General features: G+C 36.1%; 2 protein-coding genes across 9 annotated transcripts; one reads left to right on the top strand and one right to left on the bottom strand.

Moving 5' to 3' along the window:
- The first annotated feature begins 3,843 nt into the window (after window positions 1–3,843).
- LOC120423662 (collagen alpha-1(V) chain-like) lies at window positions 3,844–23,360 on the top strand. Its single transcript, XM_039587545.2, has 14 exons — window positions 3,844–3,981; window positions 4,565–4,832; window positions 7,617–9,235; window positions 11,021–11,165; window positions 11,419–11,607; window positions 12,479–12,972; window positions 13,033–13,284; window positions 13,348–13,599; window positions 13,671–14,247; window positions 14,570–14,722; window positions 14,913–15,146; window positions 21,454–22,320; window positions 22,381–22,565; window positions 22,636–23,360. Exons 2-14 carry the CDS (start codon window positions 4,646–4,648, stop codon window positions 22,999–23,001), a joined length of 5,520 nt encoding a protein of 1,839 aa, XP_039443479.1. The 5' UTR covers window positions 3,844–3,981; window positions 4,565–4,645; the 3' UTR covers window positions 23,002–23,360.
- A 5,722-nt stretch (window positions 23,361–29,082) lies between these two features.
- On the bottom strand, window positions 29,083–117,687 carry LOC120423673 (uncharacterized). 8 transcript variants are annotated; one of them, XM_039587558.1, is made up of 11 exons: window positions 117,185–117,687; window positions 71,362–71,509; window positions 71,137–71,300; window positions 69,716–69,996; window positions 69,378–69,649; window positions 69,217–69,299; window positions 57,110–58,543; window positions 49,614–49,715; window positions 41,925–42,257; window positions 41,089–41,357; window positions 29,083–30,654 (listed from the first exon to the last, which is right to left on the bottom strand). In XM_039587558.1, exons 1-11 carry the CDS (start codon window positions 117,358–117,360, stop codon window positions 30,533–30,535), a joined length of 3,384 nt encoding a protein of 1,127 aa, XP_039443492.1. In that variant the 5' UTR covers window positions 117,361–117,687; the 3' UTR covers window positions 29,083–30,532. The 8 variants fall into 8 exon arrangements, with proteins under 8 accessions (XP_039443492.1, XP_039443493.1, XP_039443496.1 ...); XM_039587559.1 differs by having other exon boundaries at window positions 41,089–41,348; XM_039587562.1 differs by having other exon boundaries at window positions 57,110–58,417.
- Window positions 117,688–117,935: the final 248 nt, after the last annotated feature.

Raw genomic sequence — 117,935 nt, 5'->3', positions numbered from 1 at the left:
TTATGAAAACTATGTCCGGATCTATCATCCGACCCATCGTTGGTTAGGTTATCAAAAGACCTTTCCAATGAGTCCAAATCATTGAAGATCTGGCAACCCGGGATCATGTTGACAGCTCCCATACAAACTGAGCGTACCCCTTTTTGTGGACCCAGTGGGCCTAAGATGGCGGCCTTCGATATTATCTAGCCAATCTTTTGAAAATGGCGAATAGTTTAAATCAATAAAGTGTTTGCCTTGTTTCAGTTTAAAACGACAAAATATGCAGTCTAGAATCATTTTCTTAAAAAACTTGTTTAGAGATACGCCACGTTCAAATATAAGTCTAGAACAGTTGAAGTGAGCGGGCCGCGAAAGCCGTCACGAAAAAAAAGTTTCCCATGCAAATTTTGAGTTGCGCAATTTCTTGGGCGGACTCCGATGAGGCCCACTCGCCATCTGTCGGTGTATACGCGCAACTCACGAAAACTGTCATGTTAGGGGACGGCTGATGTAAACTATGTCCGGATCCATCATCCGACCCATCGTTGGTTAGGTTTGAAGATCTGGCAACGCTCAGTCTCAAGTTATGACCGCTTAAGTGACATTTGTGTATTTTTTTTTATTGAGAAATAGATGGAATTGGTGTCCAAACCCATCATATCACCAAATGTTGGTAAAAAGTGAGGAAGGCGCCAACCACATAGGTGGATTAAGTTAGTTTTTTCTATAATCTTCTGTACCTTTTCTAAGTGAAAATGAAATGATTGAAAAATACAGTTTCAAGCTACATTTTCAAAACAAACTAAACCTCTTTTTTCTTTTTTTTCTGGATTTTGAATGAACAAAGCTTAGGATCAAATTCATTCCAAATTTTCATAGAAAAGCATAACTTTTTTTTTACACTTAATTACAGATTTTAAGTACTTCTATCAAGAAATTTAAAAATATCAAACAAACTTAAAAAAAGGTTCAATAAACCAAATTTAAGCAAATATTTGTTTTGCCCCTTGAAGAAGGATGAAAATTTTAAATAAAACTTGCATTGGCCTAATAGAAAAATAAATTTGATTTATATCTAGATAAGACACCGTCTTACGTGATTTAGATATTTATTTATTAAGAATGAATCACACCTGACTAATTAAAGTTTATAATTATAACTTAAGTTATATGCTGTTCAGGTTTTTCATTTTCTTTTCTCATTGGAAAGGACAATCAGAATGACTTTCTTAACATATATAAATTTAGAAGATCAATTTGTTAACAATACTTTTGATGTTCTTTACAACATACACTTTATAATAATTATTGGGAATGAAAAGGACTCCAACATGTTTCGAATGACCCCCTTCTCAGTTTAGTGAAAGCCAAATGATCGAATGCAAAATTCAGAACTTAAATTTGTTTAGTTTTGAAGATTAGTAGATCTTGTGAAAAAGGCCACTGAATTTATTACTTTTCCAAAGAACGATTTTGAAAGATTGAAACGATCGAAGTTTTAATTCAATTGGTTACACCAGTTGAAAGGTACAATAAATAATGTAAACAAAAATCTGAAAAGCACGTGTCACAAGTATATTTTGGAAGAAAAGAAGTACTAAAACTCTTTACAGATTTTTCATACAGAGTCGAATAAGCTTAAATCACTAGTTTAGCCAACTAAACCAATTTATTTTTATACACACAATAAGTCATTCCATTAAAAAATGTAAATTAAATTAATTTTAGGAACGAACAAATTAAGTCACAGCACCCAACAGGACCTAATAAAAATAAGTTAAGCCATTGCACATTTTGTTTCACCCCTCCTTTGACAATCCTAATAAAAAAGGAGGGGTTAAAAATAAAATTATAGTTGAAAATTAAAATTTTTATTCAAAAAGCTTGTACAATTGATTGTCAAAAAATTAAAATACATTGTATAACGTTTATTTTACTATTTTTAATCAAATAGAGCACTTTTCGGACCACAGATCGGATACAGACATAAATAGTTTCAATTATTTATTGACATTTTGCATTTTTTTGGAAGTAACAAAACTATAATTATGCATTTTGAAATACTTTTGATTAAAAATAAAAAAAAAATTAAAATTTTAAATTTAGTTTTTTTTAAATAAAAAAATGTACTACGTTTCGAAAGTGTTAACAGATTTCCATTTTCTACAAACTAAAATAAGCTTAAATAAGCTTAACTTATTTTTAAAAACTACATATGTCACTTTATTCGATCTATTTTAGGTATTTTTTTTCTCATTTTCTTAATACTTTAGTGATGTGTCATAAAATAGCACGATCAATTTAAACCAAAATTGATACTTATTATGGAACTTATTATGAAAACTGTTTTCTACAATGTGATTTATTCTAAAATGTTTTAAAATGTAATAGTGTGATGTGGCAGAGGATTGAAAAAATAATGTTCGGATCCTATTGGGTAATAAACAGCTTAAATAAATAATCTATGTTTTGTTTAATGCTCAAATTTGTATCCGGGCAATGTGTTGCTGTAATTTAATTACAAAGGTACAAAGAAAAGATTTATTTTGGGTCGTATCGAGGTTTCCAGCTTGGAAAATGTCGCAAAATGTGCAAATGCAAAATGTCGGGAAAGAGCCCTTTCTTTCACGGTACCAAATATCAGACATACCGAATTTTTTTATCATTCGTTTGTTCTTAAAAACACACCGTGATCAGACTTGCTGATTATTTTTATCTTAATTTTGTACCAAGAAACACACCGTGCAATATTTAAATACGAATTTCGGATAACTATTATACAATTTAATTTGAATTTTTGTTCACGCAGTGTACACAATATGCCTTATAAGTATTTCAATCACCAAAATAAAAAAAATACCGTAAACTGGGGTGACTTTGATAGCCCGGGGTGACATTGATAGAAATTTGATTTGGCCACTAATTTTGTTACATCCAATGTAACAGTCACATTTTTGCATATATGTTCGATAATAATGCTTACATACTCAAAATTCTCAAAAATGTTTAGATATTAATTTGACGGACATTTGAAAAACCTATCAAAGTCACCCCGGGCTATCAAAGTCACCCCAGTTTACGGTACGGATTAAAAAAAATAGCAAAAGGTGTGTATTTTTCCCCGAAGCTTTGGCAAAATTATGTTTTTGACACTTGTGACCCTATTGTTGAACAAAATATTAAAAAAGGTTGCAAGTAAACATTTTTTTTCAAGCGTAAAAAAAAATTCCAAAGATAACTAATATTCGAGAAATGTTGATTCCCCTTCTACCTAAATCGTTTGTAGCTTGTTCAAACAAGAAATATCTTGATGAAACATTCAGAAGTGAATTTTGGGTCAATTTTACACCCCTTAAAGAAATACCGAGCCACGTAGCCTAGTGGTAACGCTTCCGCCTCGTAAGCGGTAGATCGGGGTTCAAATCTTGGCTCGGACGAACACAACTGGTGATCTTTTCCCTTCTGGATTCGATTGCTTAGTAAAGGGAAGGTAGTGTATCGTCATAAACTGGACCTTATCAAAGAAACCTTAGGAGGACAACCTTTGGAATGTTAACATTAACCTTAACATGTTAACATTAAGTTGATTAATAAACTGTCAATGAATCCGTTTTGTGCCGGCCCTGATACTCTTCACGGGTGTTCCACTCAGGAACAGGGAAAGATGTACTTTTCTTTTTAAAGAAATAATAATTATTATACTTTGCAGTTTTGCTTTTATCACTCATTGAGCTTCGCGATCTGTTTTATGAATCAAAACTTCAATTTGGCACAATTTGTTAGTTTTGAACTAATTTCCCACCCACGCACACACTCCGCCGCGGCCAGAAGCTGGTGTCACAATCTGCGCCCGCCTTTGCTGGACTCGCACATTAGAACAAAACAAGTGAGTGAGGTTTGGAGAATCGTTTAAAAAGTCAAGAAAACTGACCGCAATCGCTTGGTGTGAGCCAGTCTGTGATTGGCTTTCCGAGAGCAAACAACGGCGATGTTCAAAAAGTAAGTGCGGAAAGTGTGACCTGTGGCAGTTTTAGAATGAAATTTAGAATGTTTCTGAGTGATGGAAATGCTGCAAGGATTATGAGAAAGTTGTTTGAAATGATCAGGAAAAATATTGATTTGTGAGATTTAAAGTGTGGATAAATGATGAAAAACGTATTTAAATTTGATGTTTAAATATGTTTAAAAATGATTAAAAAAAATGTTTAGATTATTCTTAAGTATGAAATACGACAAATTAATCAATCTTTTTTAATAAGAGTTTGTTACTTAACAATTGAATAACAGGAAAATTAAGTAACCTACTTGATGTGCTTTCGAAAGTTCTGCTGCAGCGATGATGAAATCCAAAGTGATAACAGCCGAATTAGAAGTGGTCCAGTTCAAATTTAGAAAGCAAAAAAAAAGTCGAGATAAGAAAGTTCTGTGACCGGCTGTGATTTGGGAGCGACGTCATCGTTTGCCGGTTTGAAAAAAAAAAAGAAAAACACAAAAACTGCTTAGTGCACGTGGTTAATGGCAAGAGTTTTTGTTTTTGGTTTTAACAAATTGTGTTCTTGTTTCGTTTCGTTATCAATTGCAGTGAAATCACCGGACCACAGGCCGAAAAAAGAGAAGAAGAAAATTTACACTAGTGCGATTTAGAGTGCAGTAACAGTTTAGAATGAGAGAGGCAGACGCAAGGAGAGGAAAACCGGGATGGTCCGGCGGATTCCGGCAGCGGAAATGTTACACACTTGGGGGTGTGGAAAATTATCGAGTGCCGGCCGCCAGCATCTTCGGGGGAGTTGTAACGGTCGCCATCATTGCTGCTGGATTATTCGTCGGTTGTGAGGCTGTTCCTAGCAAAGGTTAGTAATTCTGACTATGTTAGTTTTGAACGATATTTTTGGATGCTGTAGTGAATTTTTAGCTGAGTAATTTTTAAATTACAAGTCATGGTTTCATCATATCGATGAAAACTGTGTTATAAAATGCATTTTATACCTACCAGTTTAGGAAATATGTATCAAAATCATATCAAATTATTCGCTCTACAGCATTGCCTTGGCGTTCTCGATTGCAAGATTCCTACTCGAAACTAGGTTTCTTTAGAATTTTTGAAAATCGACGATGTTTAGTATCGCAAAGTATTTTTTCGCTAAAATTTTTGTTTTCGTCAAATCTTACATTTTTTGAAAACTAATGATTGCAAAACAACTGAACTAGTGTAAAATGCATTTTAAAACACTTTTTCCAAACAAAAGATGAGCTATGGCTTGTCATTTCAATATTTATATTTTTTTATTTGGATTTTAAGAATGTGAAAAATCACGAATTGCTGTAAGTTATTTGGAAATAATGTATGTACACTAGGGTGCCCAGAAAAAATGAACCCCCGCTCCACAAGCGGAAAACGGTTTTTTGGGTTATTTTATGCATCTGTGCAAATTTTGAGCGAAATTGGTTGAGATTAACCCATGATACCGAGCCTGAAGTAGGTGAAAAAATTGTTTTTCATACAAAAATGACATTTTTAAATCGCTGATAACTTTTCAGGAATGAATTTTACAGCTTTGGTATGTTCTACAAAGTTGTAGAGCGTTAAATTACCAATGAGAATCTCACTTTTGAGAATATTTGAATGGAAATAGCGCATCGTGCAGACCAAACAATAAAAAAAATGTTTTTATCATACATTTTTTCGATTTTTCCCATACAAACTTCACCCCCGAGTATCAATGGGTAAATGTTGACCAATTTTGCTCATATTTGGCTCAGAGTCCTACAATAGCTCAAAGAACAATATTCAGCTTGTGGAGCGAGGTTTTGAGAAAAAATCCCAAATTTTGGGCACCCTAATGTACACGGAGAAAAAAGAGTTATAAAAATGACAAAAAAAATATTAAAAAGATCCATACAAAATATAGTGATATTATTCATATACCTTTCATATTCCTAATATTTCTTTTTCGAAAAAACGATCAAATTATCAGTAAAATATAATTATTTCATCTAAAAATTAAAGAACAGTTTCAAATACATTCTAGTCTAATGTGTCTAAGAGATATAAGTCGATTTGTTAGCAAATTTACATGGTGTTTCATGCATTGTTCCACTAGTTAAGTAGAACGTACTGAAAATCAATAATTTTAAAATCAAATTTTGATGGTGCAAAACAAGATTTTTTAGAAACTTGTTTTATCAAAGTCTTAGCCAAAACCAGGAATAAGATAATTATCAAAAATCCAATCGATTTTTTAACGTTTTTAATGGGTTTCAACGAACATTGGTAGCAAAATGCCAAAAATTACCATGAAAATCATTTGTTTAATTTACAGAAAGTACATCTATGAAGAAAGAGCACTTATGGAAAATCTTTTCTATTTTTTTTTGTTCTTATTAGTCACGTAAGATTGTTCTCAACAGGATGTGCCAAAAACAAAAGCAAAGGTTTAGAATGAAAATTTTTAAACTGACAAGTTTGATCTTATGATAATGAAAGTAGCCTAATTTATATCTTATTATAAAATGATGAGCAAGCACTCGCTCATTTTTAAAATGCTATTTTTTTTTTATTTTTGCCGCATAACGCTAGAAAGATTTCTCTGGACAGGTTCTGTTTATCTTTTTTACATTTTATTAAATTTCTTCGCCAGTCCTATATCTTTTAAAGCCAAATAAAAATATTTTCATAAGTTTTTATCTCCCTCCTCAAAAGATGCGTTAGGGAGTCAAGTATCAAATTAAAAATTGTATCAAATTCTACAGAATATCAATTTCCGAATTTCACGGGACCCAGAAAAAATAAAAAAGAATCTAAAAGGGACAGATTTTTATATCAAAATTAAATTAATCTCAAGTCAACCAAGTTTGAACTTTAATTTTGTTTATTCTTCTTTCGAATTAAAAAGGTATAGACAAAATTAGAATGAAACAAAATTCTGAAGAAAAGCTGTTAAAATACTAAGGATACGTCAACCGAATAGCTATCTCTGTTTTCTCAATATTTTTTTCTTCCCCAATTGAATATTCAGTCATATAATAGCTTACTTTAATTATTTTATTTTTTTCCTGATAGCCTCCTCCAATCAAGGTTCCTGTAATACAACTGAGATAAAGTTTGCTGTACCTTTTGAATGTTACTTTTACAAGAATTTTAACTTTTATTCGAAAAGTAAAAATAAATTCGTTTATTTTTCAAAAATGCTGAGCAACCTTTTCAACTCCTAAAGTCAATTTGAAAAATGTTTTGGTTGAAAACATTAAAATTTAAAATAAACATGAATCCTCTATGTGCAAAAAACAGCAAAAAAACAAAATTCAAGAAATTTGAAATTCTGTTTGGTAGAAGAATAACTGACCCTTAACATTTTGTGATAACTTGATGATTCAAATTTCGTTTTAATTTGACTTAATCTATTTTGATTAATTGCATTGTAATAAATAAATGTAATTTGATAATAAATGTAATTTGCATAAAAAGGCGTTGGGGGTAATTTTTTTGTTGAAAGTTATTTCTAATGATTGATTTAAGAAAATTGTAAAACTTCACGGGAATTCAAGAAAATTTCAAAATTTTAAGAAATTCTCGCGTTTTGCGAATTGTTAAATTTTACTTACTCTTCTAATCATCCTTTAAATTTTACTTTCAGATGGACTCGTTGACTTCATCGAGCTGTTTGGGATCCCTAGGCTACCCTCGGGCATCACACCCACTACAGGCATGTGCAACGAGACCCGCAACGAGTACCAAACGTATCCGGCGGCGGCCTACAACCTCAACCAGGACACGGTGCTGAGCATCGGCACGACCCAAGCCTTCCCGGGCGGCTTTCCTACGGACTTTTCCCTGCTGGTTGTGCTGAAGGCCACCCCCAACCTTGTTCGGGTACCGCTGTTTTCGGTGTACTCGTCCGACTCGGAGGAGGTCCTGATGCTGATGGTCGGCATGGAAGTGGCGCTGTACTACCAAGATACCGACGGTGAACCTGAGGAGGAGAGTTTGATCAGCTTCGGCGTTGGTATCGACGATCAGCGGTGGCATCGGTTGGGAATCAGTGTTAAGGGAGATTCTGTCACGTTGGTATTGGACTGTAACACCCAGATCACTAGACAACTGAAGAGGAAACCATCTTCGACGATTGCCGCCGATGGATTGATTCTGACGGGAATGCAGTTGAATGAAGATGATGGGTTCTTTACGGGAGATTTACAGATGTTCATGGTTGCGAATACACCCGATGAAGCGTACCACATCTGTACTAAGTATGCGCCCAGTTGTGCTGGATCAGCGGACTACGGATCGGTGCACATTTCTACCGGAGTTCATAGTCAGTCGTTTCAAGCTGGTTCAGCAGCCAATTCATCGTCGTCTTCCCAGCGTCAAAGTGGCTACGAAAGTACCCGTGATCAGGTGAACAGACAAGTGGTTTCAAGTGCAAGTTCTGCAGCGGGTAGCCAAAGCTATGGTCATCGTGAGTTTGTTGATTTGACGGGGGAGGCCGATGGACTCGAAAGCATTGGAGAAGATGACGAATATTATAACAATCTAGAACTTGAGGGTGAATCGAAACAACCCGAGCACCAAACCTACAGTACAAGTACCCAGCGATCGTACGAAGATCAGTACAGAGCCGAGTTCAACCGAACAACCTCTGATGGCTATGATCAGTACGGAAGAAGACCAATTCTGCCATTGCCAGATCCAGAGTATGATTCGTCAGCCACGAACAGGAGACAACCTGACGGTGAACAACCGTACGAAGACATTGAACCCTTCCACGACCCAGGTTCTCCAGGCAGTGATGATTCTTCCGTCTCCTTTCCGATATTACCATCGAATAACCGAAGTATCGGTGGTGTCCGAACCATTGTCGGTCCTAGGGGTTTGCCTGGGGAACCAGGTCCGAAAGGAGAACCAGGTAGAGATGGCTTATCGGGACAATCGGGTCCCCCAGGACCTCCGGGACACGTTTTCATGATCCCACTGAGTCAATCAACTAACGAAAAGGGTCCCGACACGCAGGCGGAAGCGTTCCGACAGATGCTGTCCCAGCACATGATGGCGATGCGTGGAACCGACGGACCTATGGGATTGACGGGTGTTCCGGGACCTGTCGGGCCTCCTGGGCCAGAGGGAACTAAAGGTGAGCCGGGAGATATCGGCGAACCGGGACCTAGAGGATTACGTGGGCCTGCAGGGTTGCCAGGAAGAGAGGGAAGACGCGGACGCGCTGGAAGAGACGGTGAACGTGGGCTTGCCGGATTACAGGTAGCGTATTTGAGATAGAGCGTCCAATTTCCCGTCCCGGGAAAAAAATTCCCGGGAATTCCCGGGATTTCCCGAAAAAAAATATTTCCCGTTTCCCGGGAAATTTGTAAATTTCCCGGGAATTCCCGAAATTCAAGCGGAGGTATACATTTCTTAACTTTTTGGAACTTTTTTTTGAAATTGCTTTGAAAAAATAATAAATGAACAAACTTAACATGATTTTGTTCAATTTAATGTATTGTTTGGTTTTATATATAATTGATCAGATTATCAGAAATTATGATATCAAAATTATTTCTGATAATATTAATTTTTGAAGCAACTGGGAATAGATCCTGCGTAATGAGTATTAAATTATTACAAATAGGTAAGCTTTTAACAGATTGATGTTATTTCATCAAAACAATAAAAACTCCTTACCTCCAAATTAACATTGAGATTTTATTAGGTTTTTGTTTACCATGATCAAATGAGATGAAAATGAAAAGAATTAATTCAATTGGTTGAATACCTAGTACTAAAGAAATTACAATTTGAAGTAAAAGAATTATGGAGCACTGGTGCAACTACAGGTGTTAGAGGGTTAAATGTAAAAAAATAGAAGACTTTTTGTGGAATGATGTTAATTTATCGTATAATTTAAATCATGTTGCATAATAATACAAAAAAAATCATTGAAAAATTACTTTCTATTGTTTTTTTTTCTCAAAAAATGCAAAAATATATTCAAAGCTTGCTTCAAATATTTGAAAACATTGGGTTGTTTGGAGTAAAACCAACACTAAAAAGCTTTACCATTTGTTCAAGAGCTGAAACCAGTATTTGTGATGAAAAACATAATTTCTTTTTTTTTTCTCATTTCAATAAACTGGTCACAGAGGCAAGTTTAAAATTTCTCATCAAAAAATACCAAAATACATTTTCTTGTAGTTGAATGATTTTTTACATGCAGTCAAGCTGTTAATTGATCTTCACACTTATTTAAACCATTAATGTTGATGTCCTATACAATTTTGTTGCATAATATTAATTAAAACCAAGATCATAACAATTTTCAATAAATTTAAAATTTCCCGTTTCCCGGGAAATTTTTAACCCCGGGAAATTGGACGCTCTAATTTGAGATCTTTCATTTATCAAAATGATCCGCAAATGTTTGTATTTACACAGTAAACAAATCATGGTAATATTACATTTGGTAAGGGGTACATCTTTTATGTCAAAAAGTGTTATTTTCCACTTTTTCAGTTTAAATTGAGGTAAAATTACAACATTAAAGAGGTAATATTCAACCTACCAAAATTACACTTTCCAAATTTACAATATTTTTTACTGTGTAGCCTTAAGCATTTATTCGTTGGTATTATAATACAAGCGTTACAATATTGTGACAGGATTTTCAAAAAAAAATAAAGTAATAAGTTTAGAACATAATTGCAAATAATTTTTCGAAAAAATACTGTAAATGCATTGTAAAAATTGTAATTAGATGTTTGTGAAAATTTAAAATCACCATGATTTTTCAGACTACACAGCATAAAATTGTGTAAACTCTTTTATGATGTAATATTACCTCAATTCAGACTAAAAAGGAGCATTACAACGAAAAAGTGGAAAATTTACTCATTTTTAGAGGTAAAACTACGCATTTTTTCTGGCTTAAAAGATGTACCCCTTTACTGATGTAATATTACCATGACTTTTTACTGTGTATATTTTTGTATCCTTTTCTACATGAATGACCTTATAATTCTTATTGTTGTCTTACTCAATGCCGAATTACAGGGTTTGAAGGGAGAACCGGGACCGATTGGATTACCGGGCATTCCTGGCGAAAAGGGTGAACGCGGCCGAATTGGACATGCCGGAGAAAAAGGAGCCCAAGGTCACGAAGGAATCCAGGGTGAAGATGGCCCTCCGGGGTTGCCAGGTAAGTGTGATTCTTGTAGAAATTTAAACAAGATTTATACAAAAATTCAGCCCGTAATACAGTGCTAGCCAGTTTTTACCATTTTTAAGTTTCTTAACTATTTTTGGGTAAAAAACTCATTAGCTTATAGTTCGTGTTCCAAGAAATAGTATTTGCGGATATTTGCGGATCATGCCCTAAAATATCCGAAAAATCGATCAACGGCGGAATGATCATAAAAAACTTTTTATCATTTAACGTGCCCTATCAACAGGTCTTCCGGGAGAGCTTGGACCACGAGGTTTCACTGGCGGGAGAGGATTTCCAGGACCTCCTGGGAACCCTGGCTTACCGGGCACTGAAGGCTTACCAGGAGTGAAGGGAAATCCTGGCCCTCAGGGTCAGCCGGGAGCACCTGGACAAACGGGCCCTACAGGACCGATTGGCCCTCCAGGACCTCAAGGTAATGTAACCATTAGGATGTAACAAAAATGACTTTTTGGCGGGCATTCAGGGGTTTGTTCCGGTGGGCATACTGAGCCCAAATCCCAAATATGAGCTTGATTGGACGTAACAGGAGCTGGCGCTCCGCCCTTCAATTTTAAATGGGATTTAACCCGTAAAAAAATATTTTTTCAAAAATGTCAATTTTTGAGGCACTTTGGCCACTGAAGCGTTTACCAAAAACATCACTGGCGTGTAGGCCAGATCCTTGCGCATCTTTTGGTATATATAACATTGAAGTTTGGAGCACCCTGGAGCTCGGTACAGACCTTCAAAGTTTGGCATTTTTTCGAAAAACTGGCCCCGGCAAAAAAGATATGCGTCGCGTCTCGCGACGCCCGAGACGCCATTTGATTTTGCTGGGACCGATTTTTCGAAAAAATGCCAAACTTTGAAGGTCTGTACCGAGCTCCAGGGTGCTACAAACTTCAATGTTATATATACCAAAAGATGCGCAAGGATCTGGCCTACACGCCAGTGATGTTTTTGGTAAACGCTTCAGTGGCCAAAATGCCTCAAAAATTGACATTTTTGAAAAAATCTTTTTTTACGGGTTAAATCCCATTTAAAATTGAAGGGTGGAGCGCCAGCTCCTGTTACGTCCAATCAAGCTCATATTTGGGATTTGGGCTCAGTATGCCCACCGGAACAAACCCCTGAATGCCCGCCAAAAAGTCATTTTTGTTACACTCTAGTAACCATACGTTCTATTTTATCAATCACTGCTCGGGAAAAGGCGAAACAAGTTTTCAGTCGACTCAAAAATCAAAACAATAACAGAATAAAATAATGATGTTTTTTTTACGTTCTTTCCAATAACCCTTCCTCAGGAAACATGGGTCCACCCGGAATTCCCGGACCTCACGGAAAGCCTGGTTTACCCGGTTTGCCGGGTGCTGACGGAGCACCAGGTCGAGAGGGAAATCCCGGAATAGTGGGACCGAAAGGAGATCAAGGACCACAAGGCGTTCAAGGATCGATCGGTTTTCCCGGAAATAGAGGTCCCAAAGGGGACGACGGAGAACGAGGAGCTCCGGGAGATCGCGGAGAGAAAGGTGAACGTGGTCATGACGGCGAAAAGGGTGACATGGGACCGTCTGGCGAACGTGGAGCGATAGGACCCCAAGGTATCACGGGCATCGAGGGTCCAGAGGGACCCAAGGGCTTTGAAGGACCTCGTGGGGAGCCTGGCGCGATGGGTTTGTCCGGGGAGAAGGGCAAGCAAGGCGTTCAAGGATTCACCGGATATCCTGGCCCGACCGGGGATAAGGGAGACAAGGGTTCCGTTGGCATTTCTGGACTGACGGGTGATAAAGGAGAAAGGGTAAGCTTAAAACAACCGAACTTTGATAGACAACATGACACAATTACAACCTTTCAACAGGGCAATACCGGACTACAAGGCGAACGCGGTGAAGTTGGACCGAGAGGTTTTCGAGGACCGCGTGGGCGTAGAGGCGCGGACGGAACTCCCGGTTTCAAGGGTGATACAGGTCAGCCAGGGGCACCAGGACCACAGGGAGAGATCGGGCTCCAAGGACCAGAAGGACCACGTGGCTTCATTGGGTTACCCGGAACTCAAGGCAACAACGGGAAAGATGGCCCACAGGGAACGCCTGGCGAGCGGGGACCTCCGGTAACTTGAAAATAAATGAAGTTACGAATGACATCTGAATAACTGCTGAACTTTTCTTTTTAGGGTGAAAATGGTAATCCAGGACCAACGGGTGCCCCCGGTGTCATTGGACCCCAGGGTCAAACCGGAGAACCAGGACCCGTTGGTGAACCAGGGATACCGGGGTTACCCGGAATGCCAGGTGAGCCGGGAGTTCCTGGTGATACCGGCAAGGAAGGTCAAGTTGGACCTCCAGGTCCACCTGGTAAAAATGGACCACCTGGAGCGCAAGGGTTGTCTGGTTTCCCGGGAGAACGCGGAATGATGGGAATGCCGGTAGGTATTTCAGATTCAGAGTCGTATGTGTCATAAGTAACCACCTTTAATATTTTATAATTTAATTCAAGGGTCTACCTGGCCTGAAAGGAGAAATCGGCGTTCCGGGCAATTCCGGGCCCGTCGGTGACAAAGGTCAACCTGGAGAACCCGGCAAAGAGGGACCTCCGGGACCAGAGGGTCGTCGTGGTCAAACGGGACCTCCAGGTTCTGTAGGCTTGAAAGGGGAGCGTGGTGATATGGGCTTGATGGGACCTATCGGAAGAGATGGATTGCCAGGTCAACGAGGGTTAACGGGACCTCCCGGGCCCCAAGGACCACCAGGAGAAGACGGCGATAAAGGAGACATGGGTCCTCCCGGTGAAAAAGGCTTCAAAGGTGCGCAGGGCGAGGCAGGTCCAACTGGGTCGCCAGGATCACAGGGAAGTCGCGGGGAACCTGGAGCTGCTGGTCCACCCGGTGAAAAGGGGCCTCCAGGAGAAATGGGTCGTGCCGGCGGGAAGGGTGAGGACGGTCCAACGGGATTACCGGGACCTCCTGGCGCTTCGGGGCCCCAAGGAATGCCTGGTCCGCCCGGGATGAAAGGTGGTCGCGGAGATGACGGACCGATTGGGCCGGCAGGTCCCATTGGTTTACCAGGGGAACCAGGTAAGGTCATGATCGGGTACATAAACACTTTTCTTGGATAGTCAACCAATGTCATGCTAGTTAGTTATTCGAATGTTGCTGTCTCAAAGTCAAGACATTCAAGATGGCGGCCAATAATTATGGCGGCTGCACGGAACATTCTCATTATCTCAATATGAAATGCTAACGACCAGTTGATTTCAACTAGTTTTGGGTTTCTGAACCCAAATATGACTCCCAGAATCGTCCACAGTGATCTTTAAGCGGAAAGGAAAATTGATTGGTTACTCATTTAACTAATTTTTTTTTATTTATTTATTCCTGCTACTGTTACTCGCTACAGGTAGAAGAGGACCTCGTGGCGCAGAAGGAGGACCAGGAGCGACAGGTCCTGCGGGGCCGCAAGGTTTAGCTGGTGAACCTGGGGCACAGGGGCCCCCGGGGCCACAAGGTCCCGAAGGGAAGGAAGGTGAAAAGGGATCTATTGGACCAAAAGGTGAGTTTGTTCAATCTATCAAAAGGGAGATAATGTAGATTTTAAAGCAGTTTCTTAATAGATTCATACCATAATTTATACTAGCTATATCAAGTACAAAGGAACAACTATTACTTTTTATCCATTATCCTTAACTCATATATCCGCACTAACATTATATTTCACTGTTTCCATCTTTTGAACCAAAAAGGTGAGGAAGGTAAGAGTGGACCACCTGGACCTCCCGGAAAGCGTGGCCCAGCTGGCGCAGAAGGACCAAAAGGAGTGGCCGGTGCGCAAGGTTTCCCTGGTAATCCGGGTGAACCGGGCGTGGTTGGCCCTAAAGGAGATACTGGGAAGGACGGCGAAGACGGAAAACAGGGTGAACCTGGGCTGTCCGGAGAACCTGGACCTGTGGGGTTGCCTGGAGAGATGGGATCACCGGGTAAGATGGATGATATTTGTGATATTTAGGAGGGGGGATACATATAGGTTTTGACGTCTCTTATTCAGGAAGGTGTACTGAATATGTAAATTACAGTAAAAATAATTTATTGATATGGCAAGAAGGTACATTTTTTTTAACAAATATCTGCACCAATCAGATTGTGTCGGTTTCACTCTTTTTGAAGACACAGAAGAAATTTTTGCTCAAGATTAATTGTGTTTAAAAATTTATTATATAATTTTGTGATGCACCCATTAACCTTCCGGTTGACAATAATTTATAAATGATGATTTTCACAACTTTACAAGGAATAGGAAATTTTAAGTATCAGGTAATCAAAGAAATTTGTAACAATATTGACAGTTTGGCTGAAATTTGGAGCTGGATTTTGTAAATGTCTCGTGACGGAGGGGCGGTACGACCCCTTTCGTTTTTGAGCATTCGAAAAAAGATGTTTTTTCAATAATATGCAGCCATGGCGATGTTTTAGAAATTTTGCTACAAAGGGACCTTTAAGTAAAATTGGACGCCTGATTTGATAGCGGACTCTAAATTCTGAAAAAAAAAATATTTTAAAACCTCTACCAGTTTCGTTACTTAGCTGTAAAAATGTTTGACGTGTAATTTTTGAAATTCAATGAATTTTTCATTTTGAACAAAAAATTACATTTTAAGATATCGTGTTTTCTTATAACATTGTAGGGGTTTTTTGTGTATAACAAAATATAGAGCAGACAGTTTGTAAAAAAATAATGTATCATATACGAGGTTAACTTTCAACTATTGCGATTCTTTTGTGTTTCTTCTTGTTTCGTCGTTAGTGTCTGATCACAATAAAGTTACAAAAACATTAAATTTAAAAATAAAATAAAATAGTTCTAAATGAGAAACTTACCCTTCTGTGTTATTTCAGATTCAGATTTCAGATTTTCAGTACATCAAATTTTCCATAAATTTTACCGTAAAATGGGGTGACTTTGGTAGGGTTGAGATTTGTCCGCAAAATGAAGAGTATAAATTGAATACGGTTTGGGATCATACTGTCCTTGATAGAGAAGTGTTCAAAGTACCTCAACAAGAACTTTTCATAAAATTTTGAAAGGTTTAAAAAGTTAGTTAACTATAATTAAGAAAATGTTGATGAAAGGCAATATCTGGGTGATGAATAGAGATAATGCGTAACGTGATTTTCGAATGATCCCACTTTGTTTACATCTACAAAGTAGGAGACTGTTCAAGCACAAGCATGACATTTTTGCTAGAAAATTGTCGCGTTTCGACTGGTTAGAAGATATTTTTTTCTTTTTTACGGGTGACGAAAATTTCGGCGGGAGTGTTATTCTGCGATGTCGCAGATAAATTCCCTGACTGATTTTGGAAAAAAAAACATCGCTAATTCTAGCGAAGCTGATCCAACAAGCAGAGGAGATTTTCACTAACCAGGTTTTCAAATGGAAGCAAACCAAGAATCAAACAATAAAGACAGCTTCTGGATGTAGACAACCGCATCAACTCCATAAACAACTTCCATTTATAATTATAAAAAATGACGATCGCGCCCTCAACTTTCTTAAGATTTCTAGACTTCAACTATAGGTCCTCAAAGCCACACATTTTCTATTCTTGCAAAAAAAAAAAAAAAAAACTATTTTTAACGAACGATAACAATACTCTCTACTTTTGGTGAACAGTAAATTGGTTCCACTTTGACAGTTCAAAATTGAGGCCGTTTTGTTTGATCACCTTAAATCTGATTTTGACAAGAATAAAAACTATGACTATCAAAGTCACCCCGGAATTTAAACTAAGAAATTTTAACGTAACTATTTTTTCTAAACATTATTGAAAAAAAAAACTTTTCTTCTAAAATAGTGCATGGACTTTGTGGCCTACCCCAGTACATGTTTTAAAAATAACAATCTTTAGAAAAACCTTAGCAGTTGGAAAATATTCCAAAAATAAATTGAAATCCTATCAAAGTCACCCCGGTTTACGGTACATAAAATGACAGAGGTTTGAAAACTATTTAAGTTTTTTTTAAGAAAACATATTTTTTTCGGGATTTTTTGTATTTCATCTAATTGGGCGTCCAATTTTACATGAAAGTCCCTTTGACACCAAATTTCCAAACCATCACCAAGTTTCGTTAATCCGAAGTTCAATTATCCGAAGGTTTGTATGTGACTTCGGATAATCGGATCATAACCAAAACATTTTTTTCGTATTATTTTATTTTCTTACTTTTAAAATCAAATAAGAGTTCTGCGAGCCAATTTTAGTCAGATTTGAATAGGTAATTGCCTATTAAATTGGAAAATATTGTCTTTTCAATATTTGATCACCACCATTTTGGACGCCATGTTAGATAAAAAAATTCTAAATCATTTTATCGTAGTTTAGGGGTCAAAGTAAGTTAGACAAACAAAAAAAAAGACAACGAAAAAAAAAATATTTTTTCCTGATTCGATTATCCAAAGAAAATTTTTTTCGAGGCCTTCGGATAATCGCGTTTGGACTGTATTCAAAAATACAGCAATTCCCCACGAAAACAGCATGATTCGAAAAAAAAGTTCTCCGATCGGGCTCAAAATTTTTCTGAGGGATCCTTGGCCGAAATAATTAGACCCGTATTTTTTTGTTTGGCCATTAGGGTGACCTACGCCGTGTTAGGGTGGTTCGAAAAATGGCAATTTTCGTCGATTTTCGCAAAAACCACTTTTTTCAAAAAATCATATCTCCGCGCCATTTCATCCGATTTTAGCTGTCCTAGACGCAAAAGAAAGGTGATTAGTTTGGCTATTACCAAAATTTTCGTAATTAAAAGACGCAACTTTTGGTACCATAACATCTATAGGTCATCGCTGAAATTTTAAAATTATCGCAGTTTTAGTGAAAAAAATCGATTTTTTCTTGTTTTCGTCATTTTCCCATTTTTGCGCGTGGCGCGTCGAAAACCCCAGTTTTTATTTTCAAAAAATCGTATCTCAGAGTATCAAAAACATAACTTCACCATTTTTTGATATATTATGTGAAATTTTCCGAGGAATCCGATAAAAATATTTTCAGACATAGGCTCTTTGGTCCCGAGACCTTCAAAACAGCATTTTAAGTTTTCATACGACCTTTTCAAATGTTAAGCTAGATTTTTGAAACTTCTTACTATTTTTCCCAAATAGCCAAACTAATCACCTTTCTTTTGCGTCTAGGACAGCTAAAATCGGATGAAATGGCGCGGAGATATGATTTTTTGAAAAAAGTGGTTTTTGCGAAAATCGACGAAAATTGCCATTTTTCGAACCACCCTAACACGGCGTAGGTCACCCTAATGGTTAAACAAAAAAATACGGGTCTAATTATTTCGGCCAAGGATCCCCCAGAAAAAAATTGAGCTCGATTGGAGAACTTTTTTTTCGAATCATGCTGTTTTCGTGGGGAATTGCTGAATATTTATATCGATGCTGTCGTGCTATCATGTCGCACCCGCCATTTCGACGTTCCGAGAAAAACGCGTTTTAATGTTTGACCTTGAATAAACATAAACCAGAGCACGCAATGTAAACAATAAAAAACACGTTTTGTTTGGTTGGCCATTCTGTGCATTGTCCCGAAATTTGGTTGTATTTGGTTGCCGGAGTCCCGAGTTATAATTACAAATGTTTACGGTAGTCTCACTTGTACGTGCATCAAACGCATCCTGACCTGAAATCCTTTTGGCCAATTGTCGCACTTACATCAATTTTCAGGGAGTGACAAGATAGCACCACAAGATTGAAACTTCTTTCTAATCTAATCTAATCTAATCTAATCTAACCCTAGCGCAGCCAGTCTTTCGAGGGCATCCTGGAAAATGCCTTAGGTTGATTAACGCCTAGCATCCTCTTGTCATTATTAACAATTGCAGTGCCCCAATGCAATAAATTGCTTTGAAACATCACAAACGTTAAAGCGGCCAGGCCTACTGCGTAAAGTTAACCGCAAAGATGATTCGTTGAATTGGATTGAGTTCAAACAGCAATACACTGCCCATGTTCGCATAAATGTCCCATATGCAAAAACAGCAAGCTGAGAAAAACGCATTTGAAGTTTGTCCCACACATAAGGCTACGTGTTAAGTTTTGACGAAAAACTGGATTTCCTCCTGATTTCTAGAACAAAGTATTGGATGTTATAGGCTCTTTTGAAAGAGCACACGATTTTGAACCAAACTGCATCAATAACTCAAAAGTGATGAAAATGCATATGGGACATTTATGCGATCATGGGCAGTACAGTTCTGAATCTACAGGGGAGGAAGAAACGTGGGGATCCCCCGCTCACGTTCCTGTTTGTTTGAGTTACGAATCGTTGGGAGCCACCATGCTAAGAAGTTTTGGTGCTCCGGGACCCTCGGGGATGGGACATTGTATTTCCACAGATGCCCAGGACACTATTTGCCGTGGTTAAAGCGCCACAACTCGCTCTCTGTTGATGAGATGGAAAGACATTATTTTATGAAAGAAACATTGTTTTATTCACATAAATTATGCAAGTTTTTGCCAAATTCAACAGATAGGATATGATATTGAATTTAATATTACGATGCTTTATCACAATTAGAAAAAGAAAAGGACTTACCATAACAACAATTCAAGGCCCGCTCTGAAACCAAGGAAAAACTTACCACCAGAACGCACCCTCTTTAGCCCCTACCGTTCTACATTATCCTCTCCCTTGCCTTTGGCCAATCAGAAGACGCTTTCTTGCCATGCATCGCAGGAAAACGACTGCCACTGTGCAAAATGAACGCAGCATTGCGCCGGCTCAACCTCCTCTGATATTGTTGAAGTTTTCCACTGCATACCAGCCTAGGCTAAATACTCCAACCAACACAAACTCGATCATACATGGCGCACACCTCTTCGCATGATTTTGATCCATCAATCCCCCACTCGGAAAATAATCTGGTAAATTTGAGCGTCTGGCGCAGGCGGACGTTTGTCGTGCAGTTCAGACACACTTGGCACACTTATTCTAGACAACTTTTGCGTAACGCCAGACGAATCTGGCGAAAATCGGGCAAAATTTCAGCCAGCTGTCTGGCAGCAAAATCAACCGGTTTAATCGGTTGAACCGTGCACGACCGGTTTGTGTCATATTCGCCAGAAATCATGGCAGAAATCTGGGGCAAATCTGGGGAAAATTCTGCCAGATGGCTGGCGCAAGCCCCCAGACGAACGCCAGAAATGCGTCCGCCATTTCCGACCGGGCCCTTCCTTTACACACACAAACCCAAAAACGTCAACAAAAGTTGCGCTGCCCTGCAGGAAAGTGAGTTCACCGAATGACACTTGCACAACACGTTTTTTTTGCAACGCGCCGACTGCACCGCCATGAAAAAAGGAAGAAGAAGACACTGACACCGCTACTCAAGCAATATTTTCAAAGAAATCATCCAGAAATCCTCGATTTTCACAAAACATTCACTTTCCCGAGCATCAATGCTCAACTATTCAACATTAAAATGTACAACCGATACCGGAAACTACCGAAAACACGAAGAAATCACGAAAACTCGAAGCCACACAAAACAGACAACTGCACGCGGGCAATGTTGCCAACCTTCATCCCCACAAGATTGAAACTTCTTTCATATGAAAAGTGACAAAAATCGGCGGAGCATTTTTGGTTTTTATTGAATATCTCAGGATTGAAAACGAATTTTGGGGATCTGTGAAGGTCAAAAGGTGAGGCATTGTGAGCTGCACAAAATGGCGTTCTCAACTCAATTTGGCCCAAAATGCATGTACGACAAGTTAGTACGACGGCGACGATATGTAGAAAGTTTTGTTTCACCTTCCTGATTAAGAGTATGTTCGATTCAAAATATTCTATCGGTGAAATATGCATTATTCAGAAAAAATGTGTTTTACCATATAAAGTATCATGGGAGGAGGCGCATGTTAAATTCTAATAATTTGTTAATAAGCCTTATGATATGACGTGTTTCAAAATGTTTTGCATTTCTTTTACCTTTGATTAGCACAAACTTTCGAAATAAGTACTTTTCAATCATTTTTTTTAAATTTTATTTAGTACCATGCGTCTCCATTAGTATGAAAAAACACATTTTTTTCTGCAAAACGCAATTTCACCGATAGAATATTTTGAACCGAACATATTCTTAATCAGGGAGGTGAAACACATACCGGGTCATAATACGCTTTGTAATCTTCCAGACTAACATGTATGTATCCCCTTAAGTAGTGTTTTGAAGAATGTCCCTTTACGAAGAATGCTTGTAAATTTCAATATCATTCTTTTGTAGGAAAAATGGGTCCAGAAGGTCCTGCCGGCAGCCAAGGGACTCCTGGGCTACCTGGAGAAAAGGGAGACCGTGGGTTGCCAGGGCCAGCTGGCAACATTGGCATAACTGGACCCCAGGGCATGCCCGGACCGCAAGGTTTAACCGGTTTGAGGGGATCGCCAGGAGCTTCGGGCGAGATTGGACCAACGGGTAAATCTGGCGAAACAGGACCTGCGGGTAAGATTGGCGAGACTGGGGCCAAGGGACAGAAAGGTGACCGTGGTAAGCGTGGACCCAAGGGTCACCGAGGTGAGCTTGGAATGGTTGGCTTGAAGGGCGACATGGGCGAGAAAGGTGACAAGGGAAGTCGTGGTAATCAAGGTATAGATGGTCCAAAGGGTCCTCCGGGTCCTGTTGGGCCTTTGGGTTTGAAGGGCAATGACGGTCCTCAAGGCACGCCCGGTGGTGATGGTCCATTGGGGCCGAAAGGTTCTGAGGGCGTTGCTGGAATGCGAGGTGATCCAGGACCTCCAGGATTACCTGGCCCGCCTGGTCCTCCTGCTGAGGCTCCACTTATTCCTCCGGAATTGCTGTTCCGCATGAGTGAGTTCTCCATCACAAAGGGAGAAGATCGAATGAAGCGAGAGGCTGAGGACATTCCGGAAGAGGAGGATGACTTTGACGAAGAACTGCTCAAGATTGAGCCCAAGAAAAAGAAGAAGAAAAAGAAGATCAAGGATGACTTGGGACCCAAGTTCCTGGACATGTACAGCTCGATCTACTCGATGCGCCAAGAGCTGGACCGGATCCGGAAGCCAGTGGGCACGAGAGAAAACCCGGGACGTACCTGCCGTGATCTGCACTATGGCCATCCCCAGTTCAAGGACGGTAAGTAGATAACTCAGAAAGGCGGCAACGTTTCTTCCTGACTTATACGCTTACCCCTAGGTTGGTACTGGATCGACCCGAACCTCGGTATGGCGGACGACGCCGTGTACGTGTTCTGCAACATGACGGCCGAGGGTGAAACGTGCGTCTTCCCGGATTTGCACAGCTCCCAGATGCCGAACATCCCGTGGCGAAAGGAGAACGACAAGACCGACTGGTACTCGAACCTCCGGGGTGGATTCAGGGTAAGAGATTGGTCATTGATCATTCTTCACATTAAATAATTCTAACAACATATCTTCACCACCCCCCCAGATATCGTACGAAACCGTTGGAGTGGTTCAGATGACCTTCCTGCGGATCCTCTCGCAAGGTGCGTACCAGAACTTCACCTACACGTGCATGAACAGTGTGGCCTGGTTCAGCACGGAGGAAAACAACTACGACAATGCGATACGATTCCTGGGCGACAACGAAATCGACTTGGGCTACGAAAACTCCAAACTACGCCCGGGCGTGCTGATGGATGGCTGCAAAACGGGAAAAAGCAAGAGTGAAACGATCTTCGAAATTCGAACTGCCAAGCTGCAGTACCTGCCGATAATTGACTTTTATCCGGTGGACTACGGGCAGCCCCAGCAAGCGTTCGGTTTCCAGGTGGGACCGGTTTGCTTCAAATGACGAAAACGAGCTACGAAATAATGGACTTTGAAAGCCAGGAAAACGATTTGAAATAACGCGATATTCTAATGTTAGACATGAGAGTATTCCTAATGAGAAGTAGCTTAAGTTAATATTAAAATATAATTTAAGAAACACACACACACACATTTTAGAACTGTAAGGGGGACCAAACTATACTTAAGTTGCATAAGTTAAACATAAACTACAATGGACTGAATAACATCCTAAGTCAGGTGGGGAACCTACCTCTAACTTAGTTGTAAGAGATTTCAAAGTACACACACACACAAAAACACTTTGAATATCACTGCCAAAACCGTTGATTTGTAAATTGTTGAAATAAAAAAATAAATAAACAGCAGACAACCTCGTTTTATATAAATAAATAAGATTTATTCTCCGCCAACTCACACAGCAGTTGCTCCGACCCCTCTTCGATTTACGTGAAACTTGTTCCTAAGGGGTAACTTTTGTTCCTGATCACGAATCCTAGTTCCTTTTTTTTAAATCTCGTTTCATTTTTGAACATGCGAAAAAGAGGTGTTTTTCAATAAAACGGTGATGAGATAAAAATTTGGTGTCAAAGGGACTTTTATATAAAATTAGATGCCCGATTTTATGGCGTACTCAAAATTCCAAAAAAACGTATTTTTCATCGAAAAAAAAACACTAAAAAAGTTTAAAAAACTATGCCATTTTCCGTAACTCGACCGTAAAATTTTTTTGAACACTTAATTTTAAGGGAAATTTAATGTACTTTTCAAATCTACATTGACTCAGAAGGGTCATTTTTTCATTTACAACAAAACATTTTATTTTAAAATTACGTGTTTTTCTAACTTTGCAGGGTTACACTTTAGAGTGTAACAATGTTCTACAAAGTTGTAGAGCAGACAATTACAAAAAAAATTGATATACAGTAGTTGTTCGGTAACTGGGCGTTGTTTAACTGGGCTGCTTTTTAACTGGGCGCTCGATAACTGGGCCGTAGCCCAGTCAAAAAGCAGATAAACGTCAAAAAACCAAAACAAACCGAAATGATGCAAAAGCATGTTCAATAATAAAAAAAAAAACTTTTTTCAAACTATTATGTAATTTAAAGTCACAATTAGAGAAAAATGAAAAGTAAGCATTGTAAATACATTTGAGTAACATTTATTTTATATTTTATCAGGAAAAGATTATGCATCGATGATCCCCTCGTTATTTTTTGTTCAGCCCAGTTAGCGAGCAGCATTCGATGACTGGGCTACGTTCTCAGCCCAGTTACCAAACATGTACTGTATAAACATAAGAGGTTTGCTTATAAACATCACGAGTTATCGCGATTTTACAAAAAAAGTGTTCCAAATTTTTTTACTGTTGAGTAACGGAAAATTGAAGAGTTTTTCAAACTTTTTTAGTGTTATTTTCGTTAAAAAATACGTTTTTTTTTTGGAATTTTGAGTACGCCATAAAATCGGGCCTCTAATTTTACATAAAAGTCCCTTTGACACCAAATTTCTATCTCATCACCGTTTCAGGCTACAAATTATTCAAAAACACCTCTTTTTTCGCATGTTCAAAAATGGAAGGGGTCGTACCGTCCCTCCGTCACGAGATATCAAAAAACGGACTTCGGATTCGTGATCAGGTACAAAAGTTACCCCTTAGGACAAAGTTTCACGCAAATTGAAGAAGGGTCGGGGCAACGATTTCGTGTGAGTTGGTAGAAAATTACCCTCATAAAAAAACACTAAAAAAGTTTTAAAAACTCTGCAGTTTTCCGTTACTAAACTGTAATAAAAGGGTCATTTTTGTCATTTAGAGCAAAATTTTCATTTTGAAATTTCGTATTTTTTCTAAAAAAAAATCTAAAAATTTTGGTATATAAACATAAGGTGTTTGCTTGTAAACATCACGAGTTATCGCGATTTTACGAAAAAAAAAGTCGCATACCCCTTTGTTGGGGGCGTCGTTAAGGTGAAGCCGTTGATAATTTTCGAAGAAAATTGATCATCACTCTGAAATGCTCTGTAGTAAGTTCAATTGAAAGAATTTATGCACCAAAATGAATCAGCAAGTGCCGGATGTTGCCTTTTTGAAGCCACTGAATGAATTTTTGATCTAAATTAATTGTGTTTCAAAATTTATATAATTTTGTATCACAATCATTGACGTCCTAGTTGGCAATCATTGATTAATGACGATATCCATAACTATACAAAGAATGGGATAATCGTAACCAAGAAGTATCAGCATATGCACTATGGGCCATCCCCATACAAACAGGCGGCCAAATTATTTTTTTGATTTTAAATGTTTTTTTCATACAAATTTGGGTAAATGTATGGTATTGAAATGGTATACGTCGATTTTTATGACTTTTCATGTTTTTCAATAGTTGATTGTTTATAATAAACAAGCCTAACCCGACAAACTTCGTCTTGTCTGTTTTTGTTTTACAGCCTCCTTTGATCAAAATTTCAGTTTACGTAAATTTTCCCATACAATCTGCAGATATTCCGGAATCAGTCCCAGAGTGGCCAAAGTGGCCATTTTTTTAGCATATAAACCTTCCTTGGGTTCACACGAACCTAAAGCAACAAAAAGCGCCTCGATCCGACGTTCCGTGTTCAACTGATTCGCGTTCGAACAAAACCATCGAAATTTTTTATATATATAGATTAGGGTGGGTACGGATTTTGAAAAGTTCTCAGATCAAGTTCTGGTGTGGTTCCCCTTGTAGGGCATACCCATAGGGACTCTCACGCCAAATTTCAGCTCATTTGGTTGAAAACTGGTTTGTCTCAAGCGGGTTCAAGTTTACATGGGATTTACTATAGGAAATTTTGAATTTTCGTTCATTCGCTCCTACAGGCCTGGGGAATACATGTAGAAACTTCTAGGATGGCCAGAAATGAGCGGAATTGTCTGGAGAACAACTTTCCCTAAGAGACCAGGTCGATTCGTTCAACCCCCATCGAGCTCAACGGCAATACATCCGGGGTTTTCGGAACCAACCGTTTTCCCCAGAAAAGCATAAAATTTTCCTTAGCATGCTATGAATGCTTGATGAACACCGCGACACCATATGTCAATTAGCTGCCACGTGATTGTAAAATTTGCACCATAACATTTTTTTTTCTTGTTTGGAGGTTTAGAATACAGCTAAGTAGTATCAGGATCACCATAAATGATAATTCTATAGTTCAAAAAGTAATAAAAATTAATTTTTTATAGGCGATGCTAGTCCACGTGGTAGCTGTTTGACATGTGGCGTCGCGGTGTTCATCAAGCATTCATAGCATGCTAAGGAAAATTTTATGCTTTTCTGGGGAAAACGGTTGGTTCCGAAAACCCCGGATGTATTGCCGTTGAGCTCGATGGGGGTTGAACGAATCGACCTGGTCTCTTAGGGAAAGTTGTTCTCCAGACGATTCCGCTCATTTCTGGACATCCTAGAAGTTTCTACATGTTTTCCCCAAGCCTGTAGGAGCAAATGAACGAAAATTCAAAATTTCCCATAGTAATTACCATATAAACTTGAACCCGCTTGAGACAAGCCAGTTTTCAACCAAATAAGCTGAAATTTGGCGTGAGAGTCCCTATGGGTATGCCCTACAAGGGGAACCACACCAGAACTTAATCTGAGAACTTTTCAAAATCCGTACCCACCCTAATATAGATAGTATTTTCATACATTCGCAAGTACAACAGAATTGCGTATATATTGTATTGCAAGTTTATATTATTAAATTATGGATAAGCTAATACATCCCCACTTCAAGGACACAACCCCTCCCCCCTCTTTCTTTCACCCTCTCCCTCCCCACCTCACCTCCAACAAAATTTTGTTAAGCGTAATAAATTCATTTTAAGTCAAATATTTATTATTTACTGCTGTGTGTTTCTTTTTGTGAGTCCAACAGAGAAATTAATTTTATTCAAAATAATAATTATGAAGTAAAACGATACAATACAAAACATGTTCTTACTAATCCTAATGTTCTTGTTCATGAAAATTCATTTGATTATAGAGTTTCTGACGGCTTCAGGATTTGTTAAAGGTACTTTTTATGACGTTTTGTACTAACCAACATAGAACTTAAATGTGGATCAGTTTCATGGATTGATCGCAGAAATTCATCATGCTAAGTCAATATTTTGCTGAATACTTTTTTCGGAGTCAAACTGAGATTCTCCATTCTCCAGTTTCGCTTTAGAAACTTCTTTACTTTTTTACTACTTTACTTCTTGAAACCAGGTACTGATTTTTGAAGCGACGATGCCCACGAAGTAGGTAGCAAAGCAAGTAAAATAAACGGGCGCGTATGTAGATTGCAGCAAATTTTGATAAAACGTAAATGTTTAAAATGGCATATCTCCGAAAACGCAAAAAATCGCAGGCTGGAAATTTCAGCAATGTTAGATTATGATCCAATCTTTCAAGTGTCAAAAAAATGCTCCAGTTATTCGATGAAAACTTCAGTTTTTGGTTTGGAAACAACATTTATCTACTAATAGAGTCAAAGCTTATCTCATTACCTTTCCAAAGATGTATAATTGTCCTGATAAAATATTTAAAATGGCTGAGCTATGTTAAAATTAAACAATCAGCCTTTTTTACGAAAAACGCTAGTTTTTTACTCCAATTTTTGACTTTCAGTTTTCGTATCTCTGTAATGAACAAACTTAGAGCTTTGAAAATTTGGATTTTTCTTAGTTAGAATGTTTACTTTCGAGAAAAAAATACCAAAAAACATTTGGAGAAGGTCACTTTTTTGAAACTTGGCCACCCAATGTACCATAGTGATATGTAGGGCACTATTCTAAACAACTGGAGCCTAACATTTCATTAGGGCACAAAACTTTTGTAAACAATAGTGTATCCCTTTCATTCAAATGACAGTTTGCATAAGGTGTGAGAGGGATACACTCTTGTTTACAAAAGTTTTGTGCCCTAATGAAATGGTAAGCACGAACTTGTAGAAGGAATTTTGTTAAAATATTGATAACGACGCAAAATTTATATCTTTGAACGAAAAATAATTGCAATGATGCAAGTCCTCACGTTAAGATCTCAGTGATATTTGATATGTTTTAGGCTAAAACATATCAAAACATAAAAATAGTGTTTTTTTGCAAATCATGTTTTTGTGACAAAAAGTGAAATTAAAAATAACCTATTTTTATTACCGTGCATCATTTTTTTCAGTGTAGTCATTATCCATACCTACAACTTTGCCGAAAACACCAAATCGATAAAAAAAAATCTTTCAAAAGATATAGATTTTTGAATTTTAACATATCATTTTTGTGTGGACAGCTGCCAAATTTGTATGGAAATTTATATGGACAAACTAATGATGCAAAATGGTTTATTTGGGCATACCGAAGGCACCAAAAAAGTTTCAACGGGATTACTGCCGTTCTACGCATAATTGTCCCATGTCAGTTTTGGACGATTTTGACTTTATGACATTTTTAAGTTTAGTCTGATGTGTACTTTTAGAAAAACACATAAAATCTGGTACTTTGTTCGGAAACTCATTAAAAACAATACCAAGTCTGTTTGTCCCATCGTTAAACTTCTACGCATAATTGTCCCACCAAGTATTTTCTTACACGGAATCATTAGTTTTACTAAGCATTATGTCTTGTTTACCTGTTGTATAGCAAGAGAATCACAAATAAGGGTGATAAACTGCTAACTGGGGTGATTCGGGACACATAGGGCGAATAGGAACCCACGGAACAATTATGCTTAGAAACACAGAAATCGGTTGAAAAATTTCAATCGCGTTTTTCTCAGTTGCACTTTTTTGAACATGGGACAATTATGCGTAGAACGGCAGATTAAAAATACAAAAAAAATCGAACGACCGAAATCTCAGAGAATTGCTCTTGTCCAGAGTATTGCATTCACCACGAACAGCAGCATGAAATAAACGCCGTGCTCCAACCGTATAGCGAGCTATAAATTTATTCATCACCCTTCTCTGCCTGCCAGATTATGGTTGAAACGTTCGCTACAGCAAAACAGCTGTGACTAAAGGAGTTCTTTACATTTGAGAAACGAACAAAAAACGGCCAGAATGTTGTTCCACATCCGTTCAATTGAGCCTCATATTTCCAGATTTATTGTATGCTTTCTTTTATTGTTTAGTTCTGTGTGTAGGTGTAGTACAGTTGGGGTATTTTGTTGCTATAATGTTTTGCGTTTTTGATCTTTTCTCCTCAGGCGCGCAGTGCCTTACGAGAAACTATTTGATTTTATGTTTCTTTTTATTTTCTCTATAGAAGTTTAATGTTTCCTCAATTGGAGCCTAGTTATTTTTTTCTCTGCGGTAATGTAATGCTGATGAATGCGTGCTTGCACGCGTAAGATACGTATTGGTTTTGATTTCTACCCGAAACACTCGACGAAACTAGTGTCGTTTGCACAATTTTTGTTTTGTTTAAAATTACTATCCGCTTCGATAAAAGAATGTCATGATACTTTTGTCCCTCTTCCCATTCTTGTGTGTGTGTTTTATTGTTTAGCGATACTTTGTAATATGCTTTCTTATCAGAGTTTTTTCTTCTTCCTCTAAAAAATCACAACAATTACTCAGCTTACTTAGTTTGCTTGTTTTTGTTTGTTTTTAAAAAAATATCGTTACCTTTAAATACTTTACACTGTACAGAACGAACCAAACGTGACTTGTACGATTTGCCTGCTCCTACAACGATTTCGTTCGATCGTGCCTTGTTCAACTGTACATCCGGAGCGGAGCGGACTGATGGTTACTGCTCCAAAAAGAGGGAAGTGGAGGACCCAAGGGAAACGCACATAAAATTTCTTACCCAAGGAAAACAAACATTCAGTAATAATAATAATAATAATAATGATAATAAAAAAAAGAATGTAGTGAAATTGTTTCACAACTTTATTAACAACTATTCACAGATGCACGTTTTAATATTGTGTATTTTTGGATGACTCGCATAACTTGTGTAGCATTTTGCTTTCTTCTTCCTCTAATCGTCACAGCATTGTTGGTTTGCGGTTTAGTTTAGACTGAAACTATCCTTTTGCGCACTACTTTTACACACTTCACATGGCGTAATAAAACGAAACGTATTGAAACAGAAAAAAAAGAGCAAATAAATAATAATAATAAAGATAATACAAAATTTACAAAGGATAGCTGGACTATCGCGCTTCTGTTTGATGTTGCTTAGCGAAGAAAAAACAGAAATAATAACTGAAACAGTACCTCCTACTAATATCTCCTACTAATGACCACACAAAAATACAGCAGTGATAGCAACTTTAGTACTTCTTCAAACTCCCTTTCTCTCTCACTCGCACACACACACAACCACCTTGACTCGACCTCATCTCACTAGCATTGGGGGAAGCATGTTTTTCTTTTCCTTCTTCACCTTAAACGGCTAATATTGCATTTTTTTTTCGTGGATGTGTTCGTGTTGTCCGGTGACGATGCATTGCTGAATGGATGAGGATGATGCGCGGGAGGAATTATGCACGCCATCTGCACTACTATCTGGGGTTTTCCATCACGACCTGCTTGAACACTCCGGCCGGCATGCGCGACTTGACCTCGTGGCTGCCGAGCGTCGTCGTGCCGTCGCTGCTGATGTACAGGGCCAGCCCGGCGGATGCTAAAAGCGGAAAGAACGGATTAGAATTACAGTTGAAAATTGTGTTCTATGCAGACTACTGAATTTTAACCCTTCAACTCCGGTATTCGAACTCGTGACCTTTGGATTGCGAGTCCAAATGCTAACTAGCGACTCTTACTAAAACAGGCTAGGTCGGGTATCATTTCTGTATCTATAGCAGAGAGACGAATCCCACTCCTGGACTGGCCTAACGATCTACCCTCTAGGATCAGACAAATTTCGTCTCGAAAAATACCAACCGGGATCGACTACAATTGAACCCATGCCAACTGGGGTGAGAAGCAATCATGCTAACCAATGCACCATCGGACTCGGCTGAAGAAAAGATTAATACAAACTTGCCAGTTGAGCAATTTTCAGAATTTCCTTTAAACTTTTTTTGTACCGTCAGTGGGGGTGACTATGGGTCAAAAAACGATACACCTCTCGTAATTTCTTAATAACAAAAACAATTTAAATAACATCGAAAATCTTTCAACGTAGATTTGTTCTTAGATAGTTTACTAACATTTCCCAAAATACGGTGGATTTTGATGAACACTACCTTAAATGCCAATAGTTTGAAAATTGACCCAATCTCACCACTTAGAGGGGGTGACATTGGGTCAAATGAAACTAAAATGATGCTCAAATACAAATATATGGTAAAAACAATTCATCCAACAGTGTTTCTTGTTCCAGGGAATCGTATTGACATGCTACAATGTTTGAAGTAGAGATTTTCAAACATTTGGGTAGTTTTCGAGCAATTCCAACAAAAATATTAGAAAAATGATTTTTCGAGAGGTCATTTTTGGCCAAAAACGTACCTCAACTTTAGACAGCTGCCAAAATAACAGGATTTGTTCTAGGAGAGAAATTTTTCAGCGAAGTGATCTTAAGATGTCCCCTACACAACCCTTTTAACAGAATTCAGTTTCATTGAGAAGAATCTGAAAAATGGTAAAATCCGTAAAAAATCACTTTGACCCAATCTCACCCCCCAGACCCAATGTCACCCCCACTGACGGTATTTTCGATTTGGATGATACATTTTTTTTATTCATAACTTATTTTTATTAGGTCGGATCTTTTTTTCCCTAAAACATCTTTTAATTTTCTATTGCATTGTATCTTTACAAAAACAGGCTTTTTAACAAATATTTAAATAATCCTCAAAATACTTCTTCCTTTCGAATTCAATTTAAACTCTCTTATGCTCCTCTGGAAAATAAACAAATTGAAACGGGGAAATTTATCCACACAGTAAGCGACAAAGTGTACAGCACAGCAAGCCACATCGCAGCCCTTTGGGCCAAGTGTCAATCTCACCACAAACTTCACAAATTTCATTTTCCACTTTTCCGTGGTTAGGACCGAGGATCATTAGAGCGTCAAAACAAGTCTCCATACATTTTTTGCAGATTTCCATACAAAACCAATGGTCCAACCAGAAAAAAACATTCGCGCAGACCACCTCCGTTTGACATTTTTACCGAAATTCTGATCGCCTTCCCAATGGCTGCATTCAAATGATTGCTGTCACCACACATTCGTCGTGCTGCCGTACCAACTTCCTGTGTTTTTTCAAAAATGTTTCAATTACTTTCTAAATCAAATTCCGACAACTCAAACTAACGTGGAATTTCCCGAGGATTCCGAATTTGTCAAAATTGTGACCAAAAAGTGCAGTCTTGTTGACCTACAGGGCAAAAGTTAAAGTTGTAAAATGTTTATTATAGAAAAATCGTAAAACTATGAGAAAAACTGCAATTGGCCAAACAGTTAATTCCATAGGATTAAACTGCCGTTCTACGCATACTTGTCCCAAGTCATTTTTGGGCGATTCTGACTATTTATCATTTTTAAGCAGGGTCGCTAAAAAATCGTTTCACGCGATCAATGAGTGAAGATATACACACACAGTAAGCGCCACTGTTCTCAAGAAAAACAACGCGTTGCTAGTCCCGCTGTGTAACCAAGAAGGAACTCACACCAAAGCGATCATTCACAATCATCCACTGGGTGGATCTCACCCGATTCGCGTCGTCAAGGGGTTTGTTTATTTGGGGCCGCAACGAATCTTGAATCGCGAGCGGAGAGCGATTTCCAAAAATCGCGACTTGTAACAATCCATGATTGTTACAAGAGACGATTTTGGTGTTTAAGGGCAGGACCACGATTAAACGGTTTTATTGAGAATAATTGTATTTAATATTTAATGTTTTCTAGAACGATTAGTTTTAATATGAACGATTATAATAAATGAATTTAATCGATTACTTATTTCTGGAGTGTGTTAAACTCATTAAAACTGCATGGGCACGTTGAATGCGTTTCCGTTTGTTTCAGCTCAAAGAACGTGTTCGTGTTTGTGTGTTAATGCAGTTAAATTTGAAGTAAAGGTTGAACAAAGTTGCACAAGCTGTTAACTGCATAAAAATGCGTGATGTGGTGAAGCGCTTTCGACAAGAATTACCTCCCAACAAAAGAGCAACGGTTTTTTTTTTGTACCGTAAAACGGGGTGACTTTGATAGCCGGGGTGACTTTGATATGTATGCGATTTTTCTGCAAAATGAAGAGTACAATTAAAATACGTACAGAATTGTTTAGAATCATTCTGACCGTGGTAGAAAAGTGTTCAAAGAACCTCAAAAAGAACTTTTCATGAAATTTTGAAAAGTTTAAAAAGTTAGTAAACTAAAGTTAAGAAAATGGTGATGAAACTCATTATTTTAAACTTCTCAAAGTGTCATGATTTTATCAATGAAAATGATATTGAATCGGAAAACGGAATGCATTTTCGGATTTTTTGGATAATTTTCCACTAGGAGAAGGTAAAATTAGTTTATAAATAATAAATAATATGTGTTTTTGAAACACAATTAAAAAAAAACTTCAAATTTATAGGCAATTTCAGTTGAACAAATTTCATGTAAAATGTGAAAACTTGCGATTAGTGCTTCGAATTCAGTATAAAATGCAATATAAATCGATAATTTTATTAAAAAAAAAACTAGTTTTTGCAAATTTCTGGCAAAATTCCGACTTTTTAACAATTTTACCTAAAATTTATATTTATTTTGTTAAAAAGCTTATAAACTTTGTTAACTAAATATAAACATTGATTTTTTTTCTTAAAAACAATATCAGCAACTTCAGTAATGGTACATTCAACGTACAAATAAAGTTTAAACATCCTAAATATGATTTTAACAAGAAAAACTCTCCCCGGAATTTAAACTAAGAATTTTTAACGTAACTATTTTTCTAATCACTATTGAAAAAACTTTTTTTCCAAAATAGTGCATGGACTTTGTGTGGCCTACCCCAGTACATGTTTTAAAAATAATAATGTTGAGTAAAACCTTACCTGTTGGAAAATATTCCAAAAACAAATTGAAATCCATAATGCTATAACATTTCAGTTTTATTTAACCCTAACCCTGTATTTCTAGTTTTCAAACGATTGGCATTAATGCCAAGTTTCGACATATTTTAGGGAAATATGAGTATTCCTTCTCAATTACTTCTCTTCGTAAAAAGTAGTTTGATTTATTGTTTGAAAAACTTTTTTCATTTAAAAATTACGAGACAAATGTAAGGAATCAGGAAGTAAATGATTCGTTTCATTCTTATAAGATACTGTATACTGTAGGGACCATCCACAAACCACGTGGACACCCCCCCTCCCCCCCCCCCTGTCGTAGACAATTTCCATACAAATAAAATCTTTTTTGTATGGAGCATGGGCAATCGCCAACCCTAAAAAGTCAACGTGGTTTGTGGATTTGTGGATGGTCCCGTATACAGTATACTGTATTATTACCTCATTCTTGACCAATATACCACAATAGACCATTCACCTGAAAGTCAATCCCCTTAACCCTCTACTGCAATTTTTTTTGAAAAAGGTTATTTTGAGCAACTTTTGTTCTACGAAAAACATTACTTCACTTGTTTTATGTTTTTCTTGTTTCCTTTTTTTAGTTTTTTAACACTGGAACGCCCAACGCATGCCCAACTTACGCGGACGCACAAGCCTCCCAGAAAAGGTGGAACGGTAACTTCAACTCGCTGGTGCTCGGGCATTACTCAACCAATCGGGACAATTCTTGTTTCCAGTGATTTTGTAAGAATTTCTAGACAGGGGTACTCAAAGTTTTTGGATGCCGGGCCAAATTTCAAACTCAAATGAGCTTGCGGGCCAAATTGAAAAATAAAAATAAAAATTAAATTACGATCTTTTCATTTAAAAGACTAAAAAATATTTCTATTTTTTTCATTTTTCTATTATTTTTTAAACATTTTCGTTATTTAAAAATACAAAAAAAAATGATCATCATTTGCTCATTTTTTTTTAAGGTATTTCAAAAAAGGATTTTTTACAAATTTGAAAATGGCCACATGAAATCTGTGGAACTGTTCATCGAAAATCCACTAAAATCCAAATTATTTTTGAATAAACCCGAACAAACTTAACATGATTCTAAACGCAGAGAAATGCATTTCAAATTGATTTCAGCTGATTGCACTTAATTTTCAATTGAAATTTGTAAATTTTGTCTGTCTGAATGAGATGGTAGTCAATCAGATTCGTTATCCAACTGTAATGAGTTCAAATCCCAAGTTGGAAGATTTCTAAGTGCAAAGTAAGTTTGAACACATTCCATAAAAAGAGTCATTATGACTTTTAAATTAATATGTAATGTTTAAATTTTTGCTTTGATTACAGTTTTCTAACTAAGTCAAATTTGAAAGTTTCAATAACATTTCCAAAAATGTTTGATACAAATTTTGATATAAACTTATTTAACTGAAATTGTTAAAATTAGAAAGATTTTTAAACAATATATTTATGTCGTAAAATGGGAATCAAAATTTGAAAAAATCATCGCTTTTATAATAACAAAGAAAAAAAAAGAACATAAACAGTTTGAAATAAACTTTTATTTTAAGAAGTATTAAATAACTTTACATATGATCAACGGGCCATTTTACACGATTATTCAAAATGGGTCCGCGGGCCACAAAATATCACCTCGCGGGCCACGTTTGGCCCGCGGGCCATACTTTGGTCACCCCTGGTCTAGATGATCCTAAAATTTTGCAGAACTTGATTTGAACAAATCTGTAATTTCTGCGACCGAAAACATCGTTCCACCTTTTTTAAAACGACTGCCTCCGCGGAATTTTTGGCGAATTTTTTTTACATGCGAAAAAAAAAGTTGGAACGATGTTTTTGATCGCAAAATATACAGATTTGATCAAATTAAGTTCTGCAAAGTTCTAGAATCATCTAGACATCCTAACAAATCACTGGAAAGAAGAATCATCTTGATTGGTTGAGTTATGCCCGAGAACCATTGAGTTGAAGTTACCGTTCCAACTTTTTTGAAGCCTTGGGCGTTGGAATGTTAATTAGCATTTATCTTGTTTAGTTAATGTTTGTTTTTGATAGTATTTGGCCTATTAAAAAAGAACTCTTAAATAATTTGTAAATAAAACCTAAAATACAACTTGAATGTGAGGAAGGCACCAACCACCTTAAGGTGGATTAAGTAACGTTTTTAAATACAATTTTTGAAAAAAAATAGTTACAATAATCTGGAAACAATCATAAATATTTTTTTTAAAGTTTAGCGTATTTAGATAATTTGGGTTTATTCTGAAAATCAGTTTTTTTTAATATTTTTATATCTGTTTTAGTACAAAGAGTGATTTTAACTTTGAGTGTAGATTTGCATCAAATGGTCACAACTTTGAACTTCGTCTTTTTGATAAATTGATATGTACGATACTGAGAATAGTTTAAATGCCTCTAATTTAACAACAATGCTAGGGTTCAAATATTTGGGAAGGGGATTTTTAAAGATCGTTTTGGAAATCTTTAAAGCAATAAGTTGTTTTTGGTGAAATACATACTGTACCATGCCATGAAATTTGTGAAGAAACTATTAAATAGGGCCAATATGCAGCTTCAAAGGAGAGGGCTGCACGGACACTTTTTTGATACTCTGTATTTCAAATCACACCACAAATTGTCGTAAAAGAGCCGACTTATATCCGAATATACTGGACTAACTATCCCAAAAGTCGCTGGTTCGAATTAAAGCGCAGGAATTCGGCTTCATCTCCCCGAACCATACTTTCACACTTAGGTGACCCGGGTGTGAAAGTCTGTATCAAAATACAAGATGCTAGCCATTGGTACTATAAGTGGTCATGACCACGAGCCACGAGGTTTGTAGGCTTCCGAAAGGTTAACATGTGCTATAAAATACACCCTGTACACTGAATCCGTTCCTTGGTGCTGTTTAAAAAGTTATCGTTTCTCGCCTTTTTCAAGAATATTGCAAAAAAATCGTGAGGTTTTTTTATATGTCCTGTAAACAAGCAAACCAATTTCTTATAGAAGCTTTTAAAAGAAACATCAAAACTCTTGCTAGAATTGCATTGCTTAAGCAAGCAAAAAGAAAACACGTGGCGCGCAAATCACAGTAACCAATAAGGAAATTCGCGCCGACAAGACCACCCCGGCGCTCACTGGGTTCCACCTTCAGTGATTGCTAGGAAAAGCAATCGGTAGCGCTCTCTGTGCGACAGCAAAAGTTGAGTCGCGGGTTGTTACAAGAGACGACTCGAGAGAGTCATGAGGGTTTTCTCTCTCGAGATAAAAAATAAACTTTCAGTCAGAGGTTGTTACGATCGCAGATTGTTACAACCCATGATTGTCGCTGAATCAGCTCTTGTTCGCGCTCCATGCACCCCTGTTTTTAAGTTTAGTTTTACGTATACTTTCAGAAAAACACATTAAATGTAGTACTTTGTTCAGAAAATCATAAAAAACAACACCAAGTCTGTTTGTCCCATCGTTGAACTTTTACGCATAATTGTCCCACCAAGTATTTTGTACCGTAAAACGGGGTGACTTTGATAGCCGGGGTGACTTTGATAGGTTTGAGATTTTTCCGCAAAATGAAGAGTACAAATTAAATACGTACGGAATGGTTTGGAGCCATACTGACCATGGTAGAGAAGTACTCAAAGTACCTCAAGAAGAACTTTTCATAACACTTTGAAAGGTTTAAAAAGTTAGTTATTATTAAGAAAATGTTGATGAAAGGCATTATTTCAAACTTCTCTTAGTGTCATGATTTTCTCAATGAACATGATTTTGAATCGGAAAATGGAATACATTTTCGGATTTTTCGGACAATTTTCCACTAGGAGAAGGTAAACAAATTTTGTAAATATTAAATAATATGTGTTTTTGAAACATAATTCAAAAAAATCTGCAAATTTCAGTTGAACAAATTTCATATGAAATGTGAAAACTTGTGATTCGTGCTTCGAATTCAGTTTAAAATGTAATATAAATCGATAATTTTATGAACAATACTAGATTTATCGAATTTCAGGCAAAATTCCGACTTTTTAACAACTTTACCTAAAATTTATAAGTATTTTGTTAAAAAGCCTTAAAACTTAGTTAACTTAATATAAACATTGATTTTTTTTGAAAACTATATCATCAACCTTAGTGATGGTTCATTTAACGTAAAAATGAAGTTTGAACACCTATAATCTGATTTTAACAAGAAAAACTATGACTATCAAAGTCACCCCGGAATTTAAAATGAGAATTTTTAACGTAACTATTTTTCTGAACATTATAGAAAAATAACTTTTTCCAGAAATAGTGCATGAACTTTGTGTGGCCTACCCCAGTACATGTTTAAAAAATAATAATCTTGAGAAAACCCTTTCCAGTTGGAAAATATTCCAAAAATAAATTGAAATTCTAAAAAAAGTCACCCCGGTTTACGGTATCACGAAATCATGAGATTTACGAAGCATTTTATCTTGTTTACCTGTTTACATGCAAGAAGATTAAAATAAGGGTGATAAAATGTTAACCGGGGTGATATGTTCATATTAAACTAATCAGCTAGTCTGAAAATTAACTATCTAGGGTTATTTCAGATAATAATATTTTTTTAAGCAGAGAATAATTCTTACTTATTTGTTGAGCAACAGAAATTACGATATTACGAATAAAAATAAACTTTTACACTTAAGGTATGCTTTAAAAAATATAATTGGTGTTATGAAAAAGAAAGAAAAAAGACATAAAAATAACTTCCCACCAAGAATAAATTAAAATTTTATTCAGTTTTTGTTTTCCATAAAACCTGACTAAAATGGATAAAAATAATGGACGAATTATCACCTTAAATCGAAATCATTTGTAAAGCTGGAAACCAGATCAAAATGGTTTGACTTGAAAGACAGTTAAGAAAAATTGATAAAAAATGTTTGCTTTATTGAAGAAGTTTTGACGGTTTTTAAAGCAGTTAAGGGGTTACATACATGTAAATCGGCAAAAATGTCAAAGGTTGGTATGAGCACACACTTAAACTTTTCTTAAATTTATTTTCATGGCATTAAAATATACATTTTCAACTATTAACAAAATAAATTTGAAGACATTTGGTTGTATCATTGCCGAGATAGAGCTTTTTTAAGTTCACAGAAAAAAATCAATTCTCGTAATCGTGAATTAAGTTCACGAATGTAAGTACCACGAAGGAATTTATTCATGAGTATGGTGCATTTGCACTATAAACATGAATATATTCCTACGTGGTTCTCGCATTCGTGAATTTAATTCACGATTCCGAGAATTGATTTTTTTCCGTGTTAGCAGTTTAAAAAACGGGTGCCACGATATCTCAACACCAGGGATGGTGTTTTCTCGTTTCTTCGCCGATGGCGAGGGCTTTTAGATATCGTCCCCCGCTCAAATCATCAAATTTTCGGCGTTCTCCCAAAACTGCATCAAGAGAGCGAAACAAAAACGACGCCGATGAAATAGCGAGCAACGAACAAACCGATGCGTAAGACGGAAAAAAAATCTCTCACACAGCCAGTCCCCTCGCTCAAAAAGCAAGAGAAAGAGCAATCGTGAAATTCTCTCGCCCGTAAGCCCTGTAGAAATGAGTTCATTTGTGTGCGTGAGCTCCAGTGTATGTATTTCGTGTAATTTCGTGTGCGTGTCTCTCCGGTTGGAACGAAAGTTCCATCGGAGCCAGCGATAGGGTATTTCTCGTCGATGTGATGGGCTTTCGATATTCGCGATAGCAAGCCGACCATCACTCGGCTGCGAAAGAGAAGAGAAATTTTAAGAGACGAGGAACGCACCGAAATATGCACCAATGATAGTGCGATGGTGATGGTTTACCTACCCTGCTCAACACTGTTTTGACCAAATCGGCTCAAAACTTTGGTGAAGACTTGTTAAACTAGTCCCGTGTGCATGACGAAGGCCGATTTTCAAAAAGTTTATTCTAAAAAATGATAAAAATATTTTTATTTTTTTCCATATAAAAAAATTATAGTTTTTGATTTTTGTATTTTTACAAAAATAAAATTTTGAAGTCGAGCTTCGTCATGCACACAAGATGTCTTGAGAGTCTTCATCTCAAATTTCAGCCAATTTGGTCCACCCAATCTCGAGATATCGTGGCACCCGTAAATCAACTCGGTGTTTCGCGAAAAACGCTCAGAAAGTTTGACAGTTCCCTTTGTGCATGGCAAAACTTCAAACTTAAATCGTCTGTTACTTACTTTAATCATGAAATATCTTCATGAAACTTTCAGGAATTATTGAAAATCATCTTTTGAGTGGATTTAATAAACCTTCTGTGATCTGAAATTTTGAGATTTTCTACATGTATGTAACCCCTTAAGCAAATAGTTGATCCTCAAACATATTTTGACCATAAAAGTGGCATTCCTGTGCAAATTGGTTGATCAGTACCAGGATCAGAACAATTTTCAATCAATTTAAAATTTCCCGGGAATTTCTGTAATTTTCCGGGAAATTTACTGAAAATATCCCGTTTACCGGAATTTTTGTAACCCCGGGAAATTGGACGCACTTGTATCAGAACTCGAAACTAACTTTTTCAGATCGAGCTAAAATTTAGAGTGGATGTTGATATTATATAGAAACAGGCCAGAATCGTCTCCTTTTTGTCACCACCCAAAAGTTACGCCGCAAGACAAAAAATTGAGAAACCTCAATTTCCAAAATGCGATATATCTGGAACCACAAATCGTTGAAGGTTGGTCCAAGGCTTATTAAAAAAAATGGACGTAAAGTAGATTTATTAAACTCTAACCATCGATTTTTAATTCCTAAATTGAGGGTTTTCAACAACAACAAAAATCGAAAAAACAACTTTGAGTGATTTGTATGGAAATCGAGATTTTTGCATATTTCAATAATAGAACAATCCAAATAAGTTTGAGCCAGCTTTGAGTGTACGATTGAGGTGACATGAAGTTTATTTAACACTTCAAAAAGCTGGAATAATTGATATATCAGACTCCTAAGTAACCACTTCATTTGTATCCCCCCTCCTTACCTTCCGACTCCTCCAGGTGGTCCAGCTTGGTGTTCTTGAGCAGCTCGTCGATGATCAGCCCGGTGTTGACGCGCGTGCCCTCGACCCGGCCCGACACCGTCGGCAGGGTGGCACTGGCACTGCTCAGGCTGTCCGGGACTCCGCCGCCAACACCAGCCGACTCCAGTCCGCCACCGCCGCTGCCCGGTCCGCCCTTCTTCCGCCGCTCGACCCGCGCCCGGTCCAGCGAACCCGTCTCACTCATCGGAATGGAACTGGAACTGGGATTTCTTCCCGCGCGATCGATTCAGGTTGAGGATGTGAAGGGTGATTTTTGTTGTTGTTGTGATATATTACGATGTAGCGTTGAGTTGAGAAGAGGGGGTTTATTTGAAAGGAAAGCAAAAACGAATTCAGTTAGTTTGGTACTGACAGCGGCTGAACGTTGATTGGTTTAGGACAATTTTCAAACAAGGTTTACAAATCTACGATTGTAGAGTAAAACTTAAAGTAAAAAAAAGTACAACTCCAGACGAGAACGAAATTATGGAAGAAATGGTGACTGATTTGCGGGAGGTGCTACGATACAAGGGACTTTTACATTATACAACTATGTTACACAGGCTTTGTACACAATATTGCATGCAAGGTTATCTACAGGTACAAGCCATGCCAGGGTTGGTGGTCATCAAAACTGAAGATTAACCGCGGTTCGTCAAAACACTTGGATTAAGGTATGGGACAGATTGCGCGCAAACAAGAGGGACACAGCAAAAGAGAGAGAGATATAGTTTGACAGAAATAGATAGAGACAGACAGACAGAGGTAGAAAGGGTAGTTCTTTGAAAGTGACCAACATGTTAGCACTGGGTCGTCTTAAAGCTAGGGCGGCGGGCGTGGTCAGCCCACCGGAAGCGACCCCAACGTTGTTAGTATTGGTGGAGCAAGCGCTGCAAGGGCCATTGTTGTTGTTAGTTCCGGCCAGATCGCACTGGTCCAACTCGGAGCCGGTCCCGGAACAGACCGCCGACGGCTGTTGGGGACTGATTGTGGCGGCGTTGTTGGTGGTGGTGGCGTTCGACGACGGCGCCGAGTTCGACGAGTTCGAACCCGGCGTCACGGCGAGGGTTAGTGCGGTTAATTGACGCGTGCTACCGTCCAGCAGGCGCCGATGCAACCCGCAGACGTTCCTGGAATCGAGATCAAAGAGAGACACGGGTGGATTGGGGAATGGGTTTTTTGATCATGGGTGAAAATGAGTGTGGCTGGCGGCTCTAATGTTTAGGTGTTTGTGCTTTTTTGATACTTTAATGTGTAAAATTATCTAGTGTTAGTGTGGTACTGAGAGTAGTAAAAAAAAAAATATTATCTACACTTAACTTAATCAAATAATTTTACAATAATCAGGAATTAAATTTAAAAATAAAAAGAGGAATGTTATTCGTATAAATTTCTGATTTTGCAGCATTTTCACCCAACATGGCTAAATTGGGTTGAGGATGCACTTTGTACAACCTAAAATTACACCGACCAACAAAAATTCAGAGCAAGCTCAACTCGAGGGGAAGCATGCATCATGATTTTTGAGGTCATCAGAAACACGTGCACTTTGATTTTTTTTCCGAAATATTTAGATAGGGCCGAAAAGTGTCTCTCCAAAGTTTGTAGGGAGAATCAGTGCGGTTCGCTCCTGCGGTGAACCACCCTAATTATCTATAAAAAAAACTGTGGAGAAGAACCATTCGTCCCTGTCTAAATATTTTCGAAAAATTCAAAGTGCACGTGTTTTTGGGGACCCCAAAGTTCATGGTTCCCCTCGAGTTGATCATGCGCAGTCATTTTTGTAAATTTATGTAGGCCAGTGTAATATATGCGACTTTGATTGGTAATTGAGAAACTCTCAGTTTTTATGAAATCTTGTTATCTTTCCAGACATTTTCCCCAAAAGCAGCGATGGAATAATCATCATCAAAAGAAAATCTTTGGATGTTCATCAAGAGAAAAAATCCGAAGGGAGCATGGCTCTCCTCTCTCGCGCACGAAAGATCGGTAAAAAGAATCTAAAAAAATCTTCATCTTGATTATTCGGCGGAACATCTTTTTCACTACTACACTTGCAAGTGTAACGGCACAGGTCGAAAAATGACCACATTTTGTAGATGGACAATGTGTGTAAACAAAGTGAAATAAATATTTTTGAGTGGTGCTGACAAGGAAATTCACAAAAAATCATCAGCAGATTGATTTTCTTGGAGAATTTCGGGAGCGATTTTCTTTTGCGTGATTTGCCTCCTCTCTCTTTCGCGGGTGAAGAAAGTTCGCAAGCGAAATTGATTTTTTCGCGATTATTCCATCCCTGCCAAGAAGAGATTCTTCAAACACTGACTTAGAGATAAATTCGATAGAGAACTTGTCTTTCCTCTCTCATACACGAAATATCGCTAACAAGAAAATAAATGTTGTGATTCGTGCTTGCACTTCTACGTTTGCAAGTTAAACGTCACACATCAAAAAATGACCTGTCATTTTTCGTAGCATTGTTTGTAAACAAAACGAAAACAACAGCGAGATTCAAAACAAATTCTTGATATTCTTTTGCATGAAAGATTAAATTTTGAGAAAAATCCTTTCGAGTTTGGATGTCCTTTTTTGCTTGGAGAGTCAAACAACAGCAAAATTTAAAAAAAAATGGAGCAATAAACTGACCAGATATTCGCCCAAAGGTTTATTTTTACAAAGATGAATGGAACAATCTTGACAATTATACGGAAATGTTATAAAACTCAAGTGAGTCTTTTGTACAGAAGACGTTTAAGGCTTTTTGATTCAAATTTATTGAAATCTATTCAAATTTGAAAGAAAGTAACTCTCTAGAAATTCGCAAATTTCTTCAATATTTTTAATTTTATATTTTTGATTTGATTGAAGCTTTGCCTATTCCGGAGCGTTTGGTACGGTATGTCCACGCATCCTTCCTCCCCTGTAGATTCTATGAAATATGATCCGTTCTCAGAATCCTCTTTGCGGTAAACACAACACAGTAGGGCTGACCGCTTTAATTTTTGTATTACATTTTCGGGTGTTATATTGACAAGAAAAGTGCTTGGGGCGTCATCTAATCACAAGACTTTCCAGCATGCTTTCATCGGACTGGCTGCGTCTGTGTTAGATTAGATTAGATTGATTGAAGCTTTGCCCATGTATTCCCTATGTTGAAAGAAGCCATTTGGCTCCATTGGTTTTTCCATGCCACACAAATTTGGGACGTTTCAATAGAAAAGTGCCATGAAAAAAAATCGAAAATCTGAACCTTGAGAAGAAATTTCCTGATCGATTTGGTGTCTTTGGCAAAATTGTAGGTTATGGTAAAAAAAAGGAAAAAAATGATTTTTCTATTGTACTTTTTATCACTACAAGTTGAATTCCTTTAATAAGTGTTTTTTAAATTTCTTTTTGTTGTATGATTTAGAGAACTAAAAATAGAATTTAGGATGGTGTCAAATCTGGTTCCGGAATTGTAATTTAAAAATATATATAATTTTTGGAAAAAAATATTGTCCAGCAAAATGTTCAAAATAATTTTCAGATGCAAAATCGAAACTGGAAAATTTTTAAGATTTTTTTCTAAGTGATTTTTTGTTATGAAAATGCTTAGTTTTTTTTTTGAATTTTTAAAATACTTAATGAAGGAAAAACAAAAATCTAGCCCAACATTTGAAAATTTCAAAAACTAAAGTTTTTAGCTGTACTTTTTATTACTTAAAGTTGAATTCCTTTAATAAGTGTTTTAAATTTTCTTTTTGTTGTATGATTTAGAGAACGTAAAAAAAGAATTTAAGATGGTGTCAAATCTGGTACAGGTATAACTGTTAAAAATACTTTGTAATTGAACTCGGAAGGGCCTCTCATTTTTCCTTAAACTGAGCTGAACCAGCCTCCGGCTGTTAGCTCATTAATAAAGATAAATAATAATAAAAATAATCTGGTACAGGAATTGTAATTAAAAAAATATGATTTTTGAAAAAAATAAAACATTTACCAGCAAAATTTTCAAAATCGTTTTAAGATGTAAAATCGAATTTGCAATTGGAAATAATTTTAAACATTTTTTCTAAGTGATTTTTTTTATGAAGATGTTCAGTTTTTTGCATTTTTAGGAAGTAGTCTGCAATCGGAGAAAGACGTCAAATTTTTTCGCTGCTGCTTTTTTCCATGAATTTTCGTTCCAAAAAATTAAAAGTGGTTCCGGAACTAATCAGTGCAGTGGTCAATGGTGTGATTCGTGATGGAATTGCTCAAGTAGTGGTTCCAGTCAACCGGACGGAGCAGTTCGCGCCGCAAACGGCCAAGTTGTATCGATCGACGTTCATGCTGCGACAAAAGATGCTGATTGCCATCCAGAATTTTGAGAACGCATGATCAAGTTGATCGGACCCAACTGGCAAATCCAGCAGTGCTAAACTATCATCAGGACTTCCTGGACCAGTTTATCAAAAATTGCATGCTGACTGATCCGGACCTGCTCAAGAACATCATCAACCTGTGCAACATTTGGTGCTCCTTCCGATTATCACCACGGTCAGCTTTCCCAAGCAGCAACAGGAGAAGCAAATCGTCGTTGGAAGCGATTCAAATCCTAAATCTGAGAATCTTTACATTGGAAGCCGGAAGTGAAGTTCGTGTTTCAAAATTTCTTGAAAAATGAAATGGACCAGGATCTGATTCCAAATTTGGTGAGCCCGTTCTGTTTTTCAACACAAACACTTTATCACTTATTCTATCATACTCTCATAACAATCAAGACAAATACGCCAACCTTATTATATACGTGGTAGGGTGTTCCCTCAGTCGTTCGCTGTGAGTTGTGGATTGCCTGCTTCTCTAATGAAGGTTCGACTGGGGGGGCATGCTTATTAATTTCTCGTCGCTCCATACCCTCAGTGACGTGATGGGAGCAAGGGCGTCTATGCGAAGTGTCCCTACACCCGCTACAAATTTCCGGCGCTTGGGGAGGGAAACTGGAAACCATTTTGATCTATGCGCTGGTATTTGTAGCATTAAAATTCGTGCAAAAAAACTTATGCACGTGGGTGTACAGACTACGGAGTAAAAGATGATCGAATTGTTCACCTAGCGCTCACATGTGTTCCAGGACCAAGTTGCCTGCGGGTATGGGGATCATACATACATACATACATGTTCAGTTTTTTGCATTTTTAAAATACTTAATGAAGTAAAATTAATTTAACTGAAAAAGCAGATAATTTCACAAATGTTTCAGTTTTTAACACTGAAAATCGAACCAATCTTGTCCGAGATATCGTAAGTTGAAAAAAGAGGGCATATTAGATGACACTGAGAAAAACTAATTTCTCCCAAACTTAATGTTTAAAAGGCCGTAAGATCAACAAAGTAATTGGAGAAAATTATCTCAGCGTTTCATTTCTTTCAGGATTTTTTTTAAAATTGCAATTAACCGGAAATTAAAAAAAATCACGTAAAAACACCTTTAACTTGTAAAGGGTTTCAAAAATTTGTTTGACAATATGTTATATTTCTTCAAAAAATCACATCAAAAAATCAATACTCCGGTACCAAATTTTGCACCATCCCAAACGCTAGTACAAGTGATAAGTAAAAAGTTAAATAAAAAATCGGAATTTTGTTTTACATTTTTTACGTCCTAATCATAACCTACTCATAACATAATACTTTCTCAGGGTACAGATTTTCGCATATTCACGGGCGTATATTGTATGATCGGCCCGAAAAATTGCTTAGAAAAACTAACGATACAAAATGGCTTCTTTTAACAAAAGGGAAGCATTGACAAAGTTTTTTTTTCAAGCCTAAATATCATATTTCAAAAGACATAGGTAAATTTTGTATCTCTTTGAAATTTTAGAGAAAAATTATCATATTTAAATGATCCCGAGCATGGGTAAATAACAAGGGAAATGCGTAATAATACCTTTCTCTGGTATCAATACCAAATTTTGGTATTCCTGGACCCTTTAAAATTTGTCTTGAGGATTATGCAAGAGCAAAATGTGGTATCATACCAATTTAAGGTATTGTTTTGATATTGAAAAATTGCAGAATTTGTCAATGGTCGAACACCACATATTGGTATTCTTTTGTTATTACAGTGTTTTATCAAATTCCTCTGAAACTATGGGAAAATTTTGACCAATTTTGACAAAATAATTAATTTTGCACTAAAATGATGTCTCAAAGCGAATGCTTTCATTGAAAACCGGAAATTTCAAACTTGATTTTAAACATTTTTGATATACCCCCTAAAGAAATGACTTGAAATTGTGGAAAATTTTCTAAGTCAGGATGGCACATTTTGGTATTATTTTGGTATTAAATTGTTTTATCAAATTCCTCTGAAACTATGGGAAAATTTTGACCAATTTTGACAAAATAATTAATTTTGCACTAAAATGATGTCTCAAAGCGAATGCTTTCATTGAAAACCGGAAATTTCAAACTTGATTTTAAACATTTTTGATATACCCCCTAAAGAAATGACTTGAAATTGTGGAAAATTTTCTAAGTCAGGATGGCACATTTTGGTATTATTTTGGTATTAAAGTGTTTTATCAAATTCTTCTGAAACTATGGGAAAATTTTGACCAATTTTGACAAAATAATTAATTTTGCACTAAAATGATGTCTCAAAGCGAATGCTTTCATTGAAAACCGGAAATTTCGAACTTGATTTTAAAAATTTTTGATATACCCCCTACAGAAATGACTTGAAATTGTGGAAAATTTTCTAAGTCAGGATGGCACATTTTGGTATTATTTTGGTATTGAAAGGTTTGATCAATTTTCTCTGAAACTTTGGGATTTTTATTTACCAATTTGGACAAGATAATAAATTTTGCGCTAAAATGACTTGAAAAAAAACCAAATACTTTGAAAAACGAGTCAATCGAAAGATTATTGAATTTTGGTGAATTTCAATCCAGTTTTATTTTAATAACACTTATTTTTCAATCTTGTTATTTTTCAGAATCTTCAAGAACTTCATGCACAGGCCGTTCATCAATGACAAATGCATTCGGTGTGGTGAAGAATATCACTAAGAACAACATGGAATCATCAGGTGAGTAGATTTGGCTGTTGCATATGGATCATTTCCGTTTTTTCACTAACTGCAACTGCTGCACTAAAAATGGTATGAAAATACCAAATTTTGGTATTACTTGTGCAAATATCAGCGACCAAAATGTGATCTTGGTTGCCCAGTAATAGATGGTAAAATACCATCAAATCATACCAAAATCATGTATGTGCAAGACCACAGGAATACCAAAATCTGATTTTCAAGGGCGCGGGAATACCTAAAAATAAAACCGTGGTAATACCATGTTCAGGTATTCGAGCAATGTTCAAAAATCCAGAAGACCTCAACTTGGTATTGAAATGGTTTTATGTTGTGGTATTATTTTACCTTTGGAATATCATGGTTTGGTATTGTTGTGCCCTTCCACATACTAGACTTTGGTATGATTTCATGGTATTTTACCATCTATTACTGGGCAACCAATGGCACATTTTGGTCGCTGTTATTTGCCCAAGTAATACCAAAATTTGGTATTCCCGTGTTATTTACCCCTGCTCGGGATTAAGAGTTAATAAAAGTGATTTTTTTAATTTGAATAAATTCATGTTGAAAGTGGATTTTTGAGTTGTCATTTTTAGCAAATGATTTTTGCTTAAAAAATCAAAATACTTGCTTTTTTAACTAACAAAAATCTATATCTATATTAAGACATAATTCCAAAAGGTTGACTGAAAGTACTAATGTTTATATAAAAAGCTAATTGCCCATTACATGTTTTATTTGAATCACTTCCAAATTCTATCGTTAGTTTTGGAAATAAAATGGAATAATACAAATTTCGTCATGTTTAAAAATACCAATTACAATTTTGCAATTGCAATCTCAAATCATAAAAATGGTTTCAATCCGAGGAACATTTCAAGCAGTTAGTTATTACTTTAAGTGGTTATTCTAGCTATTCTACTGTGTTTCAATGCGTTTATTTACAATTTCTAGTTATTATCTGAAAAAAGTGTAGCACAACGTTCAAGTTTTGTGAGAAAAATAGTGCCTAAATATTAAAATGTCTATTTTTTGCTGAAAATTGGATTTTAAAATCAAAATCATCTAAATTTGCTCAATTTTGATCGGAATGTTTGAATGATCCCATTAAAATTTCCGAACTCGATCTAAAATCCAAATACATATTTACACTAGTAAACATTAAGTTAAATACTCCAAAAGTAGTAAATTTGTGTGTGTGGCTCGACTTTTCGCAAAGAAAATGTAGCGCAACTACTTGCAAGTACTCTACATAGTAAGTAGCACTTAATTTGCTGGCGGGTGGTGGGGGCGCTTGTGAAAAAGGTGAAAATGATCCGATTGCGAGAGAAAGATTTTTTGTTTTGCGTTATTTTACACACACAGCACACACTCTCTAAGGGTGTTACTCTTTCTTGCAACCTTTGGCCAGGTCGGCGATCCTTACTTTAACTTGGATGTAGTACTATTGCTATGGTTAATGCTTGTCGACTGATTCGATTGTCGCTTAATGACAAACTTAAGAATCACTCGCACTAGTGATCGGAATCTAAATGAAGAAAGTAATAAAAAAAAAGAAAGAGAATCATAAATTTGGCTCCACAATCTTTAGGGGTTTTTTGTTTTTCTTTTGCTTTTTATAGTTGACTAAGTTTTGATCTAATTTAGAGCGGCGGTGATGATTGCTGAAGCAGGTGGCGGGGGGACACGTGTGGGGGTGAATAGGGACAAGCCAATACACACGGCAGCAGCACAAAGCTTACAACATAAACTTGAGGCTGGGCGGTGAGAAAGCATATAACGAAACACATAATTGGTTTAGCACATCGTCGTCGTCGTTTTCAAAATCGAGTTAAATTCTGCAGCAGGAATTTTCTTCCGGACGTTCGGACGGATGTGTCGTCGTCGTCGACTTCTAAAGTCTTCACATTCTTTGGGTGAAAATGCGACGGAGCTTTTCACACATCATCCTTTTACTAGCATAAAACGCCAGCCAGCATTCCTATGTACACATCATCATCATCATCAGCAGCGACATCGTCAACTTCTTCTTGCTCTTCTTCACATAGTCCTCACAGGAACTCACTTTTTATGTGAATTTGCCTGACGAAGAAGAGTCCTGAAAAACCGGCCCGAAATATGCACACAAAGGCCACCCTATAGATTACGAACGAAGCTACACTTTTTTTGGTTCAGCACTACACATACTTATAAGTACATTTACATATTATTTCGCTACTACACTTTAAGGCAATCCGATTTTAATGTTATGTTTGTTATTACAATTTTGTTACACTGCTGGCTACCCTATTTATACCACCACTCTGGCTGGTTTGATTTACGTATGAAGTATTGCGCTGCGATCAAGAAAGTGAAGAATTGTTGTAACCTGTTTTTTAATTCTTGGGCGTCATCCATAAAGTACGTACGCTCTTAGGGGGGGAGGGGGGGGGTCCCATCGAAAACAAGGGGGGGGGGGTCTGGAAAAATGTGACGTGCTTTTTTGAGGGGGGGTTCAACCTTGCGTGACAAAGTGTGAAACAGGGCGGAGGGGGGGGGGGTTCATTTTGGCCGATTTTTGCGTGATCCATTCTTTATGGATGACGCAATTTGCACCCGGAGAGATGTAGATGAACATCTTCAGAATTATTAAAATATAGCAAGAAATTATTCACATTTGAGACAGTTTTTGATTTTATTTTTTTTGTACCAAAATACTGCTTGGTGGAATCGACTCTTTTGGAGAGTTAAAATTGGAGTCGCTGCAAAAGCTATCCTAGTCGGCAGCTCTTGTTACAATTTAATAAAAATATTAAATATACTAATATATTTTTAAATATATTAACAATATTCTATCCAACGGTGCACATTAACCAGAGCTTTTGTACTAAGATTTTATTGTTACAGATATTTTAGTATCTTCAAAACTACGGGAACTATCGATATGATTTTTTATTCATCCCCTAGAATACTAGAATACTTAACAAGCATATTGGTGTAGGATTGGGTCCGTAAGTTTGACAATTTTGGATTAAGAAGACAACAACTTACAAGGTTGCTGTTAACCCTGTTAATGTTGAATTCACAAACACCAAATTTAATTTTTATTTATTTTTTTCTATGTTTTAGGATATCATTTAAGCTGCAACTTGATAGCAAAGTTAAAGTATGGACAACAATTTTTTCATTGAGTTATAACTTTTTGAAAAAAAAAATCACGATTTTTCAAAAATATTTAGATTAAGATTAAGGGTAACCAGTAACCAAGGAAGTTGTTGTCTTCTTATTCAAAAATTGTTGAGCTTACGGACTTAATCCTGAAATAATTTGACTATAAAATCTGACATATTTTGTTGTAAATCTTTATGGAAATAGTAGCTTAGGGGATGGATAACAAATGTAATCGATAGTTCACGTAGTTTTGAAGATACTAAAATGTCTGTATCTATAATCTGGGTGCAAAAGCTCTGGTTGATGTGCACCGTTAAAGATTAAATTTCAGGTAAAAATACGTATTTATTTGATTATAAAAAAGAGTTTCCAAAATATATTTTCCTTATAGGGAATAGGGAATTCTGTAAAATCGCTAATCGGACAATTACTTACTGAGGTACAAATGAATTTGTCATTTTTTTATCACCGCCATTTTGGCCGCCATCTTGGATTGAATGTATCCAATTCCCTTTAGAGAATTTTGGGGGTCATATTTAGGCTCATCAACTCAAAAAAGGTATAACAAAAATCGTGTGTCGATGATCCGCAGTGAAATTTTTTCGAGGACTTCGGATAATCGAGTTTGACTGTTTAGACTCACAAGCATTAAGGGTGCACAGCAAACAAGGAAGTTATTGTATTCTTATTCCAAAAATGTTGAACTTACGGATACGATCCTGCACCAATCTCATTGTAAAAATAGACAAACTTTTTTGAAATAATTTTGTTGACAGTGAATACAAAATTATATCAAAAGTTTCCGTAGTTTTGAAGTAACTAAAGTGTGTAAAGAAATCTTGGTGCAAAAAACTCCAGTTGATGTGCACCGTTAAATTTGAGAAAAATGAATGTGTTTTTCAATTATCCTTCATTATTCAGCTGACGATATCTCGGCCACGGATGGTCCAATTTTTCATGTTAAAAACCCTTTGTTAAATTTCTAAGCTACTGAATAAAATACTTAAAATTTAAAATCAATCTTCACATTTAAATAGGTCATAAAAAGCAGACTTTCAAAACTTTGAAAAACCATAAAAGTTATAAAAAAGTTATCTCGGATAGTTTTTTCTTTTTCAAAGTGTACCTTTTTTTTCAATTATTCGCTATTTTTGTGAAGACACCAAACCGATCAGAAAATAACAATGCAAAATTGCTGAGTTGATTAAAGGGAAAATCATCATCAAGTTTTAACCAAATCAAAAAAAATGCAAGTAAATAACAAATCCCATCTTTCGGAGAGAATTTCTCAAGTAACGAATAGAGGGTTTCCACTCAACTTGCGTAAAATGTTAAACTTTGAGGTGGGGCCAAACAGAAGGAGGTGATCCGAAAATTGGATTGGAATGATCAATTTTTTCATGTTATGATTTAGGGTAAATTTAAGTTTCATATGGAAGTTTTGCCCCAGAATTTACAAATCAATGTCAGGATTAACATGGTGTACTAAATCATATAATTTAAACAAATACAAACCCTGAAATCTCCTGAAAAGTGTTTGTTGTTTAAATAATGTTATTTCTTTTTATATCAGAACTCGAACATGAAGGAAGCATCGAAAACACCTATTTGAAAGATGAAATGCGTAGAAAAAAACACGTAAAAATGCACAACAAGAATCCGCAAAAACAGCGAAAAACACTGCAGAACAAAACACTCACGATATGAGAGGATGGAGGGTGGAAAAAGGTGTTGAAATAATCGTTTCATTTATTCATAAAGTGCATCAAAGTGCGAGAGGCACAAAAGCAAAAAAAAGGATACAATTTCTTTGAAAAATCACACAAAAACGCCCACGCCAAGCACACACCCTCGCACGAACACATCCAGAATGTTGAAAGATTTAATATCTCTCAAAACATGAATAATTCAACCCCAATCGTGGGCACACGTGCGAAGATGTGTGCGTGGGCGCGAAAAGCTCCCCTTGAGGAGGGCGGCGAAAGCACACAGAATGAAGCTCTTCGAATTTAATTTCGGCGCCTCTTCTCTAGAATTTAAAGCACGTTTTTCTCGTGGTTTGTATAAGGGTGCATCAGCAGCAGCAATTCTTCACTCTGTTATACCAGCGCAGCGCAGACACTTCAAACGAAAACGAACCCAAAATGCAATTACGGAGAGATAGAGTTGGAGGAGAAGACTAGCTTCAAGCTTCTGGTTTGAGAGATGAGTTGAGGAATATTTTGTTCATGGGGGAGGAATTCGGGGAAAATGGGGGACAAAGGAAAAACGGAGAGAGTAAATGAAGGAAAACAGAATGAATTTGGGTCATTCCATGCAGAATCGCCAACTTGTTGTACTGATTTCTTAACAATGATTGAGAAATGCTGTCCGAAGAGTTAATTTGGTCCTTGATAACGATTCTTCGCCAAGTAGCAATACATGGAAAACTGCCACTTAAAAATTATCTTAAATCCTGAAGAAAAGTTTCAAATGACATTGCCAAAAATCCCTGTTTTCCCCCTGATACCGCGAAATTTTTAATTCTATATTTTTCAATTTTTTTAAACTTATTGTGGGGTTCTGTATGTAAATACCAGAATAACTGTACCTCAGGAAAGGTAAAGAATAATGGTTACACTCTGAAAAAATATCAATTTATGACGAAAACCGGAAAAGATTTATTTTTTTTTCACTTGGCTGGCATGTTCCAGAGGAGCACAATTCAGAAAAAAATAATTATACTTTCTAAAAACATCTTTTAACTTTTTCTCGAAAAATTGTGACCATTTTGGACTCCTAATACAAATCAATAAATAAACTTTTTTATATTGAAACTATTTCCTCTAAACTATCCTCCCCGGGCAGACGGTAATAACAAAATTCATGCCATTTCAATAACAAATGCTGTTAAAATAACAGAAAGTGTTATGGAATCTTCTTGAAAAATCCATTTTTGCATAAGGGTTTATTAACAGTTTATGTTATCATAACAAAATTTGTTATTGGTCTGATATTGGTTGAAAGCCAAAACAACTTTGGAATAACATTTTTTGTTATGAAAAAATACCTCCAACTGTTATTGGGATGATCGGATTAGTTGTTAAAATAACAAAAAATAATAACAAAAATTTGTTCGAAGAATAACTAAAAATGTTATTAGTTTGTTATTACAATAACAATCCAATAACAGAAAAATCATAACGACGAATAACAAATTCTGTGATAAATAACATAAAATGTTATTGGTCTAGTATTTTCAAATATCAAAAAATGTTATTCCCACGTTATTACCGTCTGCTCGGGTCATCATAACCTACAATTTTGCTGAAGACATCAAATCAATCGTCTTCCCGAGATACAGATTTTCGAATACTTATATGCCATTTTTGTATGGATAGCTGCCAAAATTGTATGGAGACCCTTCTATGCCTTCTTTGATTATAGTTTCAGCCAGTTAAAATCAATTTTACATTTTGCGAAATTGTTCGATTTTATAAAGATTTTGCTCAAAAGTGAGATTCCCAATATTTTTTTCTTTAAAATATATTTGTATTTATATTTGGGGACAAAAATACATAACTTTTGAGTCATTTGTAGAAAAAAATAATATTTTTTTAAATTATGAAAATATACTCCGAAAAAAAAAACAAAATTATACATTTATGGAAGGAAGAAACGAAATGTTTCTTCCTTCCATAAATTATTCTTTAGGTAAAAATAAGTATCTTTTTGATTTTTTTTTTCGAAACAATGTTTGTCAAGGAAATTCTCTCAATTTTCGTTTGCATGAAGGTAATTTTTTTTTTAAATTTAGGCCTTTACAAATATTAGTTGAAATTTATGTCCCTCGACTCTGACTGAAATCGAGGGAAAAAAATTATTAATAATTTAATGGTTTTAACTTTTCACATTTGTTTTGCTATTAATAGTTTTAAAAATATTTAAGCATAAAAGAAAAAAAAATAAATAAATAAAGAGCTTTTTGCGGGACTAAACATCGGCATTTTACAAAAAAAAAATCTAAATATTGTTGAACAAGTCCAAACATGCTAAATATGATTATCAACTCAGGAAAATCCGTTTCAAGCTGTTTTCAGTTATTATTTGTGTCTCTATTAAAACATTGAAGGTTTTAGAAAAAAAAACACACATTTTTTTGCCTCCTGATTTTTAGAGTTGATTTTGAAGGGCGAAGAAAAAAATTTGCAACGGCCTTAATATTTTTCAAAAATATTGAATATATCCTTGATTTTTTTTTTTTGATTGAAAGGAAAATAGATTTTGCACCAAAAAGTACCGTAAAACGGGGTGACTTTGATAGCCGGGGTGACTTTGATAGGTTTGCGTTTTTTCCGCAAAATGAAGAGTACAATAAAAATACGTAAGTAATGGTTTAGAAACATACTGACCGTGGTAGAGAAGTGTTCAAAGTACCTCAAGAAGAACTTTTCATAAAATTTTGACAAGTTTAAAAAGTTAGTTAACTATAGTTAAGAAAATGTTGATGAAAGTCATTATTTTAAACTTCTCAAAGTGTCATAATTTTCTCAATGAACATGATTTTGAATCGGAAAACGAAATGCATTTTCGGATTCTTTGGACAATTTTCCACTAGGAGAAGGTTTAAAAAGTTTGTAAATAATAAATAATATGTGTTTTTGAAACACAATTAAAAAAAATCTCCAAATTAATAGGCAATTTCAGTTGAACAATTTTCGTGTAAAATGTGAAAACTTGTGATTCGTGCTTTGAATTTAGTATAAAATGTAATATAAATCGATAATTTTATCAACAAAACTAGTTTTAACAAATTTCAGGCAAAATTCCGACTTTTTAGTAATTTTACTTAAAATTTATAAGTATTTTGCTAAAAAGCTTATACACTTAGTTAACTAAATATAAACATTGATTTTTTTTCTTAAAAACTATATCAGCTACTTTAGTGATGGTACATTTAGCGTACAAATAAAGTTTGAACATCTTAAATATGATTTCAACAAGAAAAACTATAGCTATCAAAGTCACCCCGGAATTTAAACTAAGAATTTTCAACGTAACTATTTTTCTAAACATTATTGAAAAAACTTTTTTTCCGAAATAGTGCATGGACTTTGTGTGGCCTACCCCAGTACATGTTTTAAAAATAATAATCTTGAGAAAAACTTTACCTGTTGGAAAATATTCCAAAAACAAATTGAAATCCTATCAAAGTCACCCCGGTTTACGGTACTTTTTTTTTTATAAAATCCATCGTTTTCAAGTTTAAACCACTTGAAAGATTATTATTTAAAAAATATGAGATAAAATTGAGTTTATTATTATTTTTTTATTCTTTTCATTTTATTTTTATTTTTGGACTTTGAAAATCGGAAAAAATAGTTGTATTGCATTGCAAAGAATTGAAATTGAGAAATATTTTTTAAAGTGATTTTTATTAGTTTTCTACAACCATAACATTTCAAAAGGGCCAAAGAATATGATATTTTTATTTTTCGGCTTATCTGGCATATGATTTTTTTTGCACGGAATTTCTACTGATATGACCTCATAGGTGGATAGGTCAGAGAAACTTTTCACCCTCAAAACGTTTAAAAAAATATTAAAAACGTAGTTTCGTAATCAAGGACCAAACCTAAAAAAAACAGGGCAACATTTCACGATCGTTCGAAGGGTGGACCAGTCAACATTTGGGTAGATTCGTGGCGGAATGACCCGTTTGAGTTTTCTTTGGTGGGTGGTTTGTACGTTTGTTTGGTTTTGATTTTTTTTCGTTCTGTCTGAAGGAATTACCTAGGATAGATGCGCGAGCCGTAGTGATTCGAAGACGGCGACAAGCTGGCCTCTTTCCTGGGGGCCAGGTTCGTGGGCGGTGGTGGTAGGATCGAATCGGGTGACGGATCCGCCGTTGCCGCCGTCGGTGATTGGGGCTTCACGCTGAGCGGGAAGTTATTGTACGAGGATCGGTGCTTGAGCCACTCCAGGTTGGCGGAGGACGATTTCCCGATCGGGTAGTTCCGAATGATGTTGTAAAAGTTGCTGTCCGACTGGCGGAACGGTGCCGCCGAGTGGCGGAAGTCTTCGCCGGGGGAACTTTTGCGGAAGTTTCGCTCGAAGGGTGTTCGGAGCAGGTTTGCTGAATCGACGGTGTCTTCGGCAAGTTTGCGGGAGAGTCGCAGCTCGACGGGGGATTGGTCGTTTTCGTCTGGACTGTTGCTGGAGGTGGAGAACCGCTTCCGGCCAATGTTGGGCGTGAGGAATGGGTTGTGATCGACGCGATCGGTGGCACTGAGCGATGGAATGGAGTTCATCTTGGTGAGCGGCGACGGAGACTCGTCTTCGATGCCGATGTAACGCGTGTACCCGATGCCGGCCTTTTTGCGGTAGATGCCACTGTGGAACGAGTTTCGCATGTGGAACGGCTGGAAGCGGTTCGCCATGTCGATACCGTTTCGCTGGAAGGCACTCTTGCGCTCTTCAATGGGTGTGGACACTTGGACGTTTTCTTTCGAGACCTGCTTTCTCCGCTGTACCAGCACGTCTTCACTGTCATCGTTCAGGTCCGTCAACGATTTCATCTTGGCGAAGCTAAACCTTCGCACTTCAAAGTCCTTCTTCAGTTTGAGCAGGTCGATCGGGGTAGCTCCAAATTCTCGCTCGTACGCGGACAGATTCCCCAACGATTTCATCCGGCTAAGGTTCATCTGGCCACCACAGGGCGTCCCCGCCGCAGCGGCCATCCTTTCGTCCACGCCGCTATCGGTTTGATCGTCCGGGAAGAACATGTTGCTTTTCTTAACGGACAGGTTGTTCATACTCTTCATCTTCATCATCCGCGACATGGGCACGTCCGACGACGGCGTCCCGTACTCGTCCATCCCGGAATCGGTCCGGTCCTCGCTGCTGTCCGACATGACTGTAACGTCCGGCGTCACGAATATCTCGTCGCCCGAGTCCGACTGCGGGCTCTGCGGAATTCGCAGCTTGGCCAGCAGCCGCTGCGTGGTCATGACCTTGTTGGGCGTTCCGTTGGCACTGTTGTTGCCACTGGTGCTGCCGCTGCTGCTACTGTTGCTGTTCCCGAGGACGGCCGGGACCACACTGGCGGTGATGAATTTCTTATTAACATTAACAAAACGATTACCATTCACTACAGAGGAGGAGTTGCTGCCGTTCTTCTGGGGCTCTGGCCCCTTGACACCTGTCTGTTGCAAGGACGTACGCAACCTTTTGGGGGAGGAGGCGGGAAAGAAAAATTATAAGAAAAACAAAAAGTAGCAAAAAAGTGAAACTGTAAACCTAAAATCAAAACCCAAAAAGGCGGGGGCGGAAAGCACGGCAAATAAGCGGAATAATTTGGCGGGAGTTAATCCGAGGAACGGGTGTGGCGGGGCAATCGTGCTAAAACGCTATCGCAGGGAATTAAAACAAGAAAACCCAGACGGAGTTATGACGCTCGTGAAGAAATTTAATCTGTTCTTTATGAGCATTCTACACCGCTTCACGCGGCTTCCTGACAGTAGCGGTACTCGGTACACTGTGGAATGAATTTCATCGTTAATCAACTCGGTTGTCTGCGAATAAAGTTATTAAAGGGGACTTCCCCTTGGCTATCAGCGATAGCGAGTTTGCAGTTGGGCAAATATGATAGATAACAGAATTTAACCCTTAAAAATTATTACACAGAAGTAAACATGAACCCACGGAGACAAACACTGCTACCGGAGGAATCAATGCGACGATTCATAAAATAGTCCGGACTAGTCTATAGACTATATCTACATAAATATATTAGGGTGCCCATAATATGGGACTTTTTTCTCAAAACCTCGCTCCACAAGCTGAATATAGTTCCTTGAGCTATTTTAGGACTCTGGGGTATGAGTAAAATCGGTTAACATTTACCCATTGATACTCAAAGGTGAAGTTTGTATGGGAAAAATCGAAGAAATGTATGGAAAACCCAATGTTCTTACGGCTTGGTCTGCACGGTTCGCTACTTACATCCAAAAATTCGCAAAAGTGAGATTCTCATCGGAAATTTACTGCTCTACAACTTTGTAGAACATACCAAAGCTGTAAAACTCGATCCTGAAAAGTTATTAGCGATTTTAAAAAGTCAGTTTTGTATGAAAAACATTTTTTCATCTACTTTAGGCTCAGGTATCAATGGGTTAATCTCAACCAATTTCGCTCAAAATTTACACAGATGCTTAAAATAACCCAAAAAAACTATTTTCCACTTGTGGAGCAGGGGGTCATTTTTTCTGGGCACCCTAATATATATCTGAGTAACGATTGATCCATTACTATAGCTTTTCCGTAGGGTAACAATGAATGGCGGTTCGGAAGCTTCTTCTGACAGTATTATACTGAAGTGATCGCAAATATTTACGATTGCTTGCTCTCCTCATACAATCATTCAGATATTTTAGTACTGCATCTACCAAGATATTATAGTCAAGGGAGAGGATAAAATAGTTTTAAATCTCCAGTTTTTCGGAATTATCAACTGACAGAAAAAATCACTAGAAAATACGTTTAACTTCATAACATTTATCACAAAACATCAAATTAGCTTTTTGAAGCTGTATATAATATATATGTAGATATGATTTGAGGTAGAGTGGTCTTCGTCAGTCGCGAAATAAACAGATCTTTTGATATCATATTTATTTTAAAGTTTCAGTTCAGCCATCGAGCCAGTCGTGCAAACTATAGAACAAACATTTTGGAATAATTGAATCATGAACTCAAATGGCAATAATTACTCTGTCTATATGCGAAGTGCTTATAGTATTTTACGATTAAACGAGACAAACTTTGCGACATACAAACAGACACACACACACACGCAGACACAATTTCGTTAGTATATTAAATGTGTTTCATGTGGCGATTAGCCAGCTTCTGAGTGGCCTTTTTGGACGGACAGTCCACCGCAAGGGAACTGAACCGGGTCGACTTTTGTTATTTTTCCATTAACATTTTGATGGCTTTTGGTTCCGAGAAAATCGCTCTGATTTTTTTTGCGGGTTTCCCGTGATGACAAGCTCGTAATGAGTTTCCTCACATGGATTTGACAGTGGAAAATTTAAAGTTTAATGGCTTCTAATTGGGTCAAAATACTTCAAATGTCCATTTCACCTCGAATTCAAAGTCAACCAAGCAACTTTCGTAAATAAATTCATTCTCGAAATCATCGGATGTCGGCAAATTATCATATCAGCGCGCACCAGGGATTGTTATCATATGCTCTCCTCCAAAAACGAAAATTCACCACCACTGTTGCCAGTGTAGAAAGTTCACGATAAAACTTTTGTTCTGGCATACGACCCGCAGCAGCCAACAGCTGGCAATAAAGCACCGACCGCCGCACCATATCGCGTACTTACGGTTGTCACGAGGCGGTATTTCGTGACCAGCAGCGGCGTCGCGCGTCGAGCGAGAAATTTGAAATTCATGTTTATGGCACAATTTATGGATCCAGCTGCCACCGAATTGGGACGACGCTGTACGATGTTGAAGTTAAGAAGTTCTCTAAGGTAACGGAGTGAAATTTCGGGGTAGAATAGGAATCGGACTTAACATTCAAGTTGAAAATCAGACCAGATACCTTAATATATATTTGTGAATCAAATTATTCTAAGGAGATGAGCGAATTAGCACGTCAGGCAAATAAAATTTCCACTTGGTTTTCATATTATATTGCGCTATCAGAAACCAGCAGATTCACATTAAAAGTCGAGACGGGATCATTCAATCTGAAGCATGGAACAAACGTGTTTTGACGAACATTTGGAAAACATTAATTTCAATATGCTTTGTTGTCGGGTACCCTTTGTTCTAACGTTTATATTTTAAACGGCTTCCACGCAGGAAGCCGAATTTTGTTATAGAAAAATTCTGAAATTTTAAATTTTAATTGAATTCATTTCCATGCTTAATTATCCCTGGGCCTTGTTAAGTCAAGGGGCATGATTTGATCCTAGTGCATTAGTTAAAATTTGGGCATACATTATTTTTTTATAAGCACTATGGACACCACTTCATGCTACGAGAACTCGCTTTGCCGCAGCCCCAGGGCTTAAGCGTTGACCGATAAGCTGTCTTCGTGAACTAGGTAGTTCTCCGATAGTGAAAATATCACAATTGCACAAGACACCGCTGCTTCTGTGACTTTTTCACTATCACAATGTGGGATTTAGGTGGGACTTCAGGATAGTACAATTGATTTGTTGCTTAGCACTAGCATTTAAAATAAATCTGTATGCTTTCCAAATCTATTTGATGATAAATTTAGTTGCAATTGTTAAGTTAGAGTAATGCTGTCAATAAACTTTGATTGATGTAGCATACTAGGCATTCTTTTATGTCAAATTGTCCATAGAGTCTCGATCAATCAATAATGTAATGATATCGGACAAAATTCGTTGATCTGTTGAACTAACGGTTTTCGGATTATGGTTGTATCGACCATTGTTGCGAATCGAGGAACTACGGATCTTTTGACGTAAATGGTCATTTCTTTTTCAAATCGCGGTTTCTATCCTATTTGTATATCAGTTCACAATTTTTTATTGTTTTTTGATAGAAGTAGTACTGCAACAGTTAAAGGAACGTTTAGTTTTGAACATTAAGTTTAGAGGATTTTAGATTAAAATTTAGATTTTCAATCCAAAGTAGTTAGCAAATGAATCTTTGGACTTAAATGAATAATTGAATTAGTTGGACTTATGAATAACACACAACTGTGCATTAATTCTAGAGTCAGATCCATACAGCGTCAGTGTTTATTTGGTCGAAGTGTACTAATTCATTGGCAGATCTGATTATAGTTGTAATGTACGACAAGACTACTGACGGACGTGACAGGACGAGGGCCCAGTTTAGAGGTTTCAACATCAACGATGTGCGGCTGGACCACCCTCCCAAAAAAAAAAATCATTTCCATGCTTAATTATTTAATTTGTTTTGTAACAAAAGAAAGCATTTATTTTTAAGTAATCGGGAAATTGATGCATTCTGTGACCAATCAATGTTGCCATTTTTGAAGTAAGATTGACCTGGATGAACTGAATCATAATTTGGTTTTGTGTTGCAATCACAAATTAGATTAATTCTCCTACAAATCAGCTTTTTGTAAATTTATTAATGTATTTATGTATTTTTCTTGCCCTGAGCTTGGTGGGTTCCTTCTTTATGAATACATAAGCCATTTTGCGTTATTGGTTCGTCCATACAAATTTTCCAAAAAAATTTGACAGCTGTCCATCCAAAACGGTATCTAAATTTTCCAAAATCTGTATCTTGAGAACGGAATTTGTGATGCCATCATCATTAAAAAACATGATGAATGACAGTTTTTTTTAAATCCTCGATTTTGCATTAAAAAAACTCGAATCAACATTATTTATCTGGAGACAATGCTATATTTAGCATGACAGTTAAATTGTATTCATATTTAATAAGCAACAATTTTAAACTAATATCAAGTTTAGGATTTGTGCGAAAAATATTATTATTTCTTCTTAGTATCACTCAAAGATGTTATTAATAAGTGTAAGATGTACTTTTTTCAAATGCAAATGCTTCAAAAAACAAAATTTGATTCGAAATAAGATTAAATTAAATGCTATAAAAATTGAGATCAGTTAATTGTAATTTTTCCAATGATATTTAATCTAAGATAACTCAAAACATTTAAACCCACATTAAAACTAAATTGAGGCAAGCCTGGTTTTGAAATTTTGCAAGAATTCAAGTGGTTCGAAAAATTAAACCACATGTTTGGAATTGCAATTCCAACGTTGACGTAACAATTTATTAAGTTATTAAGGTATTGATTTGATTTCGAATCGGAATTTTTAGGTCCAACAAAAAGTACAATTGATGATTAAAATATATTTCATATAAATTTAATTGTTGCTCTTTTATAACAATCTTTCATTGAAAATCTGAAATTTATGTAAGTCTAATGATTATAATTAATGTTTGTCAGTTCAATTTCCTTTTCTCAATTTTAACATTCAAAGCAAAAAAAAACATTTCCAATAATTGTCCAATGAATATCATTAATTTGAAATAATGAAGCTGGAATATTGAATTTCTCCCAGCAATGTCGTAATAATTTAGATTTTTTTTTCAAGAGGGCGTTCTTTTAAAACGAAACGCAGTTTGGGGGGGGGGGGGAGAAGGCCGTGTTACGATCCATACAAAAAATTTAAAATGTATATGGAAATTTTGTTTCGAGGGGGAGGGGGGGTTCGAAAAATTTCAAATTATTGCGTTACATAATAAAATAACGCTCCCTTATCTTGATTAACACAGAAAAACAATTTTTATTTAGCATAGCAATATTATGTTTCTATGATGTTAATTTTAACAAAATTTCAGAAAAAAATGTTAAAAATCATATTCTGAAAATGTTTGTTTCAAAATTCATTGGAATTATAAAAAAGTCATTGAAATTAGCAGCAAAATGTTTGAAGCTAAAATAAAGGTCCATCTAAATATATTAAAAAATAAAAACAAAAAACTTTCGAAAAAATGTCGAAATTCGTAAAGCATAAATTAAAAAAAAAAAAAAAGGTAAAAGTAGAATAAAAAAAATAGAAGTAGAACAAACTTGAAATTTTCTTATTTTTCTGACAAAATTATAATCAAATTTTAAATAATAAAAAAAGCATTTAAAAGTAACATAGTTCACCATTCTTGGGTTAAAAATTTAAATAAGAAAACATCAGATAATTCAACGCAAGTTTCATTAGTTGACATTGAAAGTCGGATCTTAAGCCTGTATATCGGCATTTGAAAGTTGGATGCTTTTTGGTGTATTCTAAGCAATCAAAGGTTATTTTAGACAAATTTATAGTTATTTTTATATTTTTTAGAAAAAATATTTCCCCCAAAAATCAAACTTTACCTAGATTCATCTGGCAAATAATTCTACAGGTAAACATAAGGTCATTTTTTTCGACCGTATTTTCGATGGCAACACTGCCAAATATGTTTTGCTCTTGCTTTAATAAAATCAATTTATAACAGAGTGTTTTGTGCAATTGGGTATGATAAAAATCCGTTTACAAGATACGATTTTTGAACTTTAAGATACTAGTTTGCCATTGGACTTGTATGGACGAATCAATTACGCAAAATGGCCCTTAAAATTTAAAGAAAATCTAGCAAAACAATGTAATAGGGCCAATGTGGAAGTGTAAACAAAAAGTCTATCCTGCTCGTTCCTAATGTAAACATTATTTCGATGAGTTTGCAAATATTTTTGAAGTTGTTAAAATTCTCTTTTTTAGCTTTATTGGTCTGTTCAGTTTTTCTATTCCATATATACATTCATTCAGTAAAAAAATTGTTGAGTATCCAACTAAAAGCGATTTCTCAGCTCAAATATGCATTCTTTTAATTATGCTTATAAAATTGCAAAAAAGACTCAACTTTTGAACGATTGACCCCAATTCAAAAGTTACCCCAACTTTCACAGTAAACTAACACCCTTGACTCCAAAACCCGGTACATCCCGAAGGGCACTCTCTCCCGCTGACGTAATCAGATTACGTCCTTGCCAGTAACGCAAGCAAAAACTTATTTAATTGCGCGCAGCCCGTTCCTCGGATTTCCCCTTCTATTCCCCCCGCAGGATGCTGCTCCAGAAAGGGAAAATTGCTGTTCGGAGGATTCGCGCGCAGCAGTCAAAAGGATTGACGCGGACAGGACCAAGCAGGGGAGGGAGAAAAAGGACCAACTAAAGATTCAAAAAAAAAAAGAGAGAGAAAAAAAAGATAGGAAAAAAGCCAGGCAGCAACAACCAACTAAAATCGTACGTCATGAAATGAAACTACGCGCTGCAGCAGCTGCAGACTTTCGGCACTCTTGTTCTTCGGGTGATGACGTCAAAGTTCCTGTGCCGGTATCGGCAGCAGCATGCAATGCAACCCCCCCGATTTTCCTTTGGGTTGGTTGATGATGATGGAATGCGCTCTCAGAAACTACCATCGAAAAGCACATCCAGGGCTTCGAGTTTCATCTCGAAATTTCAGGAGGAGAGGTTAAATTTCGTTTGGATTTTAGACTTTGGTAGGGGTTTTTTTTTATCAGCTAGTTCTTATCTATTTTAGGCCAGATTGGTTGGATATCTTACTCGTAGGTGGTTAGTAACAGAGTTAGTCACTCTCGCGCGCTGTACATCGCGATATTTACACAGGTTTTTGCGCAAAAATGAGTTGTTTTGTGGGTTGTGAGCGTTTCGTTACTGAGAGATTAGGGCGAACTGTTTTTGTGTTTGGTAAACCGACTGTGATTTAATTAGCTCCAGGTGTGGGCGAGTTTTGTTTGGTTGGGGTTAAGAGAGTACATGGATTCACACACACAAAAGATCTTAGGTATTGATGGTAGTAATAAGGTGAAGGTGGAAAGTTATTCAGTCTATCGATGTGAGAAAAAGAGGGGGTGGAAAATAAAATGAGGAAAACTGAAAAGTAAAGAATCTTGAGCGGGGGAGGGACTTTATCACTACTATTTTTAAATTATTTATTTGGGTCATTCCATACAACGCCAATGACATGACGACTTGACTTTTTATTCATACAAAAGCCTTTTTTAAGCTAAATAAAACTTTGTAGACACGTTTCATAAGTTCCAACAAACTTTGTACAATTCATTGTTTTTTCAGCTTAACTTTTTATGGTCATTTTCGAAAGCTCATAACTTTCAAGCAAAAAATCTTAAAAATATGGTGTCTTCGGGATAGTTATTTTCAAATCTAATGAAGATCTTAGTTCCAAGAATTGGTAAGAATTGGATAGTTATTGCATCTTCAACAGGTAAAAAACTTAAACAGTTGCTTTTCTCTACACATTTTGACGATTTTTCCCCTACAAACTTCATGGCTTTAGATGGAGGATTTCTCGTGGTCAGAATGAGCTCAAATTTGAAATTTAACCTAGTGTTGGCCAATCTTTGATTTCAGAGGGTTGCTCCGAGTAAGCCCGGATTTGGATCACCCTATAGGCAGTATACTGTCTATAGAAAAGCGCAATGCAAATATTCTAAAACTGTAACTTGCGAAGGGATTTTGTGAGAGAAAATATTAGCCATTTTTCAAAATTATCTTTAAATATTACAAATCGATTTTCACTGACTTTATCCCCTTCAACTTTTTTTTAAATTTTGTGATATGTTTTAGTGGACAAAAAGTGCCAACTTTTTTTCGCCAAGTTAGGCCGTTGAAAATATGTTTTGAAGATTATTTCACTTCTCCCCCCTTCAAAATTCTGGAGATTATTATTTTTTTTTGACTTCAAAACCAGAATTTTATTTTTGCGTTGATAAACATTTTTAGCATGATTCAACCTGTTTTCAATTATTTGAAATTTTAATGAAACTATAATGTACAGTACAGCAATTTTCTGTATCGAAAAAATATTTGTTAAATACTAATAGGATTTTTCGGAAACTACTGATTAAAAAACAACTGTAATGGGGAGCTAATCAATTTACATTTTTTTTTTCAAAATTTAGATGTTAATTCCATTTACTGCAAATTTAAGTTTACATTTTTATTTTCATTCTATGTTGTGAATTTTTTTGACCCTTTGGAAATGTAAATCGTTAATTTGTAATCTCAAAATATATTTTCGTAATGCCAAGAAATTTAAAATAAATCAGCCTCTTAAAAAGATAGTCTTTATTTCAAAACCTTCAACATGTTCTTTTCAAGGAAATTATTTTTTTTAAGAACGATTCAATATTTGACATTGAAAATCTGAGTCGAAAGAGGGGGGGGGGGGGGGGGGCAAAAAAATAAAAAAAAAGTTAAAAATTGAAATTATAGGACACGGTGTCAACATTTGAATAAAGAAAGAGTTTTAAAATGCATCATACACCTGTCCAGTTGTTTTGCAATCATTGTTTCCCAAAATTGGCGAAAATTTTATTTTTACGACAAAAAAAGATTTTGCGGTGCAATGTACAATTGTTATTTCATAAAAGTTCAAAATATTTTTAAACGAGTCCAAACATGTTAAATATGATTACCAATGCAGAAAAAGGCATTTAAGATTGTTCTCAGTTGATTAGACTTCTATTTCCATAGAAATTTTGATATTTTTTTGAAAAAATATTTTTTTGCCCCCTGATTTTTCGGACCAATTTTGAAGTGGGGGTTACATAAACTTTGAAAAATATTTGCAACGGCCTAACATATTTTCAGAAATCCACTCCACTTATGGAAACTATTTTTTTTAAATCGAAAAACTTATATTTATATTTTCAATTAAACTTTGAGTGGCTTTGTCTTAAAACGCCGCTCATTATTAGAATTTCTGTTAATTACTTTTTGTTTGCTGTTTTAGTTCTACTTCCAAAAATGAAGTTCAAAAATATGCTTGAAACTCTATAATTTTTGAAAAAGTCTCGGTAAACACTCGGCCGCATAATTTTTGTCCATACTTGTCCATAATGTGGCTCAAAAGATGCGTTTTAGTACTCCAAAACATAGAACAAAATTGCAATCAAAATATACGGATTTTGGATATTTAATCATAAAAACAAAAATTTACCAAAGACACCCAATCGATTAGAAAAATCATTCCCAAGATACAGATTTCCGAATTAAATATTCAATATCATATTAACCACTTTTGTAAGGATAGCTGGAAAAAATATATGAAGACTTGAGTTAGCCCATAACTTATATTTAAAAAATGTTTTCTTTGGTCATAAAGAATTTCTTTGTAAATTTATTGCCGAAAACAAAAAAGAAGTGTTGAAACATTAATTTAGGGGTTATTATTTTGTTCTAAAAAGGACTATTTCCATAAATAACGGCATTATTGAGAAAATTTAACACTCTTAAAATACCCAACACAAAACAAATGTTCAGAGAGTAATTCTAATGCAAAATTTGCTGAACTTTCCGAAAAAAATAATTTTGAATGCAAACGTTTGAGTTTCTAAGGGGAAAATCTCGAAAAACTATTCAAAAATAGACAATATAACTTTATCAATAAACTTTTCCGTTAAAATTGTGATAACTTTCGATGGGTGCAAGACAACCTTGCTCTACAACTTTGTAGAACATTGTTGCACTCTAAAAAGTAACCATGCAAAGTTACAAAATGACATGATTTTCGATTTCTAACAGTTGAGTAACCGGAAAAGCAGACCCCGTTATAGATGTAAGAAATATACAATATTAGAATTTTCCTGCCAAAAATAGAAATTATTTGAGAAGTTAGAGAAAAATGCATACGAAAGAGAGAACGTGTGTACAAAGATTTAATCGATTTGCATCGTATTTAATTTGAAATCAAACTTAAAAATGGAATGACCCACACAAAAAAACAAGGGAGTTCACCAAAACACTGCTTCACTTTCCAAAGTAATCACAATGAAAACGACCTCCAAACGCACGCACTCTGACGGAGCTGGCACACGACTACTATCTGGCCTAGATTTAATATCAGACTAGCGAAGGAAACAGCTGCGTCGCGGCTCTCGCTGCAATATTGCACTGTTAGATGAAAGTTTAGTATGATGGGCTAGCGTGGAGCAAACTTTATGAACAATTCGACGAAGCACTGTAAACACTAGCCTAGCAAGAATTGGTTCAAACAAAATTCAACCAAAACTAACTTAGAAAATCGGTGAAAAAGTAATTGAAAACAGTGTTTTACAATAACAAAGGGGGAGACAAAATCAATAACAAGAACAGAGAATCAAACTTGGAACGAAATATCAATTTGCACAGTGTTCTAAGAAGAGAGGAGGAGAAGAGATAAAGAAACTGGGGGATTCCAAAGTGACACACAACAAGTGGCGTTCGTTGTTGTTGCTGTCGTGTTGGAGCTGTGCAAGTGGCAAGTTTGGAGGGTGGACCGACTTACCTTTGATGTCCGGAGTCGCCCTCGGAGCTTTGCCGCGAGTGCTGACTGTGGGAGAAACTGCTGTAACCGGATCCTTTGGACATCTGAGGGCGGAGAAAAAAAGTTACGTCAAGATGAGTTGGACGCATTGTTGAGATTCTTTTTGCCAATCTACGACATACTTGACTAGTGTTGCTGGAGTTGCGCGAATGGCCCAGCTCGATGCCGCCGGGCACCGTCCCCGTTGCCGTGGAGTTGGCCGCCCCAACCTGGCTCGCCCCGCTACTGCTGCTGCACTGCGAGTTGCTGCTGTTGGTGGCCGCCAGCGCCAACGATGGAAGCGTTGCCTGGGACGTCGTCGAGTCCAGCATGGACGATGGCGGTTCGGAAGATTCGGAGATACCGGAATCGGTCACTGGGAAGGACATCTCCAGGTCCATCGATTGCTGATAATCTGCGAAAAAGAGGCACAAACAATCAGTTGAATATCAGTCACACTCCCACAAGGTTGAACACATACCGGCGGTGGCAAACAGGGGAGGTCCTTTCTTCTTCGGTAGCGAGTCAAACCCGGACGAGCCGGACGCTATCGAGGAGTCATCTTTGGTGGAGATGCGGTTGGCGGCGGATGGTGCCGTGGCTGCTGTGGCCGCCGTCGCCACCACCACAACTCCGGTGGGTGGCACGACCGCCGCGGGGGGACCACCACCGACTACGGCGGCGGTGGGCGCCGGAAGGCCTCCCAGCCCGCCGAGGTTCTCCTGCGGCGGGATGGCTTTCGACTTGGGGCTCGGCGAAGGACTGGAAATAGAAGAAAGTTTTAATCATGTTTTTAGAAAGGTAAGCAATCGAAGATTTCAAAACTTTTATTTCAACTTTAAATCAAATAAGTCATTTCATTTTAAAAATATTTCAATTCATTTTTAATTCGATTTCCAATTTCATTTCCAATTTCATTTCTAATTCCATTTTCAATTACATTTTCAATAACATTTTCAATTCCATTTTCGATTCTATTTTCAATTTCATTTTCAATTTCATTTTCAATTCCATTTTCAATTCCATTTCCAATTCTATTTTCAAATCTATTTTCAATTCCATTTTCAATTCCATTTTCAATTCTTTTTTCAATTCCATTTTCAATTCCATTTTCAATTCCATTTTCAATTCCATTTTCAATTCCATTTTCAATTCCATTTTCAATTCCATTTTCAATTCCATTTTCAATTCCATTTTCAATTCCATTTTCAATTCCATTTTCAATTCCATTTTCAATTCCATTTTCAATTCCATTTTCAATTCCATTTTCAATTCCATTTTCAATTCCATTTTCAATTCCCTTTTTAATTCAATTTTCAATTCCATTTTCAATTCCATTTTCAGTTCCATTTTCAATTCAATTTTCAATTCCATTTTCAATTCCCTTTTCAATTCCCTTTTTAATTCAATTTTCAATTCCATTTTCAATTCCATTTTCAGTTCCATTTTCAATTCCAATTTCAATTCCAATTTCAATTCCATTTTCATTTCAATTTTAATTTTCATTTGCATTTTCAATTCCATTTTCAATTCCATTTTTAATTCCATTTTTAATTCCATTTTCAATTCCATTTTCAATTCCATTTTCAATTCCATTTTCAATTCCATTTTCAATTCCATTTTAAATTCCATTTTCAATTCCATTTTCAATTCCATTTTCAATTCCAATTTCAATTCCATTTTCAATTCAATTTTAAATTCCATTTTCAGTTTCATTTCAATTCCATTTTCAATTAAATTTTAAATTCCATTTTCAATTCTTTTTCCAATTCCATTTTCCATTTTCAATTCCATTTTCCATTTTCAATTCCATTTTCCATTTTCAATATAATTTTCAATTCCATTCTGAATTTCATTTTCAATTTCAATTCAAATAGAAAATAAAAGTCAAAAAATACTCACACTTTGAACAGAATATCACCCTGGATCATGTGCATCCGTATCGACACGTTCAGCATGGAGTTGTCCTGCCGGTGCCGGGTGTCGTACCCCTCGAGCAGGCACTTCCGGGACGTCAACCCCGAGCCGGCAAACTCCGCCAGGTTCAGATCGATGAATCCCAGTTTCTGCAAAGCGAAACAAGTGTTTTAGCTGACAAAATTTCTATTTTTTCACAAAGATTTTTACCTGATAACTCCGACCACCCTTAATCTCCTTCCGGATCGAGATCCGGACCGTGCACGGGTCCAGCACTCCGGTGGACGCGTTCGACGTCATCTTGCAGGGAAACTCGAACTTTTGGCCCCATTTGACGGTGTGGTTTTTCACCTCCTCCCTGTGTGTGAAGAAAACGAAAACGAAAGTTGCATTAGACTAGTTTACTTTTAACTTACTAATACGATGGCTAGTCTCTGCCCTATCGGGCTAAACCGGGTCCATTTAATATGACGTTGTAATGTAAGCAGCGCTTGGGACCAAAAGTGAAAGCTCAATGGGATGCACCTGCCAGCCGGCAATCGGTGGGGTTGAAAGCACGTGCTATTAGAAAACCCACCGTGCTGGTGTGCACGCGAAGAAATTTCTGCAACAAACTCCTGCGCAAAACCGCCTCATCAGTGCATGACTTGATGCGGCGAAAGAGTCAATGGGCCAAGCGAATCGCGTTGCGAATGCGGTTCAAGCCTTTTTCGAGAGAAACCGCACCGCAGATATTACCGAGTGGATTGTAAATTATGGTTGGAGTTACTCTCCTTATTCAATAAAAATAAAGTTTTCTTTAGGGCTTCACAGAAGCAAGTGACCCAGTAGCCCAATCACCTAATGATCGGCGCTTTCCTCGTTAAACTCACTCAAAGCTGACAGGCATTTGAATTAGCAGCACCGACTCTCGTGTGCCAGAGAACCCACTTCAAAAGGAAAGAAACAATTATGCAACAGCTTTTAACCGATGTGCAACTTTTCCAATTCGATGAGCAGCAGCAGGAGCACCATCTCAAAGGTGCAGTTGCAGTGATGATGTGCTCGGAGAATATGTGAGTTCAAGAGGGCTTACGAAGAGAGAGTGCTAACTGGGGTGCACTTGGGAAAGTGGTTGAGGCACGAAGCTGCATGCTACGGGAGCAGCATTAGTAGGCAACTTCTGTTGGATCATATCCAGAATTTTTTTATGGTTCAATAGGCTATGAAGTTTCATGTAGTTCAAGGGCCTTTCATTGGAATATGTCTACAATGGCTTAACATGACTTATATAAAAATTATTATAAATTGAAATCGAAATAGTAGTTTATACCACAAGATGCAAAAAACAGATTTTTTCGAATCTGGGTTTACCGACTAACGATTTTTCCCGGATTTTTTTTAACATAAAAAAATTATAAAAATGCATACATTTATTACAGATTTTTTAAATATATTTTCATTTCCCAAGACAGTTGTCGCTAGCACTTTTGAGCAGGTTTTTATTGGTTTTCAATCCAAACCCCCCTAATATCCATTAAGATTCGGAGTTTTCGTCTGTATGTCCTTCAAAAAGATACTAATAAAACTATAAATTGAAATTTCAACATTTGAATGAAACAGTGAAAGATGTAATTCAGATTATATTCAGTTGATTAGACTCCTATTTTCAATAAAACTTTTAAGTTTTTCTGAAAAAAAAAATTTGTTGCTTCTTGATTTTTTGAAACAATTTTGAAGGAGGGAGCGACATAACCTCTGGAAAATATTTGCAACGGCCTAATTTGAGTTAAACATGAGATGGTAAAACCACAGAGTAACCCAGAGTGACCAGTCCGAAGAAATTTTATTTCATTTTTTGGCTCCATAAGGTTTGCTGGTAGCAGGCGTGCGATGTAGGGGCAGGGGGGGCAGAATGGACCATGGGGGCAGAACGGGCCACCCTTGGTTTTGGGCTTTAGAATGGATTTAGACCAACTGTAAGACAAGGGTCTTATAAAGAACGTCAAATAGCATCACCATACCGAAAACGACGTTTGAATTCATTTTATTTTTCGAATTATTAGCAAAAATGTAAATTTATCGACAAAACCACGCAAATGTTGTTTATTTCGAGGTTCTTAAATAAGCTTTCTGAAAAGTTGGATTGTTTGAAAAAGTTTGCTCAAAGCTTATAACGTTACTACATGCTACTACCAAGGTATACAAACAACAACGGAACCTTAAACTCATTTAGAGGCTTGGTGGTGGAAGTGTTAAATTAAAATCCACTTGGGGGCAGAATGGACCACCCTTTTCCTGCCTTATAAAAACAATCAAAAGTTAAAAAAATTGAGCTAAATGGATTATTTCACTCCTGGTAGCTTCACAAATCACGTTTAATGCAACAAAAGTTGATTTTTTAGTTGTTTCGACGCTTAGTTGTAAAAATAGTGTCTTTTTTCGACGTATTTACACTATTTTCAAAAATCTTTGTTTTTTAAGTAATTATTTTTATAAAAGTGATCAAATTTCACGGAAACTATAATGGAAAGGTCCCTCAAGTAATTTCTTATCACCCTTCAACGTTGTATTAGAAGAAATGGCTTGTTTTCTAAGGTGGCCCATTCTGCCCCGCAGGGTGGTCCATTCTGCCCCGCACCCTGGAAAGTTAGTCGAAAAAACTTTTTTTTTAAGTGGCTCAAAAATAGTTTTAAGTAAAAAAATTTCATCAACCAAGTATACAACATTGAAGGGAACATTCCAAAGCATAAGCCTACTACACTGGATTCATAAATTTTTATGTTTTTCTATGGTTTTTGGTGCATTTCCCTTAGGCGGTCCATTCTGCCCCCCCTGCCCCTACCTGCGATGTACCACCAAGTAGAAACCAAAAATCAAGAGGCAGTGGGAACTCTGTCTTACTCTGTGGTAAAACAATATATGGCAGCTTTTAATTTTTTTTTAACTAATCGTAATTTACCCGAAAAAATGAAAAAATAAAGTCAAGCATTGTTTCCTGCTCAATTCATCAGATGAACAATGAAATCAAAATGTATTATCCACCTAAAAGCGAATTTTTGCATAAAAAGTTGCATTTTTGCCAGCAGAACTCATTATCAATCTTTGCCAACTTTAAAAAAATCCTGTAAATTTAAAATATTGTACTATGGTATTATTTATTGACATTAAAATCAATATGATCAACACGTTTTGATATTATTTGTAATGTTGAAAGTTTTTTAAACAACCAAATGTTTCTAAATGTCTTTAAACTCAAAATATTAGGGACAATTTAAAACTTAAATTATATAGGGAAAATCATCGTATGTTTGGCAGGTTAAGCACTCACATGGTGTTAAAAATACCGTTATTATGAAAAAAAAAATGCAATCCGAGATTTTGGTGTCTATCGATTTCTTACACCATAACGCACCTCTGAGCAAAAATTGAAAACATTTGCTGATGTAGTTTTCGAGATACAGCCATTTTAAAATGTTATTTCCGATTTTTCTAAGAATATCAATAAAATCAGCACAATTTCAGCACTATAATATGCATTTCGAGATAATGATGGATTTTGCTTTATATGACTGTCAAGTATCTCTGGGCCATCTGGGCCAAGTTTCAGAAGGTTTGCTTAAGGGGTTACATACATGTAAAGCGTAAAAAATGGCAGAGGTTGGTGTGAGCACACATTTAAACTTTTTCCAAATCTTGTTGCAGGACATTTAAATATACATTTTCATCTATTAATAAAATAAATATAAAGACATTTGGAAATACCATTGCTGAGATATAGCTATTTTAATTTAGCAGTTTCAAAAAACGGGTGCCACGATATCTCAACACTGCGTTGACCAAATCGGCTCAAAATTTTTGTGAAGACTCGTTAAACCGGTCCTGTGTGCATGACGAAGGCCGATTTTCAAAAACTTAATTTAAAAAAAAGATGAAAATATTTTTATGATTTTCATATAAAAAATCGTCAGTTTATGATTTTTGTATTTTTTAAAACAGCAAAATTTTAAAATCGGGCTTCGTCATGCACAATGGATATGTCTTGGGAGTCTGCACCTCAAATTTCAGCCAATTTGGACCATCCTATCTCCAGATATCGTGGCACCCGTAAATCAACTTGGTGTTTAGAGAAAAACATTCACAAAGTTTGACAGTTCGCTTTGCGCATGGCAAATTGTGAACTTAAATAGTCTCTTACTCAGTTCAGTCACGAAATAACTGCATGAAACTTTCAGGAGTGATTGGAAATAATCTTTTTAGTGAATTTAGTGAATTTTCTGTAATATAAAATTTTGTGATTTTCTACATGTATGTAACCCCTTAAGTTAGTTTTGAGATACAGCCGTATTAAGATGCTATTTCCAAATTTTTCACGCGGATTTTATAGATTTTCTTGGAAAAAATCGGAAATATTATTTTAAAATTGCTGTATCTCGAGAACTACGAGATTGTTTTATTTCCGACTTTTTCTAAGAAAATTTATATAATCGGCGTGAAAAAGTTGGAAATAGCATTTTAATACGGCTGTATCTCAAAAACTACTTAAGCAAACTTTCTGAAACATGACTCAGAGATACTTGACAGTCATATAAAGCAAAATTAATCATTATCTTGACATGCATATTCTTTGAAATGGTAAAAGTGTATTGGTTTTATAGATTTTATTAGAAAAAGTCGGAAATAGTATTTTAAAATGGCTGGCTTTTAAATTCTATCTAATTCCCGGTTTGTCAGTAGAATTTCTTTAAACAAATTCTCCCGGTAAAATCAAATTCCCTACTTTTTTCTGGATTTCCCAGTTTTTTTTCCAGAGGTGGCACCTGAGCTACACTGTTTTTGAAATATTAATATTGCAATATATATTTATATACCTATGTATGAGAATCTATTAGGCCGCTGTAAACATTTTTTCTAAAAAAAGGCTCCTCCCCACTTCCTTCAATATTGGATCTAAAAATCATGGTAAGTATCATTTGTCCTGAAAAATCTTTTCATTGCAAAAACTATCGATTTATAAGCTATAAATTACTCTACAGAATTTTATTGGCCACTGATTTCACAAAAATGCATACAAATGATCTTCCTTCTTGCGTTTCCGCCAAAACACCCTATGAATAGCATTGTATAATATCAATTCAAATCAAGAACCCACGTACCTTGATTGCATTGCATCTCGTTCCCCTCTTAAGTAATAAACACGGCCTTTTCAAATCAAGTCAAGGTTTCTCCCGGCAATATGGGGAGCTGCGTGTCGCGCAAATCCAAGCCAAGCTCGTCGCGAAACGCTGGGAGTTGAACGAAAGCAAATTCCATCCAAATTGCCAGCGAGCAGCGACGGTGCAAAGTCCATCCAGCTACCGGTTTCAGCAAGTAATTTCAAATTACGGGTCTCGCAGCGACGATAAGCCGGGCACCTAATCAGCTGTGGCTCAAGAGTTTGCCTTGTCACTTTGTGCGGTCGACTGCTGGCGTAAATAAAGGTTAAGGCCGAGCGATATTGGCAAGGAACTGGGCCCTGATATTGATACTGAAAAAGCTGACATTGTAGAATACATGAAAGCAAATGAAAATATCACTGTCAAAAGCAGGATTTCGTTATCAGCTGAATGCGCCGAAAGTGATTAAAGTTGACAAATCACTTTCGCTGTCACTGGACGGTTCGTAGTCGCATCGATTCGATTCAAGCCAAGCCGACAGCACACCCTGGGTGTGTGGACTTCCCAAATTGTGTGGCGTTCGAAATCGAAAGGAAAACAAGTGAAGCACATTATGCCGCGCCTTATCATACGGAATTAAGCTGGATTAACTGTTAATCGCAACTTTTTGATTCAATGTTACTGTGTTCAATATCCGCTAGCGAAATTTCGAGGAGATTGCGAAATTAGCAGAGGGGAAATACAAAGCTAATCGTGATTTCATATCAAATTATTTTTTTCCGAAATAATTTATTGTATATTAGCAGGTGAGTAAGTGATCATATTGTTCTACAATATTTAGAATTTGTCGTAAAGTATTTATCTTCACCCCAATAAAAAAAACAGCTGTGCTCATATCCACACAAAAGGCCAAAATTCGATTTCCAAGAGAAGAGAATTGGCCTACATTCGTCTCAAAACCCCACGTCAAATTATACGACTAATTTACCTTTCAGCAACCGAATATCAACCGTCACCACATCCTCTTCCCATTGAATGTCCCAGGTTAATTTCCTGACACGGTCGTCAAACGACATTTATCGGAAATTAATTTGAGTTGTTTTCATTCCTCCTCTTCTGCAATTAAGGGGCGGTAATTAAGTTGTACACTACCACCACACCATCATCATCGTCGTGCACGTGAACCATAACTAATGCACGCGCGCGGTAAAGTGACTACTGACCGATAAGCGGCGGAGTGCGGGGGCGTGGCCCAATCGTCACGTGTCCCACGTGGCCCCTGCCCGCCGCGGTCAACGATCGATTTTGGACATTTTGAGTGAGATAATCGTCGTTGGACCGCGTAAACTTTCAATTATTCATCAATCAGCTGAAGCCGAAACAAGGCTGATGAATGCGATGCGAGGAGGGGACGAGCATGGAACTTGACGTTTGAAGTGCGTGTCAGTCACATGTGCGTGTGTGAGTGTGACAGCCAGGCCCAAATTGGTGCTGGAGAAAGACTTTTACGTGACAGGATTATACGGGGTGTTTAGAGCTAGTTTGGATGCGATTGAGTAATCCTCTAATAGAGCTGGGGAATGTTGGCGTTTTGGCGTGAAATTCAGTTTGGTGACCGATACATCGTACCGCCCGTGTGGATCAATCGGACCGCGCACTGGACTCACAATCCGGAGGTCGCTGGTTCGAATCCCGCGGCAGGCGCTCTAAAATTCTTTGTGTAAATATGGGTATTCGGCGCCGTCGCTCCGTGCCATACTTTCATACACTTAGGAGCCCAGGGCGGCGAAGTCCTTGTAGATAAAAAGGAAGACACTAGTGGTTGGTACTAGCAATGGTAGCTAGAGGGTGACGAGCGGGAATTCCCGGGAAAAATTTCCCGGGAAATTGACCATTTTTGGACCTCTCGATTCCCGGGAAATTCGGTCGAGACTCCCGGGAAATTTAAACTTATAAATATCGACGCAAAATTATATAAACTAATCAGAATAACATTTGAAAAATTCAAAATTGTTTAGAACATTGAATGTCCATTGTTCGATGTTCAAGTTCGAATAAACCAATGTTTCTCTAATCTTCTTATTCAGAAAGTGTATAGTTTAACTTGTCAAAAATTCCAATAACTATAATTTAGAGAAGCCAAAAAAAGGTGGACCCACGGTTGGACCCCAAAATTTACCTTAAAAATTATTTAGCAGTTACACCCTAGATATGAAATCAAATGTTTTATTTTCAAATATTATGTTTTCTAATTATTTGTAAAAGGGAAAAGCTTTTTCAAGTTAAGTTCAATTTCCATATCTTCTCTTGAACATAGCAATCCAATTTAGTTTCTTGTGAACATTTGGGTTTTCCTGATAACTGTAAATATTTTTTCAATGAATATTTAATGTTGAACTTAAAAATTACAAAAAACAATTTAATTTGTTGTCTTGAGTCGTTGTTTATCATAATGCAAAATTCCCGATAAAATGGGAAATTATATATAAGCTATATCAGTTTTTTTTTAACAAAAATATAATAACAAGTTTGTGAACCTTTTGAAAAATCACTCAGTGCGAATTAAGATTCGTAAATATTTTAAACTACAATTTTGAGTCTTAAAAAACTCAAGAAACGATTTTGTTTTTGCAGATTCAGAAAAAAAATCAAAAGTTTTATATAGTTCCACAAAACAATGAGGCTGCTCAAATTAACGTTTCATAGAATTAGTATGAATTAACAGTAACTGAATTCATTTAAAAGAAACAAATGTATTACTTTTCATTTTAAATTTTTGACACTGTTGGCGTAGTAAAAAAAAAAATCTCCCGGGTCCCGGGAATTCCCGGGAAATAGCCAAATTCAACTCTCGATTCCCGGGAAATTGAAAATCTCGAGAATCGTCACCCTCTAATGGTGGCCGACAGCTATTTTTTTTTTTTTTTTTTTTTTTTTTTTTTTTTTTTTAAATTTATATTTATTCAGATTTTCTTTTCCATGTACATTCATTCAGTTAAAATATTATTGAGTGTCCAATCACAATCGATGACTTTTCACCTCAATTTTAAATACTAGCAACTTTCATTTATTCATGAAATATTGTAGCTTTCGCTATTCAGTGATTTCAAATGTAGGAGGTCCTACATGTACAAAAGGGAAAAGGGATACCTTAAAACTAACTTATTAACTATATAAAGAGCGGATCAATGCAGCTGAAGACTGCAATGATTTTTGTCGAAATGCATCAATTATCTTATTGGACATAACATCCAAAGTGTCAACTTCGGCTAATTGATGAAGTTCACTGGTGCTGAACCAGGGAGGAAGTTTCAGAATCATTTTCAGAATTTTGTTCTGAATCCTCTGAAGTTTTTTCTTCCTGGTTAAGCAACAGCTTGTCCAGATCGGCACAGCATAAAGCATGGCAGGTCTGAAAATTTGTTTATAAATTAACAGTTTATTCTTGAGACAAAGTCTAGAATTCCTGTTTATAAGTGGATACAAACATTTAATATATTTGTTACATTTAACCTGGATACTTTCAATGTGATCCTTGTAAGTAAGGTTTTTGTCAAAAGCAAGTCCAAGATATTTCACTTTATCCTCCCACTTTAAATTTACCTCATTCATCTTTATAATGTGATGACTTTTTGGTTTAAGAAAATCAGCCCTTGGTTTGTGAGGGAAAATAATAAGTTGAGTTTTTGCAGCATTTGGAGTAATTTTCCATTCTTTCAAATAAGAATTGAAAATATCCAAGCTTTTTTGTAATCTTCTTGTGATGACACGAAGGCTTCTACCTTTGGCGGAGATGCTTGTATCATCAGCAAAAAGTGATTTCTGACATCCTGGGGGCAAATCAGGCAAGTCAGAAGTAAAAATATTGTATAAAATTGGACCCAAAATGCTTCCTTGAGGGACGCCAGCGCGTACAGGTAGTTGATCAGATTTGCTGTTCTGATAACATACCTGCAGAGTACGATCCGTCAAATAATTTTGGATAATTTTCACGATATAAATCGGAAAATTAAACCTTTTCAATTTCGCAATCAAACCTTTATGCCAAACACTGTCAAATGCTTTTTCTATGTCTAGAAGAGCAGCGCCAGTAGAATAGCCCTCAGATTTGTTGCTTCGAATTAAATTTGAAACTCTCAACAACTGATGAGTAGTTGAATGCCCAAGGCGAAATCCAAACTGCTCATCAGCGAAAATTGAATTTTCATTAATGTGTGTCATCATTCTATTAAGAATTATTCTTTCGAATAATTTACTAATAGATGAAAGCAAACTAATGGGCCGATAGCTTGAGGCTTCAGCAGGATTTTTATCCGGTTTCAAAATCGGAACTACTTTAGCATTTTTCCAACTACTGGGAAAATATGCTAAATCAAAACATTTGTTGAAAATTTTGACCAAGCTACTTAAAGTTGCTTCAGGTAATTTTTTAATTAAAATGTAAAAAATGCCATCCTCGCCAGGGGCTTTCATATTTTTAAATTTTTTGATAATAGATTTTATTTCATTCAGATTCGTATTAAAAACTTCATCTGATGAAAATTCTTGTTCAGCAATATTCTGAAATTCTATTGAAATTTGTTCTTCAATAGGACTCAAAACATTCAGGTTGAAATTATGAGCACTCTCAAACTGCTGAGCAAGTTTTTGAGCTTTCTCCCCATTAGTTAATAGAATATTATCGCCATCTTTTAAAGAAGGGATTGGTTTTTGAGGTTTCTTAAGAACCTTTGAAAGTTTCCAAAAAGGTTTGGAATAAGGTTTAATTTGTTCGACATCTCTTGCGAACTTTTCATTTCGCAGGAGAGTGAATCTGTGGTCAATAACCTTTTGCAAATCTTTTTGAATTCGCTTCAGTGCAGGATCACGAGAACGTTGATACTGTCTTCGACGAACATTTTTCAGACGAATCAGAAGCTGAAGATCGTCATCAATAATGGGAGAATCAAATTTGACTTGGACTTTAGGAATAGCAATATTCCTAGCATCCAAAATTGCATTAGTTAAAGATTCCAAGGCTGAATCAATATCAGCTTTGGTTTCTAAAACAAAATCATGATTTAAATTGTTCTCAATATGATGCTGATACCTGTCCCAATTAGCTTTGTGGTAATTAAACACAGAACTATTGGGTCTGGTAACTGCTTCATGAGAAAGTGAAAAAGTTACTGGAAGGTGATCAGAATCAAAATCAGCATGAGTCACTAAAGGACCACAATACTGACTTTGATTTGTCAAAACCAAATCAATTGTTGATGGATTTCTAACAGAAGAAAAGCAAGTTGGCCCATTCGGGTATAAAACCGAATAAAGACCAGAAGTGCAATCTCTGAATAGAATTTTACCATTGGAATTTATTTTTGAATTATTCCAAGATTGGTGTTTGGCATTAAAATCACCGATGATCAAAAATCGAGATCTATGCCGAGTAAGTTTATTCAAATCCCCTTTGAAATAATTTTTATTTTCCCCAGTGCATTGGAAAGGCAAATATGCAGCTGCAATCATAATTTTCCCAAAAGAAGTTTCAAGTTCAATGCCCAAACTTTCAATAACTTTTAACTTAAAGTCACGTAACGTACTATAAGTCATACTACGGTGGATAACTATTGCAACTCCACCGCCATTTCGATTCATTCTGTTATTGGTTATAACTTTATAATCTGGATCACTTTTCAAATAAGTGCCAGTTTTTAAAAATGTTTCGGTTATAACAGCAACATGCACGTTATGAACTCGTAAAAAGTTGAAAAATTCATTTTCTTTCGCTTTTAAAGAGCGAGCATTAAAATTCATAATATTGATGGAATTACTTAGATCCATGATTAAACTTCAGGGTAAGAACAACATCATTCGCAAATTTTAATCCAATCTGGATAGCTTCCATCATGGATGTAGCATTACTCATTGTTTGAATCAAACCAAACAGTGAGTTTTGCAAAAAAGTCATTTTTTCAAACGTAACATCGCCGAGATCAGAAGATCCCAAAGCGTTGCCAGCAGAAAAATTTTCAAATGAAATTTGAGGTACCTGCCCAATTTCAGGAATATTGGTAGAGGATTTAAAATTCGTGGATGAACCCGAACCCGAAACGACGTTGGCATAAGAAATACCATTAGTGTTACCTAACTTTTCCACGGTAGGGGTATTTCTAGAATTGTTCGAGTGAGACAGCACGAACGTTTGATTTAAAGATGCAGGTACAACCTGACTTTGAGAAAATTTCGGTTTGGATTTCGGCTGATGCTTAGCACGAGAATCCAAAACCTTTTTTCTGATGGGGCAATCCCAGAAATTTGATTTGTGATTTCCACCACAATTTGCACATTTAAATTGGGTGACTTCTTTCACAGGACAATTGTCCTTGTCGTGAGAAGAATCCCCGCAAACCATGCATTTTGGAACCATGGCGCAATGATCAGTACCGTGACCGAATGCCTGGCAACGCCGGCACTGGGTCAGATTCTGGCCATTACCGCCATGTTTCTTAAAATGCTCCCACTTTACCCGTACATGGAACAAAAACTGAACTTTGTCCAAAGGTTTCAAATTGTTGATTTCATTTCTGTTGAAATGAATCAGATAAAATTGTGAAGTCAAACCAAAGCGAGAAATATTCCCGTTTGATTTTTTCTTCATTGGTATTACTTGGGATGGGGCAAAGCCAAGCAACACCTTAAGTTCATTTTTGATCTCATCCACCGACAAGTCGTTGGAGAGACCTTTCAGGACCGCCTTGAATGGACGAGCATTCTTGGTCTCATACGTGTAGAAATTGTGTTTGTGGTTTTTCAAATAACCAACAAAAGTTTGGTGATCTTGTAAAGATTCCGTCAACAAGCGACATTCTCCTCTTCGGCCAAGCTGAAACGAAACCTTCAAATTGCAAGTTTCCTTGCAATTCTTCAGTTGCGTTCGAAAGCTGGCCAAATCGGAGACGGAAGTCGCTACAATTGGCGGAGCCTTTACTCGTTTCTCGACGGCAGAAGGCTCAGTACGAGGAGAAGGATCCTTGTCAACAGTTTCGGATAAAACACCGAAACTGTTTGCCAATGGAATTGGAGGATTAACCTCACATTCAGAATCAGAATCAGACCTCAAAAGAGGCTGTTTTCTTTTTCTGTTTCCGTTAGCCGGTTTAGCGTTCAAACGCTTCACCGACGTAACGATCAAATCTTCAGAAGATTTGCGTTTACCTTTGTTTTGACGCATTTTGCAAGCAAAGTTCTCTTAAAAAGATGGCTTCGTTTGTAAAATACAACAAAATTTCAGGTGGGGTTAGTCTTGAAAAGACTGTTTAGAATTTTGGAAAGTAACTCAGGTAGTCTTTAAAAAGACTGTGAATTTTGTTTGAAATAACTCTGAGCTTAGGTAGTAAAAAATACCGCAGCTCTAGTGTCCGTTCACCTCGAAGGTTCGCAAGACACTGTGGCCGACAGCTATAAAGTCAACTTCGTTCGACCGATACATGCAAAAGGTTTCCGTGTGTAGCATAGGGGAAATATACTCATTTTAATCACTCTTAGCCGTTCGACCAAATCTCATCACTTTTGCCGTTTTCCGCTATTAAATCAACATTTTCAGATGTATCAACAATGGAGAGTTGCTAGCTCCCTCTTATTTGAACTATTTATTACTCTGGAACAGTCAAAACCCGGGCAGACGGTAATAACTAAATCAATGCCATTTCAATAACAAATACTGTTAAAATAAATAGATAAAATAACAGAAAGTGTTATGGAATCTTCTTGAGGAATCCATTTTTGCATAAGAGTTTAATAACAGTTTATGTTATCATAACAAAATTTGTTATTGGTCTGATATTTGTTAAAAGCCCAAACAACTTGGGAATAACATTTTTTGTTATTGAAGAATACCTCCAACTGTTGTTGGGATGATCGTATTAGTTGTTAAAATAACAAAAAATAATAACAAAGATTTGTTTGAACAATAACTTAAAGTGTTTTAAGTCTGCTATTATAATAACATCGTTTTTTTATACCTAAGTTATTTCCGTCTGCTCGGGAAACACTATATGAAACCTGTAATTCATGATCAAAGCACGCATAGGCCGATAATAGAAATAGGCTGAAAAAGGGGGGTATAGTTCCCCTAATATTTTGATCATCAGTTCGGTAAATAAGGTAAAATAAAATAGGTTGCTAGGTCCAATAAAAAGCTTAACAATTTTAACACCTAAACTCGAGCTCGAAAAAAAGGGGTAATTTATATGGAGATTAAACTTTTTTTTTCTCAAAAATGCTTTTATCCTAGATTCTATGTACAAACCATGTGAAAACTTTTGTGAAATTGTACATCCTCATTCCTTCCCTCTTTGTGTAATTGAGGTGACAAAAAAAATATTTTAAAAATTTGCTCCAAATATTAAAAAAAAACATTGTTTTAAGTTTAACGAGAGGTTAGATTTATAGGAGAAACTAAAAAGCATTATTATTTACAAAAGCTGAAATCAATATGATTTGTATGAAAAAATTAAAATCATTTTTTGGTTTATTATACGATTTGATCTTATAAAATTAGAAAAAAAATCTACATTTACTTTTAGTTGTATGATTTTCTTCATGCAGTCAAGCTATCAATTGATCTTCAGTTATTTTAACCATTAGAGTTGCTGTTATATACAATTTTGATGCAAAATATTAATCAAACCCAAGATCATAACAATTTTCAATAAATTTAAAATTTCCCGGGAAATTGGTTGAAAATTTACCGTTTCCCGGAAAATTGAACGCTCTAGTAGTCTAGGTATCGGTATCGAAAACTTTTTTTTCTCAAAATGTATTCTTTCAGAGCCAAATTTTAACAACCAGCAGTTTCATCAATAATTATGAGAGAACATAATTTGATAATTTGCGTAGCTTATTAAAAATAATAATAGCAAACTTGATTTCACATGTGAAAAGGCATTGATTTATTTTAAAAAAATCAGTTTTTCTCTACTTTTAAATCAGATGAATGCTTTTTTCTCATATTCTTTTTTTCTCATATGAGCAATTCTCTAACAAAATCGGAAATGGATTTTATTTGTATTTTTTGATTTGGCTCAAACTTTGTGGGGGCCTTCCCTATGACCAAAGAAGCTATTTTGTGTCATTGGTTCACCCATACAAGTCTCCAAACAATTTTGGCAGCTGTCCATACAAAAATGGTACGTGAATATTCAAACAGCTGTAACTTTTAAGTGAATTTTCTGATCAATTTGGTGTCTTGGGCAAAGTTGTAGGTATTATTGAGGACCATTGAGAAAAAAATAGGCAACGGAAAAAAAATGCCGATTTTTTTATTAACTTTTTTTTACAAAAACTCGATTTCCCAAGAACGTATTTTTTGATTTTCGAGATTTTTTGATATGTTTCAGGGGACTAAAATCCGCAACTTTTGAGCCATAGAGAAAAATTGTCAAAAAATCTGCCGCCATGTTATCTATTTTTGAAAAAATAGTGATTTTTGGAAAAAATAGTGATTTTTGGAAAAAATCGAAATTTCATGCAAAAACAAATTTGACGTTATTTTTTAATGCAAAATTGAATTTGCAATCAAAAACTACTTTACAGATTTTTTGATAAAGAGCTCCATTTTCATGATATAGCCACCGAAAGTTTGATTTTAGCGAAATATTTGCAGTTTTTCGATTTTTTTAAATAGTGACCATGAGTGACCATTTCTGAAAATATTTTTTTTTAAAGTTCAGGAAATTTGCTATAAAATTGTCTAAAAGACATTGAAGATTGGACCTCTGGTTACTGAGATACAGCGGCTTAAACAAAAAGAAACAGGAAAATTGATGTTTTCTAAGTCTTACAAAAAAAACCCACCATTTTCTAATGTCGATATCTCAGCAACTTATGGTCCGATTTTCGATGTTAAAACATGAAACATTCGTGAAATTTTTCGATCTTTAAAAAAAATATTTTCTTTTTTTTTCTAATCAAGACTAACATTTCAAAGGGGCAAAACATTGAATATTACGCCATTTTGAAGTGTAAGTCTTGATTTATAAATTTTATTTTATAGTTTTTTTTGTATGAATGCCATTTGCAATTCCTTTTTAAAAAGAAGCCATTTTCCATACAAACGAAACGACTTTTTCTTTTGGGCACCTAATTAACATTCATTTTTTAACTGAAACAATTTTCACGGCATTCATTTAAATTTTGATTTACGTCTGCCTGTGTGGATTAATCGGACCGCGCACTGGACTCACAATCCAGAAGTCGCCGGTTCGAATCCCGAGGCGGACGCAAAAAATTCTAAGTGTTAATATAGGTATTCGGTGCCCTCTCCCCGTGCCATACCTTCACACTTAGGAGACCCGGGAGGCGGTGTCTTGTCGCAAAAAGAACGATACACGCCTGTGGATCCGTTAACGAAACCGCAAGGTTTAAGAGGGCCACATTATAAGGTGTTCCCGAGCATGGGTAAATAACAAGGGAAATGCGTAATAATACCTTTCTCTGGTATCAATACCAAATTTTGGTATTCCTGGACCCTTTGAAATTTGTCTTAAGGATTATGCAAGAGGAAAATGTGGTATCATACCAATTTAAGGTATTGTTTTGATATTGCTCAATTGCAGAATTTGTCAATGGTCGAACACCACATTTTGGTATTCTTTTGGTATTACAGTGTTTTATCAAATTCCTCTGCAACTATGGGAGAATTTTGACCAATTTTGACAAAATAATTAATTTTGCGCTAAAATGATGTCTCAAAGCGAATGCTTTCATTGAAAACCGGAAATTTCAAACTTGATTTTAAACATTTTTGATATACCCCCTACAGAAATGACTTGAAATTGTGGAAAATTTTCTAAGTCAGGATGGCACATTTTGGTATTATTTTGGTATTGAAAGGTTTCATCAATTTCTCTGAAACTATGGGATTTTTTTTACCAATTTGGACAAGATAATAAATTTTGCGCTAAAATGACTTGAAAAAAAAAATTTAAAGCTGGTTTTAACATTTTCTTATATACCCATTAAGATTTTTTTTTTTAAATCGTTGAAATTTCTCTAAGTCGGGATAACCCAATACTTTGAAAAATGAGTCAATCGAATGATTATTGCATTTTGGTGAATTTCAATCCAGTTTCATTTTAATAACACTTATTTTTCAATCTTGTTATTTTTCAGAAGCTTCAAGAACTTCAAGCACAGGCCGTTCATCAATGACAAATGCATTCGGTGTGGTGAAGGATATCACTAAGAACAACATGGAACCATCAGGTGAGTAGATTTGGCTGTTGCATATGGATCATTTCCGTTTTTTCACTAACTGCAACTGCTGCACTAAAAATGGTATGAAAATACCAAATTTTGGTATTACTTGTGCAAATACCAGCGACCAAAATGTGATTTTGGTTGCCCAGTAATAGATGGTAAAATACCATGGAATCATACCAAAATCATGTATGTGGAAGACCACAGGAATACCAAAATATGATTTTCCAAGGGCGCGGGAATACCTAAAATTAAAACCATGGCAATACCAAGTTTTGGTATTCAAGCAATGTTCAAAAATCCAGAAGACCTCAACTTGGTATTGAAATGGTTTTATTTTGAGGTATTATTTTACCCTTGGAATAACATGGTTTGGTATTGTTGTGCCCTTCCACATACAAGACTTTGGTATGATTTCATGGTATTTTACCATCTATTACTGGGCAACCAAGGGCACATTTTGGTCCCTGTTATTTGCCCAAGTAATACCAAAATTTGGTATTCCCGTGTTATTTACCCCTGCTCGGGTTACGTCGATTCCGTTTTTTTGATTTACTGGACATTATTAATAAAAAAAAAACACAAAGAAAAATTGGAAATGGGTTAAAGTAACCTTTGAGGATAATTCTTCCGGATCAAATGCACAAGAACAGTCGAGATCGGCTTCAAATAAGCCGAGATACAGATGTTTGAAGTTGTATTTAAAACTTTTTGTCTCCCCTTGGTGATGCAAGTGTTAAAGTAAGTCTAAACAAGCAACGTTCGCTTAACCTTTCGACTTCTTATCGTAGGCTCGCACGTGAATCACGTCATATTTGCTTGTCACGTGACAACACGGCGTGCCGTTATCGGAAAGCTTGCCATTGATCGATGAGGTGTTCAAGTCAACGCACTGTGTGTGTGCTATTGTACAACTCTACGTAGGATGTAGGATGCACTTTGGGAGAAGGTTATACACAATCAGCAGAAATTATTCCGATAGTTACTCTTTGAAGGAACTACAAGGTGGTGAGCTAGACCTAGGAACTTGCACTAGAAGTTCACTGTCTCGCACGTTGAGGTTCAAGCTGCGCCGTTACAATTTCCCACTTGCACCGCTACGCCGTTGAACTCCCACCTGTATGTGTGGTGACTTGTCGGCTGGTAGAACGTGTGAAAGGTAGCTGCTGCAAAGGTTACCGTACCGCCGCCAGTTTCGTACGGTTCGAAACCGGTTTCGTAAAGTGAATTTGGACACACAGGTCGACCGAGGTGTCATTGAGCAGGCCGTGTGGCAGAGGGAACTGGGTTTATTAGGGTATGAATTATGATCCGACTGACCTGTTTTGAGTAGTTGCGGTGAGTAGTAGGTAATCTGATATGGTGGGAATTGAAGGGTGCAGCAGGTACTTTATGAGTTTTGAGAATTCTGTACGCCTACGCCAGTAAAAGAAAGCTAGCGACGGAATGCTTCTTGGGAAAGCGTTGTCAACAAAATTCCCGATGATCTTTTAGAGATATAATGCGAAGCACATCATCAAAACGCAATTGTCACATGGTTTTGTCATCATCGTTTACTCCGCTGATGCAATTCACCACCCATGACATCAGCTTTTGTTGCGCTGGCCTGGTTCGACTTGTGCATTTACATTTTTGATTTGCCTTCGGGCACCCCCATGTTTGTGGGAGCTAATATTGTAAACACTTCCTACACTTTGATCAAAGTTAGCCTAACCCCAAGTACAAATAGCTCTCGTAACAAAGACCTACTTGTGCTAGTTACAAACAAGATACTGTTTACAAAAAACTGCGTTTGTGGGAGGAATCGATCCGAACTCCCAGAAGTGAACTATTGAAAACTGGAATGTCCCCCAACATCAAAACCCGAGCAGGGGTAAATAACACGGGAATACCAAATTTTGGTATTACTTGGGCAAATAACAGGGACCAAAATGTGCCCTTGGTTGCCCAGTAATAGATGGTAAAATACCATGAAATCATACCAAAGTCTTGTATGTGGAAGGGCACAACAATACCAAACCATGTTATTCCAAGGGTAAAATAATACCTCAAAATAAAACCATTTCAATACCAAGTTGAGGTCTTCTGGATTTTTGAACATTGCTTGAATACCAAAACTTGGTATTGCCATGGTTTTAATTTTAGGTATTCCCGCGCCCTTGGAAAATCATATTTTGGTATTCCTGTGGTCTTCCACATACATGATTTTGGTATGATTCCATGGTATTTTACCATCTATTACTGGGCAACCAAAATCACATTTTGGTCGCTGGTATTTGCACAAGTAATACCAAAATTTGGTATTTTCATACCATTTTTAGTGCAGCAGTTGCAGTTAGTGAAAAAACGGAAATGATCCATATGCAACAGCCAAATCTACTCACCTGATGGTTCCATGTTGTTCTTAGTGATATCCTTCACCACACCGAATGCATTTGTCATTGATGAACGGCCTGTGCTTGAAGTTCTTGAAGCTTCTGAAAAATAACAAGATTGAAAAATAAGTGTTATTAAAATGAAACTGGATTGAAATTCACCAAAATGCAATAATCATTCGATTGACTCATTTTTCAAAGTATTGGGTTATCCCGACTTAGAGAAATTTCAACGATTTAAAAAAAAAAATCTTAATGGGTATATAAGAAAATGTTAAAACCAGCTTTAAATTTTTTTTTTCAAGTCATTTTAGCGCAAAATTTATTATCTTGTCCAAATTGGTAAAAAAAATCCCATAGTTTCAGAGAAATTGATGAAACCTTTCAATACCAAAATAATACCAAAATGTGCCATCCTGACTTAGAAAATTTTCCACAATTTCAAGTCATTTCTGTAGGGGGTATATCAAAAATGTTTAAAATCAAGTTTGAAATTTCCGGTTTTCAATGAAAGCATTCGCTTTGAGACATCATTTTAGCGCAAAATTAATTATTTTGTCAAAATTGGTCAAAATTCTCCCATAGTTGCAGAGGAATTTGATAAAACACTGTAATACCAAAAGAATACCAAAATGTGGTGTTCGACCATTGACAAATTCTGCAATTGAGCAATATCAAAACAATACCTTAAATTGGTATGATACCACATTTTCCTCTTGCATAATCCTTAAGACAAATTTCAAAGGGTTCAGGAATACCAAAATTTGGTATTGATACCAGAGAAAGGTATTATTACGCATTTCCCTTGTTATTTACCCATGCTCGGGAACCTCACTGACCTAATCAAACAGCTGTGAAGGCCTGTCCACCGTTGACAAACGGCGACGTGCCGTTAAAGGTCGTTCGGCGCGTTCTTGAATAATTTTGCATACATTTTTTGCAGCGCGAGCCGGAACTACCCGGCCACACGCTTGAGCGCTACCAACAACCCTTGGCGGTGGTGGCACGATATTGTAATTCGCGATTCAACCTGTGTTGGGCACCTTGAACTTGAACGACCGAACAAACAATCAGACGATCTTGGACGCATCACAACACACAGCTCATCGGAGTCGGTTAGCCGTTGTTTGCTAATTGAGACGATGATGGCATGCCACGGAGCGGTCATCAGCGCGCGATGAGTCTCAGCTGTTGAAAACGCTGAGTTTTACGCCGTCATCAGGGCAGGGAAGTTGCAAAAAATAATACAGCAGCTAATGGGTATGCCGTGGACGTCCGTCAACTCTTACCTGAAAATGAGGGAGAAGAAAAGTAAAATTGTTAGGGGTTGTATCTTCAAGAGATGAAAAAAATGCAAAAGATATTGCCAGTGTTCCCTCTGGGTTACTCTGTGATAATGTCCTTTGAACTAAATAATTATTCGAATGCTGTGTCATCTGCTAATGTAATTACGCAGCAAAGTGTTCTCGGTTGAATCCATCAACAGGACTTCTAACGTTCATGGAAGTTCCCATAACGTATCACTTGAACGCATGACTGCAGGCACAAACCGACGATGGCAACCCTGCCGATGACTTTCATAACGTTCATCAGCGTCATCGTTCTGCTTCATTTTTAATAATAAAATACTTTATTCGGTCGTAGCCGAGCCCGCTCAAGGGGATTCCCACCGCACATTCTGTCAAACAGATGTTGCCAAAGTTGGCCATGAATGCGAATGCGAGTCGAGTTTGTCCTGCGGGCCGTTCCGAGCTGCACGTGTTCTACTTAGCACGTTTTGTTTGCCACCCGAAACTTGAGAACACCCCCCAAAAAAATAACCAGTCCGGTTTCAAATGAGCCAAAATGTACAAAGGCTTTATGGGTTGTGAATTTGTTTCACAATTTGGGACAAGTGGCGTGTCTGCATGCACGTCTGAGTGGGGTTCAGGGTTTGTTTTTCCTTCTGCGTTGGTGAAACCCATTAAATTGGCATTAGAGTTGTGAACTCCAGTACCAAGCTTTGAAAATGGATTTAGAAAATGTCATGTTTAACTCTTGCATCACGCTCATTAAAAGTGATATTTTGATATTTGTTATAAAGTTATAGCATCCAAGCGAAGAAACCTCCAATTTTGGAACCACTCTAGCGGCTCCATGCAGCAAAACCGCGTGGGACGGCAAGTGTTTATACCAAACAAATCATAAACAAAACGCTTCAGTAGTAGACGTTTACCTCTCCGACTCATAATACCGTTTATTGGTTTTTGGGAAAGATTAATGGGTGCCGCCTAATTGGACGAAGGGCGAAACGTTACCGCTTTGCAGAATACTTTGTTGTTGTTGTTTTTTGCCAGCAATACTTTCATCGTGTCTTTCAAGACTGAATTGTGTATACATTTTGGTTGTATGATGTATGGAAAGATATTTACGCTAGTGCATGGAATGGGGCTAACGATGTTTCATATTTTTTTGCCTCGAAATTGATGCTTTCATACAGGGATGGAGAATAGCTTGCATGACTTTGCTCGACCAAACGCTTTTTGTAGCTCGATGAATGTACCATCACCAATCATAGACGAATAACATCTCATATACATGTCAAGCGTTGTTGTCCTCATAGCATCATAATCTGATAATCGTATTCATATCTAGAGCACTTTTGCTCTACTTAAGCTCCCGCAACCTTTATACGCATTGAAACTCGTCGTCGTCGTCGTTTTTTCTCAGACTTGCATTGTGCTCGAATATCTTGCACTGAACGAGCAGCTTAGCCGAGATGCATCCATCCAATGGCAGTTGCGTTTTTATACTTCCGTTGGCGGCTGGTTCGCACACAATCCGCGATCTCGACATTCTGACACGAATCCGGTTGGGTGGAGAAACTGGAGTAATTTATTCGGTCTACTTACGTAAGAGACGGAATCTACCCTTAACCTCTTACTGATATCAGTCGTTTTATCTTTTAATATATATAATGTAATATTAAAGTAGAAGCCATTTTTGGCAGCTAAGTACGTATGTATTGTAATGACAAAGCTGTAAGATATTCAATTTTTCGTATTCATCAGACAGAGCTCAAAAATTCTCAATTGGTTTCTTTGTAAAATAATCGTATAAACCCATATAAACCTGGAATATGACTAAACATCGATATTTTGACACTTTGGCTCACTCCAGAAAGCAGATGTGCAGATGAATATCATGGAAAAACGTATAGTATTGGACAATTTCCGAATTTAGTTATGGTGGCCCCATACTCCTTTCCCTTAAAAATAAGACATGTTCAAATTAAGATATCTCGAGTTTAAAGAAAAATATTCCTGAGATTTTTTAAAATGGCTGTAGTTTTTTACCCTTAAGTGCAAGGTCAATTTTTCAAAAATGAAAATGTTTGTTTTGGAGTTTTAAAACAGTTCAGAGCATCACATTTCGCTAAAACTTAACCCCAACACTGCTAATGTCCGAAAAACTGATTTATGAAGGTTGACTCTGGCAAAATTAGTCGTAGAAGGCGTAGATTACGAGATAAAATTTCGATATCTTCGATAAAATTACTGGGATAGGCATGCTTATCTTTTTTTTTTTTGAGACAGGAAATCTCAAAAATATTTCTTGATAATTAGATTTTATAAAACACCCTAATCGTCAACTACTCTTATTTTCAACCAAGTCTAAAGTTGTCTATTCCCATTTGTAACAGCACTTCTAAAGACACACATTATTAAGACAATTTCACTTCATTTTCTGATCTGGACCACTGTGCATTGGTTTCATACAGTCTTCATACAAAGTTGGAGCAAGTGTTGAAAACTTAGCAAGGATTTTCTGATTTTTTGTATGTTCGGCAAAGTTGTGGGTTTTGATTAGGACTTTTTAGAAAAAAATGAGTAAACGGTAAAAAATCCTTATTTTATTTAATTTCACTTCGTATTACAAAGACTTAATTTGTTTTTGATTTTGTTTCTTGTTTTGGGCTTTAGAGAACCAATAGTCCCAATTATTGAACCATAGTTCGGAAAAGTTTTGATTATCTGGAGAAACAAAAACTTGAAATGTTTCGATAAAGCAACCGATTTTTTCAAAAATAGTTTTGAAAGTAATATTTAATTTTAAATTTAATAATAATTCAAGGAAATTTTTATAAAGTGCTCCGTTTTTAAGACTTTTTTATTTTTTTTAAATTGTGCCTGTCCTCGATTATCTCTGGATACATATTTTCAAAAAGCTCTAAATTTGTTTTATATATAAGTGAGATATGGCCGAGATGTCTTTCTTTGGTAACTAAGATATGGCCTTTTAAAGAATGAAAATCGGGAAACATTGGGGTTCTCAATTAGCCCTTATTTTTCAATCGACGATATCTTGAAAATCTTTGATCCAATTTTATATGACATAAAATTAAGCTTTGGTTAAACAGTCAAATCCTGTTTAAAGCTTTTTTCAGAATTTCAAAATCACGACTGAAATTTCAAAAAGACGAATTAATAATTTATAAGGCCACTTGAAATGTTAGTCAAGATTTGAATTTATGATAAAAAAAGTTGAATTTTTTAACATTGAAAATATGATCAAATTAGAGAAACTCCAGTTCAATTTGGAGCCCGATCCGTTGACTTTTGTTCTCGGTCGTGCTGTTGTCATGTTTTAACGGATGAACAATTTAAAAATAAATGTGGCGATTTTTGTCAGTTATTTGAAAGTTTTTTATGATATAATTTTTATGGACGAGAATGGACACCATTCTTAAAATTTGAAATTGAACATTTTTCCTGCAAACTGGGAATAACTTAATTGGAAACGATTACGATTGCAAATTCAATTTGACATCCAAAACTGATTCTTTAAAAAAAAAATCAGATTTTTTTTCTATAAATCACTATTTAAAAAAAAACATTTTCAAAATAAAAACAAAAACATGCAACTGGGCCGACATAAATACTTCTGTCATGCACAATGGCTAAAAAAAATGGCACTTTTGGTACAATAAAGCATATAAAAATAGGTTGTTTTTGGGAATACCAAAACATAAAATTTCACCAATACAATATTTTGGAATGCAAGGAATGCTCCAAATTTGAAATACTTTAAATCGATTCCCGATAACGGGCGTAGAAAAACGCGTCTTCACAGAAAAAGGGTAATATAACATCTGGGAAGGGGTACATCTTTTATGTCAGAAAAATGTGAAATTTTACAACTATTTTGGTCTCGGATCCCGAAATTCCCGGGATTTCCCATAAAAAAATATTACCCGTTTCTCGGGAAATTTGTAAATTTCCCGAGGAATCAATATTTTAGTTAAGATTTTTAGAAAATAATTGGTGTTATATCGTTTGAAAAAGGAATGAGCCCCTTCCCGTCAAAGCAAAATTGAGAACTGTTTACTTTTTTGTATACCATGACCTAGCTAAAACTAAAACAAGTATGGGTTGTACTAAAAAAGTTATTTGTCATGAAAACCATAATTTCTGGATTCATTTTACTCACTGAAAAAAATATTTTTCTTGAAGTTGAAAAAAATATTTTTTCCTGAAATTGTATGATTATTTACTTCTAGTCAAGCCGAAAATTGATCTTCATACTTATTTCAACCATTAACTTTGCTGTCCATACAAATTTGTTGTTAAATATCAATGTGAACCGAGATCGGAACAATTTTTACAAAATTTTAAATTACCAGGTAATTCCCGAAATTTACCGGGATTAATATTTGAAAATTTCCCGTTTCCCGGTATTTTTTACCCCAGGGAAAAGGACTCTCTAAATTTCACTTTTTCAGTTTAAATTTAGGTAAAATTACATCTCAAAAGAGGTAATATTCAACCTTCCAAATTTACACAATGTTCTACAGTTATGAAGAAATCTTAGAAAAAAAGGATAAATCGTTCAATCTCTCCATCACTCGATATCTAAAAGCAATGGACCCCAGTTTAACGAACAATCAAAACCATTTGAGAGAGATCAGGGAAACATTTTCCGACTTCGTGTAACTGGACAAAGAATAACCCAAAAATTGAACGTTCATCACCAAGCTCGTTCAAAACATCCAGGGTTCAAAAAACACAGTTCAACAGCGGCATTTCCACACGACCGGAAGTTCGTGTTTTCATCATCTGACATAAAATTTTCAAGTACACACCAAACCAAACCGCGCACCGCGTAAATCCGTCGAAATTACAAAACCCCGAAAACCTCTCATCAACTCGGCCGCAAAACTTTTTGGTCGGAGTTGAACTGTGCACAAATTCAAGGCCACCATACACAACCAACAACCGCCGCAGCAGCAGCTACAAAACCATAAAACACTCCAAAATAAAACCCATCAGGCTCTCGTGGACGGAAATGTGGGTTAATGTTTTATGAGCTGCTGCTGCTGCTACTCTGGTTTGGTCGGACGGAACTTTAACACGGTGTACGTGGCTTATGGAAGTTGGTGTCGAAAATCGGGTGAAAATCCACTTTCTGGATGCGTGGCAAAAAGCTCTTTGCCGAGAATCGAATCTTGATGCGTTGCGGTCTGGTGAACAAATCACACGAAACCGAATCTCCGACGACCTTTTCGTAAGCTCGCCCGCCCGGGGGTCGTCATCTGTTGCGAATTCTTCCAGTCGAACAAACTTTGAAGCCAAAGCACACTGCAGAAAAAGCTAATACCCAGACGCTGTAATCGAAGACGGAGCGCAATGAAGCGAAACCGAAGCCGGGGGAGGTGAGCGGGTGGTTTTGGGTTATTGAGCTATCACACAGGGGGCGCCCCCTGGCTAAAAGTAGTTCCATAACATGGTGGTGCGTCTCTTGAAGACCCCGTTCTGCACAAGACAAATTGTTGAAGGCAGTGATTTCATCAACTGCCAGGGTGATCTATTAGGTTGGAACCATTTAGTATTTTGGTCGATTTTAAGGTTATGAAACTACAGATAAACTCTACAAAATCACACTTCCAACCTTAGTGGCGCGATCTTGACGCCGAGTCGTTGCACCTTTTACGCTCCAGGTTGGCCATAGTTGTTCAGACACTTCACCTCAACTCCGCTGCCGACAGATACACAACGCACACAAACACTTCTGATTTCTCGCTGCCTGCATAAACTGGTTTCGCTACACTTCACCGGTGACGACCCGTAATATCCAATGACGCAAGGTTGTTTTCAAGGCTGTTGTGGTTGATGTTTTGGTTTGCGGTTGGCTCGATGTGTTGGGCAATGTTTAGAGTTTCCAGCGCCTGGACTTCGAGAACACGTATGCAAATTTTGCTTGCCAACGATGGACTAGGGAATCCGGCGTTGAACTTTAACTTTTCCGCAGGTTTGGTTTTAAAAACAGCACACAGCAAAAATAGACCTTGGCTAATGTTTCTAGAAAACCCCTCGTTATCATCGCAACAATCACCAAAAGCAAAGATTTACCGCCCACGATAAGCCACGATCCTTTATGCAAATCCGAGCCCGTTTGCACATTCTCAATCCGACGATGGTTTCGCACATCAACGAACCGAGTGAGGGACGACAATAGATTACAACTTCTAGCCGGTGACCTTTGTCGGGAAAATAATCCCTTCCGTGGGATGTCCTTTTTTTATGCGCTCGGCGACCTCACCTCCAAAATGGTCACAGGTGTAGGCGCTACAAAAGGCAAAAATCCTCTGCGGGGTCGGGTCGGAAAAGCCGCCTTCACGGCTGGCTGGCAAGTAATGGCAATTGACCTTTTTCTGGGTGGAAAGTTGGAGAAGGGACTCGCTAGCGATGGCGTAATATGTTTATGAAAAAGTAATTACGAAAGAATAAATGAACGGATCTCCAGTACACTAAATATGGAATATAAGGATATCCTAATACCTTCTAGTTTTTTTTTCTTCGAATCCTTAGGGGGTGGTTCCAACACGACTCAAAACGAAGTTTAGACTCTAATTTTTTCACAATAGTTGAGTTCAAAATTTCAAAAATGACGTATTTAAAACTAAAGTTTTCTGCATGATTTGACTATATTAAGGTTTTTAACGGTGCACATCAATCAGAGCTTTTGCACCAAGGAATTTGTTACGAACATTTTAGTATTTTCAAAACTACGAGAACAATCGATATTATTTTTCATTTATCCCCTGAAGTACTTTCTACAAATAATTTTACAACAGAGTTTGATTATTTTTACAATAAGATTATTGGACTGGTTTAAAATGCATTTCAAAATACTTTTTTTTTATTCAACTGTTGATACCATGGCTTGTAATTAAAATTTTTATATTTTTTATATTTTATCAGCTAAAACATAATTATCTACTTCAGTTTTTAATGTGGAATCGAAATGTATAGACCATTTTTTAATAAAATGCATCATTTTCTTGATACAGCCATTTTAATTATAATTATAGGTACATTTTTCGATAAATATATTTTCAAAATTTTGAAATCTGGCTAATTTAAAAAAAAATCTCTCAATATGAATCATTCGACAGTCAAAATATTAGCTAGAACTTGATTTTTTTTAATGCTTCATTCGGAAAATTTTACAAACGTCTCATTTTTCAACATTGAAAATCCGACAAATAATTGCTAAGCTAACTTCATTTGAAATATAGAGTCTAATTAGATGACACAGTAAAAAACATGATGTAAAAGTAAAAAAAAACATGATATGTTGACAGATTTTGTTCCAAAAAAAATAATTTCTTTTCATGAAAATTTGTATTTTGTCTGCTTGAATTAAGTTAAAATTACATCGAGAGAATATTCAACCATACATTTTTTCAAACTCTTAAAATTCATCTTTTTTACTGTGATAGAAAAACACAATGTTATCAAATTGCTATATTTGCAGCAAATTTTCATTCGATTTTAAAGGTCCACAAACGGAAATTTTGGAGAAATTTTTACCAGCTATTTGAAAATATATTTTCAGAAACAGACAAAGATGGACACTGTTTTGAAATATTCATATCTATTCATATTTTTATTGTAAATTAGGCTTAAAATGAATAGAACTTGAGAATAAAAAAAACGCAAAATACTTTTCGATTTTAAATTCAATTAAATTAGAGCAATTCGCTGTAAAATGAACATTTTTACCAATTTTAATTTTTGTGACTTTAAATTGTCATTACTTGAAAATGTCAAATAGTGTCATTTTTAGAGGTGGGCAAAACCGCTCTTTTTAGGAGCCGCCCAGTTTCGTTCGCTCATTAAAAAGAGCCGCTCTTTTGAACGGGTCTTTCGTTATTTTTCAAAATTTGGATGAAAATGGTTTTTTCAAAGAATCGTGTGATTTTACAAGTAATTTCACACTGGACTTTTGTAAATTATTTGATAAAAAAATAAAACAGAAAACGAGAAGATGCACGTGAAAACCATAGGCCTCTATATCAAGATTTCTACTCTGACATAAACATTCGAGTAATTGGATGGCATCCAAACTTAAAGCTAGGATGCTGGAAAAAATGCTGAGCAGTTCTCTAGGATTTCGGTCATTCGATTTTTTTTGTATTTTTTAATCCGACTGAAACTTTTTTGGTGCCTTCGGTATGCCCAAAGAAGCCATTTTGCATCATTAGTTTGTCCATATAATTTTCCATACAAACTTGGCAGCTGTCCATACAAAAATGATGTATGAAAATTCAAAAATATGTATCTTTTGAAGGAATTTTTTGATCGATTTGGTGTCTTCGGCAAAGTTGTAGGTATGGATATGGACTACACTGGAAAAAAATAATACACGGTAAAAAAAATTTGGTGATTTTTTTATTTAATTTTTTATCACTAAAACTTGATTTACAAAAAAACACTATTTTTAATTTTTTTTATTTTTTGATATGTTTTAGAGGACATAAAATGCCAACTTTTCAGAAATTTCCAGGTTGTGCAAAAAATCATTGACCGAGTTATGAATTTTTTAATCAATACTGATTTTTTCAAAAAATCGAAATTTTGGTCGTAAAAATTTTTCAACTTCATTTTTCGATGTAAAATCAAATTTGCAATCAAAAAGTACTCTAGTGAAATTTTGATAAAGTGCACCGTTTTCAAGTTATAGCCATATTTAAGTGACTTTTTTGAAAATAGTCGCAGTTTTTCATTTTTTAAAATTAGTGCACATGTTTGCCCAGTTTTGAAAAAAATATTTTTGAAAAGCTGAGAAAATTCTCTATATTTTGCTTCTTCGGACTTTGTTGATACGACCCTTAGTTGCTGAGAAATTGCCATGCAAAGGTTTAAAAACAGGAAAATTGATGTTTTCTAAGTCTCACCCAAACAACCCACCATTTTCTAATGTCGATATCTCAGCAACTAATGGTCCGATTTACAATGTTAAAATATGAAACATTCGTGAAATTTTCCGATCTCTTCGAAAAAAATATTTAAAAAAATTTTAAATCAAGACTAACATATCAAAAGGGCGTAATATTGAATGTTTGGTCTTTTTGAAATGTTAGTCTTGATTTAAAATTTTTGAAAACATTTTTTTCGAAAAGATCGAAAAATTTTACAAATGTTTCATATATTAACATTGAAAATCGGACCATTAGTTGCTGAGAAATTGACGATAGAAAATGGTGGGTTGTTTGGGTGAGACTTAGAAAACATCAATTTTCCTGTTTTTAAACCTTTGCATGGCAATTTCTCAGCAACTAAGGGTCGTATCAACAAAGTCCGAAGAAGCAAAATATAGAGAATTTTCTCAGCTTTTCAAAAATATTTTTTTCAAAACTGGGCAAACATGTGCACTAATTTAAAAAAATGAAAAACTGCGACTATTTTCAAAAAAGTCACTTAAATATGGCTATAACTTAAAAACGGTGCACTTTATCAAAATTTCACTAAAGTACTTTTTGATTGCAAATTTGATTTTACATCGAAAAATGAAGTTGAAAAATTTTTACGACCAACATTTCGATTTTTTGAAAAAATCAGTATTGATTAAAAAATTCATAACTCGGTCAATGATTTTTTGCACAACCTGGAAATTTCTGAAAAGTTGGGGTTTTATGTCCTCTAAAACATATCAAAAAATAAAAAAAATTAAAAATAGTGTTTTTTTGTAAAACAAGTTTTAGTGATAAAAAGTTAAATAAAAAAATCACCAATTTTTTTTTACCGTGTATTATTTTTTCCCAGTGTAGTCCATATCCATACCTACAACTTTGCCGAAGACACCAAATCGATCAAAAAATTCCTTCAAAAGATACAGATTTTTGAATTTTCATACATCATTTTTGTATGGACATCTGCCAAATTTGTATGGAAAATTATATGGACAAACTAATGATGCAAAATGGCTTTTTTGGGCATACCGAAGGCACCAAAAAAGTTTCATTCGGATTAAAAAATACAAAAATTAAAATTGAAGAAAAAAGACCGATTTCGTAGAGAATTGCTCTGCTATTAATTTTATATATGATATTTTATTGGGATAAAAGATTCTGTAAACTCTTTTCTACATTCTTATAAAATCAATAAAGACTATAAACGCTAAAGTTTAACCGGACAAAAGAATTTATTTTTTTTCCAAAATTTTTAAACTGTTCAGTAGATTTTTGGAAATATTTTAAAAATTATGCAATTTGAAATGATCACATTTGTATTCCGGTAATACTTTTATGTGCAATCAGTTGTTCAATTTAAAGTTTTTTTTTGCATTTTGTTTATAAAATCAATCACTTATGGGAATTATTTTTAAAAGCATTGAATTATTTGAAATTTCATTTTCAATTCTCAACAATCGATTTAATACTACATTTTTTTGGAAATTCAATAAATTATATTTATAACAAAAATCATGCCATCTTGAAACGGTTATTTCAAAATACCGGAGTTTAAAAAAGAACCGCGGCTCTTTTTTTATGAGCTACGGTTCGTTCGCTTTTTTCAGTGGCTCTTTGAGCGGCTCGCTCTTTGTTTGCCCACCTCTAGTCATTTTTAACAACAACTTTTTTTTATTGAAAAGAGCAAAATAAAATTAAAATTGCAAGCCATGGAAGCAAGATTTCAACGGAAAAAAGTGCTCTAAAATGCATTACACACAAATACAAAAGTTTAAAAAAAAGTTTTGCAAAATTAATTGTTTAAATAATGAAAATTGGCGAATAGGTTGGAAAAATAACTGAATATTCAAGCTAAAAAATTTCTTTGAAATCATTTTTGTTTAATTTTCCCAAAACATGTGACAGCCACATTGGCAATTTTCAGTTTCCCAAACATTAAATCATCCAGCCAAAATAAAACAAGTGGACCCGTCGCGTACAACTTCTTCCGAAGAATTCCGTCTCAGGTTTTTTTTTGCTTCACTCTTGGTTGGTTTTCCCACACCCGAAAATCCCAACCACCGTCAACTACCACGAATCAGCTCATCAATCTCCCCCCGAACTTGGAGGATTCGCGTTCAACAACACCAGAAATATGCTCGCAATTTGACACTGATTGCACCATTGGAATGCGTTCACACACACGCGTTATTCGAGGGAAGAGTTCGGCCAGAATGATCCCCCCGAAGAGTTTAGTGTCGATATTTTTAGAATTATTGAAGAGCTTCGGACGTAGACCTGCTGAAGTGTGTGTTTTGGGCGGCATTCCGCGCGCACCAGAAAACATCGTTTTCCATTTCCAAACACCGCTCTTCCGACTTTGTGACTTTGGCGTCCTATAGGGTGGTCCCAAACGGGGAAATCCACCGCGGCGTTGTTTGCAAAACATTGTAAGGGAAATATTTGCGGCGCTCGCTCGAGTGTTGTGGTATGCAAAAATGGGTTGTTCCGTGAACCGCACACAACCCCGTGAAGTTGCGTCTTCTGTTTTTTGCGAGGAATTTTGTTGCCACCGCTTTCCACCAGCTGAGCAAAAGCAGGTTGTTGAACAGAGTTGTGCGCTACACTTTCGATTTTATGCGTATGTTATGCTCGTTCCGACAAAGTTCAACACACACTGCTTGGTTGGACTTGGCTTGGCATGTTGGCCGGCAGAGATTATGTCGGATGTATTTGTTTACTTCCTGTGAACACAACGTGGTAGTTCGGTCCGAAATTCTGACGTTCTGACTATCCGCTGGCTTGTCCACCCCTTCCAAGCTAATTGATTTACTACAGCGTCACGCGCGACAAGCTTCTTCCGAGACGCTACTAGTTGGCCCCCAAGGTATTGATTAGCGCAGTTCACCGAGCGATCGTTAACCTCCCTCTCTAGCCGGTGTTTACCTCTGGCGTCAACCACCCAGGAATAGAAACAAGAAGCAAGAGGCAAAACACGCTAATCTCGCACCACACCGCGCAGCGGTTAATGACAGTTCCCTGCATTTCCAATTCCAATCATCCGTCCAGCTGGAGATTGTTGAACTCTCGTGGGGGGAAGGTTGTCGCATTCATTAGAACGCGGCTTATGCAATTATGTTTATTTCCGTTAGCTTCTTGGAACTGCTGTGCGAAATCCGGATCACCTCGTACCGGTTATTCAGCTAATTGCCACCCAGCAGTACTTTGTGTAGTACACAGCTGTATGTGACACAATATGGTAAACGGAACTGCCCGCGGAATCGTTCTACTTGCAAATTACCGCTTTACTACCGCAGCGACTAAAACGCCAGACAGCCGTTGTACACGCGTAAGTACGTGACAAAAGTGGCACGTGACTGTGCCGTTATCGGTGGATTTCCTACTCGGTAGATGAGAGTCCTCCTGTACACGGGGGCCCCGCAGCTTTGCGGACGGATCATACCTGCCTGATAGCGCGGTGTTTATTTATACCGGTCGTGTGGACAGCTGAATGGGAAGTGTAAACAGACGCGCACAACACTCACTCTCGATGCAGCAGCCTTGATAGAAGTACACGTGCTTCGGGGAAATACATTGCCGGACTAGATGGTTTCTATTTCGTTCGCTGAACTCAAGTTTTTAATGCAAATTTCTTGTTCCAAATAAAGGACCTGTTTCACTACAATACCAATACTGATAATCTAGTTTAATCAGAAAAAATATATGAGTAATTCTCCGCCAACCCACACAGCTGTTGCCCCGACTCTCTTCGATATGCGTGAAACATTGTCCTTTAAGGTAACTTTTGTCCCTGATCACAAATCAGAGGTCCGTTTTTTGATATCTCATGACGGAGGGGCGGTACGAACCCTTCCATTTTTGAACATGCTAAAAAAGAGGTGATTTTCAATAATTTGCAGCCTGACCGGTGATGAGATAGAAATTTGGTGTCAAAAAGACTTTTATCTAAAATTAGACGCCCGATTTGATAGCGTACTCAAATTCCGAAAAAACGTATTTTTCATCGAAAAAAAAAAACACCACAAAAGTGTTAAAAACTCTGCCATTTTCCGTTACTCAACCGTTATTTTTTTTTTTGGGACATGTCATTTTAAGGGAAATTAAATGTACTTTTCGAATCTACATTAACCCAGAAGGGTAATTTTTTCATTTAGAGCAAAATTTTTCATTTTAAAATTTCGTGTTTTTTTTTAACTTTGCAGGGTTATTTTTTAGAGTGTAACAATATTCTACAAAGTTGCAGAGCAGACAATTACAAAAATTTTGATATATAAACATAAGGGATTTGCTCACAAACATTTCAAAACATTTTTTTCGTGAAATCGCGATAATTCGTGATGTTTATAAGCAAACCCCTTATGTCTTGTCTATACATCAAAATTTTTGTAATTGTCTACTCTACAACTTTGTAAAACATTGCTACACTCTTGAAAGTAACCCTGCAATGTTAGAAAAAAAATTAATTTTTAAAATAAAAAAAATTGTTCTAAATGAAAAAAAATACCCTTCTGGGTTAATGAAGATTTGAAAAGTACATTAATTTCCCTAAAAATGGCATGTGTGTGTGTGCAACCAATCAAACGGGACCACGCGGCCAATTCTTACAAATTGAGTTGTTTCCATGTATTTTTTAGATCTACATTCTATACATGCAAATAACTCGCATAGGCATTTGGAAGGTGTTAGCTCTGCCGAGCTTCGGTGACCCATTTCTACGCTGGCTAGCCGAGCGCGAGGTTCTTCAGCTTTATCGACAAGCCCCGCCCTGAAGAACGTTTGCACCAATCGGATTCAAACGATATTTAGAACGTTATTTAGCACGTATATAGTTGATAGTAACAGTATTCCTATTTCCAGTCATAGCTCACCACGCCGTGATGGCCTAGTGGTTAGCATTTTTGCTTACCAATCCAAAGGACGGGAGATCGAACCCCGAATCAAGCGACTTTGATTTTTCGTTCATGTTCAGAGTTTCAAGTTTAATATTTCCTAAACTTTCTCGTTGGGAGCAGATGGGAATCGAACCCAGGACCATTCGCTTACAAAGCGAACACCTTAACCAGTCAGCCACGGCCGCTCCCGATTAATTTCCCATAAAATGACATGTTCCAAAAATGTTTACATTTGAGTAACGGAAGTTTTCAAAACTTTTTTTGTGTTTTTTGATGAAAAAACTTTTTTTTCGGAATTTTGAGAACACCATCAAATTGAGCGTCCAATTTTACATAAAAGTCCCTTTGACATGTTCATGTTCAAAAATGAAAGGGATCGTACCGCCAAGAGATGTGAGATATTAAAAAACAGACCCCGGATTCGTGATCAGGGACAAAAGTTACCCCTTAGAACATAGTTTCACGCAAATTTCTAACCATAATTTCACAGTTTCCTTACTTTCTTTGAAATTACCCCAAAAATTAAGCTGAAAGTGAAATTTGGTAATTAAACATGCTGAATTCAAAATATTTTACCAAAAACTTATAAATATTCCACGAGGATCGAAGTAGTCTACGATCAGAGAAAGACGTCAAAATTTTCGCTGTTGCTTTTGCCATTGATTTTTTTCGTTCCAAAAGTTAAAAGTGGTTCCGGATCTGATCAGTGAAGAGTTTAAAGAACAGTTCTCGATAATTCTGAATGCATGCCAAGATCCTGGGCGGATGATTTACCTTTATTGGAGGAAACACGGAATCCCTCAACCCAGCAGCAACAGGAGATGGCAATCGTCGTTGGAAGCGGTTCAAGTCACAGACGATGAAATCTTTACAATGAAATCCTGAAGTTCGTGCTTCAAATTTCTTAAAAACTGAAATGGACCAGGACCTGATTCCAATTTGGTGAGCCCGTTCTGATTTCGTACTTATTTATTACTGCATTTCAAATTACTGATATATACCAACCAATGCCCACTACTTCATTCGTCGGTGAAGTATCCCTTCAAACCCTTTCCCCTTCCAAATCCGGATATCTTGGAGGTCGTCTAAGTTCTTAGGCATCTCTATAGGGTATCCAATCATCACATCCCTCCCCCACTTCCCCCGTTGATCGTGAGGAGTCGACCAAAAGGACAAATGAATGGTGATGTGTCATTCGGCACATTCCTGACGCATTTATTTTCCTTATCGGCGCCAACCTAGCTGTTGCGAGCTTTATGCTCGGCTAGAGTACGGTCAACCAAGCTAAGCTAAGCTAAGCTAAGCTAAAAACTTATAAATATTCCACGAACAGGGAAAGTAATTTTTCACGGCAAAAAAATCTAAATTTAACTGCATTCCAATCACACAATGTTCTAATTTCATGGAAATGTCAAGGCACCCTGAAATCTGCTTTAAAGAACCAAAAAATGTGTTATTTCAACACTTTTATGTTAAGATTTGAAATAATGTAGACAGATTATTTTGGACACAAAAAAAAAACTTTTTTCTTTACTAAAGTTTAGTAGTAAAAACCACGATGAAGTATATCGGTATGAATGGCACATTAAATTTTCTTGAAAATTCAGTAAGGCTAGAACTTATTTTTGAAAGTTTTTGTCCCAATCTTAGTTATGTCAATTTGGTCAATAGGGGAGAAAATCGTGACGTCAGAAATGAACTCAAATCACTCAAAGTTCATTTTGTGAGTGACTTTAACATTTTGGCCTAGTTTGACAGCTACCTCGTTCCCAAGTTTTCTGTGGGAGAGAAAAGGAGGCGAATACTTTATGAAAATCATACCTGTCAAAATTCCTAGCCTCAAAATTTTGTCGCGAGTTGCTTTTCTCCTCTATGGTCAAATTGATCAATGTCACAAACATGCATATTGCTATATCCGGGAAACGGAAGTGAATTTTCCAAAATCAGTTAATGGCATTTTAAAAGTTTGTTGATTTAAACAAAAAGTCTACATTAAATAATTTTTGCTCAAAATGGTCCTTGTTAGAAGATATCACACAAGCAACGATATGATTTTTACACAACATCTATTTTACTGTAATTTTACTGTTCCAAATTTTAATAAATTTAAGAATTTTTTTTAAACGATTTTCAGAAAAATCAAAATTTCCGAGGTGCTAAAAATGCTGTACGTTATTAAAAATCTACTTAAAGTTTAGTAAAACCTTCATAAACAAGTGCTTTTTCTGCTATAGAGCAAGTAAAAAAAATAAGAACACAATACACCAAAAGTGAAAACTTCTGAAAAAGGAAAGAATAATTTGCGCATATTTCAGAACAAAAAGCATACTTATTAATTAAGGCAAATGAAAAAAAATCACGGCAATCACACGGTACTCTATAATCTGCTTAAAAAAAAGCAAAAAAAGATACTCAAAAAGTAGCAATAGTTTAAGATCGAAAAATAAACCCAGACACAAAATTGTTAAAAAACGAACTCAACGCTGTGAAATTTTATAGATTTACGATTTAGCAATCTTTTTTCATTTACCTATATTTTTGAAATTTATATTGCCAAAATATCTCTAAAACACAGCACATCCAAAGCAACAGATTTTCGAAAAGTACAATAATAAAATAAGTGATATACATTTTTTAATGTGGTTCAGCAAAACATAACATTTGAGTTTGTCAAAAAGTTTAGGCAAAACTCCATTTGTAGCAGTATTTTTACATTTGATAATAATAATTCCAGAATATTTAATAAAACATTTAAAAAAATGATATCAAATTTCCTTTCAAGATGTAATAATTGAATTTTATACCAAGTTCAATTAAACATTTAGTTGATACATACATTATTTTTTGTACTAATTTACCTCACGTTATATGGTTTTTGTTTTCATCGTTTTCAAAATGAGTTTTAAATTAGCCGTGTATTTTTTTTCTCTCTACTGCTTAAAAATGTCAGTTCAATGTCTAGTGGAGGTTTTGAATTGATAAATCATAGTTTTAATGCACCCATTCAAGAATTGCGTTTTAAAACATAAATGGAATCGTAAAATTAAAGGGGATAAATAAATGAATATTCCAAAAATGTTCTCTAAACTTGCTTCTACAATTTGATTAAATCGATTATGTCTGAAAATGAGGGCAAGAGGGTTTGAAAATATTTTTAGGAAATTCACGGTTAGTATATTGGAGAAATTTAGCCTTTTCAATGATTTGATTTATATTCCGGTAAATTTTAATGTACATTAACGATAATATGTGTATAGAAAAGTTGTTTTAATTTGGTTTACAAGGATGAAAAAACTGTTAGAAAACTTAGAAATTTTGAGGGGTTTCAAATTTTGGTGGCAGAATATTTTATTAGTCTTTCAAGACTTATTGATAAGAAATTTAACAGTGGCCTTATCTTAATAATATCCTAGAAAAACGTTAAAAATCTTTAATAAAAATTGTTGCTTAGAACCCTCCGACGGAATATTTCACATTAAACTCCCTTAAAACCATCCAACTCGAAGTGAAACTTATTTGGGTATACCGAGGAGAATTTCCCTTTACCCCTTAAAAGTTGAGCATCAACACTTCCCATTTTTCACATCCTTAGCCTTATCCTCAGTGGATGTGGAATGCATGTTTAGGAGTTTAGGAGTTAACATGACGACGTCCAGTCTGCCATCTGCTAAAATCACCGTCTCCAAGCGAAGCAAATACGTTGTCGTGTCAGTGCAAAATTCAACTTGAAATCCAGCGTATGATTTGGATTCTCCACAAAATAAATATTTTAAATCCCAATCGGTAGCACATCCCACAGGTGCCACTGCCAGTGCTGTTAGCGTCACATCTCGATGCATTAATTTCCACCTGTCCACCTCGGGCACGGCGCTGTTGCATTATTAAGGAATTGAGCTGCAATTATCCCACACAGCATCTCGCATCTCTATATACTACCCCCTCAACGGAACAGCCCGGCAACCGGCGGCGACGACCAAATGCGAGCAATCAGCTCATCATACATTCCAAATGAAGGTAATTATTCCTCTATTACGACCTTGTTAAAGCCTCCTCCTTCTCAGCAGGTCCCTACAGCGGTCAACGTGTGGCCATCATCGTTGATGGAGATTGGCCCATCAAGTTTGCACCACACCGTAGCACTCAAAACAGCTGGAAACACATGGCCACGTGCTGAATGAACATTAATGTCTCGTATTTGGCAATGTGGTGTGAAGTAGTGGAAGTCGTTTTTAATCAGAAAATCATAATGAAATTTTCACCTTTAATTCATAGTTTGTCGCTTTGTGTTGTTGCTATCAACATGTCAGGAACGGATTCTTCTCTGATTTACGGAAGAGTAATTGATTTTGGGATTCAATAGAGCTACCCACCAACTTCATTAGCACTAATTTGGTCCAGACCAAACAACCACGACTGTTTTCAAAAACTAACAACCGCGCGTGCGAAATGTTGTGTCTAACCAAGCGGAAAAGCGTACCGCAAACGTGCACGACCGCAGAACATTTTTCCGATACAAGTTTTTCGCCTGGCCAAACTGAGGAAAAGCACATCCTAACATGTAGTGGCAAAAAACCATGTGCAATTATTACTTGTTGCAATAAACGGCCAAGGAAAGTGCTGTCGGTTGTGTTGTGTAATTGCACGGTGCAATTGCACCGCACTTTGATAAAATTGATGCACAACTTCGACTGAGAAGGAGGAGGTGGAAATTTGTGCATTGTGAAAAACAAAAGCGGCAACAAAAGTGGCGTTTGGGAAAATGGAAAATTGTTTTAGTTTCAAACTCATTCATTTCCAGATGCTTTGGGAAATGGAGAAAAAAAAACAATGTAACTGCAGCTTGCGATTATCCGGCGATTATTTTGATTGCGATGATTTAGTATCGTTTTAACGAACTTTGCCCGGGAAGGAGTAGTTGGTTTCTAATTTGCGTCTAAACGGTTTAGCGTTCCACTCGAGAGCTGCAGTGTGTAACTGCACGAAAGAAAGAGTTTCAATTGGATTTTTTTCATTAATTAGAACTGTTCTATATGAATGCAACATAGATGAGAAAAAAAAATCGAAGGTTTGATACTTGTATACGTTAGCAAAACACAAATAATTATTTAACGTACTTTTGCTGGATGCAACATGCAACGAACTCTTGAGCATTGATCTAAGATCTCTCTAAGATCCAACCACGCCTCCAGACTGGCATCGATCAAAAAAATCAAAATTAATTTTTAAACCAATTTTGAATAAAGAATCTTGGGTTTGTTGATTTTACTTGTGTCAGGCAAATTATCCCATGTTTTTTTGCTTCAACCTCTCAGTAAAAAATGAGAAAAATTTGTAAACTGTACTATTGCAAGATTAAATATTATAAACCTCTTTTGGAATATAATTTTAACTCGATTTAGGAAGAAAATGTGACACAACAACGGAAATATGGTAAATTCATTTTTAGATGAAAAATTACACATTTTTTCTGACAAAAAAGATTTACTCATTCCCAAATATAATATTACCATGATTTTTTTTACTGTGTACATAACAGCCATTCAACGCAAAATTCATCATTATCTCGAAATGCATATTCTTCAAAATGCTGAAATTGAATCGATTTTGTACAAAGGAAAAAAAATGGTAATATTCATCACGGAATGGTGACAGATTTTGTGTAAAAAAATGTGTAATATCACATCAGAAACTGGTGAATTTTCATCAGTTTCTAATGAATTTTCATCAGTTTCAAGTTTTTACACATTTTTTACGTAAAATTACTCAAAAGAGAGATAACAACCAAATTTCAACCTTCCAAAATTCAACTTTTTTTTTGCTGTGTAAGTTTTCTCAGAATAATCCGGAAACAATATTTTAAAATGGCTGTATCTCAAACTACATCAGCGAACCCTTCGGGAATGAGCCCAGAGATACTTAACAGTCATTAAAAACAAAAATTATCATTATCTCGAAATGCTCATTCTTTGAAGTCCTTGAAATATATAGATTTTACAGATTTCCTAAGAATAAGTCGGAAATAACTTTTTAAAATGGCTCTATCTTCATCAGAAGCAAAATTCATCATTATCTCGAAATGTATACCCGGGCAGACGGTAATAACAAAATTCAGCCATTTCAATAACAAATACTGTTAAAATAACAGAAATTGTTATGGAATCTTCTTGAAAAATCAATTTTTGCATCAGGGTGTAATAACAGTTTATGTCATCATAACAAAATTTGTTATTGGTCTGATATTGGTTGCAAGCCAAAACAACTTTGGAATAACATTTTTTGTTATAGAAGAATACCGCCAACTGTTATTGGGATGATCGGATTAGTTGTTAAAATAACAAAAAATAATAACAAAGATTTGTTCGAAGAATAACTAAAAATGTTATAAGTCTGTTATTACAATAACAATCCAATAACAAAAAAATCATAACGACGAATAACAAATTTTGTTATAAATAACATAAAATGTTATTGGCCTAGTATTTTCAAATATCAAAAAATGTTATTCGCAAGTTATTTCCGTCTGCTCGGGTATCCTTTGAAATGCTAATTTTATAGATTGAATAGAACGATTGTTTTAGTTCCATCTTATTTTTTACAAATTTCATAACAAATAACATAAATATAAAATAGGCTGTATCTCGAAAATACATAAGCGAATATTTCCATTTTTTGCTCAAAGGTGCGCTTTGGTGATAGAAAACGAAATCTCGGATTGCATTTTGTGGCAAAAAAATGTGTAATATTACATCAAAAAATTATGAATTTTCATCAATTTCTGGTGAATATTTATCAGGTTCACATTTTTACACATTTTTTATGTAATATTACTCAAAAAACGAGGTAATATTCAACCTACCATATTTTCAACATTCCAAAATTCAACTTTTTTTCTGTGTACCTTAAATATTTGTAAAAATGTGAACCTCATGAATATTCACCAGAAACTGACGTAAATTCATTATTTTTTTATGTAATATTACAATTTTTTTTTACCGCAAGATCTGTCACCATTTCCTGATGAATATTACCATCATATTTTTCTGTGTAGAGGGTTAACTTTCTACGAACATTTGCGTATCGATTCCTTATGCCTGAATACGCTATTTTGTAAATTGCACTGGTTTTTCCTGACTAAACCGTTCAAAAAATCATAATAGTATTATAACTGAAAAATTCATAAAATTTTAAGGTTAAAAAAATGTATACAGTAAAAAAGTGTGAAAATTTTGGATATTGGAAGGATGAACATTACCTGATGTAATTTTACCTTAATTTAAACTGACAAAGTGACATTACACCAGAAATGTGGCAAAATAACATATTTTCAGAGAGGACTCTATCCATTAGGGTGCCCAGAATATTGGACTTTTTCTCAAAACCTCGCTCCACAAGCTGAATATTGTTCCTTGAGCTATTTTAGGACTCTGGGCCAAATATGAGCAAAATTGGTCAACATTTACCCATTGATACTCGAAGGTGAAGTTTGTATGGGAAAAATAAAAAAAATGTATGGAAAACCCAATTTTCTTACGGTGTGGTCTGCAGAGTGCACTGTTTCCATCAAAATATTCCCAAAAATAATATTTCCATTGGAAATTTAAGGCTCTACAACTTTGTACAACATACCAAAGCTGTAAAACTCAATCCTGAAAAGTTATTAGCGATCTAAAAAAAATGATTTTTGTATGAAAAACATTTTTTTCACTAACTTTAGGCTCGGATATCAATGGGTTAATCTCAACTAATTTCGCTCAAAATTTGCACAGATGTTTGAAATAACGCAATAAACCGTTTTCCGCTTGTCGAGCAGGGGGTATTTTTTTCTGAAATTTCAACCCGCCCCCTTCGCGGAAAATTCCCATGCAATCTTCAAATATAGCATCAAAATCACGATTCGGGCCAGTTAAGTTTGTTTTTGATTTGGAATTGACTTGTTTTATGTGACTTCCCAATGATATTTTTAAGGGGTCAAGTTATTTTTTTTTTTTAAGGTAAAAATAAGAATGCTGTAAATTTTGTACATTCCCAGACTACAGCAAACGAGTCGAAACGAGAGTTTAAATGAAAAAGAAATTTAACAATCGTGCAAAGCATGTCTCTTTTAATTTCAAAAAATAATCTTCGGAAGTGCTCGTTTGCACATTCCCGATCCCTGATTGCATCTATCTGCGTTGATCAACTATAACACACGAGCCATAACCTGGCACCTCCTCAAACGGGTGACCCCGCGTGCAGTGCAAATTATGACAAAGTTTACGGCCAGTTTGTCCAATAAAAGCGCCATTTCACTCATGTTTGCACCGGGAGGTTATTCCCATCAAATTCGTAACTACCAGCACGGCTTGCATTTTGTCCCAGGGCAAACTCAATTAAACTTGATTGTCCAATAAATATTAAATCAATTTCGATCTCATTCTCCACAGTGTGGTGTTGTGCGAACAAAGTTGAACTCGAGCGAAATGGCGCGGTTCTCCGGTGATTTTCACAAACACCGTTTATTTTGCGTTTAATTAACGACCTTTTCCAGATGCCTGTTGCGCGCCGTGCAGATTGAGGTCAGCAACGCAACGCAACAGACTGCGTGCGCTCGAAATTATGGATGGTCATTTGGATTTAATGATTTAATGGGAGCAGACCTGCAAATCGACCTGGGAACGCACTGCACAGTATAACAAAATAGTTTTCAACAATCAAAGAATTGATTGCTGAATAAACGTGATTTTGGTCTTGATCACAGTTTAAAAAATAACATCTAAAAATTAATAAATAAAATTTCCTAGTGAAATTTAACAAATCCTATTTTCCAACTTTTTACTGTACAAAAAAGGGGAGGTTCAACATCGAAACTTTGGATGAAATGTGAATTCAACCGGACCGGTTTTTCACATCCAATAAAGTTACGAATGGAAATGGCAGGTTTTCCAATCACGTAGTTCGGATTCGCTATTGCTCCTCGCATCGCGAGGAAGAGGCTGTTTACCAATAAACGTAATAACATTGGCACCCTCCTTGTTTGGGATGCAAAAGTTGTATGCTCGGCTGAACCCAAAAGAGGTCGCTCGTGACGAAATTTACATGTAGATATCATTCAGATCAAAGGACATCAAACTAGAAAATGTTTCAAAATTTCAGATCAGTTTCAGATCTAGATTTGTGATTTTTGAAAATTAGGCCGGTATAAATAATTTTCAAGTTCGACCATTTTAAATTAATGAATAATTCTTAATGTTTTACAATTATTTGTTTATCTGATTTTTTTACGTCTTAATATTTATATTTGGGATTACATCATTTTTAATAACCGAGATTGCCCATCGGAAATTTATATGTAGAAAGTTGTGATTTACCGGCCTGAATCAGAATCTGTATAATTGGTAATATTCTATCGGTGACAATTGCGTTTTTGAAAAAAGAAATATTTTTTTAGGCATTTTGTACGAAATTTTAACTGACCTGGCCTTATAGGTGGATCGATCATAAACAAATATTTGTTAAAACAGATTGGTAGAGAAAAACATAACCCTTTTTAAAAAGTTTGTCAATCCGTTTTGATTCGAAAAGTACATTAGATTTCTCATAAAATGACATTTCTCTCGATTGCCAGGGAAATGCCAGCGATTTTAAAACTATTGTTAATTCAATTATTATTTTTTTTTATTATCTATCTCTACACGATTTCAATTAAAAACGTGTTTTAGTAAAAAATCTAGAATAAAATAAAGGGATCGTCACGGGATATCGAAAAATTGATCTCGGATTCGTGATCAGGGACCAAAATTACCCCTTAGAGCAAAGTTTCAAGGAAATCGAAGAGAATGCAGCCATATTTCCAAGTCATCCAAAAATATGTTTAAGCTTCTATGCAGAACTAAATAAAAAAGAGAAAATTATGTAAGAGGAACATATTCAAAATTAGAAAAAAAAAGATTTGTGTTAGATTAAGAATCAATAGTGAAACAAAATACATGAAAATTTCCGATTTTAAATGTTAATTAAGCTGTCTTAAGCCTACTTTTCCTATTCAGATTTTTATATACATTATCATTATCAACAAATTCTTTGGTTTTAAGCAAGGTGGTTAATCTATAAAATTATCGTCGATGGTTATCGTTATCGTTATTTCGATAATTCTATCGGCTATAATCTTATCGGCGATAATCTTATCGGCGATAACTCATTATTTAATTCTTTCTGAAACCTTAAATCAATCATATCATGTTAAATTTTATATGTTTTTACTTAGAATATATTTTTTGAAAATGTAGTAAGTTACAAAGTATAAATATGAACTCAAAATTGTTCACAAAATACCGTATTTCTTTCGAAAGTACACAAGCTTCATAATTTGTGATATGGGTATCAACCGATAAGAGTTTTGTTTTTTTTTTTGAAAAATACTTATTTTTTTCAATTTTTTCGAAAATACTCAAATTTTTAAAATATGCAATATGGGTATCAAACGAAGTGAAATTTTGCATGCTTTTTCACTTGATAAGAGCTTTTTTTAAATACTAAAATTTTCACAAAATACCGTATTTTTTCGAAAATACACAAATTTTCAAAATATGCAATATGGGTATCAAACGAAGCGAAATTTTGCATGCTTCATACTTACATTCAAATTTTGTATGCTTCATACCAAATTTTGCGTCGTTTGCTACCCAAATTACAATTTTCACAAAAATTTGAGTATTTTCGAAAAAGTACGGTAATTTGTGAAAATTACAGTATTTTCAAAAGAAAAACTCTGAAGAAGTGAAAAAGCATACAAAATTTCGCTTCGATTGATACCCATATTGCGGATTTTGAGAATTTGAATAGTTTCCAAAAAACAACTCTAACAAATTGAAAAAAGCATACCAAATTTTGCGTCATGTTTTACTCGGAGAAGGTAAAATAAGTTTGTAAATATTAAATATTATGTGTTTTTGAAAACTAATCCAAAATCATAGGCATTTTCAGTAGAACATATTTCATATAAAATGTGAAACTTTTGAGGGAATGCATTTTCGAATTCTTTGGACAATTTTTTTACTAGTAGAAGGTGAAAGGTTTGTAAATAATAAATATTGTGTGTTTTTGAACCATAATTTAAAAAAAATCGCCAAAATAATAGGCATTTTCAGTACAACATATTCCATATAAAATGTGAAACTTTCAGTTTAAAATGCAATATGAATCGATAATTTCATGCACAAAACTTGTTTTAACGAATTTAAGGCAAAATTCTTACTTTTCAACAATTTTACCTAAAATTTCCATGTGTTTTGTTAAAAAGCGTATAAATTTAGTTAACTAAACATAAATAATGCTTTTTTTCTTAAAAACTTAAAAACTATATCACAAAACTTAAATTTGAACACCTTAAATCTGATTTTAACAAGAAAAACTAATAGTCAAAGTTCAAAAGTCACCCCGGAAGTCTAAATAAGAAATTTTCAATGCAACTATTAGTTTCAAAACTATTGAAAACACTTTTTTTTTAAATAGTGCGTGGACCTTGTGTGACCTACCCCAGAACATGTTTAAAAAATATAAATTATGAGAAAAACCTTACCATATGGAATATATTCCAAAAATAAATTGAAATCCTATCAAAGTCACTGCAGTTAAGGGAATTCAAATTACCAAAAAGTATGCAAATACATCCCATTTTCAGTGTAACTCGAGCAATCTCAAACCAAATCCGGGAAGACACATCCGCAAAGTGCGAGAGAGAGCAAATCCGGTCCAAACATTTTCCGTACATCTCACGGATGCCCTCGCACGGTCGTTAACGATCAACATCGGTGTCGGAGTCCCCGGTTCTAGTTTAGTACCCGGGTTTTATTTTCCCTCCACTTTCTCGGCGCCGACTTTGTGAAATCTGAGCGCTCCATTAAAACGCCAACAATTTTTCGCAATAACACCACCGAGGATCGGCAAAACAGCAGATATGGCAATCTGGTTGTCGACTTTGCACACACGTCTGCTGCGAGCTTAGCCGAGCTAGTTCGCGAAGCAATAACTCAACTTTACGGGCGATACGTGGAAATGGGAAAACAACGTGATGATTGGAAAATGTGTCCGACGACAGCATGTTAGCTATATGTGGGGAGGATTCATTCGATTGAAATTAAAAAAAAAGATTTCTCAGAATAAACAACTCAAACTGACCTATTGCTGTGCTCCTGGAAGCTGCCTCCGTCCAGCAGACGGATCTTCGCGAACAGGACCGCGTTCAGGAAGGGCACCTCGACCAGCTCCTCCAGGTGCAGATCCACCGTAAACTTGTACTTTTTCTTCTTCATCATAAATGCCATTCCTGGGGCTCCCGGCCCGATCAGTGTCATGCACTGCTCCCCCCAACTCACTCACTAGGCTTGGATTAGCGCCTGTACTAAGCCACTTCTTCGACTGGTCTGCGTTTTTCTCCACACAGGTCGTTGGACTCTCTCACTCTCTTCACCGGTGCAACTCTCTGCGCGGTTCAACGATATTCAACGGATCGGTTGCACTTTCGATTTCACTCTGCCGGATTCTAATCCGCTACCCACGACGACGGTCACCAAAGCTCTTCCGCAGGCAATGCCATCTCGGTCGCGTAATTATCTAAAACCGCCATGACAACAACAAGTGTAAGACGCAAACACGAAACGGGAAGAAGCAAAAAACACTGAATCACATTGTGGTTTGGTTGAGCGTTTTAGCAGAATGCATTACTGTGAATACAAAGAGACGAGTTGTTCCTTTTAATTAAAAAAATATATATATAGCGGAATTAAAAGGAACAACTCGTCTCTTTGTATTCACTGAATCACAGATCTTCTTCAATCTTCATTAAATTCCCAATTAGCTGATTCACGCTCGTACGCTCTTTGGCCAACTCTTCCTTGCGCACACAAACAAACACACACCCTTCTCGTTG

This window comes from Culex pipiens, chromosome 2, assembly GCF_016801865.2.
Source record: "Culex pipiens pallens isolate TS chromosome 2, TS_CPP_V2, whole genome shotgun sequence".
Lineage (NCBI taxonomy): Eukaryota > Metazoa > Arthropoda > Insecta > Diptera > Culicidae > Culex > Culex pipiens.
Note: the sequence above shows the minus strand (reverse complement) of the source record. Positions and strands in the feature narration are given on the sequence as shown.

Coding starts and splice junctions, on each gene's coding strand:
- LOC120423662 (XM_039587545.2), top strand. CDS start 4,646: ATGAGAGAGGCAGACGCAAGGAGAGGAAAACCGGGATGGTCCGGCGGA. Junction 11,166..11,418: donor TGGCCCTCCGGGGTTGCCAG/GTAAGTGTGATT, acceptor CCCTATCAACAG/GTCTTCCGGGAGAGCTTGGA. Junction 12,973..13,032: donor CGGGTGATAAAGGAGAAAGG/GTAAGCTTAAAA, acceptor ACCTTTCAACAG/GGCAATACCGGACTACAAGG.
- LOC120423673 (XM_039587558.1), bottom strand. CDS start 117,360: ATGACACTGATCGGGCCGGGAGCCCCAGGAATGGCATTTATGATGAAG. Junction 49,716..57,109: donor GGCTCGCGCATCTATCCTAG/GTAATTCCTTCA, acceptor TTCTTCATTTAG/ATTCCGATCACTAGTGCGAG. Junction 30,655..41,088: donor CCACCTGGAGGAGTCGGAAG/GTAAGGAGGGGG, acceptor TTCCGCTTTTAG/CATCCGCCGGGCTGGCCCTG.